This window comes from Heterodontus francisci, chromosome 10 (assembly GCF_036365525.1).
Source record: "Heterodontus francisci isolate sHetFra1 chromosome 10, sHetFra1.hap1, whole genome shotgun sequence".
In the NCBI taxonomy this organism is placed as follows: domain Eukaryota; kingdom Metazoa; phylum Chordata; class Chondrichthyes; order Heterodontiformes; family Heterodontidae; genus Heterodontus; species Heterodontus francisci.
In genome coordinates, this window is record NC_090380.1 from 84,520,667 (window position 1) to 84,652,635 (window position 131,969).

General features: G+C 46.8%; 1 pseudogene; it reads right to left on the bottom strand.

Annotated features, from left to right (window-relative positions):
- Positions 1 to 53,351: 53,351 nt before the first annotated feature.
- On the bottom strand, positions 53,352 to 121,625 carry LOC137374204 (NXPE family member 3-like; annotated as a pseudogene).
- Positions 121,626 to 131,969: the final 10,344 nt, after the last annotated feature.

A 131,969-nucleotide genomic window follows, 5' to 3' on the forward strand; every position in this document is an offset into this window, starting at 1 on the left:
ATGTATGACTCCAGCCAGCGAAGATTTTTCCCCCTGATTCCCATTGACTTCAGTTTTGCATGGGCTCCTTGATGCCATACTCAGTCACATGCTGCCTTGATGTCAAGGGCAATCACTCTCACCTCACCTCTTGAGTTCAGCTCTTTTGTCCATGTTTGAACCAAGGCTGTAATGAGGTCAGGAGCTGAATGGCCCTGACGGAATCTACAGTGAGCATCACTGAGCAGGTTATTGATAAGCAAGTGCTGTAGGATGGCACTGTTGATGACACCTTCCACCACTTTACTGATGATTGAGAGTAGACTGATGGGGCGGTAATTGGCCAGGGTGGACTTGTCCTGCTTTTTGTTTACAGGACATACCTGGGCAATTTTCCACATTGCTGGGTAAATGCCAGTGCTGTAGCTGTACTGGAACAGCTTGGCTCGGGGCGCGGCAAGTTCTGGAGCACAGGTCTTCAGTACTATTTCTGGAATATTGTCAGGGCCCATAGCCTTTGCAGTATCTAGTGCCTTCAGTCGTTTCTTGATATCACTCTGAATGAATCGAATTGTCTGAAGTCTGGCATCTGTAACATTCCATCCAGCCACCTCGGAGCAGCTTGGGCCCCCGCCCACTTTCCAGCCTCAGTTAGAGCCTGAAGGGACAGGTTGGAGGCCGGTTTGTGTTAGGAAACAGATTTTTCAGACTTTAAACGCCCACTCACTCCAAAACCCTCTCACTGTCTCGGATGACATGATGGATTGACTGCTTGGGTGAGATACTAGGAGACTGAGAACAATTTTGAAACTGCTCCACGGTATGAATTACAATTTCAGGAGAGGAGAGAAAAGAATTACAATTAATGTTGAAATGGCACAGGTTATTGCCATTTATTTTCCAAATGATATCAGAAGTTTTATTTTACAATTCTTGCCAATACCAAAGTATCTTATTATTGACATAATTATATGCAAGCAATTTAATTGTCTTTTAAGTTTAGAATACAGTAGGAACTCTCTGGTAGCCCTGAACAGCTAAGCTAAACAGAACTAGTCTCAGATTCAATCCCTCATGTGTGCTGTGTTAGATGATCTGGTGTGTTGGTGATGGTGCTAGAACAGCCTCAGCACTCTTGGGCTCGTTAAGGTGGAGTCAGTCAGGATTCTCGGCCTTGATCAATATCCGCTACACTTGCTGGAAATGTTGAAACTGGATAAAGACAGGTTTGAAGGTCAAGGCTCAGACATAAACAAGGGCCACTTAAGGATGGCACGAGCGGGTGACTGGAACCTGTGGTGCCACACTCCAAAGACTCAACAGCTTCAGGAGAGAAGAGAAAGTTGGTGGAGAATAAAGTGTTAAAAAATCTACTTCTCTAAAAACAATTGAACCTTTGGCATAAAGTTATCGCTCATGGGTTTTAACGATAGATTAATTGCAGTATTTGGAAAATTTGGGGGTATACTACAGAGGTGTCTCATCATGAATGTGAAACAGAAAAAATCTATCCTATTCAGTTACCACCCAAGAGAAAAGCGTTTTAGCTGTTACCACATAACATTCCCTGTCTGGGAAACAAGAAGTTGACCAATTCCAAGGTTGCCCTTCAGATAGCTCTTCCTCGGATTACTTACCCTTTGAATTTTCCTCCCTTACTGTATAATTACTATATTAACAACCACTTGCCTCCATTCAACAGTTCCTCATCCCCAGTTGAATGTTTTAAATGGACATTCCACCAATGAAAGATCTGGTTCTATGAAGTGAATTCATCATTCCCACCCTCTAAGCTAGGAACCACACTCAAAAGGAGGTCGGATAAGAGCCAAGGCTACAACACTGTCGTCCTCAATCTCCAACCCCTTACCCCTCCAGGTGCATTAGAACATGAGTTTGGTGATTTTTTCCATGTCTCATATAATCCAAGTTGAGAGATGTATAGAAAAGGAAAGCAAATATGTAAATGAAACTGTTAAGTGACATACCTTCGAAAATAATGCTCTTCTTCTCCTGTTAAGAGTTTCTGCTCATAACCTCCCATCATATGGTTAATACGAGCAGTGCAGGGAAGTTTCTTTGATTTGTAACAGAACCAGGGCTCCCCAGTCCTGACATCAGTAAAGTTACAGAGCGGTTTAGTTTGAGGCAAACAAAGGTTACATACAGTGGTCTCTGAGGTATCTCCATATTTGAAGGTACTTCTAAAATACACTCTCCTTGGCTGTTCCTTGCGTAACCTTTCAAGTACTTGGATCCCTTCACTGGGATGAACCAAGGAAACAGACACTTCAACCTTCCTAGCCAAGATAAATTGAAATTTATCAAGTAAAATCCATTTTGGTTATCTATAACTGTTCCTGCTGAACCAGCTTTTAAAGCTGGGGTGTGGATCCGGGCTTGGAGATAGTCACCCCCATATTGCTTTGGGTGTCCTTCAAAATCATTCATTTGCAGCATCACTTGTAACTGATCTCCAACATAGAAAGTCTTTGCAGAATTTAAAATAACAAAGCGAACATGTGATGGGTCGCTGCTTTTCAGGAAGGGCACAGCAGGGCTGGGTGCTTTTGGCCATTTGACCATTTTCATAAGGAATGTTCCCTCTGACCTTTCTTCAGGAGTAAAGCTGTGATTCTGGTAGCCACATTGCAACAGTCTGTCCATCCAAAGAGGCCTTTTTTTCTCCTTTGATTGTTGTTTTATAGGATCAAACTTTGGAGCTGGATAACTCTTCCCATTTGCCTTTGTTCCAGAGAATGAAGTTTCATTATACTGTGGAAAGGAATTACTGTTTGAAATAATAAATATTGTTTTACTTCAGATTAATTTTCTAAAACAGACTGACCTCCAGCCAAGAATGAAGCAGGGATTTAAAAAGGGGAATTACAACCGAGGAGAGTTGTTCCTGATCTTGCTGGATTGGAACATGTTACAAATTGTTCAAGAAAGGAACAGACACCTGGGCAATACCCTAGTGAGGGTTTAGGTGTAGGAGGATTGATGTCCACATTGAAACAGAGTTGATTGGGTCAGAGAGCCTGAAATTGTCAAGTGACAGAACGTACTAGCAAAAAGAAATCACAGTTTTTTCAGTGAGTAGAGGCTGCAAAAGGAGAGAAAGATTGAGTCAAGTTCCAAGGAGACTAAAATAGCAGTACAAAACAAACTGAAATATTAATTTTTGGAATCATCCTGCTGTGCTCCTTGGTGAACAGACTTAGTTAAAATGATGGATCAGATGAAGGATGATGTGGAACTGGGAGCCAGAATAGCAACAATAAAGATGGAACTAAAACTGCTGAAGAGAGAGGCTCAATCCCTCTACATATTCCTCAGCTGAGGTTACCCCTCAGCTGTAGTTGACAGGATTCTTGACCACATCCATCACAATTCCCAAGCCCATATTTCATTCAAATTTGCTGCTGTGTTCCTAGATTATAATAGTGAATACACTTCAAAGTTACTGCACTGACTGTAAAGCACTTCAGGATGTTCTGACATCGTGAAAGGCACTGTAAAACACAGGTTCATTCTTTCTTCCTATTTATGCAGATTTCAGAAGCAGGAAGTCATCAGTCTGATAATTCTGGTGTACATTGAGCTCTCAGCATGGATGAACACCCCACAAAACAATCATCCCATTCCTGCTCCATATCCCAGTTACTTTTTGGGTCGTTAGCTCTGCTGGCATTGCTGCTGATGATTCTGAACATTCATCACATAAAGGTGAGTAAAATAATAAAAGAGTATGTTCATAATGAACTGAGATGTTAAACAAGACTCAAAGTAACAAAGTTTAAAAATGTGATGTGTGTGTGTGCTGATTGTGTGCTGCAAATAGAAAGAATCATGCTGTTTGTTTTTTAGCTTTTCACATTATTTGCCTCTTTAACTTTCCATTCTCATTGTCTCAACTCAGTGGCCGTCTCTGGCTTGGACCTATTCCATGTGGATTCCAATTGCAGTTTCACCCATCATATTTTGAATCCACTCAGGACTACAGGTATCTCCGAGAAATACAACGTTCCTCGGACTGCAATTCTCGCGAGTATCCTGAGATCCACACTCAGTACTATGCGCCGCCACATGCTCACACTGAACTGCTCTCTCCAGCAGCACTGCCTCACCTTATCTCAAGCAGTTCCGAAGAAGGGTCACTAACCTGAAACGTTAACTCTGCTTCTCTCTCCACAGATGCTGCCAGACCTGCTCAGTATTTCCAGCATTTCTTGTTTTTGTCTCACACATACACTGTCAACTATTCAACCATAACAGCCACATTCTCCAAGTTTATCACAAGAATTTCACGATCACAGTTCACTCTTTGCTGCAGGTGAATGTTGCATACAATACAAGGCAACAGGCTGCTATCTTTGGAGGAGGAAGATCCTGTTTGCTCCCTTTGAAGAGATCATACTGGTCATCATGGAAAGGAGCAGAGTGGAGCTGTAGCCACTGGCAACTCTGGTGGATTCACCATGCTGGCTTTCTTCATACCCCCCAACCCACTTTGACTCTTCTGCATTCTTCCTCACCCATCACATTGTGCTGAAGAAGCTGTAGATGTTTTCAACACCCAATTCTTTCTCTATTCTTGATTAGCAAGGGGGTGGAAGGTTATCGGTGGTAGGTGGAAATGTAGAGTAATTAGTTCAGCCATGAATTTATTGAATGGCAGAGCAGGCTCGAAGGGCCGAGTGGCCTGCTCCTGCTCCTTATTCGTATGTTCGTATTCTCACCCTCACAACCCAAGCTAACCTATGTCCTGCTCTTTCATTTCAGCTCCTGAGAATATCAATGCCCCTCAGTCAGTGGAGGAAAAGGAGCTCAGTGTTCCTGAAGATACACCATCACTTGATCTGACTCTCAGAAATACTGGCTCAGATATTGACACCCTGCAAACTTTAGAGGTTAGGTTAGAGGAGCGATCTGCCTGTGGTGAATCAACAGACACAAGTGCACAGGAGCTAAGGCAGGAGGATAGGATGCCACAGGTGCCAGGTTGCCAGAAGGTGAGTTTGCCAACCATTTCTGTTCTTGAGGATTCAGGTGCTGACTTGGGAGGACTACAGTTGCCAAAAAGGGATCATGAACATACACCGGGAAATGTTTGGTGCACTAGGCATCTTGCTAGACAGCATACACACAATCTTGTGGAGCATGGAGGAATCCAGCTCCAAGGCTTTCTGCACAGTATGGAGACCATTCTGCCCAACATAGTTCAAGTATTCAGCTCCATCACAGCGCAGTGAAGCCAACGTGATGGACTGTCTTATGAAAGCTCTGACCGCTCTCATGATAGCAGAAATGGTTACGTGTGGATGTCAGGCTCACACAAAGTGATATTATGAACTCTAAATGAACTGATGAATTGTAGCCAAAATGGAAATTTTTTGGTGCAAAATAAGATGGGGTAAGAATTCAGGTGACTTCTCCTGTACTATGGATGCACATGGTAACTGCTGGAACTGAACCAATCATCATGTCTAGTGAAGTGTTGAATGTAAATATCCCAATCAATGTTAATGGCTACCCCTCTTCATCCAATTGGGCTAACAATGATTTTTCAGACATGGAGACTCCAAACTCAAACTCAGGATAAAGGATGTGAAAAACAGCACTTTATCAAGGTGGCATAGAGATGAGCAACATCTAAACCCATTGTCTAACAATGGTCACACCAGCAAACACCATTTATGAAAACACAATGGAAGAGAAACTTGGGTCACCTGACAGAAGCCATGTCTCTGATAAGGAGTTTTTAATAAGAGAACTTTCCGGTAAAAAGCCAGAAGCCAGAACGAAGAGGGAGATCCATCCCAGCAAGAAGAAGGACCCTGTCAGAATACCGCCTTTAAAGAACAAAGAACAGTACAGCACAGGAACAGGGCATTCAGCCCTCCAAGCCTGCGCCGATCTTGATGCCTGCCTAAACTAAAACCTTCTGCACTTCCGCGGACCATATCCCTCTATTCCCATCCTATTCATGTATTTGTCAAGATGCCTCTTAAACGTCGCTATTGTACCTGCTTCCACCACCTCCCCCGGCAGCAAGTTCCAGGCACTCACCACCCTCTGTGTAAAGAACTTGCCTCGCACATCCCCTCTAAACTTTGCCTCTCGCACCTTAAACCTATGCCCGCTAGTAACTGACTCTTCCACCCTGGGAAAAAGCTTCTGACTATCCACTCTGTCCATGCCGCTCATAACTTTGTAAACCTCTATCATGTCCCCCCTGCACCTCCGTCGTTCCAGTGAAAACAATCCGAGTTTATTCAACCTCTCCTCATAGCTAATGCTCTCCAGACCAGGCAACATCCTGGTAAACCTCTTCTGTACCCTCTCCAAAGCCTCCACGTCCTTCTGGTAGTGTGGCGAACAGAATTGCATGCAATATTCTAAGTGTAAACAACTTGAGGCAGAGACAAAAGGTGACCTTTGAACCTTCCTACATGAGGAATTGTATCAGGATCTTCGCCAGCGAACAGTGACCGATATTTGACCAAAGAAGTCTGCAACCAAAGCATCCATCCATTTGAAACTTTCCAAAGTTTGATGTCAGTGAACCAGAAAAAAGGAGAAACGGGCCTGCGTCATTTTTAGATCTCTCTTCCGGGAAAACAAGGTTTCACAATGGACTCTATTTCAAACTATCAGACCTAAATGCATGTATCATTTAATCTCCATATTTTTGTGTGTGTGTGTGTGTGTGTGTGTGTGTGTGTGTGTGTGTGTGTGTGTGTGTGTGTGTGTGTGTGTGTGTGTGTGTGTGTGTGTGTGTGTGTGTGTGTGTGTGTGTGTGTGTGTGTGTGTGTGTGTGTGTGTGAACTTGCAAATATTTTCAGGTATTGTTCCATAAGCATTTATCTTTCTTTAAACCTACAACAAAATGTGTCATTTTTCTGTTTATTGACCGTTAAAATGCTCAAGGGTTAAAACACAATTCTAATAAAAACACTGTCTTCTCTCAGTTGAGAAGTGAAAAGGGAAACCACCCCTATCATTTCCCACCTGCCCCTAACAGGCAGCACTTGCTACCATGGGATGCTCATGGAATTACTATGGCAGTTTACACTGCTGGTGTGGAATATCAGATGGTGGCCAGCGTGGCTCTAGGGGCCTCTGTTGAAAGTACACTTTTCCCTGAGGCACCACCTCAGGTGAGTTAGTTCAAAGGGAAAGGCACTGGCTGACCTCTTTCATGGTGGTAACATGCCTTCTCATTCATCATCCACTCCACCAATGCTCTTGTTGGTGCCACACAGTCAGTTGGCCCAGAGTGCCCTGGCCCACGCTGAGATGTATCAATTTGTAGCTGGGTCCTCTAGGCTCAGAGCTGCTTGAGGTCATCCTCCAAAGCCATCTGAAACTCAGCAGCTCAAACTGTGGACATTGGGAAACACCTGGTAGGAGCACCAGGATATGAAAACCAACAAACAAGACAGGTACTAAAGGCTTGTACAAGGTGATTAGTCATGTATTTGTCAGTCCTAACATTATTTGTTTGATAAGTTTAAAAAAATTTGTATTTGGTGTTGGTATTTGTCATTGCAGTGAAGATAAGACTAAGTTTGGTCTGGAAAAGGAAATTGGGTGCTGGTTATATGAAGAGTGGTTAGGATTGTGGTACTGTTGATGAATGGGGAATGGGGAATGGGGAATGGGAGGACTGATTTATTTGAAGGGCTTCTCGATGAATTTGTCTCAGAGCTCTGAGTGCAGATAGAAGCTCCGGTGGTCCCTGCCTCTCTCCCTCCTCTTCCTGCTCCTCCTCCTGTTCCAATACTTTGAACCTCTTCCCATTCTGCTGTGATTACCTATCTGGTTTCAGTCAGCCTCTGCTGATTTCAACAGTTTGCTGTGATTAAATGTTCTATTCAATTCACTTTTAAAAATTCAATTCAGTAGTATCACTGCCATTAACAAGTATCGATGTAATTAGCAAGAATTGCTGTATTGCACCCATCTGGTTTCCACATAACTCTGCTTCTCTCTCCAGAGATACTGCCAGACTTGCTGAGTATTTCCAGCATTTCTTGTTTTTATTCCACATAACAAACACTGCTCTGAGCTTATAGCCATTCTGTTAATTCTTTCCTTACAGTTTGTGTTTTGCCCACAGCTCAGGAATGCACCTGGGCATACATGTCGTTACTATTCCTGTGCACTCTGCATTCTCAGCTCTTGGGTCTGCTGGTCACTTCAGAACTGGAGGTCTGTTTTCTGGGTGTTGCATTGCACTCACCTCGCCAGGCCTCAGAAAGTCATTGAAGCACCTCTTGCACTGCAACTTTGTCTTGCCAACACTATGGTTGCTCACCTCCTGAGCCACCTCCAGCCATGCCTGTTTTGTGTAGCTGGCTGGTCTTCTCCTGCTGCTCTCCAGAAACAGGACGTTCCTCTGGGCTGCCAGCACCTCTAAAAAACTCCAGGGAGGCTTTGGAAAATCGTGAGGTAATTCTTCCACAGGTGCCTGACATCCTGCTAACTAACTTAGCACTATTCTCTGCCATTCCAAGGAATCCAGTGTATACATTAATGGTTGGCGAGTGCCCTTTAAACTGAGACAGCCACATCTAATTCCCTTCTCCTCACTGCTTCTGTCTCCCCTAATTAGATGGCAAATGAGCCATTAATTGGCCGCCTGCTTAAAAATTGCAATGAATGTCAGGCGCCGACGTAGAACGGGAATGGGACCCGGAAAAGGTTCCGGTGTTGGGGTCCCAAATCTAACGTGACAATCTAACTCAAAATACCTGGGCTACAAGGGTGAGAAACTGTCTAGGATTTCCCCTTTTCTGTTATAATGGAATGATTTTTATGTGTGAACATTGGGCTCAGAAGTACACCAAGCTGAATTGTGATTTTCTCCACGGTCGAATATCCTGCTATCGCCATGCTTCCAATAAAACACAATCCCATGCTGCTGTCATAACAATAGCAGACAGTACATCCTTCTGCATCTTTTTTTTTTGCATTTATTTCATTTCATCTTAGTTTGTTCAGTTTGCTTACCCACTATTTTTTTTTTCAGGTTTGCACTTGCTGCTGTTCAATATTCAGTACATTAACACCTAATCTTTACTAATGCTTTGTCTTTCAACACACCATTAACATATTGTTTGCATTTGCTCCATGACCTTTTGGTCAGCTATGTGGCCTTGTCCAATCTACACCTTCTCCTTTGTTATCTCTTGCCCCACCCCCACCTCACTTGCTTATAACCTGTGACTTTTCTAATATTTGTCAGTTCCAAAGAAGGGTCACTGACCCGAAACGTTAACTCTGCTTTTCTTTTCACAGATGCTGCCAGACCTACTGAGTGGTTCCAGCATTTCTTGTTTTTACATCCTTCTGCTAACCCCAGTGGAATTCCCATATTCTGGTAATTTACGAACAAAGACACTCATGGCTGGTATCAACACACTGTGGGAGATTGAATCGAAAATTGCATTGTTGACAAGTCTCTGTATATAAGTGCCAGCAAATTGGGCAGATGGAATATTGCAGAAAGGCCATTTTCCAATCATTTTGCAATTGAATGCTGTGGTGAAAATTACCTTTAACAATCTGTGGGCGTTACTTCAGCATTTGGTGGTTTCAGAACTAGCAATGATGAAAATTCCAATGGGTTTGATCACCCTTCAAATTCTATTTCATTTTAAGATAGCAGGATGCCAAGGGTGAGAACACCACATCTTGTTGGTTCAAGTCTAGAACTTAACAAACATATTAAAGCTTTTGAATCTGGTGTCAATGCAGACTTCACTGTCACACACTTTAACTATGCATCAAATTTACTTCAAACATTGTGAATTTTCTGGGTTCACACCATGGTGTAAGTGTTACTTGCCTGATGTACTGGTGAGCAAGGTACCATGGGGCTATGTATCAGGAAGTGGTCAATCCTTCAGAAGAGGAATGGTGATAAGAAAAAAGAAAACAAAATACAACCACATGATAAACTTCCTGCAGGCACAATGGCTCAGTATACAATTAAACACATAATTCTGAATGTGTCACAATGCATTCCCCACATTCGGAATAGGACTGATATTAAAATGAGTACAGCCTAAAGGACATTTCTGTATGAAAAAAAAAACCAGTAGATTCATTTAAAAAGCCTTTTCAAAAGTATGGAATTTGCATTGCTAATCATTTCCATCAGTCACATGATATGAATCTCATAATTACCAAGTTCAATCTAAAACATCATTTAACCCATAAGAAAGAAACACATCTACTTCATTGTTGATAATAACTTGCTGGGGATGTAATTCATGAGACAGTGTCACGAAACTGTATTTTTTTTTCTCCATGGATGTAAACAGTTGTCCTTTAAGACTCTGGTAAAACAGTGTACCCTTAAGGCAGAGAGAGAAACTTTCGGATTTCTGAAGCACAGTGTGCCAGCTGCACTTGCTACCTACGCAACAGGAGAGTGGAAAGGTCACATGGTATACAGTTTCAAATTGACTGTATTAAGACCAGCTAAAGCCATTTTTGAGAGACTCACCAGCAAAGCGTGCTACTGAAGAAAAGAGCTGTCTATTTCTCAGCAGAAATTCTACAGGGAGCTACAAGCCAAGTTAATTGCCCATTGAGAAAAAAAACTTGTTTGAAGAGACCATTTGTCTTCCTGGAGGTAACTTGAGAAAAGGCACATTTCATTAAAAGGGTTGAGAAAAATGCAAAATACAGAAAAAACTATGTATTTATCTCAGATATTCCCAGTCATTTATAAATCCTAAAACTTATTACAGCCTGTCTGCTCTTGGTGCCAGTGCTGCTTTAATTGCCCCCTTTTTGGCATCTCAATAAACATGTGGCTCTTTTTTGGGGGTAAGTTTCTTTTCCTTTTTCCATGGCTGCTTAGGGTCTTTGTTCCTGCGGAAGTTTTTTTTTAAGAGTCAGTAGTGGGCAGGTCTATCCTGAGCTCTCTTTCAGTGCTTTGCTGAGTCATGCAAAGGTTTTTGACTTCAGGGGATGGGTGGTTTGCTTTTTTTCCGACTAGTGGGGGAGGATTCTTTGCTAATCTCTCGTTTGTCCCAAAGGACACTTCTGCCTGCAGGTATTTGTGCAGACTGTACTGCACTCCCCGTTGGCACTTTGACTAGGTGAGGCATCACCCTCATGGTTTCTCTTCCTCCTCGAGGTCTTTCTTTGTCTCTGCAGGTTCCTGTAAATGCTGTTAGCAACTTCGGTGGGGTGCTTCTAGTGTCTGCATTTACGTAGGAGGATGCCGGGCGTAACTTTTCACATTTCTCGGAATTGACTGACCGGACAATAGGGGTTTTCATCCAGGATTCCTCCCGGACTTCCTTTAACCTGCCCTCTTGGTCACTTTTTCCCCTTCCTTTTCTAAAATTTTGCCAGCCTTCTGCCTGCCTGTCCCTTTTTGTTCCCGACGGGGGTCCTTTACATTTCAGCAGCCCTCAGCTAGAGAGTCCTCCTAACACAGGACTTAGGGCTGCAAGTTTCACTGTAGGTTGGGTTTCCCCTCTACCTGGCACATGTGGCAACTCCTGCAGTACTCCACCTCATCTTTGTGGAGTTCTGACCAGTCAAACTGCTGTCTTATGTGAACTTTGGTCTTTCATATGCCAGCATATACAGCCACTGTAGTCTCGTGGGTCCTTCTTAATATTTCTCTCTGGTACCTCTGCGGCACCACTAAATGGTGAACTACTGTCCACTCCTTGCTCTCAGGTCTGTGAGGGGAACTCCATTTCCTCATCAGTACCTCATTCTTTAAATAATAACAATCAGGGACTCCTTCTGCTTCACTTTCAGTCTGGGCAACCTATGCTAACTCTTGCATTACTGAGTCGGCTCGCTGAGCTTCAGCGAGGGAAAATCCATTTCATTTATTCCCTGGGTCTCCTGACTTTCCAAAGAAAGTCTCGGACAGGCAGACCTCATGGTCATCTGCCCACACTGCCAATGCAGTCTCCTGTTGGGGAGCTGGTTTGATCATGGCTGCTTCCACTACACATTCAGGGAAACTGCAGGAGGCCATCTCCCGCCACTGCCCTGTCTCTCTGACCTCCTGTGGTCTTTCTATCACTGCTGGGGGAGCTACCACCTTCACCCCTGCTAGATCATTACCTAGGAGCAGGTCAACCCCATCCACAGGCAAATAGCAGCAATTCCTATGGTCACCGGTCCCGAAACTTGGTCACACTCTAGGTGCCCCCAATGTACAGGTACAGGCATACACTGCCCTCCAATACCATTCACCTCCATTCTGGTGTTCACTGCACGCTCTGGGGGAAAGATCAGGCCTTTAACCAGTAAAAGGGATCTAGTGGCCCCTATGTCCCTGAGAATTACTATGGACTTACTTTCCCCACATGAGAGGTATGGGGTTACTTTCCCTTCAGACACAAAACCCTGATAACCTTCAGCAATCCCACTAATTGTTCCTGCATTTGCAGTAGTAATCTTTCTGGGTCTCACTCCTACTGCAGTTAAACCCACAGCTTGTTCTGCTGTGCTTTCCATTAGGTTCCCTGCTTCACTGAGCGGGTGTGCCCTGATTAACCCTATTGGTTTTCCCTTTAATTTCCAGCAGTCGGTTCTTAAATGTACTGCTTTATTATAATGGAAGCACACAGGTCTCTAGGTCTCACTCTTGCTCACAGGACCTTCCATTTTGGCTCGAGGAGGGTGGGGGCCTAGCAAAATTAATGTGCCTCATTTTTGGTAGGTGGTGGCCCAGCATGACAATATCCTCCCATCATAAACAGAGTAGGATGATTACACCCACTGGAGCTCTCACTAATGTTGCTTCTGAAGCCACCAAATGCTGAAGTGAGTCCCACAGATTGTTAAAGATAATGTTAACCACAGCATTCAATTGCAAAGTGTTTGCAAAATGGTCTTTCTTCAATGAGTTCAATTTATCTCCTTTTGGATAGTCCATCTGTCGAATCTGTCGATAGTTGTGCTAGGCCCCCACCTGCCAAGAATGAGGCACATTCATTTTGTCATGAACATCGATTTGAAACTGTTACTGGAGTGAAGAAAGGACATGTTAAACAGATCAGCCATGGCACTCCCTTCTCTAATTTCATATTCACCTTTTGTCACATTTAAGGCTGTGAGCTTAATATTATGTGCTGCACTCACCTTGCCCCATCACATTAGGTCATTGATTGTTTTCCTACACTGCAGCCACATATCTGGGACCACACCACAGCTGTTCACATCCTCTGCAATCTCCATCCATTCTCTCGTCCACTGGCTAGCCGGTCTCCTCCTCCCATCCTGAGGGAAATGGACTTCCCTCTGAGCCCATGCTGCCTGAAGGAGCATCTCTAGGGAGGCATCAGAAAACCTGGGTGTAACCCTTGCTCTGGCTGCTGCCATCTCCCAATCCCCCCAGTTGCCAGAACTCCCTTTCTATGTTGTCTGGTGCCCCTGCCTTGTAACCGCTTGATGCCTGCCTTTTAAATATAGTACCTGCCTGAGATTACCTGGCGCTTCTTCCACCTGTGGCACCTAACTGTCTGGCTCCCTCATCTGCCATTTGTTAATTGGACAGCCCCAACAATATCGCTCTCTTAATTATGCCTGCCGCGCACACGACCATGCCACTTGGTTTATGTGGTGACACCGCGACTTTGTTGTTGCTGGTACAATCTCGCCCAGATGGTTAGATGAAGCAGAAAATGTGTGCAGATGACAGATGTCAGGTTGATAATACAAGTGTGAACCAGGATGAATATAGAAAGTTCAGAGGGGAAGTGTAAAAGGAAACCAGAGAGACAAGGAGAGAGTACGAGAAGAGGCTGGCAGCAAACATAAATGGGAATCCAAAAGTATTATATAAGCATATGAATAGTGAAAGGGTAGTAAAAGGAGGAGTGGGGCTGATTAGGGACCAAAGACCATGGAGGCAGAGGACAAGGCTGAGGTATTAAATGAGTACTTTGCATTTGTCTTTACTAAGGAAGAAGATGCTACCAGTCTCACGTTGAAAGCCGAGGCATTTGAGACACTGGTTAGGGGAAAAATTGATATGGAAAATGAATTAGAAAGGCTGGCTGTACTGAAAGTTGATGGGCTGAATTTTCCAACAGGCATCAGGACACAACGCTGCGACCATAGGTGAGCCCCGACCCTGATGTTGTTAAAGTACCACCCACCTGCAGAATTTACCCAGAGGCGGCTTGTTAATTGCTGCCTGTGGGAGCCCCATCCAATTAGAGATGACCAGCAGGTGGTGCAGGTAGGAGGGTCAATCAGACCACTGAGGCTGTTACCGGCTGGCAGCCCCATCAGGAGAGGTGCACACTGTCAATGCATGAAGGGGACCATGAGAGTGACTCAAAGTGGAGGTGCACTCTGAAGACTTCCAAAGTTTTAAATAAATGAGCCACAGCTGCCAGGCCATCATTGTGGAGGAGGAACCCCTCCACAGCACAACAAGCAGCCACAGCTGTGGCCCGCTGATCCGAGTGATGCCAGGAGTGTGTGTGGGGAGGGGGGGATTTAAAGGAGACCTCACTAGACGCCTGCCCTGCTGCTGGGAGACCACCTCCAGCCAATGGCCGGCTTTAGCTTCAGCAGGGGACGAGTGTACCATTGGAAAAATCGCACTTGTGAGGGAAAACACAACTCAATTGGATTAATTATGATTAATAATATAAATAATAATTGGCAAGAATTGATGTCCCGCCAATTCTCAGTCATTAGTCCTCCTCCACAAGATATCGCATCCAGAAAAATCAAGCAAAATTGCAGGCACACTCACTTCCCAACCCACATCTGCCACTGTGGCAAAATCTAGCTGAAGAAGTCACCAGGACCAAATGCAATGCATCCAAGGATGCTGAGGGAAGTAAGGGTGGAAATTGTGGAGCTACTAGCCATAATCGATACATTTGGAGAGATAAAACAAGACAAAGAAATACACAATAAATGGCAGAATACTGAGAGATGTAGAGCAAGCGAGGGACCTTGAAGTGAATGTCCACAGATCCCAGATGATTGACCTCCAACAACCACAATCATCTTCCTTTGCGCTAGGTATGACTCCAGCCAGCGGAGGGTTTTCCCCCGATTCCCATTGACCTCAGTTTTGCCGGGGCTCCTTGATGCCATACTCGGTCAAATGCTGCCTTGATGTCAAGGGCAGTCACTCTCACCTGACCTCTTTTGTCCATGTTTGAACCAAGGCTGTAATGAGGTCAGGGGCTGAGTGGCCCTGGCGGAACCCAAACTGAGCATCACTGAGCAGGTTAATGCTAAGCAAGTGCTGCTTGATGGCACTGTTGATGACACCTTCCATCACTTTACTGATGATTGAGAGTAGGCTGCTGGATCGGTAATTCTTCTGGTTGGACTTGTCCTGCTTTTTGTGTGCAGGACATAGCTGGGCAATTTTCCACATTGCCGGGTAGATGCCAGTGTTGTAGCTGTACTGGAACAGCTGGGACAGGGGGACGGCAAGTTCTGGAGCACAGGTCTTCAGTACTATTGCCAGAATATTGTCAGGACCCATAGTCTTTGCAGTATCCAGTGCCTTCAGTTGTTTCTTGATATCACGCGAAGTGAATCGAATTGGCTGAAGTCTGGCATCTGTGATGCTGGGGACTTCAGGAGGAGGCTGAGATGGATCATCAACTCAGCACTTCTGGCTGAAGATTGTTGCAAATGCTTCAGCCTTATCTTTCACACTGATGTGCTGGGCTCCGTCATCATTGAGGATGGGGATATTTGTGGAGCCACCTCCTCCAGTTAGTCGTTTAATTGCCCACCACAATTCATGGCTAGATGTGCCAGGACTGCAGAGCTTCGATCTGATCCGTTGGTTATGGGATTGATTAGCGCTGTCTATTGCATGCTGCTTACGCAATTTGGCACGCAGATAGTCCTGTGTTGTAGCTTCACCAGGTTAACATCTCATTTTGAGGTATGCCTGGTGCTGCTCCTGGCATGCTCTCCTGCACTCTTCGTTGAACCAGGGTTGGTCTTCTGGCTTGATGATATTGGTAGAGTGGGGGATATGCCAGGCCATGAGGTTACAGATTGTGGTTGAGTACAGTTCTGCTGCTGTTGATGACCCACAGCGCCTCATGGATGCCCATTTTTGCATTGCTAGATCTGTTCGAAATCTATACCATTTAGCACAGTGGTAGTGCCACTCAACACGAAGGAGGGTATCCTCAATGTGAAGGCTGGACTTCGTCTCCACAACGACTGTGCGGTGGTCACTCCTATCACTACTGTCATGGACAGATGCATCTGCAGGAGGCAGATTGGTGAGGACAAGATCAAGTATGCTTTCCCCTATTGTTGGTTCCCTCACCACCTGCCGCATACCCAGTCTAGCAGCTATGTCCTTTTGGACTCGGCCAGCTCGGTCAGTAGTGGTGCTACCAAGCCACTTTTGGTGATTGACATTGAAGTCCCCCAACCAGAGTACATTCTGTGCCCTTGTCACCCTCAGTGGTGTTCAACATTGAGGAGTACTGACTCATCAGCTGAGGGAGGGCAGTAGGTGGTAATCATCAGGAGGTTTCCTTTTCCATGTTTGACCTGATGCCATGAGATTTCACGGGATCCAGAGTCGATGTTGAAGACTCCCAGGGCAACTCCCTCCCGACTGTATACCACTGTGCCACCACCTCTGCTGGGTCTGTCCTGCCGGTGGGACAGGACATACCCGGGGATGGTGATGGCAGTGTCCAGGACATTATCTGTCAGGTATGATTCCGTGAGTATGACTATGTCAGGCTGTTGCTTGACTAGTCTGTGGGACAGCTCTCCCAACTTTGACACAAGCTTCCAGATGTTAGTAAGAAGGACTTTGCAGGGTCAACAGGGTTTGCTGTTGTCGTTTCCGGTGCCTAGGTCGATGCCGGGTGGTCCGTCTGGTTTCATTCCTTTTTATTGACTTCGTAGCGGTTAGATACAACTGAGTGGCTTGCTCGGCCATTTCAGAGGGCATGTAAGAGTCAACCACATTGCTGTGCATCTGGAGTCACATGTAGGCCTGGTAAGGACCAGATGGGTTTTTACAACAATCGACAATGGTTTCATGGCCATTATTAGACTAGCTTTTTAATTCCAGATTTATTAATTGAATTCAAATTCCACCTCTGCTGTGGTGGGATTTGAACCCATGTCCCCAGAGCAATACCCTGGGTCTCTGAGTTACTAGTCCAGTGACAATACCACTACGCCACTGCCTCCCCTTGCCAACATTTTCAATTGAATCAATCTGGGGATAAAAGGGATAAAAGATTGTCACAGTCTAACTTCCCTTCCTTCAGTTTAAATTACCAGAGATCTCTGTTTTGGCTTGACTTCTTTTTAGAATTTTGAGAGATAATAATAATTAAACAGACTAAATTTATCTTCCTTCAATGTAAATGGTTGAGAGCTCTTTTTTCAGGTGCTAATGCTACAGCTGTCTGCATCCTCTGTGTCTGTGTTCTGTTAGAACAAACTGTCTTCCACTAAAAAGAGTTCAAAATTGAATTGTAACAAATCTATCACTTAATACTCACTCCCGGTGGCTGTATCTATGGTAACGAGAATGCACCCTTTAACTCACAGTCTCCAAATGGCTGTTTCTAAGGCAACGAAAATGCACCTTCATATAACTCCTGAGGCTTGCTGGTTCTTAAAGCAATACTGATCCTTTGCACGCCTTAAAGTAAAACTGCATCTTCCTGGAAAAAAAACTACAGGGCCATGACAGCTCCACCCCTAGCAGAATGAAATGCCATTCCTGAAATGCGTTTCATTACAATGGGTAAAAAAAATTTTTAAAAACGCTAACTTTTTTTTTCTTTCGCACATTACAGATATACGCATTTCTAAAAAAAATTGTTTAGACTACAGCAACATGTTCCACCAGAACATTTCGGCTTTAAATTTTAAAAATGTTGTTCCAAATTACCCATTTCAGATTTACAAACATAGTCTTCCAATTGTTTTGTGTTTTCCTTCCAAATGTCCCTATTGTCTATCACCTCAGCCAGATGAGCTGCACAGCTAGGAGCACTGACCATTACTGGGTTCACTATTCTCTGAGAAGTTTCTTGAGTACCTCTTAACCTATGTTGCATCACTCGATGCTGGAAAATCCTGTCAGGTGTAACAGAAGCTGATTTTTTCTTACCCTGGGTTGTCAAAGGAATTTGACAGTATCCTTCCAACATATCTGTCTCTTTAAGACACATTGTGTTGCCCACTCTGTCCATACCATCTTCTAAATGAGAATTTGGGTGGGAGTGTGCCTTCTTTACCACAGTGACTTTTCTAGAGTCTATGCAAGTTTGAGATGTCCCACCAGGTTTAGTCATCAAGACCATCTGCGAATGCCAGCTGTCCTGGCTAGGCTCATCTCAGCTGCCCTTCAGCGTGCATTGTACCTCTGCTTCCACTTGGGCCTATCTGTCTGGACCCGAGCAACAAGGATGTCATTTTAAAGGAATGGTTCCCCCTATACCCACATCATGTGTGGCTAAGGTTGTACATCCTGGCTTATCCCTACAAACTTTTTGAAATGCTGTGAAAACGTTGGTTAGGTCTTCATGCTGTTTTGCCTCTATGTGTAAAAGCCTATTGTTTAGTTTTCTTAGCCATTCTGCATTCGCTAATGGGATAGTTGGATTTTCAATCTGAGAATTTCCTAAGCCTACTTCTGCCTCATCCTCACTATCCTTTTCCTTCTCCACAGTCCTGATTGCCTGACATAACTACACTTGCTTATCCTCTCAACCTGATGGATTCTCCGCAGTGATGCCAGCTGTTGCTCAAGTTCTGAAACCCCGAGCTCGAGCTGCTGTAACTGATGGCACTTCCTGCACAAGTGTCCTGGAGTCCCTACATAGCACAGGGAGTGCACTTTCGAGGTTGGAGCAGCCGTGACATTCCTCTATCTTTTATTTGATAACCTTGCTACTGCTAATAAACCTTACTACTGCTAATAAATCTTAACCAATACTAATAAACCTTACTGCTATTCAGAAACTTTACTAATGCTGCAAAACCTTACGAATACTGATTAACCCTACTAATACTTAGTACACCTTATTAGTAGTAATAAATCTTATTTAAAAAAAAAAGAAATCTAGGACTCACCAGTTTATTCTCTAGTTTAGATAAGATAAATAGGAAATACTCACCAGCCAATCACCTACCTGCTTCCCTGTGATGTCAAACCTCGATTCTTCTTTCTGAACACAGGCTCTGAAGCCAGAGACTGGCAGCGACTGGTGAACTAGCCCCCACTCCACTCCCACTCCTTTCTCCGTGTGAACTCTTGCACTCTCCATGACAATCAGCCATGATCTTTTTTGAATGGTGGAGCAGGCCCGAAGGGCCGAATGGCCTACTCCTGCTCCTATTTTCTATGTTTTTCTAAAGCTGCCTGAAAATGCTAGGAACAGACAGCGGGCTGCCAGCTCCCAAAAAAAGAAAGGACAAGCCTGCAGGAAGACAGGTCATCCTGCCTGAATCATGTTCCAACAAAGGGTAAACACTGGTAATCCTAACTTCCTATGCTTCCCCCAGACCCTAATGCATCCCCTACCTCTCAGAAAATGGGAGAAGTAAAGAGATTAAAATAGTTAAGGGCTGTTGTTCCTAAAGTCATGTCACATTAGAGGACCCATCAGTTCCTGAAAGTTGCATTAGCCTTATTTGGAACAATCTAAGGGGGGAATGCCAGAGAGATCTGAGTAGGAATGGGAGGAAGATTTGGAAGTAATGAGCATAGAGAGATATGACTCACTCTTGTAGACAGAAAGAAGGTGTTTGAAAATGTGATTACTCAAACTGGGTTTGGTTTTCTGCATGTAATCAAGTGAATATAATTAATTAAACCAGTCAACATACATGTAAATTGCAGAAATTGGTGGCCTGAACAATGGTGTGGGACTAGGTGAATGAATAATTCTTCCAACTCCTATGGGAAGGGGCACGTGGAAGGAAGGATTATACTCTTGTGATGTTGGAGATCAATTACAAGTGATGCTGCGAATGAATGATTTTGAAGGACACCCAAAGCAATATGGTGGTGACTATCTCCAAGGCTGGATCCACACCCCAGCTTTAAAAACTGGTTCAGCAGGAACAGTTATAGATAACCAAAATGGATTTTACTTGATAAATTTTAATTTATCATGGGCAGGGAAAGTTGAATTGTCTGTTTCCTTGGTTCATCTCAGTGAAGGGATCCAAGTACTTGAAAGGTTATGCAAGGAACGGCCAGGGAGAGTGTATTTTAAAAGTACCTTCAAATATGGAGATACCTCAGAGACCACTGTATGTAACCTTTGTTTGCCTCAAACTAAACCGCTCTGTAACTTTACTGATGTCAGGACTGGGGAGCCCTGGTTCTGTTACAAACCAAAGAAACTTCCCTGCACTGCTCGTATTAACCATATGATGGGAGGTTATGAGCAGAAACTCTTAATAGGAGAAGAAGAGCATTATTTTCGAAGGTATGTCACTTAACAGTCTCATTTACATATTCGCTTTCCTTTTCTATACATCTCTCAACTTGGATTATATGAGACATGGAAAAATTCACCAAACACATGTTCTAATGCACCTGGAGGGGTAAGGGGTTGGAGATTGAGGACGACAGTGTTGTAGCCTTAGCTCTGATCCAAACTCCTTTTGAGCATATAATTATGTCAATAATGAGATACTTTGGCATTGACAAGAATTGTAAAATAAAACTTCTGATATCATTTGGAAAATATATGGCAATAACCTGTGTCATTTCAACATTAATTGTAGTTATTTTCTCTCCTCTCCTGAAATTGTAATTCATACCGTGGAGCAGTTTCAAAATTGTTCTCAGTCTCCTAGTATCTCACCCAAGCAGTCAATCCATCATGTGTCATCCACGACAACGAGAGGGTTTTGGAGTGAGTGGGGGTTTCAAGTCTGAAAAATCTGTTTCCGAACTTAAACCAGCCTCCAACCTGTCCCTTCAGGCTTTAACTGAGGTTGGAAAGTGGGCGGGGGCCCAAGCTGCTCCGAGGAGGCCGGTTGGAATGTTAAGTGTGATAATGAGTCTGTGAGCCTTATTGTCATTTCATTTTTCAACTTTAACTCTGGTCAGTTGGGCTTCCTCAGGGCGGGGAAACCCAGCAGTGTCATCGAAGTCAGGACTTGGCAGATTCAGGAGTCTATTGGTCCATCCTCTGCTTGGATTTTGAAATGATGTCCTGTGCCTGGGCTGAGCTCATTTTAAGCCTCAAAGCCACCTTTTCCTGACTGCTGCCAGTTCCCAGACTCCAACCTGAGTGCTGTCAATCCTGAAATCTCCATGAGTGCTGCCAGCCCCAGAATTCCTTCCAAACACAGTCAGATCCCAGCCTGCCCTGATACCATCAGACCCCAGATCTCCCCATCTTAAACACAAGACTCTCCCAACACCCCCATGCTGCCAAATCATCCTCAATACTGCAGAACCCCCAGGGTTTCCAACTCCACCTCAAACCTGTATCAAGAGCTACTCGACCTCAGCATCCCACTACTTCCATGCTGCAGACAGCCTACTATGCACCCAAATTCCCTGCTGCCTCCATCATCTATAGACCAGACATCAACTAAAAGCTCTCCACTTCTACCCTCCTCCCTGCCTCAATCCCCAGCTTTTCACTCACTGGCACACTGTCAGAGACAACCTGTCTCAACCAATCTTGGTACCCACCTCCAATCTAGAATATGTTGACTACTATCTTGTTCTTTACCTTGAGATTTTGTGAAAGGTAAGACCCATCTGCAGAATTAAATTTAACACTTGCCTTATAAGGGTGTTTTCTTCAGGTTTTACTGATTTAGTCATCTGCGGCAATGCTGTACTCAATATGCAATTAAAACTGAATCATATCCCTACCTATGCGGTCGGATGGCAATTTGCAAATATTTCAGACTGCTGCTTTGGAGAACTGCAGTGTTAAATAGCCGCAGGTGGGAAATAAGGAGCAAATGTACTGCTCAGGCCTGATGTCTGTCAAGCTGAGGGAGTTAAAAATCCTCTTTTGGTGATGAAAGAAGCTCTGATTATAAATTGGGGGGGCAGGGTTTGAGGCTCATGTACATCGGCAGCTTGGTTACCACCCAAAACTGGCAGGACAAGGCAGCTGACCACCGGGTGAGAGCATAATGATAGAGAAAAGGACTGGTCCCTGAGGGATGTCACGGGGAGAGGGTCCAGGAGATTCTTGTGAGCCACAGACCGTGCTCCTAAATGGTTAAATACACCTTTATATTGCTGAGATTTCTGCACATGAAATTTTCACTTGTTACAATTCATGGACACAATGGCTTAACATAAAATAATATATTTTCAGTGGGGTCAATATCAAGAAACCCATATCACCCAGTGTCCAGGTGATGTCACTGTTGAGCCTCCACCTCCTACAGATAAGTGAAATATAAATTATTGCAAAAGCTAGCAGATTAGAGTTTTATTATGCTGGAGGGAGGACAGATATGAAGAATGTTGGTGTAATTCTTTGCTGCAAATACCGTATTATGCTCTAAAGCTTTGGCTCATTATAAAAGGGGAATCTATAGCAGTAAGTGAACAGTCAACTATTTGTTCTCAATGGCACAGCAGCAACACTTTCGGGTTTGGAGGCAAATTGCAGGAGGGTGGCCCTGTTTTGAACTCCAGTAAAAACACAATTGCCAGTTGCATGGAGGGCAATTGACAACCAAGTCAATAAACAACACCGAGATCCTTTGGATCCATTGCAAATACAGAAGAGATTTGCTGCTATTGGGAAGAAGGTAATGGTAACTTTGCTCCTCAATTTTGCACACACGTTGTGTAGTGTCTGTATCCCATGGCACAAACTGAGAGATTTACCTATGAGGTACCATTTAAAATACTATGTATCATGATTGTCAAACCTGTTGGATAATTTTAAGGGCAGAGGCTCCTCCAATTCTTCCTTCTCGATCTCCATAGCTACCTCACTTGCAGTCACACCCGCTGTCCCTGACCACTGACCAAATCAGAAGGCGCTCACCGAAGGGGTGTGACTGCCTCCTGGAACAAAATTTCTAGATAGCTTTCCCCCTCCCTGTAGCTCAACTTCCAGCTCATCAACTCTGAGCCGAAGCTCCTCGAGCTATAGACACTGCAGACGTGATTGCCTTGGATCACACTGGTGTCCATGAACTCTCTCATACAGCAGCTGCAACACATTCCCTCACCTGCCATCCTTATTGCATTTCAATAATGAATGAATTACTTTCTTAATTAATATTTTTCTAATTAATGCCTTTCCTCATCAGCACTTACTGTTCTAATTTCAATCTGTGTAATACAATGACACTTACCACTTTAAAAAACAAATAAAAACAGTTGACTCAACAAATTCTCTTTTGCTTGTGTCTCTTAATTAATAAGGTAGCTACTTCAGGGTTATTGACACATTATTTATTGACACACACCCTAACAGCAGTGTACGAACATAATTATTTACAGACACTCCCTAACAGCAGTTACTCACCAACCAATCAAAGAACAAAGAAAATCACAGCACAGGAACAGGCCCTTCGGCCCTCCAAGCCTACGCCGATCCAAATCCTCTATCTAAACCTGTCGCCTATTTTCTAAGGGTCTGTATCTCTTTACTTCCTGCCCATTCATGTATCTGTCTAGATACATCTTAAAAGACGCTATCGTGCCCGCGTCGACCACCTCCGCTGGCAACACATTCCAGGCACCCACCACCCTCTGCGTAAAGAACTTTCCACGCATATCCCCCCTAAACATTTCCCCTTTCACTTTGAACTCGTGTCCCCTATTAATTGAATCCCCCACTCTGGGAAAAAGCCTCTTGGTATCCACCCTGTCTATACCTCTCATGATTTTGTACACCTCAATCAGGTCCCCCCTCAACCTCCGTCTTTCTAATAAAAATAATCCTAATCTACTCAACCTCTCTTCATAGCTAGCGCCCTCCATACCAGGCAACATCCTGGTGAACCACCTCTGCACCCTCTCCAAAGCATCCACATCCTTTTGGTAATGTGGCGACCAGAACTGCACGCAGTATTCCAAATGTGGCCGAACCAAAGTCCTATACAACTGTAACATGACCTGCCAACTCTTGTACTCAATACCCCGTCCGATGAAGGAAAGCATGCCGTATGCCTTCTTGACCACTCTATTTACCTGCGTTGCCACCTTCAGGGAACAATGAACCTGAACACCCAAATCTCTCTGTGCATCAATTTTCCCCAGGAATTTTCCTTTTACTGTATAGTTCACTCTTGAATTAGATCTTCCAAAATGCATCACCTCGCATTTGCCCTGATTGAACTCCATCTGCCATTTCTCTGCCCAACTCTCCAGTCTATCTATATTCTGCTGTATTCTCTGACAGTCCCCTTCAGTATCTGCTACTCCACCAATCTTAGTGTTGTCTGCAAACTTGCTAATCAGACCACCTATACTTTCCTCCAAATCATTTATGTATATCACAAACAACAGTGGTCCCAGCACGGATCCCTGTGGAACACCACTGGTCACACGTCTCCATTTTGAGAAACACCCTTCCACTGCTACTCTCTGTCTCCTGTTGCCCAGCCAGTTCTTTATCCATCTAGCTAGTACACCTTGGACCCCATGCGCCTTCACTTTCTCCATCAGCCTACCATGGGGAACCTTATCAAACGCCTTACTGAAGTCCATATATACGACATCTACAGCCCTTCCCTCATCAACCAACTTTGTCACTTCCTCAAAGAATTCTATTAAGTTGGTAAGACATGACCTTCCCTGCACAAAACCATGTTGCCCATCACTGATAAGCCCATTTTCTTCCAGATGGGAATAGATCCTATCAGTATCTTCTTCAGAAGCTTCCCTCCCACTGACGTCAGGCTCATCGGTCTATAATTACCTTACAGCTTTCCTTTGATGGCACTGTTTTTTAAGCTCAGTCAGTGCGCGCCAACTCCGGAAACAAGTGAAGTGCTCGGCCATCAACTTTCTGATGTCTCAAGGTGAGCCTGGGTCCGCCGCTCTGCCATCAACTCTCCGACTGTCTCCACGTGTGCCTGGGTCCGTCGCTCTGCCATCGACTCTCCGACTGTCTCCACGTGTGCCTGGGTCCGTCGCTCTGCCATCGACTCTCCGACTGTCTCCAGGTGAGCCTGGGTCCATCGCCCTGCCATCAACTCTCCGACTGTCTCCAGGTGAGCCTGGGTCCGACGCTCTGCCATCAACTCTCCGACTGTCTCCAGGTGAGCCTGGGTCCGCCGCTCTGCCATCGACTAGCTGACTGCTTCCAGGTGAGCCTGGGTCCGTCGCTCTGCCATCAAATCTCCGACTGCCTCCAGGTGAGCCTGGGTCCGTCGCTCTGCCATCAACTCTCCGACTGCCTCCAGGTGAGCCTGGGTTTGTCGCTCTGCCATCAACTCTCCGAGTGTCTCCAGGTGAGCCTGGGTCCACCTTTCTGCCATCGACTCTCCGACTGTTTCCAGGTGAGCCTGGGTCCGCCGCTCTACCATCGACTCTCCGACTGTCTCCACGTGAACCTGGGTCCGCCGCTCTGCCATCGACTCTCCGGCTGTCTCCACGTGAGCCTGGGTCTGTGGCTCTGCCATCGATTCTCCGACTGTCTCCACGTGAGCCTGGGTCCGCCCCTCTGCCATCGACTCTCCGACTGTCTCCAGGTGAGGCTGGGTCCACCAGTCTGCCATCGACTCTCTGACTGTCTCCAGGTGAGCCTGGGTCCACCGCTCTGCCATCGATTCTCCGACTGTCACCAGGTGAGCCTGGGTCCACCGCTCGGCCATTGACCCTCGACTGTCCCGAAGTGAGCCTGGGTCCGCCGCTCTGCCATCAACTCTCCGACTGTCTCCACGTGAGCCTGGCTCCGCCGCTCGGACATCGACTCTCCAACTGTCACCAGGTGAGCTTGGGTCCGCCGCTCTGCCAACGACTATCCGACTGTTTCCAGGTGAGCCTGGGTCCGCCGCTCTGCCATTGACTCTCCGACTGTCTCCATGTGAGCCTGGGTCCATCACTCTGCCATCAACTCTCCGACTGTCTCCACGTGAGCCTGGGTCCATCGCTCTGCCATCAGCTCTCCAACTGTCTCCACGTGAGCCTGGGTCTGCCGCTCTGCCATCAACTCTCCGACTGTCTCCCCGTGAGCCGGGGTCCGCCGTTCTGCCATTGACTCTCCGACTGTTTCCAGGTGAGCCTGGGTCCGCTGCTCTGCCATCGACTCTCCGACTGTCTCCACGTGAGCCGGGGTCCGCCGTTCTGCCATTGACTCTCCGGCTGTCTCCAGGTGAGGCTGGGTCCACCGCTCTGCCATCGACTCTCCGACTGTCTCCACGTGAGCCTGGGTCCGCCACTCTGCCATCGACTCTCCGACTGTTTCCACGTGAGCCTGGGTCCGCCGCTCTGCCATCAATTCTATGACTGTCTCCACGTGAGCCTGGGTCCACCGCTCTACTATCGACTCTCCGACTGTCTCCATGTGAGCCTGGGTCGGCCACTCTGCCATCGACACTCCAACTGTTTCCAGGTTAGCCTGGGAAGGCGCTCTACTATCGACACTCCGACTGTCTCCATGTGAGGCTGGGTCCGCCTCTCTGCCATCAATTCTATGACTGTCTCCACGTGAGGCGGGGTCCGCTGCTCTGCCATCGATTCTCCGACTGTCACCAGGTGAGCCTGGGTCCACCGCTCGGCCATTGACCCTCGACAGTCCCGAAGTGAGCCTGGGTCCGCCGCTCTGCCATCAACTCTCCGACTGTCTCCACGTGAGCCTGGCTCCGCCGCTCGGACATCGACTCTCCAACTGTCACCAGGTGAGCTTGGGTCCGCCGCTCTGCCATTGACTCTCCGACTGTCTCCATGTGAGCCTGGGTCCATCGCTCTGCCATCAACTCTCCGACTGTCTCCACGTGAGCCTGGGTCCATCGCTCTGCCATCAGCTCTCCGACTGTCTCCACGTGAGCCTGGGTCCGCCGCTCTGCCATCAACTCTCCGACTGTCTCCCCGTGAGCCGGGGTCCGCCGTTCTGCCATTGACTCTCCGACTGTTTCCAGGTGAGCCTGGGTCCGCTGCTCTGCCATCGACTCTCCGACTGTCTCCACGTGAGCCGGGGTCCGCCGTTCTGCCATTGACTCTCCGGCTGTCTCCAGGTGAGGCTGGGTCCACCGCTCTGCCATCGACTCTCCGACTGTCTCCACGTGAGCCTGGGTCCGCCGCTCTGCCATCAATTCTATGACTGTCTCCACGTGAGCCTGGGTCCACCGCTCTACTATCGACTCTCCGACTGTCTCCATGTGAGCCTGGGTCGGCCACTCTGCCATCGACACTCCAACTGTTTCCAGGTGAGCCTGGGAAGGCGCTCTACTATCGACACTCCGACTGTCTCCATGTGAGGCTGGGTCCGCCTCTCTGCCATCAATTCTATGACTGTCTCCACGTGAGGCGGGGTCCGCTGCTCTGCCATCGACTCTCCGACTGTTTCCACGTGAGCCTGGGTCCACCGCTCGGCCATCGACTCTCCGACTGTTTCCACGTGAGCCTGGGTCCGCCGCTCTGCCATCAATTCTATGACTGTCCCCACGTGAGCCTGGGTCCGCCGCTCTACTATCGACTCTCCGACTGTCTCCATGTGAGCCTGGGTCGGCCACTCTGCCATCGACTCTCCAACTGTTTCCAGGTGAGCCTGGGAAGGCGGCTCTACTATCGACACTCCGACTGTCTCCACGTGAGGCTGGGTCCGCCTCTCTGACATCAATTCTATGACTGTCTCCACGTGAGGCTGGGTCCGCCGCTCTGCCATCGACTCTCCGACTGTTTCCACGTGAGCCTGGGTCCGTCGCCCTGCCATCGACTCTCCGACTGTCTCCGCGTGAGGCTGGGTCCGCCGCTCTGCCATCGATTCTCCGACTGTTTCCACGTGAGCCTGGGTCCGCCGCTCTGCCATCAATTCTATGACTGTCTCCACGTGAGCCTGGGTCCGCCGCTCTACTATCGACTCTCCGCCTGTCTCCACGTGAGCCTGGGTCCGCCACTCTGCCATCGACTCTCCAACTGTTTCCAGATGAGCCTGGGTCCGCCGCTCTGCCATCCACTCTCCGACTGTCTCCTGGTGAGCCTGGGTCCACTACTCTGCCGTCGACTCTCCGACTGTCTCCATGTGAGCCTGGGTCTGTCGCTCTGCCATCGACTCTCCGACAGTCTCCAGGTGAGCCTGGGTCCACCACTCTGCCATTGACTCTCTGACTGTCTCCAGGTGAGCCTGGGTCCACCGCTCTGCCATTGAATCTCTGATTGTCCCGAAGTGAGCCTGGGTCCGCCGCTCTGCCATCGACTCTCCGACCGTCTCCACGTGAGCCTGGGTCCGTCGCTCTGCCATTGACTCTCCGACTGTCTCCAGGTGAGCCTGGGTCCGCCGCTCTACCATCGACGCTCCGACTATCTCCACGTGAGGCTGGGTCCGCCGCTCTGCCATCGACTCTCCAACTGTCTCCAGGTGAGCCTGGGTCCGTCGCTCTGCCATCGACTCTCCGACTGTCTCCAGGTGAGCCTGGGTCCGCCGCTCTGCCATCCAGTCTCCGACTGTCTCCAGGTGAGCCTGGGTCCAACACTCTGCCATCGCCTCTCCGACTGTCTCCAGGTGAGCCTGGGTCCGTCCCTCTGCCATGAACACTCCGACTGTCTCCAGGTGAGCCTGGGTCCACCACTCTGCCAACGACTCTCTGATTGTCCCGAAGTGAGCCTGGGTCCGCCGCTCTGCCATCGACTCTCTGACTGTCTCCACGTGAGCCTGGGTCCGTCGCTCTGCCATTGACTCTCCGACTGTCTCCACGTGAGCCTGGGTCCGTCGCTCTACCATCGAATCTCCGACTGTCTCTAGGTGCGCCAGGATCCGCCGCACTTCCATCGACTCTCCGACTGTCTCCAGGTGAGCTTGGGTCCACCACTCTGCCATCGACTTTCTGACTGTCTCCAGGTGAGCCTGGGTCCACTGCTCTGCCGTTGACTCTCTGACTGTCCCGAAGTGTGCCTGGGTCCGCCGCTCTGCCATCGACTCTCCGACTGTCTCCACATGAGCCTGGGTCCGTCACTCTGCCATCGATTCTCCGACTGTCTCCACGTGAGCCTGGGTCCGCCGCTCTGCCATCGACTCTCCGACTATCTCCACGTGAGCCTGGGTCCACCGCTCTGCCATCGACTTTCCGACTGTCTCCAGGTGAGCCTGGGTCCACCACTCTGCCATCGACTCTCCGACTGTTCTCAGGTGAGCCTGGGAAGGCCGCTCTACTATCGACTCTCCCACTGTCTCCACGTGAGGCTGGGTCCGCCTCTCTGTCATCGACTCTCCGACTGTCTCCTGGTGAGCCTGGGTCCACCACTCTGCCATCGACTCTCCGACTGTCTCCACGTGATCCTGGGACCGTCGCTCTTCCATCAACTCTCCGACTGTCTCCAGGTGAGCCTGGGTCCGTCGCTCTGCCATCAACTCTACGACTGTCTCCAGGTGAGCCTGGGTCCACCACTCTGCCATCGACTCTCTGACTGTCTCCAGGTGAGCCTGGGTCCACCGCTCTGCCATTGACTCTCTGACTGTCCCGAAGTGTGCCTGGGTCCGCCGCTCTGCCATCGACTCTCCGACTGTCTCCACGTGAGCCTGGGTCCGTCACTCTGCCATCGATTCTCCGACTGTCTCCACGTGAACCTGGGTCCACCGCTCTACCATCGAATCTCCGACTGTCTCCAGGTGAGTCGAGTCCGCCGCTATGCTAGCGACTCTCCGACTGTCTCCAGGTGAGCCTGGGTCCGCCGGTCTGCCATCAACTGTCCGACTGTCTGCAGCTGAGCCTGGGTCCGCTGCTCTACCATCAACTCTCCGATTGTCTCCACGTGAGCCTGGGTCCGGCGCTCTGCCCTCGACTCTCCGATTGTCTCCACGTGAGGCTGGGTCCGTCGCTCTACCATCGACTCTCCGACTGTCTCCACGTGAGGCTGGGTCCGTCGCTCTGCCATCGACTCTCCGAAAGTCTCCAGGTGAGCCTGGGTCCGTCCCTCTGCCATGAACACTCCGACTGTCTCCAGGTGAGCCTGGATCCGCCGCCCTGCCATCAAGTCTCCGACTGTCTCCAGGTGAGCCTGGGTCCACCACTCTGCCAACGACTCTCTGACTGTCTCCAGGAGAGCCTGGGTCCACCGCTCTGCCATTGACTCTCTGATTGTCCCGAAGTGAGCCTGGGTCCGCCGCTCTGCCATCGACTCTCTGACTGTCTCCACGTGAGCCTGGGTCCGTCGCTCTGCCATTGACTCTCCGACTATCTCCACGTGAGCCTGGGTCCGCCGCTCTACCATCGACTCTCCGACTGTCTCCACGTGAGGCTGGGTCCGTCGCTCTTCCATCGAATCTCCGACTGTCTCTAGGTGCGCCGGGGTCCACCGCACTGCCATCGACTCTCCGACTGCCTCCAGGTGAGCTTGGGTCCACCACTCTGCCATCAACTTTCTGACTGTCTCCAGGTGAGCCTGGGTCCACTGCTCTGCCGTTGACTCTCTGACTGTCCCGAAGTGTGCCTGGGTCCGCCGCCCTGCCATCGACTCTCCGACTGTCTCCACATGAGCCTGGGTCCGTCACTCTGCCATCGATTCTCCGACTGTCTCCACGTGAGCCTGGGACCGTCGCTCTACCATCAACTGTCCGACTGTCTCCAGGTGAGCCTGGGTCCGTCGCTCTGCCATCAATTCTACGACTGTCTCCAGGTGAGCCTGGGTCCACCACTCTGCCATCGACTCTCTGACTGTCTCCAGGTGAGCCTGGGTCCACCGCTCTGCCATTGACTCTCTGACTGTCCCGAAGTGTGCCTGGGTCTGCCGCTCCGCCATCGACTCTCCGACTGTCTCCACGGGAGCCTGGGTCCGTCACTCTGCCATCGACTCTCCGACTATCTCCATGTGAGCCTGGGTCCACCGCTTTGCCATCGACTTTCAGACTGTCTCCAGGTGAGCCTGGGTCCACCACTCTGCCATCGACTCTCCGACTGTTTCCAGGTGAGGCTGGGAAGGCCGCTCTACTATCGACTCTCCCACTGTCTCCACATGAGGCTGGGTCCGCCTCTCTGCCATCGACACTCCGACTGTCTCCTGGTGAGCCTGGGTCCACCACTCTGCCATCGACTCTCCGACTGTCTCCACGTGATCCTGGGACGGTCGCTCTACCATCGAATCTCCAACTGTCTCCAGGTGAGTCGAGTCCGCCGCTCTGCTAGCGACTCTCCGACTGTCTCCAGGTGAGCCTGGGTCCGTCGCTCTGCCATCAACTGTCCGACTGTCTGCAGCTGAGCCTGGGTCCGCTGCTCTACCATCGACTCTCCAACTGTCTGCAAGTGAGCCTGGGTCCGTCGCTCTGCCATCGACCCTCCGACTGTCTCCAGGTGAGCCTGGGTCCGCCGCTCTGGCATCAACTCTCCGACTGTCTCCAGGTGAGCCTGGGTCCACCGCTCTGCCATTGACTCTCTGACTGTCCCGAAGTGTGCCTGGGTCCGCCGCTCTGCCATCGACTCTCCGACTGTCTCCAGGTGTGCCTGGGTTCGCCGCACTGCCATCGACTCTCCGACAGTCTCCAGGTGAGCCTGGGTCCACCACTCTGCCATCGACTCTCTGACTGTCTCCAGGTGAGCCTGGGTCCACTGCTCTGCCTTTGACTCTCTGACTGTCCCGAAGTGTGCCTGGGTCCGCCGCTCTGCCATCGACTCTCCGACTGTCTCCACGTGAGCTTTGCAACCAATTCATTGTGCTAACAGTGCCATTTTCAGCAAATTTAAAATTCTTCACCCTTCTTTGAAATAGAGCCCCCTTCTTCAACACACATTTTTAAGGAAGATCCAAAGTTATATGTCACAGAGAGGATAAAGGACTTTGACTGTCCAGTCACAAATCTGGTCAATCCCATTTAAGCATTCAATACCCATCTTCCTTTATGGTCCCTTTCTTTCTAACTTGGTTAGGCACAGGAGTTGGACAAGTAATTACATAGCACATTTATCTGACACTGAAGTCACTTCATTAAGATGAACATACATTCAAAATTGAAGAAAAAGCCTTATCATTCCCCTTTCTGATCATCTTCCCCAAAATCACAGAGGCACCCTCCCTTCTAACCATCTCCCTCCTCAAAAGACCTCTCCCCTCTAACCTTCTGGCTCAGCTCATATTGTTATGACTGAAGCAGGAGGAGTGCACTGTTTATTCTAGTTCCACTTCTCCACAGGTCACAACATATATTTAAATTTTTTTCCCACTTACCGATATGGTCAATCACAGACTCTATTTTTCCCAGAATAAAACACACCAACCAGGTATTTGTTAACTGGAAAAATAAAGGAATTTGTGTTTTAGAGCTCTATTCCAAAAAAAAAGACAAAAAAAACATGGGTTAAATATTTACTAATTCTTGAAGGAGAAAGAGAAAATATGGAAAGATATCCTTTGTTATGGTTTGATGTCCCAAATGTGTATAGAGGGCTGTCACTGTGATCTTCCTAGAACAGTTATTTTCAGGCAATGTTGAAGTTCAGTTTGGGTAGGCTTTCCAGGAGGAATGCAGCAACAGTTTCAGTCAGCCTCTTGCGCTTGATTTTCAACTGCTCGAGAGATGGAAATTAGCAAGCTTTTTGTCAGTGGACATAGTATTCCTGGATTTTCAGAAGGCTTTTTATAAAGTCTCCCACAGGACGTTGTTTCGCAAAATTCAAGCACATGGGATAGGAGGTAATATACTGGCATGGATGAAGGATTGGTTAACAGGCAGAAAGCAGAGAGTAGGAATAAATGGGTCATTCTCACGTTGGCAGGCTGTGACTAGTGGGGTACCACAAGGATCAGTACTTGGGCCCAGCTTTTTACAATATATATCAATGAATTGGATGTGGGGACCAAATGTAATATTTTCAAGTTTGCAGATGACACAGAACTAGGTGGGAATGTGTGTTGTGAGGAAGATGCAAAGTGGATTCAAGGGGATTTGGACAGACTTAGTGAGTGGGCAAGAATGTAGCAGGTGGAATATAATATGGAAAAATATAAAGTTATCAATTTTGGTAGGAGGAACAGAGGTGCAGAACATAGAACATAGAACATAGAACAGTACAGCACAGTAGAGGCCCTTCGGCCCACGATGTTGTGCCGAACTTTTAACCTACTCTAAGATCAAACGAACTACCTACCCTTCATTCTGCTATCATCCATATACCTATCCAAGAGTTGCTTAAATGCCCCTAATGTATCTGCTTCTACTACCACCGCTGGCAGCGCATTCCACGCACTCTCTGTGTAAAGAACCTACCTCTGACATGTCCCCGAAACCTTCCTCCAATCACCTTAAAATTATGCCCCCTGGTGATAGCCCTTTCCACCCTGGGAAAAAGTCTCTGACTATCCACTCTATGCCTCTCATCATCTTGTACCCCTCTATCAAGTCACCTCTCATCCTTCTTCGCTCCAATGAGAAAAGCCTTAGCTCCCTCAATCTTTCTTCGTAGGAAATGCCCTCCAGTCCAGGCAGCATCCTGGTAAATCTCCTCTGCACCCTCTCTAAAGCTTCCACGTCCTTCCTATAATGAGGCGACCAGAACGGAACACAACATTCCAAGTGTGGTTGAACCAGGGCCTTACAGAGCTGCAGCATAACCTTGCGGCTCTTAAACTCAATCCCCCTGTTAATGAAAGCCAACACACCATACGCCTTCTTAACAACCCTATCAACTTGGGTGGCAACTTTGAGCGATCTATGGACATGGACCCCAAGATCCCTCTGTTCCTCCACACTACCAAGAATCCTGTCTTTAAGCCTGTATTCCGCATTCAAATTCGACCTTCCAAAATGAATCACTTCACACTTTTCCAGGTTGAACTCCATCTGCCACTTCTCAGCCCAGCTCTGCATCCTGTCAATGTCCCGTTGCAACATACAACAGCCTTCCACACCATCCACAACTCCAGCAACCTTCGTGTCATCGGCAAACTTGCTAACCCAGCCTTCCACTTCCTCATCCAAGTCATTTATAAAAATCACAAACAGCAGAGGACCCAGAACAGATCCTTGTGGAACACCACTGGTCACCGAGCTCCAGGCTGAATACTTTCCGTCTACTACCACCCTCTGTCTTCTATGGGCCAGCCAATTTTGTATCCAGACAGCCAACGTTCCCTGTATCCCATGCCTCCTTACTTTCTGAATGAGCCTACCATGGGGAACCTTGTCAAACGCCTTGCTAAAATCCATATACACCACATCCACTGCTCTTCCTTCATCAATGTGTTTTGTCACATCTTCAAAGAATTCAATAAGGCTTGTGAGGCATGACCTGCCCCTTACAAAGCCATGCTGACTGTCTCTAATCAAACCATGCTTTTCCAAATAATCATAAATCCTGTCTCTCAGAATCCTCTCCAATAATTTTCCCACAACTGACGTAAGACTGACTGGCCTATAATTCCCAGGGTTATCCCTATTCCCTTTCTTGAACAAGGGCACATCATTTGCCACCCTCCAATCATCCGGTACTACTCGGGGGCGGCACAGTGGCGCAGTGGTTAGCACCGCAGCCTCACAGCTCCAGGGACCCGGGTTCGATTCCGGGTACTGCCTGTGTGGAGTTTGCAAGTTCTCCCTGTGTCTGCGTGGGTTTTCTCCGGGTGCTCCGGTTTCCTCCCACAAGCCAAAAGACTTGCAGGTTGATAGGTAAATTGGCCATTATAAATTGTCACCAGTATAGGTAGGTGGTAGGGAAATATAGGGACAGGTGGGGATGTTTGTTGGGAATATGGGATTAGTGTAGGATTAGTATAAATGGGTGGTTGATGTTCGGCACAGACTCGGTGGGCCGAAGGGCCTGTTTCAGTGCTGTATCTCTAATCTAATCTAATCTAATCTACTCCAGTGGACAGTGAAAAAGCAAAGATCATCGCCAAAGGCGCAGCAATCTCTTCCCTTGCTTTCCGTAATATCCTTGGGTATATCCTGTCTGGCCCCGGGGACTTATCTGTCCTCATATCATTCAAAATTTCCAGCACATCCTCCCTCTTAACATCAACCTGTTCGGGCATATCAGCCTGTTTCACGCTGTCCTCACAAACGACCAGGTCCCTCTCACTAGTGAATACTGAAGCAAAGTATTCATTAAGGACCTCCCCTACCTCCTCCGACGCCAGGCACAAGTTCCCTCCACTATCCCTGATCGGCCCTACCCTCACTCTGGCCATCCTCTTGTTCCTCACATAAGTGTAGAACGCCTTGGGATTTTCCTTAATCCTACCCGCCAAGACTTTTTCATGTCCCCTTCTAGCTCTCCTAAATCCATTCTTCAGTTCCTTCCTGGCTACCTTGTAACCCTCTAGAGCCCTGTCTGATCCTTGCTTCCTCAACCTTAAGTAAGCTTCCTTCTTCCTCTTGACTAGCTGTTCCACATCTCTTGTCATCCAAGGTTCCTTGACCCTACCATCCCTTCCTTGCCTCATCGGGACAAACCTATCCAGCAGTCACAGCAAGTGCCCCCTAAACAACCTTCACATTTCTGTCGTGCATTTCCCTGAGAACATCTGTTCCCAATTTAAGCTCCCCAGTTCCTGCCTAATAGCATTGTAATTCCCCCTCCCCCAATTAAATATTTTCCCATCCTGTCTGCTCCTGTCCCTCTCCATGACGATAGTAAAGGTCAGGGAGTTGTGATCACTATCACCGAAATGCTCTCCCACCGATAGATCTGCCACCTGGCCTGGTTCGTTGCTAAGCACCAATTCCAACATAGTCTCCCCTCTAGTAGGCCTATCTACATATTGAGTCAGGAAACCTTCCTGGACACACCTGACAAAAACTGCGCCATCCAAACTATTTGCACTAAGGAGGTTCCAATCAATATTAGGGAAGTTGAAGTCACCCATGACAACAACCCTGTTACTTCTGCACCTTTCCAAAATCTGCCTCCCAATCTGTTCCTCCATGTCTCTGTTGCTATTGGGGGGTCTATAGAAAACTCTCAACAAAGTGACTGCTCCTTTCCTGTTTCTGACTTCCACCCATAATGACTCAGTGGACAAACCCTCCTCGACGACCTCCCTTTCTGCAGCTGTGATATTATCCCTGATTAGCAATGCCACTCCCCCACCTCTTTTACCTCCCTCCCTATTCCTTTTGAAACATCTAAACCCCGGAACATCCAACTTCCATTCCTGCCCCTGTGATATCCACGTCTCCGTAATGGCCACAACATCGTAGCTCCAAGTACTGATCCATGCTCTAAGTTCATCACCCTTATTCCTGACACTTCTTGCGTTAAAATAGACACACTTCAACCCATCATACTGGCTGCAACTTTGCCCTGTCACCTGTCTAACCTTCCTCACAGACTCTCTGCACTCGGTATCTGCCTGTTCAACAGCTACCCCATCCACTGATCCGTAGCTCCGGTTCCCATCCCACTGCCAAACTAGTTTAAACCCTCCCGAAGAGCCTGCCCAGGATATTGGTGCCCCTCCAGTTCAGAGTATTTCTTAAATGGTAAAAGATTAGAAAGTGTAGATGTACAAAGGGGCTTGGTGTCCTCATCAATAAGTCACTGAAAGCTAACTTTATTGCAAGAGTATTTGAGTACAGGGAGTAGCGAAGACTTGCTTCAATTGCATAGATCCTTAGTTAGACTGCGCCTGGAGTACTGTATGTGGTTTTGCTCCCGTTACCTTAGGAAGGATATTATTGCCATTGAGGGAGTGTAGCGAAGGTTCACCAGACTTGTTCCCGAGATGGCAGGACTATCCTATGAAGAGAGATTGGGGAAACTGAGGCCTATAATCTCTAGAGTTTAAGAATGAGAGGTGATCTCATTGTAACTTACAAAATACTTAAAGGGATAGACAGGGCAGATGCAGTTAAGATGCTTCCCCTGGTTGGGGGAGTCTAGAACCAGGGGACACAATTTCAAAATAAATGGGAAGCCACTTGTGCCAGAGATAAGGAGAAATTTCTTTACTCAGAGGGCTGTGAATCTTTGGAATTCTCTATCTCAGAGGGCTGTGGAAGCTCTGTCATTGAGCATGTTTAAAGTAGAGATTGACAGATTTGTAAGTGCCAATGACAAAGGGATATGGCGATAAGGTGGAAAAAAGGCATTGAAGTGGATGATCAGCCATGATCGTATTGAATGGCAGAACAGGCTGGATGGGCTGAATGGCCTACTCCTGCTCTTATGTTCCTATTTTTCCAAGCTGTTAGAACAGGCTGAGTTGGGGTATTTTGTTCTTCTTGTCACATTTTCTCCAACTGTCTTTTTAAACTATTGTCCATATCCCAACTTACTGTCCAAACCAAAACCATGAACAATGTCACAAGTGACAAGCCTCCTGACCTCTATAAATATTGACCTGACACTTCTCTGTAAACATCTTCCACAAGTCAAAAACAACCCCTGCTGGATAATTATTTGAGAACAGTTGCCTTCCAATAACTGTTTGCTTTCAAACCCATACCTTTCAGTACAACGGTATAGAGATAGGTTAAGTGAGTGGGCAAAGATCTGGCAAAAAGAGTATAATGTGAAATTGTACATTTGGGCAGGATGAATAAAAAAGATGCATATTATCTAAATAGTGAGAGATGCAGAGGGATGAGTGTCCTAGTGCATAAATTGCAAAAGGTTAGCATGCAGGTACAGCAAGTAATTAGGAAGGCTAATAGATTTTTATCATTTATTGTGAGGGGAATTAACTACAAAAGTAGGAAGATTATGCTTCAGCTCTACAGGGCATTGGTGAGACCACATCTGGAGTACTGTGTACAATATTGGTCTCCTTATTTAAGGAAGGATGTATATGCACTGGAAGCAGTTCCGAGAAGGTTTACTAGACTAATATCTGGAATGGGTGGGTTGTCTTATGAGGAAATGTTGGACAGTCTAGACTTGTATCTGCTGGAGTTTAGAAGAGTAAGAGGCAACTTGATTGAAACATATAAGATCCTGAAGGATCTTGACAGGGTAGATGTGGAAAGGATGTTTTCTCTTGTGGGAGAATCTAGAACTAGGGGTCTCTATTTAAAAATAAGGGGTCGCCCATTGAAGACAGAGATGAGGAGAATATTTTTTTCTCAGGTTCTGAGTCTTTGGAACTCTTTTCCTCACAAGGTAGTTGAAATATTTAAATATTTTTAAGGCAGAGTTAGATAGATTCTTGATAAGCAAGGGGGTTATTGGGATAGGTGGGAATGTGGTGTCGAGGTTACAATCAGATCAGCCATGATCTTATTGAATGGCGGAGCAGGCTCGAGCGGTCGAGTGGCCTACTCCTGCTCCTAATTTGTATGTTCGTATATCTGTATATAACAACAATAATATATTTTCAGTGAAGTCAATGTCAAGAAGCCCATATTACCCCACAGTCCAGATTATGTAACTTGTCAGGCAAATCCCCCACCTGCCAAGATTGAGGCACACTTGGTTTGGCCACATGAACATTAAAACATAAAATTGCAAGCCCTGACTGGAAGGACATTTGCATAGTACTAGCAGAGTTGGAACAATGGGGACCCAGTCATTGCCTCCCCAATACGAAGAAGTGGTCAGATCAGTTTTTCTCACATGTGACTAACTGGTTGTTGCAGAGAATTTGAACTTCCAGCAAAGGATTTTTTTCCAGCAAAGCCATGTGCACATAGAGTAAAGATCTCTCCTGGAACTAAAGCAAAAATTACCTCTTCCCGTGTCTGCCTGCTTCCATCTCCTTCCAATGGAATTGAATCTTGTGAAAACACATGAAACGCAAAGAGAGAAAAGTCTCCTATGTGAACAAGGTTTCAGATGAACACTGGCCCCAAAACAAGACTAATTACAAAAGGACTACAGTGAGCTCGAAGCACCGTAACAAGATAGTGCCTTAAACCCATCTCCACTATATTTTCCTCTTTTTTCTGTCCCGAAGTGCATTGATATCGCCTGTGCATGCTCGCGTGGGTGCGTTGTATATCTGTAGGCGTGAACCATATTAGAGTTTAAGTTTTAATAAAATTTCATCTTCTTTAAACGTGAGAAAGCCTGTGTGAATTGGTTATTTTGTCTTACAATTGGAAAACTGTAAACAAGGATTCACAAAAAGGGAAGCTCAAAACAGTGTATTTAAAATTAAACCTGTTACAATAAGACCAGGTGACGATAGTAACAGACACCTAGACACATTTCTCACCTGGTTGTACAAACTGGAGAGTCTTCAAATCATACAAGAGAATCAGGCAAGAGAAATATATAATATTGCACTGACTAGCAGATTGGGGGTTTCATACATCAGAAGGAGTATGGAGTACTTTACTGCTGCCAACACTCAAATTTCTGGCTATCTTTTTGAATAATATGTATTTAATTGCCTCAATAATTATTTCCTGAGCTTAAAAACATTTTGAGTAAAGTTTTCATGATGAGAGTGAGTAGTATTTCTCTACAAATCATTTTTTATGTTCACACGTTCACAGTCATGTGATTAATACTGCTCCAATTACAATGTTACTCTGAAAGCCATCCAATATCTCAGGCACAATGGGCTGCATTTTATCTGTCCTTTGGAGACAGGCTGGGGAGTGGGGGAGAGCAGACAAATTGGCATGGGGTGGCACAGGCAGTGTGCCTGCCCCCATGTCATTTTTTGCATGGTGGGCACCGTGGCAGATGGAAATTCTGCTGTGAGGCCATTTAACCCACTTAAGTGGTGCATTCAGGCCACGTTATATAAAATCCAGCCCAGTGCTTCACATTTGGCCAATAATGTATATTTTTAACTATTGAATTGATTCCTTTTTTTATGCTTTGAAAAGTGTGATTTAGGAAATTTTCTTTTTCAAAACACTCCAGGTCTGAGATTTAACTGTTCCTGTGTTTGGAATTGACAATTAAAGGTAATCTGAACAAATGAGAGTCTATGTACAGTCAGCGTTAATCATGCCAAATCGGCCAATCAGCCTGCAGTTTCCACTTTGGGCCCAGTCAGTGATCTAGGTGCAAATTACACCTAAAATTGCACTAGTTTTGTGAAGTGAATTTCTGCTCATGTTTCTGCTCAAACTCATTTGCATATCGCTAAACATCAAATCTGCCATGAACCAGCACAACTGGCCAGGGTTTTAGAAGACAATTTTAAATTTATTTTTAAAAATTGCATTAAGAATTATTCCTTGGTATCTTTAAGAGTAACCTGGTGTAGTTTGATTATTACGGGCCTACTAAAATAAATAAGCACTTTTAATAAGCAGTCCACCACGATGGATTTGGTGGCGTGTGGTGTTTTTTGGATTTTCGACTGAGGGATATTTTAGAGGAATTAAGTCATCAGTGGGTTTGCGGCGTTCCGGGGTTCCCCCCAGCGCAGTGGCGGATTGCAGCTTTGCATTCATTTACATCCAATGAATACTCTTCACCCTATGCAGAGTTAGGATTTAATCCTACCTGCCAGATTAACTGAACAATGAGTGATAGTCCCATACCACCTGGTTCACGAATGTTTCAACGTGGTGTGCAACAGTTGGATTTGTGCAGTTGAGTCTCAGCACTGTGCTCTTCTCTCTTTCACTCAGCCGCTAAACCAACACCAGCATTGGAACGGATGTTCACCTCCAGGTTCAGCACCAGCAAGGGTGAATCATCTCAGGGATGGCAGTGACGGCATGGATGGGTGCTACATGGAGGAGCTGGGGAGGGAGGAGGGGAAGACAGGGTGGGGTTTCGGGTGCTTAGAGGAGCAGGGGGCAGGGGGCTGCGTCCCGGGTATGTAGTGGCTGATTTTGATGATAAGGCTGGCTGTGTGTGGTTGAAGGGGGTGGTGGGTTGATGTGTTCCTGTCAGGAAACTGATGGGCATGAGAGGCCTAAAGGGAGGGAGGATCACTGTCATCGTCAGAGTCCTGTGTGTCCACATCAGGGTACTGGCTGGCAGAAGGTACCGTCACAGACACAGGGGGCAATTGTATATGGTAACGGGGAAGGTCAAGACTTAGGGCTAGGTATTCGAGGCCATCATGGGGAGGAGTTGGGAATCTGTAACTATATCAAGGTGGATTCATGGAGGTTCAAGGGTGAGAGTTCGCAGTTGGATGGTGGCGGGAGTAGGGACAGGGGGAAGGGATGGCATGTATAAATTGATGATGATCGGTGCATGGTAATGGGGGGGGCGGGGTTTATTGTAACTGGGGGAAGGATGAAGATTAAGTTGGGTGGGTCAAGGGTGATGGGTGCAGGCTGGAAGGTGGCAGGAGGAGGTTGGAAGGTGGGCAAACTTGCTTGGTATCGCAGACACAATATTTTCTGTAAGAATGCAAACCACGTGTCCAATCAAGGAATGGAAGTCGATTGGACTAGACAAATGATGTTGGTTGGGATGTCCTGCTACATGCAAATGTAAGGCACATAACATGATCTGTTCATGACTTTCATAGTTCTGCTAAATGGCAGAAGGAGGATGGTTTTACAACACTCTTCTCATCTCAACAACTGATAAGCTGCAAAGACATGAGTCTCAAATGCAATTTTTCCTCTAACATGCAAACAATTGCAGAGGGAGAGACTGAGGAGGGATCTTAGCGATCAACGGATGATGCCTCAGCGGGCACAGCAGGCAGCACAAGAGGGCGAGGCTGCTCAGAATGAAACCGTCCAGGGTAGGCAACAAAGATGGATGCTGGTGTGTCATTGCATCCTCAGGACAAGGACAGAATACCTTCAGATGTCAGAAAGGCAATGTCAGAGAAGCATGAGGATGTGAGTTGCAATGGCGACAGAAATGTGTCCGATCCTTCAGCATTACCTGCAGCCGCTGGTTTTCATTGGGAACCCCATGCCACTTTCCCTCAAGATTATTATTGCACTCAATTTCTTTGCTACCAGGGACCAATGGGTGACATATGTGTTATCCCGCAGTTTGCGACCCACAGGTGCATCAAAGAAATAGCCAATGTCCTTTCTCAATGTGCTAATGATTTCATCTAATTACCTGTACGTACATACGAACATACAAATTAAGAGCAGAAGTAGGCCATTCAGCCCCTTACGCCTGCTCTGCCATTCAATAAGATCATGGCTGATTTGTTTGTGTCTCGAATTCCACACTCCCACCTACCCCAATAACCTTTGATTCCCTTGCCTAACAAGAATCTATCTCCTTCCACCTTAAAAATATTCAATGACCATGCCTCCACCACCTTCTGAGGTATAGAGTTCCGAAGTCGCACAACCCTCTGAGAAAAAAAAAATTCTCCTCATCTCTGTCCTAAAAGGGCGACCCCTAATTTTAAAACAGTGGCTCCTAGTTCTGGACTCACCTACAAGAGGAAACATCATTTCCACATTCACCTTGTCAAGACTGTTCAGGATCTTATAAACTTCAATCAAGTGTCCCATCACTCTTGTGAAAACAAGCTCAGTCTGTCCAACCTTTCCTCATAAGACAACTCGCTCATTCCAGGTATCAATCTAGTAAACCTCCTCTGAACTACTTCCAATGCATTTACATCCTTCCTTAAATAAGGAGACCAAAACTGCACAGTTTCGAGATGTGGTTTCACCAATGCCCTGTACAACTGAAGTATAACATTCTTACTTTTATTTTCAATTACTCTTCCAATAAAGGATAGCATTCCATTACCCTTCTTTATTACTTGCTGTACCTGCACACTAACTTTTTGTGACTCATGCCCTAGGACACCTAGATCCCTCTACATCTCGGAATTCTGTAGTTGTTCTCCATTTAAGTAATATTCTGTTTTTTTTATTCTTCCTGCTAAAGTGAAGAACTTCACATTTTCCCACATTATACTCCATCTGCCAGATTTTTTCCCAGTCACTCAACCTATCTATATCAGTCTGCAACCTCCTTATGTCCTCTTCACAACATAGTTTCCTACCTATCTTTGAGTCATCTGCAAACTTAGCTACCATGCCATCGCTCTCCTCATCTAAGTCATTGATATAAATTGTAAAAAGTTGAGGCCCCAGCAGACCCTTGCGGGACTCCATTCATCATATCCTGCCAATCAGAAAAGGACCTATTTATGCATACTTTGTTTTCTGCCAGCCAGCCAATCATCAATCCATGCCAATATGTTACCCCCTACACCAAGAGCTCCTATTTTCTACAATAACCTTTCATGTGGCACCTTGTCAAATGCAATCTGGAAATCCAAGTACAGTACGTCAACAGGCTCCCCTTCATCCACAGCACATGTTATTCCTTCAAAGAACTCTAATAAATTGGTTAAACGATTTCCTTTTCACAAAACCATGCTAACTATTTCCCATTATCTTAGGATTTTCTAAGTGCCCAGCTATAAGCTCCTTAATGATCGATTCTAACACCTTCCCCACAACAGACATCAAGCTAACTGGCCTATAGTTACCTGTTTTCTGCCTCCCCCCACTTTTTGAATAGAAGGGTTATGTTTGCTACTTTCCAGTCTGATAGAACCTTTTCAGAATCTAGTGAATTTTGAAAAATTAACATTACCTCATTAGCCACCTCTTTTAGGACCTCAGGATGAAGTCCATCAGGACCTGGGGACTTGTCAACCCGCAGCTCCATCAGTTTGCTCAGTAAGGACAGGACAGCCAGGCGCAAGGTCTGCAGCCTTTAGCGCCATTGCTGGCTTCCCTGGAGTGCAAGGGGTGATCGACTCTACTCATGTAGTCATTAGAGCTCCCTGGGACCAGCCTGTTGTGTTTGTTAATCACAAAGGCTTCCACACTTTAATGTGCAACTAGTTTGTGACCACAGGGGAAGGATCATGCATGTTTGCGCACGTTTCTCAGGGAGCTTTCCTGTCTACCCCCGATACCCTTTTACTCCCTAGTTTGTCAAGAATCTGTCTACCTCTGGCTTAAATGGGAGACCCCTTATATTTAAAACTGGTCCCCCCTAGTTTTAGTTTCTCACAAGGGGAAACATCCTTTCAACACCCACCCTGTCAAGTCCCCTCAGGATCTTATATGTTTCAATAAGATTACCTCCCATTCTTTGAAACTCCAATGAATGCAGATACAACCTGTCCAAACTTTCCTCATAAGAGAACCTCTCATCCTGTGCACGTGCAACTGACGCCATTGCCAAGGACGGACAGCTCGGCCCCTCCACGTAATCAGGCGGGGGCTGGCCTGCCTCGGCTATTTAAATGAGTCACCACTTTTGGAATTGCAGCAGCTCTTTGGCGTGCTGTCCGCATGGGCGTGCAGCCATTGTTTTCGCCTGCTGCAGATTTCGGTGGCTGGCTTATAAAATTCAGCCCTAGATGTGGTCTCAACTATGCCCTGAACAACTGCAGCAAAACATCTCTACTTTCATATTCCATTCCCTTTGCAATAAATGACAACTTTACATTTGCCTTCTTAATCACTTGCTGTACCTGTATAGTAACTTTTTGTGTTTCATGTACTAGGACACCCAGATCCCTCTGCATCTCAGCGTTCTGCAATCTCGCTCCATGTAAATATGTTGCTTTTTATTTTTCCAGCCAAAGTGGACACTTTCCCACATTATACTCCATCTGCCAAATCTTTGCCCATTATCTATATCCCTTTGCAGACTCCTCATGATCTTAGAATTGTTACTGTGCAGAAGGAGGCCATTCAGCCCATCGTGGCCACACAGACTCCCTGATAGAACGATTCCCTCAGACCCATTCCCCTGCTTTCTCCACATAACCATGCACATTCTTTCTTTTCATATAACTGTCTAATTCCCATGTGAATTCTTCAATTGAACCTGCTTCCACCACGTTCTCAGGCAGAGCATTCCAGACCTTAACCACTTGCTGCATGAAAAAGTTTTTCCTAATGTCATTTTTTGCTTCTCTTACCAAATACTTTAAATCTGTGCCCTCTTATTCTCAAGCCTTTCACAAGCGGGAACTATTTCTCCCTATCTACTCTGTCCAGACCCCTCATGATTTTGAATACCTCTATTAAATCAACTCTCAGCCTCCTCTTCTCCAAGGAAAACAAACTTCTCCAATCTATCTTCATAACTAAAATTCCTCATCCCTGGAACCATTCTCTTCTGTACTCTCTCCAATGCCCTCATGTCTTTCCTCAAGTGCGGCACCCAGAATTTGGATGCAATATTCCAGCTAAGGCCGAACTAGTGTCTTATACAAGTTTAACACAATTCCCTTGCTCTTGTAATCTATGCCTCTATTAATAAAGCCCAGGATACTGTATGCTTTATTAACTGCTCTCTCAGATCCATTTAATATTCCAGTAATCCTATTAAATACAAAAGGAATTTTATGATTGAATTTCCACTGGAAGATAGTGAATTGGCACTCCGATTGATGGAAAAGAAAATTAGGCAGAGTATAAAATGTGTTGCCAATTCATTATTGTGATTCATTTATATGACTGACCAGGAATGATTTCACCCAAAAGCAGCTGCGAGCTCCCACCCCACTTGACGCTCTCCCCCCTCGGCAACTCCTTTTCTCCCCCTCCTCCCTATCGGCTGCTTCCCCCCCTCAGCCGCTCGCTCCAGATCTCACTGCTCCCCCCCCCAACCACTTCCCTGACTGAATGCTCCCTGCTCTCTGGTCGCTCGGTCCCCGCCCCTCCGGCCACTAGCTCTAGGCTGTGCCGCTTCCCTCCTCTTGGCCATTCGCTCCTACGTCGCCCCGTCACCCCTTGCGGCCCGCATTCCTTCTTTGGGCAGCACCTGGGAACTGATGAAACGTGGGAGCGAGAATTACAACGGATTTAATTAACAAACCAGAGTGGCTACAAGTAGCTACACTTTTATCACTGTTGGAGAATGAAGTGAGACCAGTAGGGTAACATTATTAGATTATTTAGCATTAGTATACGTTAACAGTCTTAGAAGGAAGATGGAAGCACTGTAGTTGTGGGAAATCAGAGCATGATGGATGCGTGGCAATGGTTATGGGAAGCTGTACTACTCAGAAGTTTACATCTGTGTAAACATGTTGTCCTTGAGATAAGACCATGATTGCAGGAGGCACAGGATATTATAAACTGTGAAAACACTAAGCCTCAGGAATGGGGAGATGATTAATGAGACAATACACTTCTGTTTATTGATCAAGCTGCAGCTTTGGAATGTGTCGGGGGGGGGAGTAATTTGGAAAAATGAGTAATTCTATAAATTTGTATTACAGACTCTTTCATTGAGAAGCCTCTGGATGTTTCACCGGACACTTCTCCCTTCCAACGGTGTTTAAATAAACCTTTATTTACTTTAATCCCATGGACCCGAGACCAGTTATTCCATCTTAAATCTCTCTGAAGAACAAAAAAAAAATGAACAGCATAAATTTTGAAAGCCTTGAAGACATGCTTTGAACCCCAAATGAATGTAAACTATGAACAGTATGTGTTCAATGTTAGGGCCCAAGGTGAAAAAGAGTCCATTGATCAATATGTGACTGCATTAACACAGTTCGCAGAATCCTGTGAATTTGCACAACTAAAAGATGATCTAATTAAAGACAGGATTGTATTAGGCATTATAAATCCTACAGTGAGATCACGTCTACTGAGAGGAGAAACTGTCTTTCAGGAAAGCGATCGATGTGCAGAAGCGCTGAGGTTGTAAATCAGCAGCTAGCGCATAGTTATGGTAGAACAGACCAGACATTGCATTATGCTGATAGACGTTCCAGGCCAAAAGGGCAGAAAGATCACGGACAAAGCGCAAGATGCAAATACTGCGGAGGACATCACACACAGGAAAAGAAGGCATGTCCAGCATGGGGATAGCAGTGTTCTCACTGCAAGAAGCGGAATCATTTTGCACACAAGTGTTTGACTAGAAGGAAGCACAACAAACAGGTACAGATGGCCACTGGAGAGGTATCAGCCAAAGATTCTGACGAATTACTATACAACATACAATGGGTTGCTTCAGACAGGTCGATCAGTGATAAGTGGTTTGTGATTGTTGGAATGATGACTGCAGAAGGAGAATATCAAGTCAACATAAAGTGCCAGATAGACATTGCTGCATCATGCAACATCATGACCTTCAACATGGTGATCCAAAAATGAAGCCCTCAAAAGTAAGGTTGAGGTTATATGACAGCACCATACTAGTGCCAAGAGGTATCACTCCGAGTCACACCCTCCTGTCCCTGACCACTGGCCGAATTCAAGGTAGTTAATCTAAGGGGTGTGACTGTCTCCTGAAGCACAGTGTCCAGATAAGTCTCCACCTCCCTGATGTGTCGCAGTGTCAGCAGCTCATCAATCTGAGCCAGAGTTCCTCGAGGAACCAAGACTTGCGACAGGTGTGGTCACTAGGAACCACAATGGGGTCCATCAACTCCCACATCATGCAGGTACGACACATCTCCTGGCCCTGCATCCCTATTTTATTTAATTAGATTTTAATTTGTTTTTTAAATTTCCGACTGGTCTTTAGCTTTTTACTCCACTTTAGTTTTTAGTTCATATACTAATAAATCAATCAAGTCTTACTCTATATTTGATTTCAATTAAATTTAATTTAAAAGTTTACCTGAATACTGACCCCAGCTGCTTTCTGTTTCCCTCCTCTCACTGTTGAATATGACGTCACTCTGATGTCACTTTTCGATTTTTCCCTGGCTTTTCCCGCTGCACCCCTTTCTCTCTGTCTCTGACTGACTTGGCGCACTTTTTGAACCTCCGCTCCTCTCTGTCTCCAACTGGCTTGGCGCGCTTTTTGAACCTCTGGGAGAATCCCGCAGGTGGGTGGAACTTATCAACATCAGGGTCAGGGCTCACGTATGGTCCCGGCGTCGTAGTCCTGATGCCTGTTGGAAAATTCAACCCATCAACTTTAAGTACAGCCATCCTTTCCAATAGGTCCTCTTTATCAGTTTTTCACCCATCCAGTGTCTCAGCTGCCTTGTCTTTCACCATGACACTAGCAGCATCTTCTTCTTTGGTAAAGACAGATGCAAAGTACTCATTTAATACCTCAGCCTTGTCCTCTGTCTCCATGCATAAATTACCTTTTTGGTCCCGAATCAGCCCCACCCCTCCTCCTACGACCCTTTTACGATTAATATACTTAGAGAAGACTTTTGGATTCCCATTTATGTTTGCTGCCAGCCTCTTCTCATACGCTCTCTTTGTCCCTCTGATTTCCTTTCTCACTTTCCCCCTGAACTTTCTATATTCATCCTTGTTAACAACTATCAACCAGACATCTGTCATCTGCACACATTTTCTGCTTCATCTCACTGTCTGGGTGAGATTGTACCAGCAAAAACAAAGTCCCAGCGTCAGGGCTCTAAGCAGGTGGCATAGGTGAGAGAGCGATATCTTTGGGGCTGTCCAATTAACAAATGGCAGGTGAGGGAGCCAGACAGTTAGGTGACATGGGTGGAGGAAGTGCCGGGTAGTCACAGGCAGACACTATATTTAAAAGGCAGGCATCAAACGATTACAAGGCAGGAGCACCAGACAACATAGAAAGGGAGTTCTGGCAACTGGTGGGGTTAGGAGATGGCAGCAGCCAGAGCAAGGGTTGCACCCAGGTTACCTGATGACCCCCTAGAGATGCTCCTCCAGGCAGCATGGGCTCAGAGGGAAGTCCTTTTCCATCAAGACGGGAGGAGCAGACCGGCTAGCCAGTGGAAGAGAGAATGGATGGAGATTGCAGAGCATGTGAACAGCTGTGGTGTGGTCCCAGATATGTGGCTGCAGTGTAGGAAAACAATCAATGACCTAATGTGATGGGGCAAGGTGAGTGCAGCACATAATATTAAGCTCACAGCCTTAAATGTGACAAAAGGTGAATATGAAATTAGAGAAGGGAGTGCCCACCAAGTCAGTGGCAATGCCCAGGAAACATCATTGGATGGGAGTCTCTTTACGGAGGACACCAGTCAGTCAGAGGTCACTGCTGCACCGCCAGTACTGAATGGCCACATGCAGGAGGCATCCCTCTGCTGCCATGATGGATAGTTAGGCTGCGAACAACATAGGCATGGTGTGTGTCTCTGATAGAGTCATCTGTGGCATAGAAGGAGGCCAATCAGCCCATCAAGTCCATGCCGGCCCTCTATGAACCTATGCAGTCAGTCCCACTCCATGGCTCGATCCCGGTTGCCGTGCAAGTCTATTTCTCTCAGGTGGCCATCCAACCTCCTCTTGAAGTCATTGATCATTTCCGCTTCCTCCACTCTGTGGAGGGCGAGTTCCAGATCATGACCATGTGCTGTGTAAAACAACGCTTCCTCATATTCTCCATGCAGCTTTTGCCCCAAACTTTGAATCTGTGGCCCCCAGTCCTTGTACCATTTGTTAATGGGTACAGTTTTTCCTTGTCTAACCTGACATAATCTTGTCTAGTTCTATGATATCGCCCCTCAATCTTCTTTCTTTTAAGGAAAACTCACCCAGTTTTTCCAACCTAACCTTTGTAATTAAAATCCTCCATCCCTGGAACAATTCTGGTAAATCTCCTCCACATCCTCTCATGGACGATCACATCCTTCTGGAAGTGTGGTGATCTGAACTGGACGCAATACCCCAGTTGGGGCCTAATCAAAGCTTTATTAAAGTTCAGCATAACGTCCCTGCTTTTGTATTCAATGCCTCTATTTATGAAGCCGAATATTCCATATACTTTACTAATCACTCTTTCAATATGTCCTGCCACCTTCAAAGATCAATGCACATGCATCCCCAGTTCTCCTCTGTTACTGCACACTCTTTAGAACTGTTCCATTAAGTATAAATTACCTCTCCCTATTCCTTTGGCAAAATGCATAACCTCACACTTGCCAGAATTAAATTCCACCTGCCACCTGTCTGTCCATTCTGCTAGCCTATCTATGTCCTGTTGCAGGAGGCAGTGTTCGATCTATGATGGTACCAATGCCAATGAAAGAACAGGCCTTGTAGCTAGGAGGCCAGGAGACAGAGCAGGCTGTCACTGATGGTGAGATGGGTGTGGAGCCCCCAGACAGTGAATGCCCTAATGGATGGTGACAACTGACACTCTGGCGAACAACAAACATGGCGCCCATGAGCCATCAATAGTTGATGTGTAATCAGAAGGACGTGTTGGAACCTTCAGTGCCCTCTCATCACTCTTCTCTCTCTTGCAGGTCATGTACAAGAAGAGACAGCTGCAGAGCCTGCCGAATTGCCATCTACCTCTGAGGAGGAGGAGACATCAGAGAATGCAGCGTCACATCATTCCCCCGCATCCTCCAACAATGCAGATACTCTCACGTCGAATGACAGTTGTCTGTGTGTAGCAAAGGGGTCACAATCTGGTGAGAACAGCAAAAATGCATCTGAGCAGCTGTTGGAAGCAGTGGCAGTTACGACCACCCACACTTGGAACACGTTGGAAGGGCACGGTGTTGCTCACCTTTCAGGCCTCTGGAGTCATCTTCAAGGTGGAAGATGTTGGAGCTGCAGCATGAGGTGTGTGAACATCTAATGAAGCTTCCAACAGCCTTGTGCACCCATGTGCGAACAATGGAGGAGTCCATCCAGGCCATGAGTGCAGCCATTTCTTTGGCATATTTACGCATGGCATCCTCCATTGATACAACAGCCACGTTCATGGAGAGCAATATCCAGCAAACCATACAGTGGATGCCGGAGACATGCGCAGTTCTGTCTGCACTCACCTGGAGACAGTCGGAGAATCGATGGCAGAACAGCAGACCAGGCTCACTTTGGGACAGCCGGAGAGTCAATGGCAGAGTGGCAGATCCAGGCTCACCTGGAGACAGTCAGAGAGTCGATGGCCGAGTGGCGGACCCAGGGTCACCTGGAGACAGTCGGAGAGTCGATGGCAGAATGGCGGACTCAGGCTCACCTGGAGACAGTCGGAGAGTTGATGGCAGATTGGGGAACCCAGGCTCCCTGGAGACAGTTGGAGAGTCGATGGCAGAGTGGCGGACCCAGGCTCACCTGGAGACAGTCGGAGAGTCGATGGCCAAGTGGCGGACCAAGGCTCACATGGAGATAGTCGGAGAGTCGATGGTAGAGCAGCGGACCCGTGCTCACCTGGAGACAGTCGGAGAGTCGATGGCAGAGTGGCGGACCCAGGCTCACCTGAAGACAGTCGGGTAGATGATGGCAGAGTGGCAGATCCAGGCTCACCTGGAGACAGTCGGAGAGTCGATGGTAGAGCAGCGGACCCGTGCTCACCTGGAGACAGTCGGAGAGTCGATGGCAGAGTGGCGGACCCAGGCTCACCTGGAGACAGTCGGATAGTTGATGGTAGAGTGGCGGACCAAGGCTCACATGGAGATAGTCGGAGAGTCGATCACAGAGTGGTAGACCCAGGCTCACCTGAAGACTGTCGGAGAGTCGATGGCAGAGTGGCGGACCCAGGCTCACCTGGAGACAGTAGGAGAGTCAATGGCAGAGTGGCAGACCCAGGCTCACCTGGAGACAGTCAGAGAGTCGATGGCAGAGCGGCAGACCCAGGCTCACCTGGAGACAGTCGGAGAGTCGATGGCAGAGCAGCGGACCCAGGCTCACCTGGAGACAGTCGGAGAGTCGATGGCAGAGTGGCGCACCCAGGCTCACCTGGAGACAGTTGGAGAGTCGATGACCGAGCGCTTCATTTACCTCAAGAGTCAGTGCGCACTGACTGAGCTTGATAAACAATCAGTAATGTTGGAGAAAATCCAGATTGTGCCCAATTGTTGAACAAATTCTCCGGACTCAGACGTTGAGAATCAAACCCTTTATTGCATGATATCATGGGGGAGCACACCTTACCTAAATGCGGTCCAGCGCTACTCCCAAAGCTACAGATCGCCGTGGACTTATATAGTATAACAGAGGCAGAGCAGACAGTTTCTCAATCAAACATTTAACCGCAAGACAACTACAGGACTACCTACGAGACTATACACCATGCACAGTCCGAGGTCAGCTTCGCATAAGGCTGCAAGTCAATGCACACTCCAGGTACCACATCCGCCCATTGCAAACGTCTGTCTGGGTTGCACAAGCAATTTGCAAAGCAGAAGGTTCAGCAGAATATTCTTTGCCCACTTTTCCACATCCGCCATGAACTCTGTCTACATCTTGTGACAGTTGATTGTGGTTAGCTGCTCTGTCTGCAATTTATGACTGTTGGTGTGGTTCGACTAGCTACAAGCTGTGTCCTGCTTTTATGCTTCTACAAAGTTATGTAATAATTAGCAAAGCTCAGAAAATTTCTCCAACAAGTAACATTACATTAAAACTGTACGTTGAGTGGTTGGTGAGTAACTGCTGTTTGGGAGCGTCTGTAAATAACTAGCTTCGGACACTGCTGTTAGGGTGTGCGTGGTAATAGCTGGAAATTAGACAAGTTTTTAAAAAAATGTCAATAACCCTTAAGTAGCTACCTTATTTAAGAGACACAAGCAAAAGAGAAGTTGGTGAGTCCACTATTTTTATTATTTTTTTAAGTGGCAAGGGTCATTGTACTACACAGATTGAAATTAGAACAGTATGTGGTGATGAGGAAAGGCATTAATTAATAAAAATTAATTAAGAAAGTAATTCATTCATTATTGAAATGCAATAAGGATGGCAGGTGAGGGAATGTGTTGCAGCTGCTGTATGAGAGAGTTCATGGACACCAATGTGATCCAAGGCAATCACGTCTGCAGTGTCTATAGCTCGAGGAGCTTCAGCTCAGAGTTGATGAGCTGGAAGTTGAGCTACAGGGAGGGGGAAAGCTATCTAGAAATTTTGTTCCAGGAGGCAGTCACACCCCTTAGGTGAGCGCCTTCTGATTTGGTCAGTGGTCAGGGACAGCGGGTGTGACTGCAAGTGAGGTAGATATGGAGATTGAGAAGGAAGAAGTGGAGGATCCTCAGCTCTTGCAATTGTTCAATAGGTTTGACAATTATGATACATTGTATTTTAAATGGTATGTCATAGGTAAATCTCTCAGTTTGTGCCGCAGGGTTCAGACACCACCCAATGTGTGCCAAATTGAGGAGCAAACTTACCATTACCTCCTTCCCAATACCAGAAAATCTCTTCTGTATTTGCAATGGATCCAAAGGATCTCGGTGTCCGTATTGACTTGGTTGTCAATTGCCCTCCATGCAACTGGCAATTGTGTTTTTACTGGAGTTCAAAACAGGGCCACCCTCCTGCAATTTGCCTCCAAACCCAAAGGTGTTGCTGCTGTGCCATTGAGAACAAATAGTTGACTGTTCACTTACTGCTATAGCTTCCCCTTTTATAACGAGCCAAAGCTTTAGAGCATAATACTGTATTTGCAGCAAAGCATTGCACCAACATTCTTCTTATCTGTCCTCCCTCTAGCATAATAAAACTCTAATCTGCTAGTTGTGTGCAATAATTTATATTTCACTTACCTGTACGAGGTGACGGCTCAACAGTGACATAACCTGGACCACTGGGTAATATGGGTTTCTTGATATTGACCCCACTGAAAATATATTATTCTATGTTTAGTCATCGTTTCCATGAATTGTAACAAGTGAAAATTTTATATGCAGAAATCTTAGCAATATCAAGGTGTATTTAACCATTTAGGAGCACGATCTGTGGCTCACAAGGATCTCCTGGACCCTCTCCCCGTGACATACCTGAGACCAAGGACCAGTCCTTTTGTCTATCATTATGCTCTCGCCCGGTGGTCAGCTGCCTTGTCCTGCCAGTTTTGTGTGGTAAACCAAGCTGCCGATGTACATGAGCCTCAAACCCTGCCCCCCCAATTTATAATCAGGGCTTCTTTCATCACCAAAGGAGGAATTTTAACTCCCTCAGCTTGACAGACATCAGGCCTGAGCAGTCCATTTGCTCTTTATTTCCCACCTGCGGCTATTTACCACTGCAGTTCACTGAAGCAGCAGTCTGAAATATTTGCAAGTTGCCATCCTACCGCATAGGTAGGGCGATGATTCAGTTTTAATTGTCTATTGAGCACAACATCACTGCAGATGACGAAATCAGTAAAACCTGAAGAAAACCCCCTTATAAGGCAAGTGTTAAGTTTAATTCTGCAGCCGGGTCTTACCTTTCACAAAATCTCAAGGTAAAGAACAAGATAGTAGTCAACATATTCCAGATTGGAGGTGGGAACCAAGCTTGGCTGAGACAGGCTGTCTGGAGTGGTGTGCCAGTGAGTGAAAAGCTGGGGATTGAGGCAGGGAGGCGGGTAGAAGTTGGGGGCTTTTATTTGATGCCTGGCCTATAAACGATGGAGGCAGCAGGGAATTTGGGTGCATAGTAGGCTGCCTGCAGCATGGAAGCAGTGGGATGCTGAGGTCGAGTAGCTCTTGACACAAGTCAGTGTGTTTGGGATGGAGTGGCAAACCCTGGTGGTTCTGCAGTATTGAGGATGATTTGGCAACATGGGGGTGTTGGGAGAGTCTTGTGTTTAAGACAGGGAGATCTGGGGTCTGATGGTCTTAAGGCAGGCTGGGAACTGATTGTGTTTGGAAGGAATTCTGGGGCTGGCAGCATTCTTAGAGATTTTGGGTTTGGCAGCACTCAGGTTGGAGTCTGGGAACTGGCAGCAGTCAGGAAAAGGTGGCTTTGATGCTTAAAATGAGCCAGGCCTGGGCACAGGAAATCATTTCAAAATCCAAGCAGAGGATGGACCAATAGACTCCTGAATCTGCCAAGTCTTGACCTCTATGACACTGCCAGGTTTCCCCACTCTCAGGAAGCCCAACTGACCAGAGTTAAAGTTGAAAAACAAAATGACAATAAGGCTCACAGACTAATCATCATACTTTTTTTTATTCACTCATGGGATGTGGGCGTCGGTGGCTCGGCCACCATTTATTGCCCATCCCTAATTGCCCTTGAGAAGGTGGTGATGAGCTGCCTTCTTGAACCGCTGCAGTCCATTTGGGATAGGTATACCCACAGTGCTGTTGGGAAGGGAGTTCCAGGCTTTTGACCCAGCGACAGTGAAGGAACGGCGATATAGTTCCAAGTCAGGATGGTCTGTGACTTGGAGGGGAAATTGCAGGTGGCGGAGTTTCCATGCATTTGCTGCCCTTGTCCTTCTAGTTGGTAGAGGTCGTGGCTTTGGAAGGTGCTGTCTAAGGAGCCTAGGTGCGTTGCTGCAGTGTATTTTGTAGATGGTACACACTGCTGCCACTGTGCGTCGGTGGTGGAGAAAGTGAGTGTCTGTGGATGGAATGCCAATCAAGCGGGCTGCTTTGTCCTGGGTGGTGTCGAGCTTCTTCAGTGTTGTTGGAGCTGCACCCATCCAGGCAAGTGGAGAGTATTCCATCACAGTCCTGACTTGTGTCTTGTAGATGGTGGACAGGCTTTGGGGAGTCAGGAGAAGTGTTACTTGCCGCAGGATTCCGAGCCTCTGACCCTGCTCTTGTAGCCACGGTATTTATATGGCTCCTCCAGCTCAGTTTCGAGTCAATGGTAGCCCCTAAAATGTTGATAGTGGGGTTTCAGCGATGGAAATGCCATTGAATGTCAAGGGGAGATGGTTAGATTCTCTCTTGTTGGAGATGGTCATTGCCTGGCACTGTGCCTGGGCAGCACAGTGGCGCAGTGGTTAGCACCGCAGCCTCACAGCTCCAGCGACCCGGGTTCAATTCTGGGTACCGCACTATGTGGGGTTTGCAAGTTCTCCCTGTGTCTGCGTGGGTTTCCTCCGGGTGCTCCGGTTTCCTCCCACAGCCAAAAGACTTGCAGGTTGATAGGTGAATTGGCCATATAAAATTGCCACTAGTATAGGTAGGTGGTAGGGGAAGAAAGGGACAGGTGAGGATGTGGTAGGAATATGGGATTAGTGTAGGATTAGTATAAATGGGTCCAGATAAGTCCAGATAAATTGGCGTAGAAACTGGGCGCCACGGGTTGCCTTTGTCGGTGGGAGAGGTCATTGCACCTCACTGGACAGCTACCGCCCACCTCAAACCGGGCAGCCCCCGGTCAATAAGGTTCTGTCCCGCCACAGTCTGCCTGCTTCAATGGGTGCTTGGAGCTCAGGGTCATTGCCCGAAAGTTGGACTGATACACCGCACCAAACAACATGAAAAAAGGAAAGAAGGTACCAGCCCTTCGCTTTGCAAGCTGGAACGTCAGAACTATGTGTCCTGGCCTGTCGGAAGACCTTACACAAATCAACGATTCTCGGAAGACCGCCATCATTAACAACGAGCTCAGTAGATTCAATGTGGACATTGCAGCACTTCAGGAGACTCGCCTCCCCGCGAGTGGCTCTCTAGCAGAGCGAGACTACACCTTCTTCTGGCAGGGCAGGGATCCTGAAGAACCAAGACAGCATGGAGTGGGCTTCGCCATCAGAAACTCCTTGCTCAGCATGATAGAGCCTCCCTCAAATGGCTCAGAACGCATACTGTCCATCCGACTGCTCACCACCTCTGGTCCAGTACACCTACTCAGCACCTATGCTCCAACACTCTGCTCCTCACCTGAAGCTAAAGACCAGTTCCATGAACAACTCCATAACATCATTAGCAGCATCCCCAACACCAAACACCTATTCCTGCTGGGGGACTTTAATGCCAGGGTTGGGGCCGACCATGACTCATGGCCCTCCTGCCTTGGGCGCTATGGCGTTGGAAGGATGAATGAGAACGGGCAGAGACTGCTTGAGTTGTGTACCTATCATAACCTCTGCATCACCAACTCGTTCTTTCACACTAAACCCTGTCACCAGGTTTCATGGAGGCACCCAAGATCGCGTCGTTGGCACCAGCTGGACCTCATTGTCACAAGGCGAGCCGCCTTAAACAGTGTTCAAATCACACGCAGCTTCTACAGTGCGGACTGCAACACCGACCACTCCCTGGTGTGCAGCAAGGTTAGACTCAGACCAAAGAAGTTGCATCATTCCAAGCAGAAGGGCCACCCGCGCATCAACACGAGCAGAATTTCTCACCCACAGCTGTTACAAAAATTTCTAAATTCACTTGTAACAGCCCTTCAAAACACTCCCACAGGGGATGCTGAGACCAAGTGGGCCCACATCAGAGACGCCATCTATGAGTCAGCTTTGACCACCTACGGCAAAGGTGCGAAGAGAAATGCAGACTGGGTTCAATCTCATAATGAAGAGCTGGAACCTGTCATAGCCGCTAAGCGCATTGCACTGTTGAACTACAAGAAAGCCCCCAGCGATTTAACATCCGCAGCACTTAAAGCAGCCAGAAGTACTGCACAAAGAACAGCTAGGCGTTGCGCAAACGACTACTGGCAACACCTATGCAGTCATATTCAGCTGGCCTCAGACACCGGAAACATCAGATGAATGTATGATGGCATGAAGAGAGCTCTTGGGCCAACCATCAAGAAGATCGCCCCCCTCAAATCTAAATCGGGGGACATAATCACTGACCAACGCAAACAGATGGACCGCTGGGTTGAGCACTACCTAGAACTGTACTCCAGGGAGAATGCTGTCACTGAGACTGCCCTCAATGCAGCCCAGCCTCTACCAGTCATGGATGAGCTGGACATACAGCCAACCAAATCGGAACTCAGTGATGCCATTGATTCTCTAGCCAGCGGAAAAGCCCCTGGGAAGGACAGCATTATCCCTGAAATAATCAAGAGTGCCAAGCCTGCTATACTCTCAGCACTACATGAACTGCTATGCCTGTGCTGGGACGAGGGAGCAGTACCCCAGGACATGCGCGATGCCAATATCATCACCCTCTATAAAAATAAAGGTGACCGTGGTGACTGCAACAACTACCGTGGAATCTCCCTGCTCAGCATCGTGGGGAAAGTCTTTGCTCGAGTCGCTCTGAACAGGCTCCAGAAGCTGGCCGAGCACGTCTACCCTGAGGCACAGTGTGGCTTTCGTGCAGAGAGATCGACCGTTGACATGCTGTTCTCCCTTCGTCAGATACAGGAGAAATGCCGTGAACAACAGATGCCCCTCTCCGTTGCTTTCATTGATCTCACCAAAGCCTTTGACCTCGTCAGCAGACGTGGTCTCTTCAGACTACTAGAAAAGATCGGATGTCCACCAAAGCTACTAAGTATCATCAACTCATTCCATGACAATATGAAAGGCACAATTCAACATGGTGGCTCCTCATCAGAGCACTTTCCTATCCTGAGTGGTGTGAAACAGGGCTGTGTTCTCGCACCCACACTTTTTGGGATTTTCTTCTCCCTGCTGCTTTCACATGCGTTCAAATCCTCTGAAGAAGGAATTTTCCTCCACACAAGATCAGGGGGCAGGTTGTTCAACCTTGCCCGTCGAAGAGCGAAGTCCAAAGTACGGAAAGTCCTCATCAGAGAATTCCTCTTTGCTGACGATGCTGCTTTAACATCTCACACTGAAGAGTGCCTGCAGAGTCTCATCGACAGGTTTGCGGCTGCCTGCAATGAATTTGGCCTAACCATCAGCCTCAAGAAAACGAACATCATGGGGCAGGACGTCAGAAATGCTCCATCCATTAATATTGGCGACTACGCTCTGGAAGTAGTTCAAGAGTTCACCTACCTGGGCTCAACTATCACCAGTAACCTGTCTCTAGATGCAGAAATCAACAAGCGCATGGGAAAGGCTTCCACTGCTATGTCCAGACTGGCCAAGAGAGTGTGGGAAAATGGCACACTGACACGGAACACAAAAGTCCGAGTGTATCAGGCCTGTGTCCTCAGTACCTTGCTCTACGGCAGCGAGGCCTGGACAACGTATGCCAGCCAAGAGCGACGTCTCAATTCATTCCATCTTCGCTGCCTTCGGAGAATACTTGGCATCAGGTGGCAGGACTATATCTCCAACACAGAAGTCCTTGAAGCGGCCAACACCCCCAGCTTATACACACTACTGAGTCAGCGGCGCTTGAGATGGCTTGGCCATGTGAGCCGCATGGAAGATGGCAGGATCCCCAAAGACACATTGTACAGCGAGTTCGCCACTGGTTTCAGACCCACCGGCCGTCCATGTCTCCGCTATAAAGACGTCTGCAAACGCGACATGAGATCGTGTGACATTGATCACAAGTCGTGGGAGTCAGTTGCCAGCATTCGCCAGAGCTGGCGGGCAGCCATAAAGACAGGGCTAAATTGTGGCGAGTCGAAGAGACTTCGTAGTTGGCAGGAAAAAAGACAGAGGCGCAAGGGGAGAGCCAACTGTGCAACAGCCCCGACAAACAAATTTCTCTGCAGCACCTGTGGAAGAGGCTGTCACTCCAGAATTGGCCTTTATCGCCACTCCAGGCGCTGCTTCACAAACCACTGACCACCTCCAGGCGCGTATCCATTGTCTCTCGAGATAAGGAGGCCCAAAAGAAAAAAAGAAAGAAGTATAAATGGGTGGTTAATGGCCGGCACAGACTCGGTGGGCCAAAGGGCCTGTTTCAGTACTGTATCTCTAAATCTAAATCTTGTGTGGCACGAATATTACTTGCCACTTATCAGCCCAAGCCTAGTTATTGTCCAGGTCTTGCTGCATTTCTACACAGACTGCTTCAGTATTTGAGGAGTCGTGAATGGTGCTGAACATTGTGCAATCATCAGAGAAAATCTCCACTTCTGACCTTATGATTGAAGGAAGGTAATTGATTAAGCAGCTGAAAATGGTTGAGCCCTGGACACTACCCTGAGGAACTCCTGCAGTGATGTCCTGGAGCTCAGAAGATTGACCTCCAACAATCACAACCATCTTCATTTGTGCTATGTATGACTCCAGCCAGCGAAGATTTTTCCCCCTGATTCCCATTGACTTCAGTTTTGCATGGGCTCCTTGATGCCATACTCAGTCACATGCTGCCTTGATGTCAAGGGCAATCACTCTCACCTCACCTCTTGAGTTCAGCTCTTTTGTCCATGTTTGAACCAAGGCTGTAATGAGGTCAGGAGCTGAATGGCCCTGACGGAATCTACAGTGAGCATCACTGAGCAGGTTATTGATAAGCAAGTGCTGTAGGATGGCACTGTTGATGACACCTTCCACCACTTTACTGATGATTGAGAGTAGACTGATGGGGCGGTAATTGGCCAGGGTGGACTTGTCCTGCTTTTTGTTTACAGGACATACCTGGGCAATTTTCCACATTGCTGGGTAAATGCCAGTGCTGTAGCTGTACTGGAACAGCTTGGCTCGGGGCGCGGCAAGTTCTGGAGCACAGGTCTTCAGTACTATTTCTGGAATATTGTCAGGGCCCATAGCCTTTGCAGTATCTAGTGCCTTCAGTCGTTTCTTGATATCACTCTGAATGAATCGAATTGTCTGAAGTCTGGCATCTGTAACATTCCATCCAGCCACCTCGGAGCAGCTTGGGCCCCCGCCCACTTTCCAGCCTCAGTTAGAGCCTGAAGGGACAGGTTGGAGGCCGGTTTGTGTTAGGAAACAGATTTTTCAGACTTTAAACGCCCACTCACTCCAAAACCCTCTCACTGTCTCGGATGACATGATGGATTGACTGCTTGGGTGAGATACAAGGAGACTGAGAACAATTTTGAAACTGCTCCACGGTATGAATTACAATTTCAGGAGAGGAGAGAAAAGAATTACAATTAATGTTGAAATGGCACAGGTTATTGCCATTTATTTTCCAAATGATATCAGAAGTTTTATTTTACAATTCTTGCCAATACCAAAGTATCTTATTATTGACATAATTATATGCAAGCAATTTAATTGTCTTTTAAGTTTAGAATACAGTAGGAACTCTCTGGTAGCCCTGAACAGCTAAGCTAAACAGAACTAGTCTCAGATTCAATCCCTCATGTGTGCTGTGTTAGATGATCTGGTGTGTTGGTGATGGTGCTAGAACAGCCTCAGCACTCTTGGGCTCGTTAAGGTGGAGTCAGTCAGGATTCTCGGCCTTGATCAATATCCGCTACACTTGCTGGAAATGTTGAAACTGGATAAAGACAGGTTTGAAGGTCAAGGCTCAGACATAAACAAGGGCCACTTAAGGATGGCACGAGCGGGTGACTGGAACCTGTGGTGCCACACTCCAAAGACTCAACAGCTTCAGGAGAGAAGAGAAAGTTGGTGGAGAATAAAGTGTTAAAAAATCTACTTCTCTAAAAACAATTGAACCTTTGGCATAAAGTTATCGCTCATGAGTTTTAACGATAGATTAATTGCAGTATTTGGAAAATTTGGGGGTATACTACAGAGGTGTCTCATCATGAATGTGAAACAGAAAAAATCTATCCTATTCAGTTACCACCCAAGAGAAAAGCGTTTTAGCTGTTACCACATAACATTCCCTGTCTGGGAAACAAGAAGTTGACCAATTCCAAGGTTGCCCTTCAGATAGCTCTTCCTCGGATTACTTACCCTTTGAATTTTCCTCCCTTACTGTATAATTACTATATTAACAACCACTTGCCTCCATTCAACAGTTCCTCATCCCCAGTTGAATTTTATGCAGTGATCAGAAGTCTCCATGTTTTAAATGGACATTCCACCAATGAAAGATCTGGTTCTATGAAGTGAATTCATCATTCCCACCCTCTAAGCTAGGAACCACACTCAAAAGGAGGTCGGATAAGAGCCAAGGCTACAACACTGTCGTCCTCAATCTCCAACCCCTTACCCCTCCAGGTGCATTAGAACATGAGTTTGGTGAATTTTTCCATGTCTCATATAATCCAAGTTGAGAGATGTATAGAAAAGGAAAGCAAATATGTAAATGAAACTGTTAAGTGACATACCTTCGAAAATAATGCTCTTCTTCTCCTGTTAAGAGTTTCTGCTCATAACCTCCCATCATATGGTTAATACGAGCAGTGCAGGGAAGTTTCTTTGATTTGTAACAGAACCAGGGCTCCCCAGTCCTGACATCAGTAAAGTTACAGAGCGGTTTAGTTTGAGGCAAACAAAGGTTACATACAGTGGTCTCTGAGGTATCTCCATATTTGAAGGTACTTCTAAAATACACTCTCCTTGGCTGTTCCTTGCGTAACCTTTCAAGTACTTGGATCCCTTCACTGGGATGAACCAAGGAAACAGACACTTCAACCTTCCTAGCCAAGATAAATTGAAATTTATCAAGTAAAATCCATTTTGGTTATCTATAACTGTTCCTGCTGAACCAGCTTTTAAAGCTGGGGTGTGGATCCGGGCTTGGAGATAGTCACCCCCATATTGCTTTGGGTGTCCTTCAAAATCATTCATTCGCAGCATCACTTGTAACTGATCTCCAACATAGAAAGTCTTTGCAGAATTTAAAATAACAAAGCGAACATGTGATGGGTCGCTGCTTTTCAGGAAGGGCACAGCAGGGCTGGGTGCTTTTGGCCATTTGACCATTTTCATAAGGAATGTTCCCTCTGACCTTTCTTCAGGAGTAAAGCTGTGATTCTGGTAGCCACATTGCAACAGTCTGTCCATCCAAAGAGGCCTTTTTTTCTCCTTTGATTGTTGTTTTATAGGATCAAACTTTGGAGCTGGATAACTCTTCCCATTTGCCTTTGTTCCAGAGAATGAATTTTCATTATACTGTGGAAAGGAATTACTGTTTGAAATAATAAATATTGTTTTACTTCAGATTAATTTTCTAAAACAGACTGACCTCCAGCCAAGAATGAAGCAGGGATTTAAAAAGGGGAATTACAACCGAGGAGAGTTGTTCCTGATCTTGCTGGATTGGAACATGTTACAAATTGTTCAAGAAAGGAACAGATACCTGGGCAATACCCTAGTGAGGGTTTAGGTGTAGGAGGATTGATGTCCACATTGAAACAGAGTTGATTGGGTCAGAGAGCCTGAAATTGTCAAGTGACAGAACGTACTAGCAAAAAGAAATCACAGTTTTTTCAGTGAGTAGAGGCTGCAAAAGGAGAGAAAGATTGAGTCAAGTTCCAAGGAGACTAAAATAGCAGTACAAAACAAGCTGAAATATTAATTTTTGGAATCATCCTGCTGTGCTCCTTGGTGAACAGACTTAGTTAAAATGATGGATCAGATGAAGGATGATGTGGAACTGGGAGCCAGAATAGCAACAATAAAGATGGAACTAAAACTGCTGAAGAGAGAGGCTCAATCCCTCTACATATTCCTCAGCTGAGGTTACCCCTCAGCTGTAGTTGACAGGATTCTTGACCACATCCATCACAATTCCCAAGCCCATATTTCATTCAAATTTGCTGCTGTGTTCCTAGATTATAATAGTGAATACACTTCAAAGTTACTGCACTGACTGTAAAGCACTTCAGGATGTTCTGACATCGTGAAAGGCACTGTAAAACACAGGTTCATTCTTTCTTCCTATTTATGCAGATTTCAGAAGCAGGAAGTCATCAGTCTGATAATTCTGGTGTACATTGAGCTCTCAGCATGGATGAACACCCCACAAAACAATCATCCCATTCCTGCTCCATATCCCAGTTACTTTTTGGGTCGTTAGCTCTGCTGGCATTGCTGCTGATGATTCTGAACATTCATCACATAAAGGTGAGTAAAATAATAAAAGAGTATGTTCATAATGAACTGAGATGTTAAACAAGACTCAAAGTAACAAAGTTTAAAAATGTGATGTGTGTGTGTGCTGATTGTGTGCTGCAAATAGAAAGAATCATGCTGTTTGTTTTTTAGCTTTTCACATTATTTGCCTCTTTAACTTTCCATTCTCATTGTCTCAACTCAGTGGCCGTCTCTGGCTTGGACCTATTCCATGTGGATTCTAATTGCAGTTTCACCCATCATATTTTGAATCCACTCAGGACTACAGGTATCTCCGAGAAATACAACGTTCCTCGGACTGCAATTCTCGCGAGTATCCTGAGATCCACACTCAGTACTATGCGCCGCCACATGCTCACACTGAACTGCTCTCTCCAGCAGCACCGCCTCACCTTATCTCAAGCAGTTCCGAAGAAGGGTCACTAACCTGAAACGTTAACTCTGCTTCTCTCTCCACAGATGCTGCCAGACCTGCTCAGTATTTCCAGCATTTCTTGTTTTTGTCTCACACATACACTGTCAACTATTCAACCATAACAGCCACATTCTCCAAGTTTATCACAAGAATTTCACGATCACAGTTCACTCTTTGCTGCAGGTGAATGTTGCATACAATACAAGGCAACAGGCTGCTATCTTTGGAGGAGGAAGATCCTGTTTGCTCCCTTTGAAGAGATCATACTGGTCATCATGGAAAGGAGCAGAGTGGAGCTGTAGCCACTGGCAACTCTGGTGGATTCACCATGCTGGCTTTCTTCATACCCCCCAACCCACTTTGACTCTTCTGCATTCTTCCTCACCCATCACATTGTGCTGAAGAAGCTGTAGATGTTTTCAACACCCAATTCTTTCTCTATTCTTGATTAGCAAGGGGGTGGAAGGTTATCGGGGGTAGGTGGAAATGTAGAGTAATTAGTTCAGCCATGAATTTATTGAATGGCAGAGCAGGCTCGAAGGGCCGAGTGGCCTGCTCCTGCTCCTTATTCGTATGTTCGTATTCTCACCCTCACAACCCAAGCTAACCTATGTCCTGCTCTTTCATTTCAGCTCCTGAGAATATCAATGCCCCTCAGTCAGTGGAGGAAAAGGAGCTCAGTGTTCCTGAAGATACACCATCACTTGATCTGACTCTCAGAAATACTGGCTCAGATATTGACACCCTGCAAACTTTAGAGGTTAGGTTAGAGGAGCGATCTGCCTGTGGTGAATCAACAGACACAAGTGCACAGGAGCTAAGGCAGGAGGATAGGATGCCACAGGTGCCAGGTTGCCAGAAGGTGAGTTTGCCAACCATTTCTGTTCTTGAGGATTCAGGTGCTGACTTGGGAGGACTACAGTTGCCAAAAAGGATCATGAACATACACCGGGAAATGTTTGGTGCACTAGGCATCTTGCTAGACAGCATACACACAATCTTGTGGAGCATGGAGGAATCCAGCTCCAAGGCTTTCTGCACAGTATGGAGACCATTCTGCCCAACATAGTTCAAGTATTCAGCTCCATCACAGCGCAGTGAAGCCAACGTGATGGACTGTCTTATGAAAGCTCTGACCGCTCTCATGATAGCAGAAATGGTTACGTGTGGATGTCAGGCTCACACAAAGTGATATTATGAACTCTAAATGAACTGATGAATTGTAGCCAAAATGGAAATTTTTTGGTGCAAAATAAGATGGGGTAAGAATTCAGGTGACTTCTCCTGTACTATGGATGCACATGGTAACTGCTGGAACTGAACCAATCATCATGTCTAGTGAAGTGTTGAATGTAAATATCCCAATCAATGTTAATGGCTACCCCTCTTCATCCAATTGGGCTAACAATGATTTTTCAGACATGGAGACTCCAAACTCAAACTCAGGATAAAGGATGTGAAAAACAGCACTTTATCAAGGTGGCATAGAGATGAGCAACATCTAAACCCATTGTCTAACAATGGCCACACCAGCAAACACCATTTATGAAAACACAATGGAAGAGAAACTTGGGTCACCTGACAGAAGCCATGTCTCTGATAAGGAGTTTTTAATAAGAGAACTTTCCGGTAAAAAGCCAGAAGCCAGAACGAAGAGGGAGATCCATCCCAGCAAGAAGAAGGACCCTGTCAGAATACCGCCTTTAAAGAACAAAGAACAGTACAGCACAGGAACAGGGCATTCAGCCCTCCAAGCCTGCGCCGATCTTGATGCCTGCCTAAACTAAAACCTTCTGCACTTCCGCGGACCATATCCCTCTATTCCCATCCTATTCATGTATTTGTCAAGATGCCTCTTAAACGTCGCTATTGTACCTGCTTCCACCACCTCCCCCGGCAGCAAGTTCCAGGCACTCACCACCCTCTGTGTAAAGAACTTGCCTCGCACATCCCCTCTAAACTTTGCCTCTCGCACCTTAAACCTATGCCCGCTAGTAACTGACTCTTCCACCCTGGGAAAAAGCTTCTGACTATCCACTCTGTCCATGCCGCTCATAACTTTGTAAACCTCTATCATGTCCCCCCTGCACCTCCGTCGTTCCAGTTAAAACAATCCGAGTTTATCCAACCTCTCCTCATAGCTAATGCTCTCCAGACCAGGCAACATCCTGGTAAACCTCTTCTGTACCCTCTCCAAAGCCTCCACGTCCTTCTGGTAGTGTGGCGAACAGAATTGCATGCAATATTCTAAGTGTAAACAACTTGAGGCAGAGACAAAAGGTGACCTTTGAACCTTCCTACATGAGGAATTGTATCAGGATCTTCGCCAGCGAACAGTGACCGATATTTGACCAAAGAAGTCTGCAACCAAAGCATCCATCCATTTGAAACTTTCCAAAGTTTGATGTCAGTGAACCAGAAAAAAGGAGAAACGGGCCTGCGTCATTTTTAGATCTCTCTTCCGGGAAAACAAGGTTTCACAATGGACTCTATTTCAAACTATCAGACCTAAATGCATGTATCATTTAATCTCCGTGTGTGTGTGTGTGTGTGTGTGTGTGTGTGTGTGTGTGTGTGTGTGTGTGTGTGTGTGTGTGTGTGTGTGTGTGTGTGTGTGTGTGTGTGTGTGTGTGTGTGTGTGTGTGTGTGTGTGTGTGTGTGTGAACTTGCAAATATTTTCAGGTATTGTTCCATAAGCATTTATCTTTCTTTAAACCTACAACAAAATGTGTCATTTTTCTGTTTATTGACCGTTAAAATGCTCAAGGGTTAAAACACAATTCTAATAAAAACACTGTCTTCTCTCAGTTGAGAAGTGAAAAGGGAAACCACCCCTATCATTTCCCACCTGCCCCTAACAGGCAGCACTTGCTACCATGGGATGCTCATGGAATTACTATGGCAGTTTACACTGCTGGTGTGGAATATCAGATGGTGGCCAGCGTGGCTCTAGGGGCCTCTGTTGAAAGTACACTTTTCCCTGAGGCACCACCTCAGGTGAGTTAGTTCAAAGGGAAAGGCACTGGCTGACCTCTTTCATGGTGGTAACATGCCTTCTCATTCATCATCCACTCCACCAATGCTCTTGTTGGTGCCACACAGTCAGTTGGCCCAGAGTGCCCTGGCCCACGCTGAGATGTATCAATTTGTAGCTGGGTCCTCTAGGCTCAGAGCTGCTTGAGGTCATCCTCCAAAGCCATCTGAAACTCAGCAGCTCAAACTGTGGACATTGGGAAACACCTGGTAGGAGCACCAGGATATGAAAACCAACAAACAAGACAGGTACTAAAGGCTTGTACAAGGTGATTAGTCATGTATTTGTCAGTCCTAACATTATTTGTTTGATAAGTTTAAAAAAATTTGTATTTGGTGTTGGTATTTGTCATTGCAGTGAAGATAAGACTAAGTTTGGTCTGGAAAAGGAAATTGGGTGCTGGTTATATGAAGAGTGGTTAGGATTGTGGTACTGTTGATGAATGGGGAATGGGGAATGGGGAATGGGAGGACTGATTTATTTGAAGGGCTTCTCGATGAATTTGTCTCAGAGCTCTGAGTGCAGATAGAAGCTCCGGTGGTCCCTGCCTCTCTCCCTCCTCTTCCTGCTCCTCCTCCTGTTCCAATACTTTGAACCTCTTCCCATTCTGCTGTGATTACCTATCTGGTTTCAGTCAGCCTCTGCTGATTTCAACAGTTTGCTGTGATTAAATGTTCTATTCAATTCACTTTTAAAAATTCAATTCAGTAGTATCACTGCCATTAACAAGTATCGATGTAATTAGCAAGAATTGCTGTATTGCACCCATCTGGTTTCCACATAACTCTGCTTCTCTCTCCAGAGATACTGCCAGACTTGCTGAGTATTTCCAGCATTTCTTGTTTTTATTCCACATAACAAACACTGCTCTGAGCTTATAGCCATTCTGTTAATTCTTTCCTTACAGTTTGTGTTTTGCCCACAGCTCAGGAATGCACCTGGGCATACATGTCGTTACTATTCCTGTGCACTCTGCATTCTCAGCTCTTGGGTCTGCTGGTCACTTCAGAACTGGAGGTCTGTTTTCTGGGTGTTGCATTGCACTCACCTCGCCAGGCCTCAGAAAGTCATTGAAGCACCTCTTGCACTGCAACTTTGTCTTGCCAACACTATGGTTGCTCACCTCCTGAGCCACCTCCAGCCATGCCTGTTTTGTGTAGCTGGCTGGTCTTCTCCTGCTGCTCTCCAGAAACAGGACGTTCCTCTGGGCTGCCAGCACCTCTAAAAAACTCCAGGGAGGCTTTGGAAAATCGTGAGGTAATTCTTCCACAGGTGCCTGACATCCTGCTAACTAACTTAGCACTATTCTCTGCCATTCCAAGGAATCCAGTGTATACATTAATGGTTGGCGAGTGCCCTTTAAACTGAGACAGCCACATCTAATTCCCTTCTCCTCACTGCTTCTGTCTCCCCTAATTAGATGGCAAATGAGCCATTAATTGGCCGCCTGCTTAAAAATTGCAATGAATGTCAGGCGCCGACGTAGAACGGGAATGGGACCCGGAAAAGGTTCCGGTGTTGGGGTCCCAAATCTAACGTGACAATCTAACTCAAAATACCTGGGCTACAAGGGTGAGAAACTGTCTAGGATTTCCCCTTTTCTGTTATAATGGAATGATTTTTATGTGTGAACATTGGGCTCAGAAGTACACCAAGCTGAATTGTGATTTTCTCCACGGTCGAATATCCTGCTATCGCCATGCTTCCAATAAAACACAATCCCATGCTGCTGTCATAACAATAGCAGACAGTACATCCTTCTGCATCTTTTTTTTTTGCATTTATTTCATTTCATCTTAGTTTGTTCAGTTTGCTTACCCACTATTTTTTTTTTCAGGTTTGCACTTGCTGCTGTTCAATATTCAGTACATTAACACCTAATCTTTACTAATGCTTTGTCTTTCAACACACCATTAACATATTGTTTGCATTTGCTCCATGACCTTTTGGTCAGCTATGTGGCCTTGTCCAATCTACACCTTCTCCTTTGTTATCTCTTGCCCCACCCCCACCTCACTTGCTTATAACCTGTGACTTTTCTAATATTTGTCAGTTCCAAAGAAGGGTCACTGACCCGAAACGTTAACTCTGCTTTTCTTTTCACAGATGCTGCCAGACCTACTGAGTGGTTCCAGCATTTCTTGTTTTTACATCCTTCTGCTAACCCCAGTGGAATTCCCATATTCTGGTAATTTACGAACAAAGACACTCATGGCTGGTATCAACACACTGTGGGAGATTGAATCGAAAATTGCATTGTTGACAAGTCTCTGTATATAAGTGCCAGCAAATTGGGCAGATGGAATATTGCAGAAAGGCCATTTTCCAATCATTTTGCAATTGAATGCTGTGGTGAAAATTACCTTTAACAATCTGTGGGCGTTACTTCAGCATTTGGTGGTTTCAGAACTAGCAATGATGAAAATTCCAATGGGTTTGATCACCCTTCAAATTCTATTTCATTTTAAGATAGCAGGATGCCAAGGGTGAGAACACCACATCTTGTTGGTTCAAGTCTAGAACTTAACAAACATATTAAAGCTTTTGAATCTGGTGTCAATGCAGACTTCACTGTCACACACTTTAACTATGCATCAAATTTACTTCAAACATTGTGAATTTTCTGGGTTCACACCATGGTGTAAGTGTTACTTGCCTGATGTACTGGTGAGCAAGGTACCATGGGGCTATGTATCAGGAAGTGGTCAATCCTTCAGAAGAGGAATGGTGATAAGAAAAAAGAAAACAAAATACAACCACATGATAAACTTCCTGCAGGCACAATGGCTCAGTATACAATTAAACACATAATTCTGAATGTGTCACAATGCATTCCCCACATTCGGAATAGGACTGATATTAAAATGAGTACAGCCTAAAGGACATTTCTGTATGAAAAAAAAAACCAGTAGATTCATTTAAAAAGCCTTTTCAAAAGTATGGAATTTGCATTGCTAATCATTTCCATCAGTCACATGATATGAATCTCATAATTACCAAGTTCAATCTAAAACATCATTTAACCCATAAGAAAGAAACACATCTACTTCATTGTTGATAATAACTTGCTGGGGATGTAATTCATGAGACAGTGTCACGAAACTGTATTTTTTTTTCTCCATGGATGTAAACAGTTGTCCTTTAAGACTCTGGTAAAACAGTGTACCCTTAAGGCAGAGAGAGAAACTTTCGGATTTCTGAAGCACAGTGTGCCAGCTGCACTTGCTACCTACGCAACAGGAGAGTGGAAAGGTCACATGGTATACAGTTTCAAATTGACTGTATTAAGACCAGCTAAAGCCATTTTTGAGAGACTCACCAGCAAAGCGTGCTACTGAAGAAAAGAGCTGTCTATTTCTCAGCAGAAATTCTACAGGGAGCTACAAGCCAAGTTAATTGCCCATTGAGAAAAAAAACTTGTTTGAAGAGACCATTTGTCTTCCTGGAGGTAACTTGAGAAAAGGCACATTTCATTAAAAGGGTTGAGAAAAATGCAAAATACAGAAAAAACTATGTATTTATCTCAGATATTCCCAGTCATTTATAAATCCTAAAACTTATTACAGCCTGTCTGCTCTTGGTGCCAGTGCTGCTTTAATTGCCCCCTTTTTGGCATCTCAATAAACATGTGGCTCTTTTTTGGGGGTAAGTTTCTTTTCCTTTTTCCATGGCTGCTTAGGGTCTTTGTTCCTGCGGAAGTTTTTTTTTAAGAGTCAGTAGTGGGCAGGTCTATCCTGAGCTCTCTTTCAGTGCTTTGCTGAGTCATGCAAAGGTTTTTGACTTCAGGGGATGGGTGGTTTGCTTTTTTTCCGACTAGTGGGGGAGGATTCTTTGCTAATCTCTCGTTTGTCCCAAAGGACACTTCTGCCTGCAGGTATTTGTGCAGACTGTACTGCACTCCCCGTTGGCACTTTGACTAGGTGAGGCATCACCCTCATGGTTTCTCTTCCTCCTCGAGGTCTTTCTTTGTCTCTGCAGGTTCCTGTAAATGCTGTTAGCAACTTCGGTGGGGTGCTTCTAGTGTCTGCATTTACGTAGGAGGATGCCGGGCGTAACTTTTCACATTTCTCGGAATTGACTGACCGGACAATAGGGGTTTTCATCCAGGATTCCTCCCGGACTTCCTTTAACCTGCCCTCTTGGTCACTTTTTCCCCTTCCTTTTCTAAAATTTTGCCAGCCTTCTGCCTGCCTGTCCCTTTTTGTTCCCGACGGGGGTCCTTTACATTTCAGCAGCCCTCAGCTAGAGAGTCCTCCTAACACAGGACTTAGGGCTGCAAGTTTCACTGTAGGTTGGGTTTCCCCTCTACCTGGCACATGTGGCAACTCCTGCAGTACTCCACCTCATCTTTGTGGAGTTCTGACCAGTCAAACTGCTGTCTTATGTGAACTTTGGTCTTTCATATGCCAGCATATACAGCCACTGTAGTCTCGTGGGTCCTTCTTAATATTTCTCTCTGGTACCTCTGCGGCACCACTAAATGGTGAACTACTGTCCACTCCTTGCTCTCAGGTCTGTGAGGGGAACTCCATTTCCTCATCAGTACCTCATTCTTTAAATAATAACAATCAGGGACTCCTTCTGCTTCACTTTCAGTCTGGGCAGCCTATGCTAACTCTTGCATTACTGAGTCGGCTCGCTGAGCTTCAGCGAGGGAAAATCCATTTCATTTATTCCCTGGGTCTCCTGACTTTCCAAAGAAAGTCTCGGACAGGCAGACCTCATGGTCATCTGCCCACACTGCCAATGCAGTCTCCTGTTGGGGAGCTGGTTTGATCATGGCTGCTTCCACTACACATTCAGGGAAACTGCAGGAGGCCATCTCCCGCCACTGCCCTGTCTCTCTGACCTCCTGTGGTCTTTCTATCACTGCTGGGGGAGCTACCACCTTCACCCCTGCTAGATCATTACCTAGGAGCAGGTCAACCCCATCCACAGGCAAATAGCAGCAATTCCTATGGTCACCGGTCCCGAAACTTGGTCACACTCTAGGTGCCCCCAATGTACAGGTACAGGCATACACTGCCCTCCAAAACCATTCACCTCCATTCTGGTGTTCACTGCACGCTCTGGGGGAAAGATCAGGCCTTTAACCAGTAAAAGGGATCTAGTGGCCCCTATGTCCCTGAGAATTACTATGGACTTACTTTCCCCACATGAGAGGTATGGGGTTACTTTCCCTTCAGACACAAAACCCTGATAACCTTCAGCAATCCCACTAATTGTTCCTGCATTTGCAGTAGTAATCTTTCTGGGTCTCACTCCTACTGCAGTTAAACCCACAGCTTGTTCTGCTGTGCTTTCCATTAGGTTCCCTGCTTCACTGAGCGGGTGTGCCCTGATTAACCCTATTGGTTTTCCCTTTAATTTCCAGCAGTCGGTTCTTAAATGTACTGCTTTATTATAATGGAAGCACACAGGTCTCTAGGTCTCACTCTTGCTCACAGGACCTTCCATTTTGGCTCGAGGAGGGTGGGGGCCTAGCAAAATTAATGTGCCTCATTTTTGGTAGGTGGTGGCCCAGCATGACAATATCCTCCCATCATAAACAGAGTAGGATGATTACACCCACTGGAGCTCTCACTAATGTTGCTTCTGAAGCCACCAAATGCTGAAGTGAGTCCCACAGATTGTTAAAGATAATGTTAACCACAGCATTCAATTGCAAAGTGTTTGCAAAATGGTCTTTCTTCAATGAGTTCAATTTATCTCCTTTTGGATAGTCCATCTGTCGAATCTGTCGATAGTTGTGCTAGGCCCCCACCTGCCAAGAATGAGGCACATTCATTTTGTCATGAACATCGATTTGAAACTGTTACTGGAGTGAAGAAAGGACATGTTAAACAGATCAGCCATGGCACTCCCTTCTCTAATTTCATATTCACCTTTTGTCACATTTAAGGCTGTGAGCTTAATATTATGTGCTGCACTCACCTTGCCCCATCACATTAGGTCATTGATTGTTTTCCTACACTGCAGCCACATATCTGGGACCACACCACAGCTGTTCACATCCTCTGCAATCTCCATCCATTCTCTCGTCCACTGGCTAGCCGGTCTCCTCCTCCCATCCTGAGGGAAATGGACTTCCCTCTGAGCCCATGCTGCCTGAAGGAGCATCTCTAGGGAGGCATCAGAAAACCTGGGTGTAACCCTTGCTCTGGCTGCTGCCATCTCCCAATCCCCCCAGTTGCCAGAACTCCCTTTCTATGTTGTCTGGTGCCCCTGCCTTGTAACCGCTTGATGCCTGCCTTTTAAATATAGTACCTGCCTGAGATTACCTGGCGCTTCTTCCACCTGTGGCACCTAACTGTCTGGCTCCCTCATCTGCCATTTGTTAATTGGACAGCCCCAACAATATCGCTCTCTTAATTATGCCTGCCGCGCACACGACCATGCCACTTGGTTTATGTGGTGACACCGCGACTTTGTTGTTGCTGGTACAATCTCGCCCAGATGGTTAGATGAAGCAGAAAATGTGTGCAGATGACAGATGTCAGGTTGATAATACAAGTGTGAACCAGGATGAATATAGAAAGTTCAGAGGGGAAGTGTAAAAGGAAACCAGAGAGACAAGGAGAGAGTACGAGAAGAGGCTGGCAGCAAACATAAATGGGAATCCAAAAGTATTATATAAGCATATGAATAGTGAAAGGGTAGTAAAAGGAGGAGTGGGGCTGATTAGGGACCAAAGACCATGGAGGCAGAGGACAAGGCTGAGGTATTAAATGAGTACTTTGCATTTGTCTTTACTAAGGAAGAAGATGCTACCAGTCTCACGTTGAAAGCCGAGGCATTTGAGACACTGGTTAGGGGAAAAATTGATATGGAAAATGAATTAGAAAGGCTGGCTGTACTGAAAGTTGATGGGCTGAATTTTCCAACAGGCATCAGGACACAACGCTGCGACCATAGGTGAGCCCCGACCCTGATGTTGTTAAAGTACCACCCACCTGCAGAATTTACCCAGAGGCGGCTTGTTAATTGCTGCCTGTGGGAGCCCCATCCAATTAGAGATGACCAGCAGGTGGTGCAGGTAGGAGGGTCAATCAGACCACTGAGGCTGTTACCGGCTGGCAGCCCCATCAGGAGAGGTGCACACTGTCAATGCATGAAGGGGACCATGAGAGTGACTCAAAGTGGAGGTGCACTCTGAAGACTTCCAAAGTTTTAAATAAATGAGCCACAGCTGCCAGGCCATCATTGTGGAGGAGGAACCCCTCCACAGCACAACAAGCAGCCACAGCTGTGGCCCGCTGATCCGAGTGATGCCAGGAGTGTGTGTGGGGAGGGGGGGATTTAAAGGAGACCTCACTAGACGCCTGCCCTGCTGCTGGGAGACCACCTCCAGCCAATGGCCGGCTTTAGCTTCAGCAGGGGACGAGTGTACCATTGGAAAAATCGCACTTGTGAGGGAAAACACAACTCAATTGGATTAATTATGATTAATAATATAAATAATAATTGGCAAGAATTGATGTCCCGCCAATTCTCAGTCATTAGTCCTCCTCCACAAGATATCGCATCCAGAAAAATCAAGCAAAATTGCAGGCACACTCACTTCCCAACCCACATCTGCCACTGTGGCAAAATCTAGCTGAAGAAGTCACCAGGACCAAATGCAATGCATCCAAGGATGCTGAGGGAAGTAAGGGTGGAAATTGTGGAGCTACTAGCCATAATCGATACATTTGGAGAGATAAAACAAGACAAAGAAATACACAATAAATGGCAGAATACTGAGAGATGTAGAGCAAGCGAGGGACCTTGAAGTGAATGTCCACAGATCCCAGATGATTGACCTCCAACAACCACAATCATCTTCCTTTGCGCTAGGTATGACTCCAGCCAGCGGAGGGTTTTCCCCCGATTCCCATTGACCTCAGTTTTGCCGGGGCTCCTTGATGCCATACTCGGTCAAATGCTGCCTTGATGTCAAGGGCAGTCACTCTCACCTGACCTCTTTTGTCCATGTTTGAACCAAGGCTGTAATGAGGTCAGGGGCTGAGTGGCCCTGGCGGAACCCAAACTGAGCATCACTGAGCAGGTTAATGCTAAGCAAGTGCTGCTTGATGGCACTGTTGATGACACCTTCCATCACTTTACTGATGATTGAGAGTAGGCTGCTGGATCGGTAATTCTTCTGGTTGGACTTGTCCTGCTTTTTGTGTGCAGGACATAGCTGGGCAATTTTCCACATTGCCGGGTAGATGCCAGTGTTGTAGCTGTACTGGAACAGCTGGGACAGGGGGACGGCAAGTTCTGGAGCACAGGTCTTCAGTACTATTGCCAGAATATTGTCAGGACCCATAGTCTTTGCAGTATCCAGTGCCTTCAGTTGTTTCTTGATATCACGCAAAGTGAATCGAATTGGCTGAAGTCTGGCATCTGTGATGCTGGGGACTTCAGGAGGAGGCTGAGATGGATCATCAACTCAGCACTTCTGGCTGAAGATTGTTGCAAATGCTTCAGCCTTATCTTTCACACTGATGTGCTGGGCTCCGTCATCATTGAGGATGGGGATATTTGTGGAGCCACCTCCTCCAGTTAGTCGTTTAATTGCCCACCACAATTCATGGCTAGATGTGCCAGGACTGCAGAGCTTCGATCTGATCCGTTGGTTATGGGATTGATTAGCGCTGTCTATTGCATGCTGCTTACGCAATTTGGCACGCAGATAGTCCTGTGTTGTAGCTTCACCAGGTTAACATCTCATTTTGAGGTATGCCTGGTGCTGCTCCTGGCATGCTCTCCTGCACTCTTCGTTGAACCAGGGTTGGTCTTCTGGCTTGATGATATTGGTAGAGTGGGGGATATGCCAGGCCATGAGGTTACAGATTGTGGTTGAGTACAGTTCTGCTGCTGTTGATGACCCACAGCGCCTCATGGATGCCCATTTTTGCATTGCTAGATCTGTTCGAAATCTATACCATTTAGCACAGTGGTAGTGCCACTCAACACGAAGGAGGGTATCCTCAATGTGAAGGCTGGACTTCGTCTCCACAACGACTGTGCGGTGGTCACTCCTATCACTACTGTCATGGACAGATGCATCTGCAGGAGGCAGATTGGTGAGGACAAGATCAAGTATGCTTTCCCCTATTGTTGGTTCCCTCACCACCTGCCGCATACCCAGTCTAGCAGCTATGTCCTTTTGGACTCGGCCAGCTCGGTCAGTAGTGGTGCTACCAAGCCACTTTTGGTGATTGACATTGAAGTCCCCCAACCAGAGTACATTCTGTGCCCTTGTCACCCTCAGTGGTGTTCAACATTGAGGAGTACTGACTCATCAGCTGAGGGAGGGCAGTAGGTGGTAATCATCAGGAGGTTTCCTTTTCCATGTTTGACCTGATGCCATGAGATTTCACGGGATCCAGAGTCGATGTTGAAGACTCCCAGGGCAACTCCCTCCCGACTGTATACCACTGTGCCACCACCTCTGCTGGGTCTGTCCTGCCGGTGGGACAGGACATACCCGGGGATGGTGATGGCAGTGTCCAGGACATTATCTGTCAGGTATGATTCCGTGAGTATGACTATGTCAGGCTGTTGCTTGACTAGTCTGTGGGACAGCTCTCCCAACTTTGACACAAGCTTCCAGATGTTAGTAAGAAGGACTTTGCAGGGTCAACAGGGTTTGCTGTTGTCGTTTCCGGTGCCTAGGTCGATGCCGGGTGGTCCGTCTGGTTTCATTCCTTTTTATTGACTTCGTAGCGGTTAGATACAACTGAGTGGCTTGCTCGGCCATTTCAGAGGGCATGTAAGAGTCAACCACATTGCTGTGCATCTGGAGTCACATGTAGGCCTGGTAAGGACCAGATGGGTTTTTACAACAATCGACAATGGTTTCATGGCCATTATTAGACTAGCTTTTTAATTCCAGATTTATTAATTGAATTCAAATTCCACCTCTGCTGTGGTGGGATTTGAACCCATGTCCCCAGAGCAATACCCTGGGTCTCTGAGTTACTAGTCCAGTGACAATACCACTACGCCACTGCCTCCCCTTGCCAACATTTTCAATTGAATCAATCTGGGGATAAAAGGGATAAAAGATTGTCACAGTCTAACTTCCCTTCCTTCAGTTTAAATTACCAGAGATCTCTGTTTTGGCTTGACTTCTTTTTAGAATTTTGAGAGATAATAATAATTAAACAGACTAAATTTATCTTCCTTCAATGTAAATGGTTGAGAGCTCTTTTTTCAGGTGCTAATGCTACAGCTGTCTGCATCCTCTGTGTCTGTGTTCTGTTAGAACAAACTGTCTTCCACTAAAAAGAGTTCAAAATTGAATTGTAACAAATCTATCACTTAATACTCACTCCCGGTGGCTGTATCTATGGTAACGAGAATGCACCCTTTAACTCACAGTCTCCAAATGGCTGTTTCTAAGGCAACGAAAATGCACCTTCATATAACTCCTGAGGCTTGCTGGTTCTTAAAGCAATACTGATCCTTTGCACGCCTTAAAGTAAAACTGCATCTTCCTGGAAAAAAAACTACAGGGCCATGACAGCTCCACCCCTAGCAGAATGAAATGCCATTCCTGAAATGCGTTTCATTACAATGGGTAAAAAAAATTTTTAAAAACGCTAACTTTTTTTTTCTTTCGCACATTACAGATATACGCATTTCTAAAAAAAATTGTTTAGACTACAGCAACATGTTCCACCAGAACATTTCGGCTTTAAATTTTAAAAATGTTGTTCCAAATTACCCATTTCAGATTTACAAACATAGTCTTCCAATTGTTTTGTGTTTTCCTTCCAAATGTCCCTATTGTCTATCACCTCAGCCAGATGAGCTGCACAGCTAGGAGCACTGACCATTACTGGGTTCACTATTCTCTGAGAAGTTTCTTGAGTACCTCTTAACCTATGTTGCATCACTCGATGCTGGAAAATCCTGTCAGGTGTAACAGAAGCTGATTTTTTCTTACCCTGGGTTGTCAAAGGAATTTGACAGTATCCTTCCAACATATCTGTCTCTTTAAGACACATTGTGTTGCCCACTCTGTCCATACCATCTTCTAAATGAGAATTTGGGTGGGAGTGTGCCTTCTTTACCACAGTGACTTTTCTAGAGTCTATGCAAGTTTGAGATGTCCCACCAGGTTTAGTCATCAAGACCATCTGCGAATGCCAGCTGTCCTGGCTAGGCTCATCTCAGCTGCCCTTCAGCGTGCATTGTACCTCTGCTTCCACTTGGGCCTATCTGTCTGGACCCGAGCAACAAGGATGTCATTTTAAAGGAATGGTTCCCCCTATACCCACATCATGTGTGGCTAAGGTTGTACATCCTGGCTTATCCCTACAAACTTTTTGAAATGCTGTGAAAACGTTGGTTAGGTCTTCATGCTGTTTTGCCTCTATGTGTAAAAGCCTATTGTTTAGTTTTCTTAGCCATTCTGCATTCGCTAATGGGATAGTTGGATTTTCAATCTGAGAATTTCCTAAGCCTACTTCTGCCTCATCCTCACTATCCTTTTCCTTCTCCACAGTCCTGATTGCCTGACATAACTACACTTGCTTATCCTCTCAACCTGATGGATTCTCCGCAGTGATGCCAGCTGTTGCTCAAGTTCTGAAACCCCGAGCTCGAGCTGCTGTAACTGATGGCACTTCCTGCACAAGTGTCCTGGAGTCCCTACATAGCACAGGGAGTGCACTTTCGAGGTTGGAGCAGCCGTGACATTCCTCTATCTTTTATTTGATAACCTTGCTACTGCTAATAAACCTTACTACTGCTAATAAATCTTAACCAATACTAATAAACCTTACTGCTATTCAGAAACTTTACTAATGCTGCAAAACCTTACGAATACTGATTAACCCTACTAATACTTAGTACACCTTATTAGTAGTAATAAATCTTATTTAAAAAAAAAAGAAATCTAGGACTCACCAGTTTATTCTCTAGTTTAGATAAGATAAATAGGAAATACTCACCAGCCAATCACCTACCTGCTTCCCTGTGATGTCAAACCTCGATTCTTCTTTCTGAACACAGGCTCTGAAGCCAGAGACTGGCAGCGACTGGTGAACTAGCCCCCACTCCACTCCCACTCCTTTCTCCGTGTGAACTCTTGCACTCTCCATGACAATCAGCCATGATCTTTTTTGAATGGTGGAGCAGGCCCGAAGGGCCGAATGGCCTACTCCTGCTCCTATTTTCTATGTTTTTCTAAAGCTGCCTGAAAATGCTAGGAACAGACAGCGGGCTGCCAGCTCCCAAAAAAAGAAAGGACAAGCCTGCAGGAAGACAGGTCATCCTGCCTGAATCATGTTCCAACAAAGGGTAAACACTGGTAATCCTAACTTCCTATGCTTCCCCCAGACCCTAATGCATCCCCTACCTCTCAGAAAATGGGAGAAGTAAAGAGATTAAAATAGTTAAGGGCTGTTGTTCCTAAAGTCATGTCACATTAGAGGACCCATCAGTTCCTGAAAGTTGCATTAGCCTTATTTGGAACAATCTAAGGGGGGAATGCCAGAGAGATCTGAGTAGGAATGGGAGGAAGATTTGGAAGTAATGAGCATAGAGAGATATGACTCACTCTTGTAGACAGAAAGAAGGTGTTTGAAAATGTGATTACTCAAACTGGGTTTGGTTTTCTGCATGTAATCAAGTGAATATAATTAATTAAACCAGTCAACATACATGTAAATTGCAGAAATTGGTGGCCTGAACAATGGTGTGGGACTAGGTGAATGAATAATTCTTCCAACTCCTATGGGAAGGGGCACGTGGAAGGAAGGATTATACTCTTGTGATGTTGGAGATCAATTACAAGTGATGCTGCGAATGAATGATTTTGAAGGACACCCAAAGCAATATGGTGGTGACTATCTCCAAGGCTGGATCCACACCCCAGCTTTAAAAACTGGTTCAGCAGGAACAGTTATAGATAACCAAAATGGATTTTACTTGATAAATTTTAATTTATCATGGGCAGGGAAAGTTGAATTGTCTGTTTCCTTGGTTCATCTCAGTGAAGGGATCCAAGTACTTGAAAGGTTATGCAAGGAACGGCCAGGGAGAGTGTATTTTAAAAGTACCTTCAAATATGGAGATACCTCAGAGACCACTGTATGTAACCTTTGTTTGCCTCAAACTAAACCGCTCTGTAACTTTACTGATGTCAGGACTGGGGAGCCCTGGTTCTGTTACAAACCAAAGAAACTTCCCTGCACTGCTCGTATTAACCATATGATGGGAGGTTATGAGCAGAAACTCTTAATAGGAGAAGAAGAGCATTATTTTCGAAGGTATGTCACTTAACAGTCTCATTTACATATTCGCTTTCCTTTTCTATACATCTCTCAACTTGGATTATATGAGACATGGAAAAATTCACCAAACACATGTTCTAATGCACCTGGAGGGGTAAGGGGTTGGAGATTGAGGACGACAGTGTTGTAGCCTTAGCTCTGATCCAAACTCCTTTTGAGCATATAATTATGTCAATAATGAGATACTTTGGCATTGACAAGAATTGTAAAATAAAACTTCTGATATCATTTGGAAAATATATGGCAATAACCTGTGTCATTTCAACATTAATTGTAGTTATTTTCTCTCCTCTCCTGAAATTGTAATTCATACCGTGGAGCAGTTTCAAAATTGTTCTCAGTCTCCTAGTATCTCACCCAAGCAGTCAATCCATCATGTGTCATCCACGACAACGAGAGGGTTTTGGAGTGAGTGGGGGTTTCAAGTCTGAAAAATCTGTTTCCGAACTTAAACCAGCCTCCAACCTGTCCCTTCAGGCTTTAACTGAGGTTGGAAAGTGGGCGGGGGCCCAAGCTGCTCCGAGGAGGCCGGTTGGAATGTTAAGTGTGATAATGAGTCTGTGAGCCTTATTGTCATTTCATTTTTCAACTTTAACTCTGGTCAGTTGGGCTTCCTCAGGGCGGGGAAACCCAGCAGTGTCATCGAAGTCAGGACTTGGCAGATTCAGGAGTCTATTGGTCCATCCTCTGCTTGGATTTTGAAATGATGTCCTGTGCCTGGGCTGAGCTCATTTTAAGCCTCAAAGCCACCTTTTCCTGACTGCTGCCAGTTCCCAGACTCCAACCTGAGTGCTGTCAATCCTGAAATCTCCATGAGTGCTGCCAGCCCCAGAATTCCTTCCAAACACAGTCAGATCCCAGCCTGCCCTGATACCATCAGACCCCAGATCTCCCCATCTTAAACACAAGACTCTCCCAACACCCCCATGCTGCCAAATCATCCTCAATACTGCAGAACCCCCAGGGTTTCCAACTCCACCTCAAACCTGTATCAAGAGCTACTCGACCTCAGCATCCCACTACTTCCATGCTGCAGACAGCCTACTATGCACCCAAATTCCCTGCTGCCTCCATCATCTATAGACCAGACATCAACTAAAAGCTCTCCACTTCTACCCTCCTCCCTGCCTCAATCCCCAGCTTTTCACTCACTGGCACACTGTCAGAGACAACCTGTCTCAACCAATCTTGGTACCCACCTCCAATCTAGAATATGTTGACTACTATCTTGTTCTTTACCTTGAGATTTTGTGAAAGGTAAGACCCATCTGCAGAATTAAATTTAACACTTGCCTTATAAGGGTGTTTTCTTCAGGTTTTACTGATTTAGTCATCTGCGGCAATGCTGTACTCAATATGCAATTAAAACTGAATCATATCCCTACCTATGCGGTCGGATGGCAATTTGCAAATATTTCAGACTGCTGCTTTGGAGAACTGCAGTGTTAAATAGCCGCAGGTGGGAAATAAGGAGCAAATGTACTGCTCAGGCCTGATGTCTGTCAAGCTGAGGGAGTTAAAAATCCTCTTTTGGTGATGAAAGAAGCTCTGATTATAAATTGGGGGGGCAGGGTTTGAGGCTCATGTACATCGGCAGCTTGGTTACCACCCAAAACTGGCAGGACAAGGCAGCTGACCACCGGGTGAGAGCATAATGATAGAGAAAAGGACTGGTCCCTGAGGGATGTCACGGGGAGAGGGTCCAGGAGATTCTTGTGAGCCACAGACCGTGCTCCTAAATGGTTAAATACACCTTTATATTGCTGAGATTTCTGCACATGAAATTTTCACTTGTTACAATTCATGGACACAATGGCTTAACATAAAATAATATATTTTCAGTGGGGTCAATATCAAGAAACCCATATCACCCAGTGTCCAGGTGATGTCACTGTTGAGCCTCCACCTCCTACAGATAAGTGAAATATAAATTATTGCAAAAGCTAGCAGATTAGAGTTTTATTATGCTGGAGGGAGGACAGATATGAAGAATGTTGGTGTAATTCTTTGCTGCAAATACCGTATTATGCTCTAAAGCTTTGGCTCATTATAAAAGGGGAATCTATAGCAGTAAGTGAACAGTCAACTATTTGTTCTCAATGGCACAGCAGCAACACTTTCGGGTTTGGAGGCAAATTGCAGGAGGGTGGCCCTGTTTTGAACTCCAGTAAAAACACAATTGCCAGTTGCATGGAGGGCAATTGACAACCAAGTCAATAAACAACACCGAGATCCTTTGGATCCATTGCAAATACAGAAGAGATTTGCTGCTATTGGGAAGAAGGTAATGGTAACTTTGCTCCTCAATTTTGCACACACGTTGTGTAGTGTCTGTATCCCATGGCACAAACTGAGAGATTTACCTATGAGGTACCATTTAAAATAGTATGTATCATGATTGTCAAACCTGTTGGATAATTTTAAGGGCAGAGGCTCCTCCAATTCTTCCTTCTCGATCTCCATAGCTACCTCACTTGCAGTCACACCCGCTGTCCCTGACCACTGACCAAATCAGAAGGCGCTCACCGAAGGGGTGTGACTGCCTCCTGGAACAAAATTTCTAGATAGCTTTCCCCCTCCCTGTAGCTCAACTTCCAGCTCATCAACTCTGAGCCGAAGCTCCTCGAGCTATAGACACTGCAGACGTGATTGCCTTGGATCACACTGGTGTCCATGAACTCTCTCATACAGCAGCTGCAACACATTCCCTCACCTGCCATCCTTATTGCATTTCAATAATGAATGAATTACTTTCTTAATTAATATTTTTTTAATTAATGCCTTTCCTCATCAGCACTTACTGTTCTAATTTCAATCTGTGTAATACAATGACACTTACCACTTTAAAAAACAAATAAAAACAGTTGACTCAACAAATTCTCTTTTGCTTGTGTCTCTTAATTAATAAGGTAGCTACTTCAGGGTTATTGACACATTATTTATTGACACACACCCTAACAGCAGTGTACGAACATAATTATTTACAGACACTCCCTAACAGCAGTTACTCACCAACCAATCAAAGAACAAAGAAAATCACAGCACAGGAACAGGCCCTTCGGCCCTCCAAGCCTACGCCGATCCAAATCCTCTATCTAAACCTGTCGCCTATTTTCTAAGGGTCTGTATCTCTTTACTTCCTGCCCATTCATGTATCTGTCTAGATACATCTTAAAAGACGCTATCGTGCCCGCGTCGACCACCTCCGCTGGCAACACATTCCAGGCACCCACCACCCTCTGCGTAAAGAACTTTCCACGCATATCCCCCCTAAACATTTCCCCTTTCACTTTGAACTCGTGTCCCCTATTAATTGAATCCCCCACTCTGGGAAAAAGCCTCTTGGTATCCACCCTGTCTATACCTCTCATGATTTTGTACACCTCAATCAGGTCCCCCCTCAAACTCCGTCTTTCTAATAAAAATAATCCTAATCTACTCAACCTCTCTTCATAGCTAGCGCCCTCCATACCAGGCAACATCCTGGTGAACCACCTCTGCACCCTCTCCAAAGCATCCACATCCTTTTGGTAATGTGGCGACCAGAACTGCACGCAGTATTCCAAATGTGGCCGAACCAAAGTCCTATACAACTGTAACATGACCTGCCAACTCTTGTACTCAATACCCCGTCCGATGAAGGAAAGCATGCCGTATGCCTTCTTGACCACTCTATTTACCTGCGTTGCCACCTTCAGGGAACAATGAACCTGAACACCCAAATCTCTCTGTGCATCAATTTTCCCCAGGAATTTTCCTTTTACTGTATAGTTCACTCTTGAATTAGATCTTCCAAAATGCATCACCTCGCATTTGCCCTGATTGAACTCCATCTGCCATTTCTCTGCCCAACTCTCCAGTCTATCTATATTCTGCTGTATTCTCTGACAGTCCCCTTCAGTATCTGCTACTCCACCAATCTTAGTGTTGTCTGCAAACTTGCTAATCAGACCACCTATACTTTCCTCCAAATCATTTATGTATATCACAAACAACAGTGGTCCCAGCACGGATCCCTGTGGAACACCACTGGTCACACGTCTCCATTTTGAGAAACACCCTTCCACTGCTACTCTCTGTCTCCTGTTGCCCAGCCAGTTCTTTATCCATCTAGCTAGTACACCTTGGACCCCATGCGCCTTCACTTTCTCCATCAGCCTACCATGGGGAACCTTATCAAACGCCTTACTGAAGTCCATGTATACGACATCTACAGCCCTTCCCTCATCAACCAACTTTGTCACTTCCTCAAAGAATTCTATTAAGTTGGTAAGACATGACCTTCCCTGCACAAAACCATGTTGCCCATCACTGATAAGCCCATTTTCTTCCAGATGGGAATAGATCCTATCAGTATCTTCTTCAGAAGCTTCCCTCCCACTGACGTCAGGCTCATCGGTCTATAATTACCTTACAGCTTTCCTTTGATGGCACTGTTTTTTAAGCTCAGTCAGTGCGCGCCAACTCCGGAAACAAGTGAAGTGCTCGGCCATCAACTTTCTGATGTCTCAAGGTGAGCCTGGGTCCGCCGCTCTGCCATCAACTCTCCGACTGTCTCCACGTGTGCCTGGGTCCGTCGCTCTGCCATCGACTCTCCGACTGTCTCCACGTGTGCCTGGGTCCGTCGCTCTGCCATCGACTCTCCGACTGTCTCCAGGTGAGCCTGGGTCCATCGCCCTGCCATCAACTCTCCGACTGTCTCCAGGTGAGCCTGGGTCCGACGCTCTGCCATCAACTCTCCGACTGTCTCCAGGTGAGCCTGGGTCCGCCGCTCTGCCATCGACTAGCTGACTGCTTCCAGGTGAGCCTGGGTCCGTCGCTCTGCCATCAAATCTCCGACTGCCTCCAGGTGAGCCTGGGTCCGTCGCTCTGCCATCAACTCTCCGACTGCCTCCAGGTGAGCCTGGGTTTGTCGCTCTGCCATCAACTCTCCGAGTGTCTCCAGGTGAGCCTGGGTCCACCTTTCTGCCATCGACTCTCCGACTGTTTCCAGGTGAGCCTGGGTCCGCCGCTCTACCATCGACTCTCCGACTGTCTCCACGTGAACCTGGGTCCGCCGCTCTGCCATCGACTCTCCGGCTGTCTCCACGTGAGCCTGGGTCTGTGGCTCTGCCATCGATTCTCCGACTGTCTCCACGTGAGCCTGGGTCCGCCCCTCTGCCATCGACTCTCCGACTGTCTCCAGGTGAGGCTGGGTCCACCAGTCTGCCATCGACTCTCTGACTGTCTCCAGGTGAGCCTGGGTCCACCGCTCTGCCATCGATTCTCCGACTGTCACCAGGTGAGCCTGGGTCCACCGTTCGGCCATTGACCCTCGACTGTCCCGAAGTGAGCCTGGGTCCGCCGCTCTGCCATCAACTCTCCGACTGTCTCCACGTGAGCCTGGCTCCGCCGCTCGGACATCGACTCTCCAACTGTCACCAGGTGAGCTTGGGTCCGCCGCTCTGCCAACGACTATCCGACTGTTTCCAGGTGAGCCTGGGTCCGCCGCTCTGCCATTGACTCTCCGACTGTCTCCATGTGAGCCTGGGTCCATCACTCTGCCATCAACTCTCCGACTGTCTCCACGTGAGCCTGGGTCCATCGCTCTGCCATCAGCTCTCCAACTGTCTCCACGTGAGCCTGGGTCCGCCGCTCTGCCATCAACTCTCCGACTGTCTCCCCGTGAGCCGGGGTCCGCCGTTCTGCCATTGACTCTCCGACTGTTTCCAGGTGAGCCTGGGTCCGCCGTTCTGCCATTGACTCTCCGGCTGTCTCCAGGTGAGGCTGGGTCCACCGCTCTGCCATCGACTCTCCGACTGTCTCCACGTGAGCCTGGGTCCGCCACTCTGCCATCGACTCTCCGACTGTTTCCACGTGAGCCTGGGTCCGCCGCTCTGCCATCAATTCTATGACTGTCTCCACGTGAGCCTGGGTCCACCGCTCTACTATCGACTCTCCGACTGTCTCCATGTGAGCCTGGGTCGGCCACTCTGCCATCGACACTCCAACTGTTTCCAGGTTAGCCTGGGAAGGCGCTCTACTATCGACACTCCGACTGTCTCCATGTGAGGCTGGGTCCGCCTCTCTGCCATCAATTCTATGACTGTCTCCACGTGAGGCGGGGTCCGCTGCTCTGCCATCGATTCTCCGACTGTCACCAGGTGAGCCTGGGTCCACCGCTCGGCCATTGACCCTCGACTGTCCCGAAGTGAGCCTGGGTCCGCCGCTCTGCCATCAACTCTCCGACTGTCTCCACGTGAGCCTGGCTCCGCCGCTCGGACATCGACTCTCCAACTGTCACCAGGTGAGCTTGGGTCCGCCGCTCTGCCATTGACTCTCCGACTGTCTCCATGTGAGCCTGGGTCCATCGCTCTGCCATCAACTCTCCGACTGTCTCCACGTGAGCCTGGGTCCATCGCTCTGCCATCAGCTCTCCGACTGTCTCCACGTGAGCCTGGGTCCGCCGCTCTGCCATCAACTCTCCGACTGTCTCCCCGTGAGCCGGGGTCCGCCGTTCTGCCATTGACTCTCCGACTGTTTCCAGGTGAGCCTGGGTCCGCTGCTCTGCCATCGACTCTCCGACTGTCTCCACGTGAGCCGGGGTCCGCCGTTCTGCCATTGACTCTCCGGCTGTCTCCAGGTGAGGCTGGGTCCACCGCTCTGCCATCGACTCTCCGACTGTCTCCACGTGAGCCTGGGTCCGCCGCTCTGCCATCAATTCTATGACTGTCTCCACGTGAGCCTGGGTCCACCGCTCTACTATCGACTCTCCGACTGTCTCCATGTGAGCCTGGGTCGGCCACTCTGCCATCGACACTCCAACTGTTTCCAGGTGAGCCTGGGAAGGCGCTCTACTATCGACACTCCGACTGTCTCCATGTGAGGCTGGGTCCGCCTCTCTGCCATCAATTCTATGACTGTCTCCACGTGAGGCGGGGTCCGCTGCTCTGCCATCGACTCTCCGACTGTTTCCACGTGAGCCTGGGTCCACCGCTCGGCCATCGACTCTCCGACTGTTTCCACGTGAGCCTGGGTCCGCCGCTCTGCCATCAATTCTATGACTGTCTCCACGTGAGCCTGGGTCCGCCGCTCTACTATCGACTCTCCGACTGTCTCCATGTGAGCCTGGGTCGGCCACTCTGCCATCGACTCTCCAACTGTTTCCAGGTGAGCCTGGGAAGGCGGCTCTACTATCGACACTCCGACTGTCTCCACGTGAGGCTGGGTCCGCCTCTCTGACATCAATTCTATGACTGTCTCCACGTGAGGCTGGGTCCGCCGCTCTGCCATCGACTCTCCGACTGTTTCCACGTGAGCCTGGGTCCGTCGCCCTGCCATCGACTCTCCGACTGTCTCCGCGTGAGGCTGGGTCCGCCGCTCTGCCATCGATTCTCCGACTGTTTCCACGTGAGCCTGGGTCCGCCGCTCTGCCATCAATTCTATGACTGTCTCCACGTGAGCCTGGGTCCGCCGCTCTACTATCGACTCTCCGCCTGTCTCCACGTGAGCCTGGGTCCGCCACTCTGCCATCGACTCTCCAACTGTTTCCAGATGAGCCTGGGTCCGCCGCTCTGCCATCCACTCTCCGACTGTCTCCTGGTGAGCCTGGGTCCACTACTCTGCCGTCGACTCTCCGACTGTCTCCATGTGAGCCTGGGTCTGTCGCTCTGCCATCGACTCTCCGACAGTCTCCAGGTGAGCCTGGGTCCACCACTCTGCCATTGACTCTCTGACTGTCTCCAGGTGAGCCTGGGTCCACCGCTCTGCCATTGAATCTCTGATTGTCCCGAAGTGAGCCTGGGTCCGCCGCTCTGCCATCGACTCTCCGACCGTCTCCACGTGAGCCTGGGTCCGTCGCTCTGCCATTGACTCTCCGACTGTCTCCAGGTGAGCCTGGGTCCGCCGCTCTACCATCGACGCTCCGACTATCTCCACGTGAGGCTGGGTCCGCCGCTCTGCCATCGACTCTCCAACTGTCTCCAGGTGAGCCTGGGTCCGTCGCTCTGCCATCGACTCTCCGACTGTCTCCAGGTGAGCCTGGGTCCGCCGCTCTGCCATCCAGTCTCCGACTGTCTCCAGGTGAGCCTGGGTCCAACACTCTGCCATCGCCTCTCCGACTGTCTCCAGGTGAGCCTGGGTCCGTCCCTCTGCCATGAACACTCCGACTGTCTCCAGGTGAGCCTGGGTCCACCACTCTGCCAACGACTCTCTGATTGTCCCGAAGTGAGCCTGGGTCCGCCGCTCTGCCATCGACTCTCTGACTGTCTCCACGTGAGCCTGGGTCCGTCGCTCTGCCATTGACTCTCCGACTGTCTCCACGTGAGCCTGGGTCCGTCGCTCTACCATCGAATCTCCGACTGTCTCTAGGTGCGCCAGGATCCGCCGCACTTCCATCGACTCTCCGACTGTCTCCAGGTGAGCTTGGGTCCACCACTCTGCCATCGACTTTCTGACTGTCTCCAGGTGAGCCTGGGTCCACTGCTCTGCCGTTGACTCTCTGACTGTCCCGAAGTGTGCCTGGGTCCGCCGCTCTGCCATCGACTCTCCGACTGTCTCCACATGAGCCTGGGTCCGTCACTCTGCCATCGATTCTCCGACTGTCTCCACGTGAGCCTGGGTCCGCCGCTCTGCCATCGACTCTCCGACTATCTCCACGTGAGCCTGGGTCCACCGCTCTGCCATCGACTTTCCGACTGTCTCCAGGTGAGCCTGGGTCCACCACTCTGCCATCGACTCTCCGACTGTTCTCAGGTGAGCCTGGGAAGGCCGCTCTACTATCGACTCTCCCACTGTCTCCACGTGAGGCTGGGTCCGCCTCTCTGTCATCGACTCTCCGACTGTCTCCTGGTGAGCCTGGGTCCACCACTCTGCCATCGACTCTCCGACTGTCTCCACGTGATCCTGGGACCGTCGCTCTTCCATCAACTCTCCGACTGTCTCCAGGTGAGCCTGGGTCCGTCGCTCTGCCATCAACTCTACGACTGTCTCCAGGTGAGCCTGGGTCCACCACTCTGCCATCGACTCTCTGACTGTCTCCAGGTGAGCCTGGGTCCACCGCTCTGCCATTGACTCTCTGACTGTCCCGAAGTGTGCCTGGGTCCGCCGCTCTGCCATCGACTCTCCGACTGTCTCCACGTGAGCCTGGGTCCGTCACTCTGCCATCGATTCTCCGACTGTCTCCACGTGAACCTGGGTCCACCGCTCTACCATCGAATCTCCGACTGTCTCCAGGTGAGTCGAGTCCGCCGCTATGCTAGCGACTCTCCGACTGTCTCCAGGTGAGCCTGGGTCCGCCGGTCTGCCATCAACTGTCCGACTGTCTGCAGCTGAGCCTGGGTCCGCTGCTCTACCATCAACTCTCCGATTGTCTCCACGTGAGCCTGGGTCCGGCGCTCTGCCCTCGACTCTCCGATTGTCTCCACGTGAGGCTGGGTCCGTCGCTCTACCATCGACTCTCCGACTGTCTCCACGTGAGGCTGGGTCCGTCGCTCTGCCATCGACTCTCCGAAAGTCTCCAGGTGAGCCTGGGTCCGTCCCTCTGCCATGAACACTCCGACTGTCTCCAGGTGAGCCTGGGTCCGCCGCCCTGCCATCAAGTCTCCGACTGTCTCCAGGTGAGCCTGGGTCCACCACTCTGCCAACGACTCTCTGACTGTCTCCAGGAGAGCCTGGGTCCACCGCTCTGCCATTGACTCTCTGATTGTCCCGAAGTGAGCCTGGGTCCGCCGCTCTGCCATCGACTCTCTGACTGTCTCCACGTGAGCCTGGGTCCGTCGCTCTGCCATTGACTCTCCGACTATCTCCACGTGAGCCTGGGTCCGCCGCTCTACCATCGACTCTCCGACTGTCTCCACGTGAGGCTGGGTCCGTCGCTCTTCCATCGAATCTCCGACTGTCTCTAGGTGCGCCGGGGTCCACCGCACTGCCATCGACTCTCCGACTGCCTCCAGGTGAGCTTGGGTCCACCACTCTGCCATCAACTTTCTGACTGTCTCCAGGTGAGCCTGGGTCCACTGCTCTGCCGTTGACTCTCTGACTGTCCCGAAGTGTGCCTGGGTCCGCCGCCCTGCCATCGACTCTCCGACTGTCTCCACATGAGCCTGGGTCCGTCACTCTGCCATCGATTCTCCGACTGTCTCCACGTGAGCCTGGGACCGTCGCTCTACCATCAACTGTCCGACTGTCTCCAGGTGAGCCTGGGTCCGTCGCTCTGCCATCAATTCTACGACTGTCTCCAGGTGAGCCTGGGTCCACCACTCTGCCATCGACTCTCTGACTGTCTCCAGGTGAGCCTGGGTCCACCGCTCTGCCATTGACTCTCTGACTGTCCCGAAGTGTGCCTGGGTCTGCCGCTCCATCGACTCTCCGACTGTCTCCACGGGAGCCTGGGTCCGTCACTCTGCCATCGACTCTCCGACTATCTCCATGTGAGCCTGGGTCCACCGCTTTGCCATCGACTTTCAGACTGTCTCCAGGTGAGCCTGGGTCCACCACTCTGCCATCGACTCTCCGACTGTTTCCAGGTGAGGCTGGGAAGGCCGCTCTACTATCGACTCTCCCACTGTCTCCACATGAGGCTGGGTCCGCCTCTCTGCCATCGACACTCCGACTGTCTCCTGGTGAGCCTGGGTCCACCACTCTGCCATCGACTCTCCGACTGTCTCCACGTGATCCTGGGACGGTCGCTCTACCATCGAATCTCCAACTGTCTCCAGGTGAGTCGAGTCCGCCGCTCTGCTAGCGACTCTCCGACTGTCTCCAGGTGAGCCTGGGTCCGTCGCTCTGCCATCAACTGTCCGACTGTCTGCAGCTGAGCCTGGGTCTGCTGCTCTACCATCGACTCTCCAACTGTCTGCAAGTGAGCCTGGGTCCGTCGCTCTGCCATCGACCCTCCGACTGTCTCCAGGTGAGCCTGGGTCCGCCGCTCTGGCATCAACTCTCCGACTGTCTCCAGGTGAGCCTGGGTCCACCGCTCTGCCATTGACTCTCTGACTGTCCCGAAGTGTGCCTGGGTCCGCCGCTCTGCCATCGACTCTCCGACTGTCTCCAGGTGTGCCTGGGTTCGCCGCACTGCCATCGACTCTCCGACAGTCTCCAGGTGAGCCTGGGTCCACCACTCTGCCATCGACTCTCTGACTGTCTCCAGGTGAGCCTGGGTCCACTGCTCTGCCTTTGACTCTCTGACTGTCCCGAAGTGTGCCTGGGTCCGCCGCTCTGCCATCGACTCTCCGACTGTCTCCACGTGAGCTTTGCAACCAATTCATTGTGCTAACAGTGCCATTTTCAGCAAATTTAAAATTCTTCACCCTTCTTTGAAATAGAGCCCCCTTCTTCAACACACATTTTTAAGGAAGATCCAAAGTTATATGTCACAGAGAGGATAAAGGACTTTGACTGTCCAGTCACAAATCTGGTCAATCCCATTTAAGCATTCAATACCCATCTTCCTTTATGGTCCCTTTCTTTCTAACTTGGTTAGGCACAGGAGTTGGACAAGTAATTACATAGCACATTTATCTGACACTGAAGTCACTTCATTAAGATGAACATACATTCAAAATTGAAGAAAAAGCCTTATCATTCCCCTTTCTGATCATCTTCCCCAAAATCACAGAGGCACCCTCCCTTCTAACCATCTCCCTCCTCAAAAGACCTCTCCCCTCTAACCTTCTGGCTCAGCTCATATTGTTATGACTGAAGCAGGAGGAGTGCACTGTTTATTCTAGTTCCACTTCTCCACAGGTCACAACATATATTTAAATTTTTTTCCCACTTACCGATATGGTCAATCACAGACTCTATTTTTCCCAGAATAAAACACACCAACCAGGTATTTGTTAACTGGAAAAATAAAGGAATTTGTGTTTTAGAGCTCTATTCCAAAAAAAAAGACAAAAAAAACATGGGTTAAATATTTACTAATTCTTGAAGGAGAAAGAGAAAATATGGAAAGATATCCTTTGTTATGGTTTGATGTCCCAAATGTGTATAGAGGGCTGTCACTGTGATCTTCCTAGAACAGTTATTTTCAGGCAATGTTGAAGTTCAGTTTGGGTAGGCTTTCCAGGAGGAATGCAGCAACAGTTTCAGTCAGCCTCTTGCGCTTGATTTTCAACTGCTCGAGAGATGGAAATTAGCAAGCTTTTTGTCAGTGGACATAGTATTCCTGGATTTTCAGAAGGCTTTTTATAAAGTCTCCCACAGGACGTTGTTTCGCAAAATTCAAGCACATGGGATAGGAGGTAATATACTGGCATGGATGAAGGATTGGTTAACAGGCAGAAAGCAGAGAGTAGGAATAAATGGGTCATTCTCACGTTGGCAGGCTGTGACTAGTGGGGTACCACAAGGATCAGTACTTGGGCCCAGCTTTTTACAATATATATCAATGAATTGGATGTGGGGACCAAATGTAATATTTTCAAGTTTGCAGATGACACAGAACTAGGTGGGAATGTGTGTTGTGAGGAAGATGCAAAGTGGATTCAAGGGGATTTGGACAGACTTAGTGAGTGGGCAAGAATGTAGCAGGTGGAATATAATATGGAAAAATATAAAGTTATCAATTTTGGTAGGAGGAACAGAGGTGCAGAACATAGAACATAGAACATAGAACAGTACAGCACAGTAGAGGCCCTTCGGCCCACGATGTTGTGCCGAACTTTTAACCTACTCTAAGATCAAACGAACTACCTACCCTTCATTCTGCTATCATCCATATACCTATCCAAGAGTTGCTTAAATGCCCCTAATGTATCTGCTTCTACTACCACCGCTGGCAGCGCATTCCACGCACTCTCTGTGTAAAGAACCTACCTCTGACATGTCCCCGAAACCTTCCTCCAATCACCTTAAAATTATGCCCCCTGGTGATAGCCCTTTCCACCCTGGGAAAAAGTCTCTGACTATCCACTCTATGCCTCTCATCATCTTGTACCCCTCTATCAAGTCACCTCTCATCCTTCTTCGCTCCAATGAGAAAAGCCTTAGCTCCCTCAATCTTTCTTCGTAGGAAATGCCCTCCAGTCCAGGCAGCATCCTGGTAAATCTCCTCTGCACCCTCTCTAAAGCTTCCACGTCCTTCCTATAATGAGGCGACCAGAACGGAACACAACATTCCAAGTGTGGTTGAACCAGGGCCTTACAGAGCTGCAGCATAACCTTGCGGCTCTTAAACTCAATCCCCCTGTTAATGAAAGCCAACACACCATACGCCTTCTTAACAACCCTATCAACTTGGGTGGCAACTTTGAGCGATCTATGGACATGGACCCCAAGATCCCTCTGTTCCTCCACACTACCAAGAATCCTGTCTTTAAGCCTGTATTCCGCATTCAAATTCGACCTTCCAAAATGAATCACTTCACACTTTTCCAGGTTGAACTCCATCTGCCACTTCTCAGCCCAGCTCTGCATCCTGTCAATGTCCCGTTGCAACATACAACAGCCTTCCACACCATCCACAACTCCAGCAACCTTCGTGTCATCGGCAAACTTGCTAACCCAGCCTTCCACTTCCTCATCCAAGTCATTTATAAAAATCACAAACAGCAGAGGACCCAGAACAGATCCTTGTGGAACACCACTGGTCACCGAGCTCCAGGCTGAATACTTTCCGTCTACTACCACCCTCTGTCTTCTATGGGCCAGCCAATTTTGTATCCAGACAGCCAACGTTCCCTGTATCCCATGCCTCCTTACTTTCTGAATGAGCCTACCATGGGGAACCTTGTCAAACGCCTTGCTAAAATCCATATACACCACATCCACTGCTCTTCCTTCATCAATGTGTTTTGTCACATCTTCAAAGAATTCAATAAGGCTTGTGAGGCATGACCTGCCCCTTACAAAGCCATGCTGACTGTCTCTAATCAAACCATGCTTTTCCAAATAATCATAAATCCTGTCTCTCAGAATCCTCTCCAATAATTTTCCCACAACTGACGTAAGACTGACTGGCCTATAATTCCCAGGGTTATCCCTATTCCCTTTCTTGAACAAGGGCACATCATTTGCCACCCTCCAATCATCCGGTACTACTCCAGTGGACAGTGAAAAAGCAAAGATCATCGCCAAAGGCGCAGCAATCTCTTCCCTTGCTTTCCGTAATATCCTTGGGTATATCCTGTCTGGCCCCGGGGACTTATCTGTCCTCATATCATTCAAAATTTCCAGCACATCCTCCCTCTTAACATCAACCTGTTCGGGCATATCAGCCTGTTTCACGCTGTCCTCACAAACGACCAGGTCCCTCTCACTAGTGAATACTGAAGCAAAGTATTCATTAAGGACCTCCCCTACCTCCTCCGACGCCAGGCACAAGTTCCCTCCACTATCCCTGATCGGCCCTACCCTCACTCTGGCCATCCTCTTGTTCCTCACATAAGTGTAGAACGCCTTGGGATTTTCCTTAATCCTACCCGCCAAGACTTTTTCATGTCCCCTTCTAGCTCTCCTAAATCCATTCTTCAGTTCCTTCCTGGCTACCTTGTAACCCTCTAGAGCCCTGTCTGATCCTTGCTTCCTCAACCTTAAGTAAGCTTCCTTCTTCCTCTTGACTAGCTGTTCCACATCTCTTGTCATCCAAGGTTCCTTGACCCTACCATCCCTTCCTTGCCTCATCGGGACAAACCTATCCAGCAGTCACAGCAAGTGCCCCCTAAACAACCTTCACATTTCTGTCGTGCATTTCCCTGAGAACATCTGTTCCCAATTTAAGCTCCCCAGTTCCTGCCTAATAGCATTGTAATTCCCCCTCCCCCAATTAAATATTTTCCCATCCTGTCTGCTCCTGTCCCTCTCCATGACGATAGTAAAGGTCAGGGAGTTGTGATCACTATCACCGAAATGCTCTCCCACCGATAGATCTGCCACCTGGCCTGGTTCGTTGCTAAGCACCAATTCCAACATAGTCTCCCCTCTAGTAGGCCTATCTACATATTGAGTCAGGAAACCTTCCTGGACACACCTGACAAAAACTGCGCCATCCAAACTATTTGCACTAAGGAGGTTCCAATCAATATTAGGGAAGTTGAAGTCACCCATGACAACAACCCTGTTACTTCTGCACCTTTCCAAAATCTGCCTCCCAATCTGTTCCTCCATGTCTCTGTTGCTATTGGGGGGTCTATAGAAAACTCTCAACAAAGTGACTGCTCCTTTCCTGTTTCTGACTTCCACCCATAATGACTCAGTGGACAAACCCTCCTCGACGACCTCCCTTTCTGCAGCTGTGATACTATCCCTGATTAGCAATGCCACTCCCCCACCTCTTTTACCTCCCTCCCTATTCCTTTTGAAACATCTAAACCCCGGAACATCCAACTTCCATTCCTGCCCCTGTGATATCCACGTCTCCGTAATGGCCACAACATCGTAGCTCCAAGTACTGATCCATGCTCTAAGTTCATCACCCTTATTCCTGACACTTCTTGCGTTAAAATAGACACACTTCAACCCATCATACTGGCTGCAACTTTGCCCTGTCACCTGTCTAACCTTCCTCACAGACTCTCTGCACTCGGTATCTGCCTGTTCAACAGCTACCCCATCCACTAGTTTAAACCCTCCCGAAGAGCCTGCCCAGGATATTGGTGCCCCTCCAGTTCAGAGTATTTCTTAAATGGTAAAAGATTAGAAAGTGTAGATGTACAAAGGGGCTTGGTGTCCTCATCAATAAGTCACTGAAAGCTAACTTTATTGCAAGAGTATTTGAGTACAGGGAGTAGCGAAGACTTGCTTCAATTGCATAGATCCTTAGTTAGACTGCGCCTGGAGTACTGTATGTGGTTTTGCTCCCGTTACCTTAGGAAGGATATTATTGCCATTGAGGGAGTGTAGCGAAGGTTCACCAGACTTGTTCCCGAGATGGCAGGACTATCCTATGAAGAGAGATTGGGGAAACTGAGGCCTATAATCTCTAGAGTTTAAGAATGAGAGGTGATCTCATTGTAACTTACAAAATACTTAAAGGGATAGACAGGGCAGATGCAGTTAAGATGCTTCCCCTGGTTGGGGGAGTCTAGAACCAGGGGACACAATTTCAAAATAAATGGGAAGCCACTTGTGCCAGAGATAAGGAGAAATTTCTTTACTCAGAGGGCTGTGAATCTTTGGAATTCTCTATCTCAGAGGGCTGTGGAAGCTCTGTCATTGAGCATGTTTAAAGTAGAGATTGACAGATTTGTAAGTGCCAATGACAAAGGGATATGGCGATAAGGTGGAAAAAAGGCATTGAAGTGGATGATCAGCCATGATCGTATTGAATGGCAGAACAGGCTGGATGGGCTGAATGGCCTACTCCTGCTCTTATGTTCCTATTTTTCCAAGCTGTTAGAACAGGCTGAGTTGGGGTATTTTGTTCTTCTTGTCACATTTTCTCCAACTGTCTTTTTAAACTATTGTCCATATCCCAACTTACTGTCCAAACCAAAACCATGAACAATGTCACAAGTGACAAGCCTCCTGACCTCTATAAATATTGACCTGACACTTCTCTGTAAACATCTTCCACAAGTCAAAAACAACCCCTGCTGGATAATTATTTGAGAACAGTTGCCTTCCAATAACTGTTTGCTTTCAAACCCATACCTTTCAGTACAACGGTATAGAGATAGGTTAAGTGAGTGGGCAAAGATCTGGCAAAAAGAGTATAATGTGAAATTGTACATTTTGGCAGGATGAATAAAAAAGATGCATATTATCTAAATAGTGAGAGATGCAGAGGGATGAGTGTCCTAGTGCATAAATTGCAAAAGGTTAGCATGCAGGTACAGCAAGTAATTAGGAAGGCTAATAGATTTTTATCATTTATTGTGAGGGGAATTAACTACAAAAGTAGGAAGATTATGCTTCAGCTCTACAGGGCATTGGTGAGACCACATCTGGAGTACTGTGTACAATATTGGTCTCCTTATTTAAGGAAGGATGTATATGCACTGGAAGCAGTTCCGAGAAGGTTTACTAGACTAATATCTGGAATGGGTGGGTTGTCTTATGAGGAAATGTTGGACAGTCTAGACTTGTATCTGCTGGAGTTTAGAAGAGTAAGAGGCAACTTGATTGAAACATATAAGATCCTGAAGGATCTTGACAGGGTAGATGTGGAAAGGATGTTTTCTCTTGTGGGAGAATCTAGAACTAGGGGTCTCTATTTAAAAATAAGGGGTCGCCCATTGAAGACAGAGATGAGGAGAATATTTTTTTCTCAGGTTCTGAGTCTTTGGAACTCTTTTCCTCACAAGGTAGTTGAAATATTTAAATATTTTTAAGGCAGAGTTAGATAGATTCTTGATAAGCAAGGGGGTTATTGGGATAGGTGGGAATGTGGTGTCGAGGTTACAATCAGATCAGCCATGATCTTATTGAATGGCGGAGCAGGCTCGAGCGGTCGAGTGGCCTACTCCTGCTCCTAATTTGTATGTTCGTATATCTGTATATAACAACAATAATATATTTTCAGTGAAGTCAATGTCAAGAAGCCCATATTACCCCACAGTCCAGATTATGTAACTTGTCAGGCAAATCCCCCACCTGCCAAGATTGAGGCACACTTGGTTTGGCCACATGAACATTAAAACATAAAATTGCAAGCCCTGACTGGAAGGACATTTGCATAGTACTAGCAGAGTTGGAACAATGGGGACCCAGTCATTGCCTCCCCAATACGAAGAAGTGGTCAGATCAGTTTTTCTCACATGTGACTAACTGGTTGTTGCAGAGAATTTGAACTTCCAGCAAAGGATTTTTTTCCAGCAAAGCCATGTGCACATAGAGTAAAGATCTCTCCTGGAACTAAAGCAAAAATTACCTCTTCCCGTGTCTGCCTGCTTCCATCTCCTTCCAATGGAATTGAATCTTGTGAAAACACATGAAACGCAAAGAGAGAAAAGTCTCCTATGTGAACAAGGTTTCAGATGAACACTGGCCCCAAAACAAGACTAATTACAAAAGGACTACAGTGAGCTCGAAGCACCGTAACAAGATAGTGCCTTAAACCCATCTCCACTATATTTTCCTCTTTTTTCTGTCCCGAAGTGCATTGATATCGCCTGTGCATGCTCGCGTGGGTGCGTTGTATATCTGTAGGCGTGAACCATATTAGAGTTTAAGTTTTAATAAAATTTCATCTTCTTTAAACGTGAGAAAGCCTGTGTGAATTGGTTATTTTGTCTTACAATTGGAAAACTGTAAACAAGGATTCACAAAAAGGGAAGCTCAAAACAGTGTATTTAAAATTAAACCTGTTACAATAAGACCAGGTGACGATAGTAACAGACACCTAGACACATTTCTCACCTGGTTGTACAAACTGGAGAGTCTTCAAATCATACAAGAGAATCAGGCAAGAGAAATATATAATATTGCACTGACTAGCAGATTGGGGGTTTCATACATCAGAAGGAGTATGGAGTACTTTACTGCTGCCAACACTCAAATTTCTGGCTATCTTTTTGAATAATATGTATTTAATTGCCTCAATAATTATTTCCTGAGCTTAAAAACATTTTGAGTAAAGTTTTCATGATGAGAGTGAGTAGTATTTCTCTACAAATCATTTTTTATGTTCACACGTTCACAGTCATGTGATTAATACTGCTCCAATTACAATGTTACTCTGAAAGCCATCCAATATCTCAGGCACAATGGGCTGCATTTTATCTGTCCTTTGGAGACAGGCTGGGGAGTGGGGGAGAGCAGACAAATTGGCATGGGGTGGCACAGGCAGTGTGCCTGCCCCCATGTCATTTTTTGCATGGTGGGCACCGTGGCAGATGGAAATTCTGCTGTGAGGCCATTTAACCCACTTAAGTGGTGCATTCAGGCCACGTTATATAAAATCCAGCCCAGTGCTTCACATTTGGCCAATAATGTATATTTTTAACTATTGAATTGATTCCTTTTTTTATGCTTTGAAAAGTGTGATTTAGGAAATTTTCTTTTTCAAAACACTCCAGGTCTGAGATTTAACTGTTCCTGTGTTTGGAATTGACAATTAAAGGTAATCTGAACAAATGAGAGTCTATGTACAGTCAGCGTTAATCATGCCAAATCGGCCAATCAGCCTGCAGTTTCCACTTTGGGCCCAGTCAGTGATCTAGGTGCAAATTACACCTAAAATTGCACTAGTTTTGTGAAGTGAATTTCTGCTCATGTTTCTGCTCAAACTCATTTGCATATCGCTAAACATCAAATCTGCCATGAACCAGCACAACTGGCCAGGGTTTTAGAAGACAATTTTAAATTTATTTTTAAAAATTGCATTAAGAATTATTCCTTGGTATCTTTAAGAGTAACCTGGTGTAGTTTGATTATTACGGGCCTACTAAAATAAATAAGCACTTTTAATAAGCAGTCCACCACGATGGATTTGGTGGCGTGTGGTGTTTTTTGGATTTTCGACTGAGGGATATTTTAGAGGAATTAAGTCATCAGTGGGTTTGCGGCGTTCCGGGGTTCCCCCCAGCGCAGTGGCGGATTGCAGCTTTGCATTCATTTACATCCAATGAATACTCTTCACCCTATGCAGAGTTAGGATTTAATCCTACCTGCCAGATTAACTGAACAATGAGTGATAGTCCCATACCACCTGGTTCACGAATGTTTCAACGTGGTGTGCAACAGTTGGATTTGTGCAGTTGAGTCTCAGCACTGTGCTCTTCTCTCTTTCACTCAGCCGCTAAACCAACACCAGCATTGGAACGGATGTTCACCTCCAGGTTCAGCACCAGCAAGGGTGAATCATCTCAGGGATGGCAGTGACGGCATGGATGGGTGCTACATGGAGGAGCTGGGGAGGGAGGAGGGGAAGACAGGGTGGGGTTTCGGGTGCTTAGAGGAGCAGGGGGCAGGGGGCTGCGTCCCGGGTATGTAGTGGCTGATTTTGATGATAAGGCTGGCTGTGTGTGGTTGAAGGGGGTGGTGGGTTGATGTGTTCCTGTCAGGAAACTGATGGGCATGAGAGGCCTAAAGGGAGGGAGGATCACTGTCATCGTCAGAGTCCTGTGTGTCCACATCAGGGTACTGGCTGGCAGAAGGTACCGTCACAGACACAGGGGGCAATTGTATATGGTAACGGGGAAGGTCAAGACTTAGGGCTAGGTATTCGAGGCCATCATGGGGAGGAGTTGGGAATCTGTAACTATATCAAGGTGGATTCATGGAGGTTCAAGGGTGAGAGTTCGCAGTTGGATGGTGGCGGGAGTAGGGACAGGGGGAAGGGATGGCATGTATAAATTGATGATGATCGGTGCATGGTAATGGGGGGGGCGGGGTTTATTGTAACTGGGGGAAGGATGAAGATTAAGTTGGGTGGGTCAAGGGTGATGGGTGCAGGCTGGAAGGTGGCAGGAGGAGGTTGGAAGGTGGGCAAACTTGCTTGGTATCGCAGACACAATATTTTCTGTAAGAATGCAAACCACGTGTCCAATCAAGGAATGGAAGTCGATTGGACTAGACAAATGATGTTGGTTGGGATGTCCTGCTACATGCAAATGTAAGGCACATAACATGATCTGTTCATGACTTTCATAGTTCTGCTAAATGGCAGAAGGAGGATGGTTTTACAACACTCTTCTCATCTCAACAACTGATAAGCTGCAAAGACATGAGTCTCAAATGCAATTTTTCCTCTAACATGCAAACAATTGCAGAGGGAGAGACTGAGGAGGGATCTTAGCGATCAACGGATGATGCCTCAGCGGGCACAGCAGGCAGCACAAGAGGGCGAGGCTGCTCAGAATGAAACCGTCCAGGGTAGGCAACAAAGATGGATGCTGGTGTGTCATTGCATCCTCAGGACAAGGACAGAATACCTTCAGATGTCAGAAAGGCAATGTCAGAGAAGCATGAGGATGTGAGTTGCAATGGCGACAGAAATGTGTCCGATCCTTCAGCATTACCTGCAGCCGCTGGTTTTCATTGGGAACCCCATGCCACTTTCCCTCAAGATTATTATTGCACTCAATTTCTTTGCTACCAGGGACCAATGGGTGACATATGTGTTATCCCGCAGTTTGCGACCCACAGGTGCATCAAAGAAATAGCCAATGTCCTTTCTCAATGTGCTAATGATTTCATCTAATTACCTGTACGTACATACGAACATACAAATTAAGAGCAGAAGTAGGCCATTCAGCCCCTTACGCCTGCTCTGCCATTCAATAAGATCATGGCTGATTTGTTTGTGTCTCGAATTCCACACTCCCACCTACCCCAATAACCTTTGATTCCCTTGCCTAACAAGAATCTATCTCCTTCCACCTTAAAAATATTCAATGACCATGCCTCCACCACCTTCTGAGGTATAGAGTTCCGAAGTCGCACAACCCTCTGAGAAAAAAAAAATTCTCCTCATCTCTGTCCTAAAAGGGCGACCCCTAATTTTAAAACAGTGGCTCCTAGTTCTGGACTCACCTACAAGAGGAAACATCATTTCCACATTCACCTTGTCAAGACTGTTCAGGATCTTATAAACTTCAATCAAGTGTCCCATCACTCTTGTGAAAACAAGCTCAGTCTGTCCAACCTTTCCTCATAAGACAACTCGCTCATTCCAGGTATCAATCTAGTAAACCTCCTCTGAACTACTTCCAATGCATTTACATCCTTCCTTAAATAAGGAGACCAAAACTGCACAGTTTCGAGATGTGGTTTCACCAATGCCCTGTACAACTGAAGTATAACATTCTTACTTTTATTTTCAATTACTCTTCCAATAAAGGATAGCATTCCATTACCCTTCTTTATTACTTGCTGTACCTGCACACTAACTTTTTGTGACTCATGCCCTAGGACACCTAGATCCCTCTACATCTCGGAATTCTGTAGTTGTTCTCCATTTAAGTAATATTCTGTTTTTTTTATTCTTCCTGCTAAAGTGAAGAACTTCACATTTTCCCACATTATACTCCATCTGCCAGATTTTTTCCCAGTCACTCAACCTATCTATATCAGTCTGCAACCTCCTTATGTCCTCTTCACAACATAGTTTCCTACCTATCTTTGAGTCATCTGCAAACTTAGCTACCATGCCATCGCTCTCCTCATCTAAGTCATTGATATAAATTGTAAAAAGTTGAGGCCCCAGCAGACCCTTGCGGGACTCCATTCATCATATCCTGCCAATCAGAAAAGGACCTATTTATGCATACTTTGTTTTCTGCCAGCCAGCCAATCATCAATCCATGCCAATATGTTACCCCCTACACCAAGAGCTCCTATTTTCTACAATAACCTTTCATGTGGCACCTTGTCAAATGCAATCTGGAAATCCAAGTACAGTACGTCAACAGGCTCCCCTTCATCCACAGCACATGTTATTCCTTCAAAGAACTCTAATAAATTGGTTAAACGATTTCCTTTTCACAAAACCATGCTAACTATTTCCCATTATCTTAGGATTTTCTAAGTGCCCAGCTATAAGCTCCTTAATGATCGATTCTAACACCTTCCCCACAACAGACATCAAGCTAACTGGCCTATAGTTACCTGTTTTCTGCCTCCCCCCACTTTTTGAATAGAAGGGTTATGTTTGCTACTTTCCAGTCTGATAGAACCTTTTCAGAATCTAGTGAATTTTGAAAAATTAACATTACCTCATTAGCCACCTCTTTTAGGACCTCAGGATGAAGTCCATCAGGACCTGGGGACTTGTCAACCCGCAGCTCCATCAGTTTGCTCAGTAAGGACAGGACAGCCAGGCGCAAGGTCTGCAGCCTTTAGCGCCATTGCTGGCTTCCCTGGAGTGCAAGGGGTGATCGACTCTACTCATGTAGTCATTAGAGCTCCCTGGGACCAGCCTGTTGTGTTTGTTAATCACAAAGGCTTCCACACTTTAATGTGCAACTAGTTTGTGACCACAGGGGAAGGATCATGCATGTTTGCGCACGTTTCTCAGGGAGCTTTCCTGTCTACCCCCGATACCCTTTTACTCCCTAGTTTGTCAAGAATCTGTCTACCTCTGGCTTAAATGGGAGACCCCTTATATTTAAAACTGGTCCCCCCTAGTTTTAGTTTCTCACAAGGGGAAACATCCTTTCAACACCCACCCTGTCAAGTCCCCTCAGGATCTTATATGTTTCAATAAGATTACCTCCCATTCTTTGAAACTCCAATGAATGCAGATACAACCTGTCCAAACTTTCCTCATAAGAGAACCTCTCATCCTGTGCACGTGCAACTGACGCCATTGCCAAGGACGGACAGCTCGGCCCCTCCACGTAATCAGGCGGGGGCTGGCCTGCCTCGGCTATTTAAATGAGTCACCACTTTTGGAATTGCAGCAGCTCTTTGGCGTGCTGTCCGCATGGGCGTGCAGCCATTGTTTTCGCCTGCTGCAGATTTCGGCGGCTGGCTTATAAAATTCAGCCCTAGATGTGGTCTCAACTATGCCCTGAACAACTGCAGCAAAACATCTCTACTTTCATATTCCATTCCCTTTGCAATAAATGACAACTTTACATTTGCCTTCTTAATCACTTGCTGTACCTGCATAGTAACTTTTTGTGTTTCATGAACTAGGACACCCAGATCCCTCTGCATCTCAGCGTTCTGCAATCTCGCTCCATGTAAATATGTTGCTTTTTATTTTTCCAGCCAAAGTGGACACTTTCCCACATTATACTCCATCTGCCAAATCTTTGCCCATTATCTATATCCCTTTGCAGACTCCTCATGATCTTAGAATTGTTACTGTGCAGAAGGAGGCCATTCAGCCCATCGTGGCCACACAGACTCCCTGATAGAACGATTCCCTCAGACCCATTCCCCTGCTTTCTCCACATAACCATGCACATTCTTTCTTTTCATATAACTGTCTAATTCCCATGTGAATTCTTCAATTGAACCTGCTTCCACCACGTTCTCAGGCAGAGCATTCCAGACCTTAACCACTTGCTGCATGAAAAAGTTTTTCCTAATGTCATTTTTTGCTTCTCTTACCAAATACTTTAAATCTGTGCCCTCTTATTCTCAAGCCTTTCACAAGCGGGAACTATTTCTCCCTATCTACTCTGTCCAGACCCCTCATGATTTTGAATACCTCTATTAAATCAACTCTCAGCCTCCTCTTCTCCAAGGAAAACAAACTTCTCCAATCTATCTTCATAACTAAAATTCCTCATCCCTGGAACCATTCTCTTCTGTACTCTCTCCAATGCCCTCATGTCTTTCCTCAAGTGCGGCACCCAGAATTTGGATGCAATATTCCAGCTAAGGCCGAACTAGTGTCTTATACAAGTTTAACACAATTCCCTTGCTCTTGTAATCTATGCCTCTATTAATAAAGCCCAGGATACTGTATGCTTTATTAACTGCTCTCTCAGATCCATTTAATATTCCAGTAATCCTATTAAATACAAAAGGAATTTTATGATTGAATTTCCACTGGAAGATAGTGAATTGGCACTCCGATTGATGGAAAAGAAAATTAGGCAGAGTATAAAATGTGTTGCCAATTCATTATTGTGATTCATTTATATGACTGACCAGGAATGATTTCACCCAAAAGCAGCTGCGAGCTCCCACCCCACTTGACGCTCTCCCCCCTCGGCAACTCCTTTTCTCCCCCTCCTCCCTATCGGCTGCTTCCCCCCCTCAGCCGCTCGCTCCAGATCTCACTGCTCCCCCCCCCAACCACTTCCCTGACTGAATGCTCCCTGCTCTCTGGTCGCTCGGTCCCCGCCCCTCCGGCCACTAGCTCTAGGCTGTGCCGCTTCCCTCCTCTTGGCCATTCGCTCCTACGTCGCCCCGTCACCCCTTGCGGCCCGCCTTCCTTCTTTGGGCAGCACCTGGGAACTGATGAAACGTGGGAGCGAGAATTACAACGGATTTAATTAACAAACCAGAGTGGCTACAAGTAGCTACACTTTTATCACTGTTGGAGAATGAAGTGAGACCAGTAGGGTAACATTATTAGATTATTTAGCATTAGTATACGTTAACAGTCTTAGAAGGAAGATGGAAGCACTGTAGTTGTGGGAAATCAGAGCATGATGGATGCGTGGCAATGGTTATGGGAAGCTGTACTACTCAGAAGTTTACATCTGTGTAAACATGTTGTCCTTGAGATAAGACCATGATTGCAGGAGGCACAGGATATTATAAACTGTGAAAACACTAAGCCTCAGGAATGGGGAGATGATTAATGAGACAATACACTTCTGTTTATTGATCAAGCTGCAGCTTTGGAATGTGTCGGGGGGGGGGAGTAATTTGGAAAAATGAGTAATTCTATAAATTTGTATTACAGACTCTTTCATTGAGAAGCCTCTGGATGTTTCACCGGACACTTCTCCCTTCCAACGGTGTTTAAATAAACCTTTATTTACTTTAATCCCATGGACCCGAGACCAGTTATTCCATCTTAAATCTCTCTGAAGAACAAAAAAAAAATGAACAGCATAAATTTTGAAAGCCTTGAAGACATGCTTTGAACCCCAAATGAATGTAAACTATGAACAGTATGTGTTCAATGTTAGGGCCCAAGGTGAAAAAGAGTCCATTGATCAATATGTGACTGCATTAACACAGTTCGCAGAATCCTGTGAATTTGCACAACTAAAAGATGATCTAATTAAAGACAGGATTGTATTAGGCATTATAAATCCTACAGTGAGATCACGTCTACTGAGAGGAGAAACTGTCTTTCAGGAAAGCGATCGATGTGCAGAAGCGCTGAGGTTGTAAATCAGCAGCTAGCGCATAGTTATGGTAGAACAGACCAGACATTGCATTATGCTGATAGACGTTCCAGGCCAAAAGGGCAGAAAGATCACGGACAAAGCGCAAGATGCAAATACTGCGGAGGACATCACACACAGGAAAAGAAGGCATGTCCAGCATGGGGATAGCAGTGTTCTCACTGCAAGAAGCGGAATCATTTTGCACACAAGTGTTTGACTAGAAGGAAGCACAACAAACAGGTACAGATGGCCACTGGAGAGGTATCAGCCAAAGATTCTGACGAATTACTATACAACATACAATGGGTTGCTTCAGACAGGTCGATCAGTGATAAGTGGTTTGTGATTGTTGGAATGATGACTGCAGAAGGAGAATATCAAGTCAACATAAAGTGCCAGATAGACATTGCTGCATCATGCAACATCATGACCTTCAACATGGTGATCCAAAAATGAAGCCCTCAAAAGTAAGGTTGAGGTTATATGACAGCACCATACTAGTGCCAAGAGGTATCACTCCGAGTCACACCCTCCTGTCCCTGACCACTGGCCGAATTCAAGGTAGTTAATCTAAGGGGTGTGACTGTCTCCTGAAGCACAGTGTCCAGATAAGTCTCCACCTCCCTGATGTGTCGCAGTGTCAGCAGCTCATCAATCTGAGCCAGAGTTCCTCGAGGAACCAAGACTTGCGACAGGTGTGGTCACTAGGAACCACAATGGGGTCCATCAACTCCCACATCATGCAGGTACGACACATCTCCTGGCCCTGCATCCCTATTTTATTTAATTAGATTTTAATTTGTTTTTTAAATTTCCGACTGGTCTTTAGCTTTTTACTCCACTTTAGTTTTTAGTTCATATACTAATAAATCAATCAAGTCTTACTCTATATTTGATTTCAATTAAATTTAATTTAAAAGTTTACCTGAATACTGACCCCAGCTGCTTTCTGTTTCCCTCCTCTCACTGTTGAATATGACGTCACTCTGATGTCACTTTTCGATTTTTCCCTGGCTTTTCCCGCTGCACCCTTTTCTCTCTGTCTCTGACTGACTTGGCGCACTTTTTGAACCTCCGCTCCTCTCTGTCTCCAACTGGCTTGGCGCGCTTTTTGAACCTCTGGGAGAATCCCGCAGGTGGGTGGAACTTATCAACATCAGGGTCAGGGCTCACGTATGGTCCCGGCGTCGTAGTCCTGATGCCTGTTGGAAAATTCAACCCATCAACTTTAAGTACAGCCATCCTTTCCAATAGGTCCTCTTTATCAGTTTTTCACCCATCCAGTGTCTCAGCTGCCTTGTCTTTCACCATGACACTAGCAGCATCTTCTTCTTTGGTAAAGACAGATGCAAAGTACTCATTTAATACCTCAGCCTTGTCCTCTGTCTCCATGCATAAATTACCTTTTTGGTCCCGAATCAGCCCCACCCCTCCTCCTACGACCCTTTTACGATTAATATACTTAGAGAAGACTTTTGGATTCCCATTTATGTTTGCTGCCAGCCTCTTCTCATACGCTCTCTTTGTCCCTCTGATTTCCTTTCTCACTTTCCCCCTGAACTTTCTATATTCATCCTTGTTAACAACTATCAACCAGACATCTGTCATCTGCACACATTTTCTGCTTCATCTCACTGTCTGGGTGAGATTGTACCAGCAAAAACAAAGTCCCAGCGTCAGGGCTCTAAGCAGGTGGCATAGGTGAGAGAGCGATATCTTTGGGGCTGTCCAATTAACAAATGGCAGGTGAGGGAGCCAGACAGTTAGGTGACATGGGTGGAGGAAGTGCCGGGTAGTCACAGGCAGACACTATATTTAAAAGGCAGGCATCAAACGATTACAAGGCAGGAGCACCAGACAACATAGAAAGGGAGTTCTGGCAACTGGTGGGGTTAGGAGATGGCAGCAGCCAGAGCAAGGGTTGCACCCAGGTTACCTGATGACCCCCTAGAGATGCTCCTCCAGGCAGCATGGGCTCAGAGGGAAGTCCTTTTCCATCAAGACGGGAGGAGCAGACCGGCTAGCCAGTGGAAGAGAGAATGGATGGAGATTGCAGAGCATGTGAACAGCTGTGGTGTGGTCCCAGATATGTGGCTGCAGTGTAGGAAAACAATCAATGACCTAATGTGATGGGGCAAGGTGAGTGCAGCACATAATATTAAGCTCACAGCCTTAAATGTGACAAAAGGTGAATATGAAATTAGAGAAGGGAGTGCCCACCAAGTCAGTGGCAATGCCCAGGAAGCATCATTGGATGGGAGTCTCTTTACGGAGGACACCAGTCAGTCAGAGGTCACTGCTGCACTGCCAGTACTGAATGGCCACATGCAGGAGGCATCCCTCTGCTGCCATGATGGATAGTTAGGCTGCGAACAACATAGGCATGGTGTGTGTCTCTGATAGAGTCATCTGTGGCATAGAAGGAGGCCAATCAGCCCATCAAGTCCATGCCGGCCCTCTATGAACCTATGCAGTCAGTCCCACTCCATGGCTCGATCCCGGTTGCCGTGCAAGTCTATTTCTCTCAGGTGGCCATCCAACCTCCTCTTGAAGTCATTGATCATTTCCGCTTCCTCCACTCTGTGGAGGGCGAGTTCCAGATCATGACCATGTGCTGTGTAAAACAACGCTTCCTCATATTCTCCATGCAGCTTTTGCCCCAAACTTTGAATCTGTGGCCCCCAGTCCTTGTACCATTTGTTAATGGGTACAGTTTTTCCTTGTCTAACCTGACATAATCTTGTCTAGTTCTATGATATCGCCCCTCAATCTTCTTTCTTTTAAGGAAAACTCACCCAGTTTTTCCAACCTAACCTTTGTAATTAAAATCCTCCATCCCTGGAACAATTCTGGTAAATCTCCTCCACATCCTCTCATGGACGATCACATCCTTCTGGAAGTGTGGTGATCTGAACTGGACGCAATACCCCAGTTGGGGCCTAATCAAAGCTTTATTAAAGTTCAGCATAACGTCCCTGCTTTTGTATTCAATGCCTCTATTTATGAAGCCGAATATTCCATATACTTTACTAATCACTCTTTCAATATGTCCTGCCACCTTCAAAGATCAATGCACATGCATCCCCAGTTCTCCTCTGTTACTGCACACTCTTTAGAACTGTTCCATTAAGTATAAATTACCTCTCCCTATTCCTTTGGCAAAATGCATAACCTCACACTTGCCAGAATTAAATTCCACCTGCCACCTGTCTGTCCATTCTGCTAGCCTATCTATGTCCTGTTGCAGGAGGCAGTGTTCGATCTATGATGGTACCAATGCCAATGAAAGAACAGGCCTTGTAGCTAGGAGGCCAGGAGACAGAGCAGGCTGTCACTGATGGTGAGATGGGTGTGGAGCCCCCAGACAGTGAATGCCCTAATGGATGGTGACAACTGACACTCTGGCGAACAACAAACATGGCGCCCATGAGCCATCAATAGTTGATGTGTAATCAGAAGGACGTGTTGGAACCTTCAGTGCCCTCTCATCACTCTTCTCTCTCTTGCAGGTCATGTACAAGAAGAGACAGCTGCAGAGCCTGCCGAATTGCCATCTACCTCTGAGGAGGAGGAGACATCAGAGAATGCAGCGTCACATCATTCCCCCGCATCCTCCAACAATGCAGATACTCTCACGTCGAATGACAGTTGTCTGTGTGTAGCAAAGGGGTCACAATCTGGTGAGAACAGCAAAAATGCATCTGAGCAGCTGTTGGAAGCAGTGGCAGTTACGACCACCCACACTTGGAACACGTTGGAAGGGCACGGTGTTGCTCACCTTTCAGGCCTCTGGAGTCATCTTCAAGGTGGAAGATGTTGGAGCTGCAGCATGAGGTGTGTGAACATCTAATGAAGCTTCCAACAGCCTTGTGCACCCATGTGCGAACAATGGAGGAGTCCATCCAGGCCATGAGTGCAGCCATTTCTTTGGCATATTTACGCATGGCATCCTCCATTGATACAGCAGCCACGTTCATGGAGAGCAATATCCAGCAAACCATACAGTGGATGCCGGAGACATGCGCAGTTCTGTCTGCACTCACCTGGAGACAGTCGGAGAATCGATGGCAGAACAGCAGACCAGGCTCACTTTGGGACAGCCGGAGAGTCAATGGCAGAGTGGCAGATCCAGGCTCACCTGGAGACAGTCAGAGAGTCGATGGCCGAGTGGCGGACCCAGGGTCACCTGGATACAGTCGGAGAGTCGATGGCAGAATGGCGGACTCAGGCTCACCTGGAGACAGTCGGAGAGTCGATGGCAGATTGGGGAACCCAGGCTCCCTGGAGACAGTTGGAGAGTCGATGGCAGAGTGGCGGACCCAGGCTCACCTGGAGACAGTCGGAGAGTCGATGGCCAAGTGGCGGACCCAGGCTCACCTGAAGACAGTCGGGTAGATGATGGCAGAGTGGCAGATCCAGGCTCACCTGGAGACAGTCGGAGAGTCGATGGTAGAGCAGCGGACCCGTGCTCACCTGGAGACAGTCGGAGAGTCGATGGCAGAGTGGCGGACCCAGGCTCACCTGGAGACAGTCGGATAGTTGATGGTAGAGTGGCGGACCAAGGCTCACATGGAGATAGTCGGAGAGTCGATCACAGAGTGGTAGACCCAGGCTCACCTGAAGACTGTCGGAGAGTCGATGGCAGAGTGGCGGACCCAGGCTCACCTGGAGACAGTAGGAGAGTCAATGGCAGAGTGGCAGACCCAGGCTCACCTGGAGACAGTCAGAGAGTCGATGGCAGAGCGGCAGACCCAGGCTCACCTGGAGACAGTCGGAGAGTCGATGGCAGAGCAGCGGACCCAGGCTCACCTGGAGACAGTCGGAGAGTCGATGGCAGAGTGGCGCACCCAGGCTCACCTGGAGACAGTTGGAGAGTCGATGACCGAGCGCTTCATTTACCTCAAGAGTCAGTGCGCACTGACTGAGCTTGATAAACAATCAGTAATGTTGGAGAAAATCCAGATTGTGCCCAATTGTTGAACAAATTCTCCGGACTCAGACGTTGAGAATCAAACCCTTTATTGCATGATATCATGGGGGAGCACACCTTACCTAAATGCGGTCCAGCGCTACTCCCAAAGCTACAGATCGCCGTGGACTTATATAGTATAACAGAGGCAGAGCAGACAGTTTCTCAATCAAACATTTAACCGCAAGACAACTACAGGACTACCTACGAGACTATACACCATGCACAGTCCGAGGTCAGCTTCGCATAAGGCTGCAAGTCAATGCACACTCCAGGTACCACATCCGCCCATTGCAAACGTCTGTCTGGGTTGCACAAGCAATTTGCAAAGCAGAAGGTTCAGCAGAATATTCTTTGCCCACTTTTCCACATCCGCCATGAACTCTGTCTACATCTTGTGACAGTTGATTGTGGTTAGCTGCTCTGTCTGCAATTTATGACTGTTGGTGTGGTTCGACTAGCTACAAGCTGTGTCCTGCTTTTATGCTTCTACAAAGTTATGTAATAATTAGCAAAGCTCAGAAAATTTCTCCAACAAGTAACATTACATTAAAACTGTACGTTGAGTGGTTGGTGAGTAACTGCTGTTTGGGAGCGTCTGTAAATAACTAGCTTCGGACACTGCTGTTAGGGTGTGCGTGGTAATAGCTGGAAATTAGACAAGTTTTTAAAAAAATGTCAATAACCCTTAAGTAGCTACCTTATTTAAGAGACACAAGCAAAAGAGAAGTTGGTGAGTCCACAATTTTTATTATTTTTTTAAGTGGCAAGGGTCATTGTACTACACAGATTGAAATTAGAACAGTATGTGGTGATGAGGAAAGGCATTAATTAATAAAAATTAATTAAGAAAGTAATTCATTCATTATTGAAATGCAATAAGGATGGCAGGTGAGGGAATGTGTTGCAGCTGCTGTATGAGAGAGTTCATGGACACCAATGTGATCCAAGGCAATCACGTCTGCAGTGTCTATAGCTCGAGGAGCTTCAGCTCAGAGTTGATGAGCTGGAAGTTGAGCTACAGGGAGGGGGAAAGCTATCTAGAAATTTTGTTCCAGGAGGCAGTCACACCCCTTAGGTGAGCGCCTTCTGATTTGGTCAGTGGTCAGGGACAGCGGGTGTGACTGCAAGTGAGGTAGATATGGAGATTGAGAAGGAAGAAGTGGAGGATCCTCAGCTCTTGCAATTGTTCAATAGGTTTGACAATTATGATACATTGTATTTTAAATGGTATGTCATAGGTAAATCTCTCAGTTTGTGCCGCAGGGTTCAGACACCACCCAATGTGTGCCAAATTGAGGAGCAAACTTACCATTACCTCCTTCCCAATACCAGAAAATCTCTTCTGTATTTGCAATGGATCCAAAGGATCTCGGTGTCCGTATTGACTTGGTTGTCAATTGCCCTCCATGCAACTGGCAATTGTGTTTTTACTGGAGTTCAAAACAGGGCCACCCTCCTGCAATTTGCCTCCAAACCCAAAGGTGTTGCTGCTGTGCCATTGAGAACAAATAGTTGACTGTTCACTTACTGCTATAGCTTCCCCTTTTATAACGAGCCAAAGCTTTAGAGCATAATACTGTATTTGCAGCAAAGCATTGCACCAACATTCTTCTTATCTGTCCTCCCTCTAGCACAATAAAACTCTAATCTGCTAGTTGTGTGCAATAATTTATATTTCACTTACCTGTACGAGGTGACGGCTCAACAGTGACATAACCTGGACCACTGGGTAATATGGGTTTCTTGATATTGACCCCACTGAAAATATATTATTCTATGTTTAGTCATCGTTTCCATGAATTGTAACAAGTGAAAATTTTATATGCAGAAATCTTAGCAATATCAAGGTGTATTTAACCATTTAGGAGCACGGTCTGTGGCTCACAAGGATCTCCTGGACCCTCTCCCCGTGACATACCTGAGACCAAGGACCAGTCCTTTTGTCTATCATTATGCTCTCGCCCGGTGGTCAGCTGCCTTGTCCTGCCAGTTTTGTGTGGTAAACCAAGCTGCCGATGTACATGAGCCTCAAACCCTGCCCCCCCAATTTATAATCAGGGCTTCTTTCATCACCAAAGGAGGAATTTTAACTCCCTCAGCTTGACAGACATCAGGCCTGAGCAGTCCATTTGCTCTTTATTTCCCACCTGCGGCTATTTACCACTGCAGTTCACTGAAGCAGCAGTCTGAAATATTTGCAAGTTGCCATCCTACCGCATAGGTAGGGCGATGATTCAGTTTTAATTGTCTATTGAGCACAACATCACTGCAGATGACGAAATCAGTAAAACCTGAAGAAAACCCCCTTATAAGGCAAGTGTTAAGTTTAATTCTGCAGCCGGGTCTTACCTTTCACAAAATCTCAAGGTAAAGAACAAGATAGTAGTCAACATATTCCAGATTGGAGGTGGGAACCAAGCTTGGCTGAGACAGGCTGTCTGGAGTGGTGTGCCAGTGAGTGAAAAGCTGGGGATTGAGGCAGGGAGGAGGGTAGAAGTTGGGGGCTTTTATTTGATGCCTGGCCTATAAACGATGGAGGCAGCAGGGAATTTGGGTGCATAGTAGGCTGCCTGCAGCATGGAATCAGTGGGATGCTGAGGTCGAGTAGCTCTTGACACAAGTCAGTGTGTTTGGGATGGAGTGGCAAACCCTGGTGGTTCTGCAGTATTGAGGATGATTTGGCAGCATGGGGGTGTTGGGAGAGTCTTGTGTTTAAGACAGGGAGATCTGGGGTCTGATGGTCTTAAGGCAGGCTGGGAACTGATTGTGTTTGGAAGGAATTCTGGGGCTGGCAGCATTCTTAGAGATTTTGGGTTTGGCAGCACTCAGGTTGGAGTCTGGGAACTGGCAGCAGTCAGGAAAAGGTGGCTTTGATGCTTAAAATGAGCCAAGCCCGGGCACAGGACATCATTTCAAAATCCAAGCAGAGGATGGACCAATAGACTCCTGAATCTGCCAAGTCTTGACCTCTATGACACTGCCAGGTTTCCCCACTCTCAGGAAGCCCAACTGACCAGAGTTAAAGTTGAAAAACAAAATGACAATAAGGCTCACAGACTAATCATCATACTTTTTTTTATTCACTCATGGGATGTGGGCGTCGGTGGCTCGGCCACCATTTATTGCCCATCCCTAATTGCCCTTGAGAAGGTGGTGATGAGCTGCCTTCTTGAACCGCTGCAGTCCATTTGGGGTAGGTATACCCACAGTGCTGTTGGGAAGGGAGTTCCAGGCTTTTGACCCAGCGACAGTGAAGGAACGGCGATATAGTTCCAAGTCAGGATGGTCTGTGACTTGGAGGGGAAATTGCAGGTGGCGGAGTTTCCATGCATTTGCTGCCCTTGTCCTTCTAGTTGGTAGAGGTCGTGGCTTTGGAAGGTGCTGTCTAAGGAGCCTAGGTGCGTTGCTGCAGTGTATTTTGTAGATGGTACACACTGCTGCCACTGTGCGCCGGTGGTGGAGAAAGTGAGTGTCTGTGGATGGAATGCCAATCAAGCGGGCTGCTTTGTCCTGGGTGGTGTCGAGCTTCTTCAGTGTTGTTGGAGCTGCACCCATCCAGGCAAGTGGAGAGTATTCCATCACAGTCCTGACTTGTGTCTTGTAGATGGTGGACAGGCTTTGGGGAGTCAGGAGAAGTGTTACTTGCCGCAGGATTCCGAGCCTCTGACCCTGCTCTTGTAGCCACGGTATTTATATGGCTCCTCCAGCTCAGTTTCGAGTCAATGGTAGCCCCTAAAATGTTGATAGTGGGGTTTCAGCGATGGAAATGCCATTGAATGTCAAGGGGAGATGGTTAGATTCTCTCTTGTTGGAGATGGTCATTGCCTGGCACTGTGCCTGGGCAGCACAGTGGCGCAGTGGTTAGCACCGCAGCCTCACAGCTCCAGCGACCCGGGTTCAATTCTGGGTACCGCACTATGTGGGGTTTGCAAGTTCTCCCTGTGTCTGCGTGGGTTTCCTCCGGGTGCTCCGGTTTCCTCCCACAGCCAAAAGACTTGCAGGTTGATAGGTGAATTGGCCATATAAAATTGCCACTAGTATAGGTAGGTGGTAGGGGAAGAAAGGGACAGGTGAGGATGTGGTAGGAATATGGGATTAGTGTAGGATTAGTATAAATGGGTCCAGATAAGTCCAGATAAATTGGCGTAGAAACTGGGCGCCACGGGTTGCCTTTGTCGGTGGGAGAGGTCATTGCACCTCACTGGACAGCTACCGCCCACCTCAAACCGGGCAGCCCCCGGTCAATAAGGTTCTGTCCCGCCACAGTCTGCCTGCTTCAATGGGTGCTTGGAGCTCAGGGTCATTGCCCGAAAGGTGGACTGATACACCGCACCAAACAACATGAAAAAAGGAAAGAAGGTACCAGCCCTTCGCTTTGCAAGCTGGAACGTCAGAACTATGTGTCCTGGCCTGTCGGAAGACCTTACACAAATCAACGATTCTCGGAAGACCGCCATCATTAACAACGAGCTCAGTAGATTCAATGTGGACATTGCAGCACTTCAGGAGACTCGCCTCCCCGCGAGTGGCTCTCTAGCAGAGCGAGACTACACCTTCTTCTGGCAGGGCAGGGATCCTGAAGAACCAAGACAGCATGGAGTGGGCTTCGCCATCAGAAACTCCTTGCTCAGCATGATAGAGCCTCCCTCAAATGGCTCAGAACGCATACTGTCCATCCGACTGCTCACCACCTCTGGTCCAGTACACCTACTCAGCACCTATGCTCCAACACTCTGCTCCTCACCTGAAGCTAAAGACCAGTTCTATGAACAACTCCATAACATCATTAGCAGCATCCCCAACACCGAACACCTATTCCTGCTGGGGGACTTTAATGCCAGGGTTGGGGCCGACCATGACTCATGGCCCTCCTGCCTTGGGCGCTATGGCGTTGGAAGGATGAATGAGAACGGGCAGAGACTGCTTGAGTTGTGTACCTATCATAACCTCTGCATCACCAACTCGTTCTTTCACACTAAACCCTGTCACCAGGTTTCATGGAGGCACCCAAGATCGCGTCGTTGGCACCAGCTGGACCTCATTGTCACAAGGCGAGCCGCCTTAAACAGTGTTCAAATCACATGCAGCTTCTACAGTGCGGACTGCAACACCGACCACTCCCTGGTGTGCAGCAAGGTTAGACTCAGACCAAAGAAGTTGCATCATTCCAAGCAGAAGGGCCACCCGCGCATCAACACGAGCAGAATTTCTCACCCACAGCTGTTACAAAAATTTCTAAATTCACTTGTAACAGCCCTTCAAAACACTCCCACAGGGGATGCTGAGACCAAGTGGGCCCACATCAGAGACGCCATCTATGAGTCAGCTTTGACCACCTACGGCAAAGGTGCGAAGAGAAATGCAGACTGGTTTCAATCTCATAATGAAGAGCTGGAACCTGTCATAGCCGCTAAGCGCATTGCACTGTTGAACTACAAGAAAGCCCCCAGCGATTTAACATCCGCAGCACTTAAAGCAGCCAGAAGTACTGCACAAAGAACAGCTAGGCGTTGCGCAAACGACTACTGGCAACACCTATGCAGTCATATTCAGCTGGCCTCAGACACCGGAAACATCAGATGAATGTATGATGGCATGAAGAGAGCTCTTGGGCCAACCATCAAGAAGATCGCCCCCCTCAAATCTAAATCGGGGGACATAATCACTGACCAACGCAAACAGATGGACCGCTGGGTTGAGCACTACCTAGAACTGTACTCCAGGGAGAATGCTGTCACTGAGACTGCCCTCAATGCAGCCCAGCCTCTACCAGTCATGGATGAGCTGGACATACAGCCAACCAAATCGGAACTCAGTGATGCCATTGATTCTCTAGCCAGCGGAAAAGCCCCTGGGAAGGACAGCATTACCCCTGAAATAATCAAGAGTGCCAAGCCTGCTATACTCTCAGCACTACATGAACTGCTATGCCTGTGCTGGGACGAGGGAGCAGTACCCCAGGACATGCGCGATGCCAATATCATCACCCTCTATAAAAATAAAGGTGACCGCGGTGACTGCAACAACTACCGTGGAATCTCCCTGCTCAGCATCGTGGGGAAAGTCTTTGCTCGAGTCGCTCTGAACAGGCTCCAGAAGCTGGCCGAGCACGTCTACCCTGAGGCACAGTGTGGCTTTCGTGCAGAGAGATCGACCGTTGACATGCTGTTCTCCCTTCGTCAGATACAGGAGAAATGCCGTGAACAACAGATGCCCCTCTCCGTTGCTTTCATTGATCTCACCAAAGCCTTTGACCTCGTCAGCAGACGTGGTCTCTTCAGACTACTAGAAAAGATCGGATGTCCACCAAAGCTACTAAGTATCATCAACTCATTCCATGACAATATGAAAGGCACAATTCAACATGGTGGCTCCTCATCAGAGCACTTTCCTATCCTGAGTGGTGTGAAACAGGGCTGTGTTCTCGCACCCACACTTTTTGGGATTTTCTTCTCCCTGCTGCTTTCACATGCGTTCAAATCCTCTGAAGAAGGAATTTTCCTCCACACAAGATCAGGGGGCAGGTTGTTCAACCTTGCCCGTCGAAGAGCGAAGTCCAAAGTACGGAAAGTCCTCATCAGAGAACTCCTCTTTGCTGACGATGCTGCTTTAACATCTCACACTGAAGAGTGCCTGCAGAGTCTCATCGACAGGTTTGCGGCTGCCTGCAATGAATTTGGCCTAACCATCAGCCTCAAGAAAACGAACATCATGGGGCAGGACGTCAGAAATGCTCCATCCATTAATATTGGCGACTACGCTCTGGAAGTGGTTCAAGAGTTCACCTACCTAGGCTCAACTATCACCAGTAACCTGTCTCTAGATGCAGAAATCAACAAGCGCATGGGAAAGGCTTCCACTGCTATGTCCAGACTGGCCAAGACAGTGTGGGAAAATGGCGCACTTACACGGAACACAAAAGTCCGAGTGTATCAGGCCTGTGTCCTCAGTACCTTGCTCTACGGCAGCGAGGCCTGGACAACGTATGCCAGCCAAGAGCGACGTCTCAATTCATTCCATCTTCGCTGCCTTCGGAGAATACTTGGCATCAGGTGGCAGGACTATATCTCCAACACAGAAGTCCTTGAAGCGGCCAACACCCCCAGCTTATACACACTACTGAGTCAGCGGCGCTTGAGATGGCTTGGCCATGTGAGCCGCATGGAAGATGGCAGGATCCCCAAAGACACATTGTACAGCGAGCTCGCCACTGGTATCAGACCCACTGGCCGTCCATGTCTCCGCTATAAAGACGTCTGCAAACGCGACATGAGATCGTGTGACATTGATCACAAGTCGTGGGAGTCAGTTGCCAGCATTCGCCAGAGCTGGCGGGCAGCCATCAAGACAGGGCTAAATTGTGGCGAGTCGAAGAGACTTCGTAGTTGGCAGGAAAAAAGACAGAGGCGCAAGGGGACAGCCAACTGTGTAACAGCCCCGACAAACAAATTTCTCTGCAGCACCTGTGGAAGAGGCTGTCACTCCAGAATTGGCCTTTATAGCCACTCCAGGCGCTGCTTCACAAACCACTGACCACCTCCAGGCGCGTATCCATTGTCTCTCGAGATAAGGAGGCCCAAAAGAAAAAAAGAAAGAAGTATAAATGGGTGGTTAATGGCCGGCACAGACTCGGTGGGCCAAAGGGCCTGTTTCAGTACTGTATCTCTAAATCTAAATCTTGTGTGGCACGAATATTACTTGCCACTTATCAGCCCAAGCCTAGTTATTGTCCAGGTCTTGCTGCATTTCTACACAGACTGCTTCAGTATTTGAGGAGTCGTGAATGGTGCTGAACATTGTGCAATCATCAGAGAAAATCTCCACTTCTGACCTTATGATTGAAGGAAGGTAATTGATTAAGCAGCTGAAAATGGTTGAGCCCTGGACACTACCCTGAGGAACTCCTGCAGTGATGTCCTGGAGCTCAGAAGATTGACCTCCAACAATCACAACCATCTTCATTTGTGCTATGTATGACTCCAGCCAGCGAAGATTTTTCCCCCTGATTCCCATTGACTTCAGTTTTGCATGGGCTCCTTGATGCCATACTCAGTCACATGCTGCCTTGATGTCAAGGGCAATCACTCTCACCTCACCTCTTGAGTTCAGCTCTTTTGTCCATGTTTGAACCAAGGCTGTAATGAGGTCAGGAGCTGAATGGCCCTGACGGAATCTACAGTGAGCATCACTGAGCAGGTTATTGATAAGCAAGTGCTGTAGGATGGCACTGTTGATGACACCTTCCACCACTTTACTGATGATTGAGAGTAGACTGATGGGGCGGTAATTGGCCAGGGTGGACTTGTCCTGCTTTTTGTTTACAGGACATACCTGGGCAATTTTCCACATTGCTGGGTAAATGCCAGTGCTGTAGCTGTACTGGAACAGCTTGGCTCGGGGCGCGGCAAGTTCTGGAGCACAGGTCTTCAGTACTATTTCTGGAATATTGTCAGGGCCCATAGCCTTTGCAGTATCTAGTGCCTTCAGTCGTTTCTTGATATCACTCTGAATGAATCGAATTGTCTGAAGTCTGGCATCTGTAACATTCCATCCAGCCACCTCGGAGCAGCTTGGGCCCCCGCCCACTTTCCAGCCTCAGTTAGAGCCTGAAGGGACAGGTTGGAGGCCGGTTTGTGTTAGGAAACAGATTTTTCAGACTTTAAACGCCCACTCACTCCAAAACCCTCTCACTGTCTCGGATGACATGATGGATTGACTGCTTGGGTGAGATACTAGGAGACTGAGAACAATTTTGAAACTGCTCCACGGTATGAATTACAATTTCAGGAGAGGAGAGAAAAGAATTACAATTAATGTTGAAATGGCACAGGTTATTGCCATTTATTTTCCAAATGATATCAGAAGTTTTATTTTACAATTCTTGCCAATACCAAAGTATCTTATTATTGACATAATTATATGCAAGCAATTTAATTGTCTTTTAAGTTTAGAATACAGTAGGAACTCTCTGGTAGCCCTGAACAGCTAAGCTAAACAGAACTAGTCTCAGATTCAATCCCTCATGTGTGCTGTGTTAGATGATCTGGTGTGTTGGTGATGGTGCTAGAACAGCCTCAGCACTCTTGGGCTCGTTAAGGTGGAGTCAGTCAGGATTCTCGGCCTTGATCAATATCCGCTACACTTGCTGGAAATGTTGAAACTGGATAAAGACAGGTTTGAAGGTCAAGGCTCAGACATAAACAAGGGCCACTTAAGGATGGCACGAGCGGGTGACTGGAACCTGTGGTGCCACACTCCAAAGACTCAACAGCTTCAGGAGAGAAGAGAAAGTTGGTGGAGAATAAAGTGTTAAAAAATCTACTTCTCTAAAAACAATTGAACCTTTGGCATAAAGTTATCGCTCATGGGTTTTAACGATAGATTAATTGCAGTATTTGGAAAATTTGGGGGTATACTACAGAGGTGTCTCATCATGAATGTGAAACAGAAAAAATCTATCCTATTCAGTTACCACCCAAGAGAAAAGCGTTTTAGCTGTTACCACATAACATTCCCTGTCTGGGAAACAAGAAGTTGACCAATTCCAAGGTTGCCCTTCAGATAGCTCTTCCTCGGATTACTTACCCTTTGAATTTTCCTCCCTTACTGTATAATTACTATATTAACAACCACTTGCCTCCATTCAACAGTTCCTCATCCCCAGTTGAATGTTTTAAATGGACATTCCACCAATGAAAGATCTGGTTCTATGAAGTGAATTCATCATTCCCACCCTCTAAGCTAGGAACCACACTCAAAAGGAGGTCGGATAAGAGCCAAGGCTACAACACTGTCGTCCTCAATCTCCAACCCCTTACCCCTCCAGGTGCATTAGAACATGAGTTTGGTGATTTTTTCCATGTCTCATATAATCCAAGTTGAGAGATGTATAGAAAAGGAAAGCAAATATGTAAATGAAACTGTTAAGTGACATACCTTCGAAAATAATGCTCTTCTTCTCCTGTTAAGAGTTTCTGCTCATAACCTCCCATCATATGGTTAATACGAGCAGTGCAGGGAAGTTTCTTTGATTTGTAACAGAACCAGGGCTCCCCAGTCCTGACATCAGTAAAGTTACAGAGCGGTTTAGTTTGAGGCAAACAAAGGTTACATACAGTGGTCTCTGAGGTATCTCCATATTTGAAGGTACTTCTAAAATACACTCTCCTTGGCTGTTCCTTGCGTAACCTTTCAAGTACTTGGATCCCTTCACTGGGATGAACCAAGGAAACAGACACTTCAACCTTCCTAGCCAAGATAAATTGAAATTTATCAAGTAAAATCCATTTTGGTTATCTATAACTGTTCCTGCTGAACCAGCTTTTAAAGCTGGGGTGTGGATCCGGGCTTGGAGATAGTCACCCCCATATTGCTTTGGGTGTCCTTCAAAATCATTCATTTGCAGCATCACTTGTAACTGATCTCCAACATAGAAAGTCTTTGCAGAATTTAAAATAACAAAGCGAACATGTGATGGGTCGCTGCTTTTCAGGAAGGGCACAGCAGGGCTGGGTGCTTTTGGCCATTTGACCATTTTCATAAGGAATGTTCCCTCTGACCTTTCTTCAGGAGTAAAGCTGTGATTCTGGTAGCCACATTGCAACAGTCTGTCCATCCAAAGAGGCCTTTTTTTCTCCTTTGATTGTTGTTTTATAGGATCAAACTTTGGAGCTGGATAACTCTTCCCATTTGCCTTTGTTCCAGAGAATGAAGTTTCATTATACTGTGGAAAGGAATTACTGTTTGAAATAATAAATATTGTTTTACTTCAGATTAATTTTCTAAAACAGACTGACCTCCAGCCAAGAATGAAGCAGGGATTTAAAAAGGGGAATTACAACCGAGGAGAGTTGTTCCTGATCTTGCTGGATTGGAACATGTTACAAATTGTTCAAGAAAGGAACAGACACCTGGGCAATACCCTAGTGAGGGTTTAGGTGTAGGAGGATTGATGTCCACATTGAAACAGAGTTGATTGGGTCAGAGAGCCTGAAATTGTCAAGTGACAGAACGTACTAGCAAAAAGAAATCACAGTTTTTTCAGTGAGTAGAGGCTGCAAAAGGAGAGAAAGATTGAGTCAAGTTCCAAGGAGACTAAAATAGCAGTACAAAACAAACTGAAATATTAATTTTTGGAATCATCCTGCTGTGCTCCTTGGTGAACAGACTTAGTTAAAATGATGGATCAGATGAAGGATGATGTGGAACTGGGAGCCAGAATAGCAACAATAAAGATGGAACTAAAACTGCTGAAGAGAGAGGCTCAATCCCTCTACATATTCCTCAGCTGAGGTTACCCCTCAGCTGTAGTTGACAGGATTCTTGACCACATCCATCACAATTCCCAAGCCCATATTTCATTCAAATTTGCTGCTGTGTTCCTAGATTATAATAGTGAATACACTTCAAAGTTACTGCACTGACTGTAAAGCACTTCAGGATGTTCTGACATCGTGAAAGGCACTGTAAAACACAGGTTCATTCTTTCTTCCTATTTATGCAGATTTCAGAAGCAGGAAGTCATCAGTCTGATAATTCTGGTGTACATTGAGCTCTCAGCATGGATGAACACCCCACAAAACAATCATCCCATTCCTGCTCCATATCCCAGTTACTTTTTGGGTCGTTAGCTCTGCTGGCATTGCTGCTGATGATTCTGAACATTCATCACATAAAGGTGAGTAAAATAATAAAAGAGTATGTTCATAATGAACTGAGATGTTAAACAAGACTCAAAGTAACAAAGTTTAAAAATGTGATGTGTGTGTGTGCTGATTGTGTGCTGCAAATAGAAAGAATCATGCTGTTTGTTTTTTAGCTTTTCACATTATTTGCCTCTTTAACTTTCCATTCTCATTGTCTCAACTCAGTGGCCGTCTCTGGCTTGGACCTATTCCATGTGGATTCTAATTGCAGTTTCACCCATCATATTTTGAATCCACTCAGGACTACAGGTATCTCCGAGAAATACAACGTTCCTCGGACTGCAATTCTCGCGAGTATCCTGAGATCCACACTCAGTACTATGCGCCGCCACATGCTCACACTGAACTGCTCTCTCCAGCAGCACCGCCTCACCTTATCTCAAGCAGTTCCGAAGAAGGGTCACTAACCTGAAACGTTAACTCTGCTTCTCTCTCCACAGATGCTGCCAGACCTGCTCAGTATTTCCAGCATTTCTTGTTTTTGTCTCACACATACACTGTCAACTATTCAACCATAACAGCCACATTCTCCAAGTTTATCACAAGAATTTCACGATCACAGTTCACTCTTTGCTGCAGGTGAATGTTGCATACAATACAAGGCAACAGGCTGCTATCTTTGGAGGAGGAAGATCCTGTTTGCTCCCTTTGAAGAGATCATACTGGTCATCATGGAAAGGAGCAGAGTGGAGCTCTGGCCAACGTAGGCCAGCAAACCTAGTGAGAATGCAGCACAGCTGTGATACATCCATAGTTTGTTTAATATCATCTCGTAGCTTAACCCTTGAAGCCCAGGTTTCATTGTAGTAAATCTATGCTGCACTCCCTCCAAGGTCAATATATCCTCCCAAAGCTGTGGTGCCCAGAACTGCTCATTGTACTCCACGTGTGGTCTAACCAGGGCTTTGTATAACTGAAGCATGACTTCCACTCCCTTGCGTTCTTTTCCTCTAGGTATAAAGGCCAGCATTCTCCTAGCCTTTTTTGATTATTTTCTGCACCTGTTCATAACATTTTAATGATCTGTGTACCTGGACCCCCAAGTCTCTTTGGACTTCCACTCTTTCTAGATTTTCACTGTTTGGAAATAACCTGTTCTATTCTTTTTAGGTCCAAAGTTGATGACCTCACATTTGCCTACACACATGACTTCACATTCACAACAGTTGCGTCCAGTTCATCTATCAATATTTATATGTAATTTTATGCTTCCATCTACACTATTTACAATGCTGAATATCTTTGTGTCATTGCAAGTTTGGATATGTTGCTTTCTATCCCATCATCTAAGTCAAGTGAATAGTTGAGACACCGACACAGATCCTTGCGGGGCACCACTACAACAGCAACTGATATTTATATAACGCCTTTAATGTAATAAACATCCCAAGGTGCTTTACAGGAGCATTATAAAACACATCATGACACGAAGCTACAAACGGAAATATTTGGTCAGATGGCCAAATGCTTGGTCAAAGAGGTAGGTTTTAAGAGTGTTCTTAAAGGAGGAAAGTGAGGCGGTGAGGCAGAGAGGTTTAAGGAGGGTATTGCAGAGCTTGGGGCTGAGGCAACTGAAGGCACAACCACCAATGATGGAGTGATTAAAATTAGGGATGTTCAAGAGGCCAGAATTAGAGGAGCGCAGATATCTTGGAGGGTTGTGGGACTGGAGGAGATTACAGAGATGGGGAGTGGTGAGGCCATGGAGGACTTTGAAAATAAGGATGAGAATTTTAAAATCAAGATGTTGTTTGACCGGGAACCGAAGTAGGTCAGCGAGCACCAGGGTAATAGGGGAACGGGACTTGCGCGAGTTAAGAAACTGGCAGCAGAGTTTTCAATGACCTCAAGTTTAAGGAGAGAAGAATGTGGGACACCAGCCAGGACTGCATTGGAATAGTCAAGTCTCGAGGTAACAAAAGCATGGATGAGAGATTCAGCAGGAGATGAGCTGAGCCAGGGGAGAAGTCAGGCGATGCTACGGGGGTGGAAACAGGAGGTCTTATTGATGGGATGAATATGAGTTTGGAAGCTGATCTTGGGGTCAAAGATGACATCAAGGTTGTGAACAGACTTGCTTAATCTCTGATTGTTGCCATGCGAAGGAATATAGGTACAATAGGCTTGATTAAGTAGAATTTGGAAATACTTAGTGTATTGTGCCCTCAAGTCTAAATCAGGGGAAACGATCACTGACCCAAGCAAGCAAATGAACCGCTGGTGGAGCGCTACCTAGAACTGTACTCCAGGGAAAATGATGTCACTGATACCACCCTCAATACAACCCAGTCTCTAGCCAGAGAAAAGCCCCTGGAAAGGACGGCATTACCCCTGAAATAATCAAGTGTGCCAAGCCTGCTATACTCTCAGCACTACGTGAACAGCTTTCCCAGTGCTGGGATGAGGGAGTAGTACCACAGGACATGCGCAATGCCAATATCATCACCCTCTATAAGAACAAGGGTAACCGCAATGACTGCAACAACTACCGTGGAATCTCTCTGCTCAGCACAGTGGGCAAAGCCTTCACTCGAGTCATTTTAAACAGACTCCAGAAGCTGGCTGAGCATAAGAGGAGAGATTGAGTTGGTTAGGATTATATTTGCTGGAGTTCAGAAGAGTGAGGGGGGGATCTCATAAAAACTTATAGGACTTAACAGGATAGATGCAGGAAGGATGTTCCCAATGGTGGGGGAGTCCGGAATCATGGGTCATAGTCTAAGGATATGGGGTAAACTTTTCAGGACTGAGATGAGGAGAAATTTCTTCATCCAGAGAGTGGTGAGCCTGTGGAATTCGCTACCACAGAAAGTAGTTGAGCCAAAACATTGTATGTTTTCAAGAAGGAGTTGGATATGGCTCTTGAGCTGAAAGGGAACAAAGGATATAGGGGGAAAGCGGGAACAGGTTACTAAGCTTGGATGGTCAGCCATGATCATAATGAATGGCGGAGCAGGGTCAAAGGTCCGAATGGCCTACTCCCGCTCCTATTTTCTATGTTTCTATGTCTACCATGAGGCGCAGTTGGGCTTTTGAGCAGAGAGATCCACCATTGATATGCTGTTCTCCCTTCGCCAGGTACAGGAGATATGCCGTGAACAACAGATGCCCCTCTACGTTGCTTTCATAGATTGCACCAGAGCCTTTGACCTCGACAGCAGACGTGGTCTCTTCAGACTACTAGCAAAGATCGGATGTCTACTAAGCATCATCACCTCATTCCATGACAATATGAAAGGCACAATTCAGCATAACAGTCCATCATCAGAATCCTTTCCCATCCTAAGTGGTGTGAAACAGGGCTGTGTTCTCGCACCCACACTGTTTGGGATCTTCTTCTCCCTGCTGCTCTCACATGCGTTTAAGTCTTCAGAAGAAGGAATTTTCCTCCACACAAGATCAGATGGCAGGTTGCTCCATCCATCAATATCGGTGACCATACTCTGGAAGTGGTTCAAGAGTTCACCTACCTAGGCTCAACGATTACAAGCCACCTATCTCTCGATGCAGAAATCAGCAAGTGCATGGGAAAGCCATCCGCTGCTATGTCCAGATTGGCCAAGAGGGTGTGGGAAAATGGCGCACTGACACGGAACACAAAAATCCAAGTGTTTCAAGCCTGCCTCCTCAGTACCTTGCTGTACTGCAGCGAGGCCTGGACAATGTATGCCAGCCAAGAGCGACTTTTCAACGCATTCCATCTTCGCTGTCTCCAGAGAATCTTTGGCATCAGGTGGCAGGACCGTATCTCCAACTCAGAAGTCCTCGAGGCAGCCAACATCCCCAGCATGTATGCCCTACTGAGCCAGCGGCGCTTGACATGGCTTAGCCAGATGAGTTGCATGGAAGATGGCAGGATCCCCAAGGACGTATTGTACAGCGAGCTCGTCACTGGTATCAGACCCACCGGCCGTCCATGTCTGTGCTTTAAAGAGGTTTGCAAATGCGACATGAATACTTATGACATTGACCACAAGTCATGGGAGCCAGTTGCCAGCAATTGCCAGAGCAGGCAGACAGCTATAAAGGCGGGACTGAAGAGAAGCAAGTCAAAGAGACTCAGCAATTGACAGAAAAAGAGACAGCAGTGTAAGGAGAAAGCCAACTGTGTAACAGCCCCAACAATCAACTTTACCTGCAGTGCCTGTGGAAGAGTCTGTCACTCTAGAATTGACCTCTATAGCCACTCCAGGTGCTGCTCCACAAACCACTGACCACCTCTAGGCGCTTACCCATGGCCTCTCGAGATAAGGAGGCCAAAAGGAAAGGATGCCTTTAGAGTTAAAGATTGAATAAATGGTTAGTTTTCAGAGCTCACTGAAGTTCCCCTTTAAGATGGTAGAGATAGACATTTCAAGGTCTCTGTTAAAATAGAATTGCTGTTACCATGAACTTGGGAGATAAACACACACATTGAAATATCCTGTTTGACCTCAGTTAGAGGTAGCAATAAAACTTAATTGGTTTATGGGGTTGTTGTTCAGACGGTCAGCTCTAGAGGTTGCTGTGGGTACCATGGAAAGGGTAATTAACAATAAATGGAATGTACTCACAGGAACAAGAGAGGTCAAATAAACACAATTATGAACATTTTTACCTGATAAAAGCTCACAAACTTCAAATTCCAATAAAACATTAAATTAAAGATATAGATTTTAAAAGGGAACACAGAAAGGTCACATCTAATGCAAAAGTCATATGACACCTGAGAAATCGTATAAAATACAAGGTTCTGCAGCAAACACTTAGGAGTGTTGGATCCTTGACAACACTTTTCATCCCATGCCTTATCCGGGGATTTAAGGTATAAGTTTTCTTTAAATTTTGATGGATATTCTGGATATTCTAAGATAATTTTGCTGTAACATTAGCAAGGTTAAACTTTTGGATTCTATGTTAGAAATGAAAATATATGTTACATCTCTCAGTAATATTTGATATTGTGATATACTTATCCACTTAAGAAGTTTATTGCAGATTCAATTCTTTAATAACAATATAAAAGTTAATGAAACAACTCATGTAGTATTCTGTACACAATGACAAGAACCCCCTCTCTGTGTCTATTTAAGTGGAGAGATACGTATTGAATAGAGTTTCCCAGACCCTTATAATATCTGGGACATTTCTGACTTAGCCACAAAAATATTAGAAATTGGCTATCCAAAAGATGGTAAAATTCTCTGTTGGTTTTCTTTCTTTGAGGGAAAACTAGTGCAATTCTTTGGACCCAAATAAGTGTCTGAGAATTTGTCTGGCTTGAAATTGATTAAAGGAGATTTGTAGGGATGTGCTGTTGATTTGGTTTCATCCCTACAAGGGGCTAAGTCATAAATCACTTCAGCCAGGGAGAGGGATGAAGTCGATCGCAAGGGAACAGAATTTGGAGTGGTCACCAAAAACGATGGCTTCAGTCCTCCCAGGAAATTTCTGCTCATCCAATACTATTTATTTATTTATTTTATTTAGAGATACAGCACTGAAACAGGCCCTTTGACCCACCGAGTCTGTGCCGACCATCAACCACCCATTTTATACTAATCCTACACTAATTCCATATTCCTACCACATCCCCACCTGTCCCCCTATATTTCCCTACCACCTACCTACACTAGGGGCAATTTATAATGGCCAATTTACCTACCAACCTGCAAGTCTTTTGGCTTGTGGGAGGAAACCGGAGCACCCGGAGAAAACCCACGCAGACACAGGGAGAACTTGCAAACTCCACACAGGCAGTACCCAGAATTGAACCCGGGTCGCTGGAGCTGTGAGGCTGCAGTGCTAACCACTGCGCCACTGTGCCGCCGAATGTCGATAAGCAGTCTTATAATTTAGCAACAGTGGAAGAGAAGCCATTGCAAGTGATTCTCTGAATCTGATTAGATAGATAAGAATGAAACCAGGTGAGGACAGTCCCACCCAGCTGGACGACAGTGGAGCGGCGTTGGAGGAGGATGGTGTGGTCAACTGTGTTAAAGGCTGTAGACAGGGCGAGGAGGGAAAGTTTACCTTTGTCACAGTTCATAGGATGTAATTTGTGACTGCTAAGAGCTGTTTAGGTTCTGTGACAGGGGTGGAAAACTGATTGGAGGGATTCAAACATGGAGTTCCAGGAAAGATGGGAATGGATTTGGGAGGAAACAACATACTCAAGAATTGTGGAGAGGAAAGAGAGGTTGGAGATGGGATGGTAGTTTGCAAGGACGGTGGGGTCAATGGTTGTTTTTTTGAGGAGAGGGGTGATGATGGAAGATTTAAAAGAGTGAGGGACATAACCTGAAGAGAGAGAACTGTTTACAATATTGGTTAACATGGGGACCCAAAGGGAAGGTTGGGTGAATAGCAATTTAATGGGAATAGGGTTGAGGGAACAGGAGTTGGGTCTCATGGACAAGATAATCTCAGAGAGGGTATGATGGGAGATAGTAGAGAAACTAGAGACAGATGTGAGTTCAGGGCTAGGTTAGCGAGCATTACAGGAAGTTTGGCCGGGTGGGCTAGTAGAAGGGAGGGATGCAGCAGAAGCAGCTGATCGGATGGTTTTGATCTTATGACAAAGACCAAAAGAGTGGCAAGCACAAGCTCAGAGTAAAAATCGACACAGGAGCAAGTGCAAATATTTTGCCTATCCATATACTGAAAGACATGTACTTAAAGAAATGGGAATATATGGTATGACCCACCACAGCTCGGCTGTAATCAAGTGCATTGGAACAAAAACATTGCAGTGCAGCTCTGGGAGCTCTGAATGGCAACCACAAATGTTTTATGTTGTAGACACACTGGATCAGTTGTTGGAGGACTTCCAGTATGTCAAGATTTGCAAGTTGCCAAAATAGATGAGGTCAACACCACACAGAAAGTGGCAATAAGGAGTGCACTGTGTTGGTTAGAGACCTGAAACGACTTTACCAAGACAGGTTTGATGCAATCAGCGATTTCAAGAGTGATGCCATATTGCACATGAGGGAGGATGCAGTTCCTACCATTAATGCACCAAGGAACTGCAGCGTGCACATTCAAGAGAAGCTTAAAGTGGAGCAGGATGAGCTGGAGCACAATGAAATCATCTGCCAAGTGCACCTGCATCCGATTAGTACTGCTTCATTACCGCCTACTGAAGAAAGATGGCAAGCTCAGGATTTGCTTAGACTGTGTCACCTGACTTTAGCCATCAAGAAATGCCCACATAAAATCCCAACCCTACTACATTTACTTGTGCTGAGTATTTTTAACAGCTCGATGTGCAGCATGGCTACTGGTCTGTCCACTTAACTCACAACATTTAGAATGTCATTTAAGAGGTACTGGTTGGAATTTTACGCGACCCCAACAAGCTGGACGGTGGTGGGGGGGGGGGAGGGGGTGGGGGTGGTTGGTGGTGGTGGTATAAAATAGAGCCGGAGGCTCCCGGAGGCCTTCCCGACCCGCTCCCGCCTCTGTCCCACTTTACGTAAGGCTGGCGGGGGGTGGGGGGGGGGGGCGATAAACGGGCTGCCCACCCCAGGCCAATCAAGGCCCTTAAGTTACCAATTAATGGCCATTTAAGGGCCTTCGCCCGCCTCCACACAGATTTTACATGTGGCAAGCGGGCATCCTGGAGCACAGGATGCCCGACTGAGGGCCACCTCCGCATCCCCAACCACCCTCAGGACCCAACACGCCGCCCTTCCCCCCCAAATGACCACCCTTGCCTCACCGGGGCCCGACCGATTACCCCCAGCGAGGCAACCAAAACTCACCTGAAATCCCAGCTCCATGTCTTCATCTGCTGTCAGCTGGGCTGTAGTCCCAGCAGTGACCACCTTTCCCAGTGGCACTGCTGGGACTAAGAGATGTCAGCCCGCTGATTGGCGGGCAGCTCAATAAGACGGGGCTTCCTCCCTCAAGTGGGTGGAAGTCCTGCCTCGGAACAATTAAAGCCTGGGGACCCGTAAAATGCGGGACGGATTCCCAGGTTAGGTGGAAGCGGGTTAGTCACTGACTTTTATGTTGGCGGTCAGCTCCAATCCACCCAACATAAAATCCAGCCCACTGTTTCAGACAGTCTGTATGTCAGCCAGCAAATTTTCCAACAATATGTGGACTGGTCGATTATGACCAAAACTTGCATTTGCTAATGCCGGCTGCTCATTGTGAGGGCCTTGTGTTTAATAGCAAGAAGTGTCAGATCAACACTAGCCACAGCAACTTCTTTCAGTCGATATTTTATACCACAGGAATATGCCCAGATTCAGATTAGATCAAAGATGTCAGATCCATGCTATCTCCCCAGGACCGGCAAGACCTACAATGGTGTCCATGGCTCTTCAGCTTTATGGACCTGTACATCCCCAATTTCCCTGAGCAAGCAGCACTTGATAAAGAACTGCTGAGTAAAGATACCCCTTACTTGGGGCAAGAAGACCACCAGCAGGTGTTTGAGTCCTTAAAAGTTAGTTTGTCAAGTCAAGACAGCATGCTACAGTATTATGATCCGACCAAAGAGACCACGCTCAAAGTCAATGTGTCCCATAAGGGATTAGGTGGCTGCATCATCCAGGAAGGGAAGCCAATTGCCTTCGCACAGAAGAGTTTTTAGCAAGCCCAATCCAATTATTCTAACATCGAATGTAAAGACTTAGTCTGCTTTTTGGTATCGCTAGGTTTGACACTGGTTCAGAAAACATTTCACCTTGGAGACTGACCACATGCCACTTGAAACCGCATCGCACAAACTGCTCACGAGTGCTTCTCCACACTTGCAGAAGCTTTTGGTGAAGGTCTAGGGCTACGATTGTGATGTCCGATATAAACAAAGAAGCAATATGATCATATTGGACACCCTGAGCAGGTGGCCTAACCTGAATAAAGATGCAGATGTCTCGCTCGATTTCCATGTCCATGGTGTGGATACTGAGATTGAGGATGCCCTCCAGATCGAGCTCATGAGTTTTGAACCCCACAAATGCGAGCGATTAAGAGATGAGATGGCACATAACGGTACTCTATTGTTGTGTGGTAGGTGATTATGGAAGGATTACCTGACACCATACAGGAAGTAACCAAACATCTATGCTGTTTCTGGCCGTATTGAGATGAGCTCAGTATATCACAAGGGTTATTTTAAAGGGAAACAAGTCTTGATACCTGAAGCTCTGCACTTTGATATTCTAACCCAACTGATTCAAGGGTATTTAGGAATAGAACCCACGAGACGCCTTGCCAGAGAGTTAGTCTACTGGCCAGGAATCAATAGTGATGTTGAGATGGTGGTGAAATCCTGTGAGGCATGTTAAAGCAACAGAAGGAACCCTTTATCCCACATGAAACATGCACACATCCATGGGGGAATATCAGCACAGGTATTATTTCACATTCAAAGTGATGAATTCCTCCTTGCCATGGATTATTTCACCAAGTTTCCGATCATCAGGCAGTGGTTAGCACCGCAGCCTCACAGCTCCAGGGACCTGGGTTCGATTCCGGGTACTGCCTGTGTGGAGTTTGCAAGTTCTCCCTGTGTCTGCGTGGGT